Raw genomic sequence first — 105,357 nt, forward strand, 5'->3', positions numbered from 1 at the left:
TATCCACAGTGATTCCGTGAAGCACAAACAAATCATCTGATCTTGCTTTGGTCTAAAGAAGTAAGGGTGCACAGACACTCTGAAGCATTCATCTTGGTTTAATGGGGCAATGAGTTTCAAATATACAACTATTCCTAGGTTATTATCCCCAGTTTGTATTTGTAATATCCAACTTGATTATTTATGTGCACGTATAAAATCTAATTATTCATGAAATAGTTATTGTATATACTATTCAGTTCACCTCAAATAGGAAATAAAGTAGAAGAGGACAAAAATCAATTAAAAAAACCTACCCATATAATTATAACACAAGAAAACTATGTATAAATAGTAATTTTCCGGTTTTCTATTTTACCTTAACTTGCATGTTACTGAATACTGAATGTAAAATCAATTTATCAAGGAGTTAGATGTTAATTTTCTTTATTTTTTTAACGATTTTAATATAAAGAAGTACAATAGAAACTCTCAACAGGTCTTATTGGTTCGGCTTTTATGGCCGCCAATATACTAATAGATATCTTAAAATAGAAACACGATAAAGTTCTCTTTGTCTGTATCACACAACATCCATATCATGAAAACCAGGTCTACCTAGAGTTCCAAACCAAACAGGCAATATCAAATATTTTGCTAGATGCAAACACTTTTAAGAACAACTTGAAAAACAGGGATAATTCTAAGTAGCACAGATTATTATCATTATTCATTCATAGTACTGAAAAGCAACTTCTAATGTACAAACATCCAAGGTTTTGGTTCAAGTTTCAGCATTATAAATAGCTACAGATTTTAAATCCTAAACAGATTGATGACGGCCAGAAACAGAAGTTCATAATACCTAAAAATGGAACAGTAAATGGTGTACTATAATTTTCCAGATCCTTATCACATTCACCACCAGTCCATCTTCGAGTATCCTTGATTCTACAATATAAAAGTAGAACTGTAAGCATGAAGAAATCAAGAGCCCAAAAACACATAATATAAGGGACAAAGTAAAATAAGAACAAAAGAAGGCATAATAAAAGACTATGTTCTTAAGGCAATAGGCAGCACAATAACATATATGCAAATGCAAACATGTGATTATATAAAATTAGATGGACAAAGCTAATCATGTCAGGACATTTGGAATGACAAGGAACTAACCTGTCAAGTGTGTAGATAGTTTGCAGCCATCATTAGTTCCAGAGTAAGCTCAGGTTCGATATGAAATTCTGTCTCCTTTCCGCTGATACAAATCATATTCGTGTAAGCGATACACTCATACAAACAATACACACGCATATAAAGAGCAGTGCTGACAGCTACCACTAGCTATGGTGTTTCCAGTGCATCTGTGGTTGATAACCCAGAGATGCAATGGCAACAATATACAAGTAGCACCCTCACTCTCATTCCTTGTACCCAATATCAGCAACAAGAGCCTTGGAGAGTGAGGAGTGAGAAAAGATGTCTACTTCCAAACTCAGAAAAACGAATCAATAATTCACTCTTGCACATTAGACAGAGAAGTAAATGATATAATGATATAAGTTCATTTGTCAAACATATCACATGACATGATAGAATATTTGAATAGAGCCTGGGTTTAAAAGCCATTGTAAAGGTTTTAAAGTTCATAAAAATATACAGTGTTTAAATAGTCAGTTAGTCACCAGAAGCCAGTCAAATAACTTGCTAATTTTTCAATAATCCTCGTACACATCCCAGCGAGTTCTGTCCGCGTAAATATTAGGCCACTGAGCTATATAAAATCTACATGTAACCTACAGTTTCCTTCATACAGATTTATAAGTGACAAGTTTCACTATCCAACAATGCTCATAGGACACACACATAAGCAGGCAGAATATAAGAAAACCCAAAAATCCATAATCTAAAATTGTGAATCAATTAAATCAGCTATCATCAGATGTATTTAGAGCACAGCCATTCAAAAACAGCATTTTTTTGTTAACCAACGAGAATGGTCACATAACTACACATTTATTAATCATAAACTACTCAAAGATACCGACAATTATTCAAACTACCAAATAACCACAATTCAGATCAACATGGAAGCAAAATTCCAATAAAACCGCCACATTAACACATCGAATCACATATTCTCTTCCACTTTTACAACCAACATTACAATTCAGCATCACTCATAATGAAAACACAACAACAATCAATTAAAACACGAAAAATAAAATACACGAAAAGTCCCAACCTAGCATACTGGAGCGACCAATGAAAGTACTGACAAATCTTCTCGAGGATGGTGGTGCTGATCTCGGGGAACGACACGCGGCCATGCTCCGTCTCAGAAAAACTCCCTAAAACACACAATTCAACACAAATCACATACAATTAAGAGCCAATTCGATGAAATTAAAACGAAATACACGTGAATCGAAGAACCCTACCGGGAGAAGTGAGCATGTTACGGATGGTTTGAGAAACCATGGCGGCTTTTTTATCGATTATGAATTCGAAGCCCTCGGCGCTGATTAATTTCACTGTGTCTTCTTTCTTCATTCTCGCTGGATGCTTTACAATCTCGTCGTTGCTTTGGTTTGGGTGAATTGTATTTGGGTACGTGTCTGTGTATTTATATTGTTGGGGACTCGCTGTCCTTGGCTTCCGATATTGGTCAGTTTCGCACGGACGATAATTTAGGGTTTTTTGCTTGATAAAAATTCAATTCAATAATTATTAGTTATTTTTTTATTTGTGGAAATTGTTCTAAAAATCGGTTATTAATTTTAATTAATTAATTTATTGATCTGATTAAATCTCATTTAATCAATTAATCACATGATTAATCTAATTATATTGTATTTTGTGCTTTCAAAGATTAATTTTGATTCCCGTTTTTCATAATACATTTATGGATGATAAATATGTATACAAATTGATGCGTAGATTGATGGAATATATTTGGGTAAATATATTTGGGTAGAAGGACATAATGCACATTGTGCTCGAGAAGAAAGAAATAAGTAAAAATATAAAATATAATATTCATAATAAATGTTGAAAATCATTCTATTACTCTATATTTCGAACTTAAAGAGATTTCATATTAAGAAAAATGTATCTCAAAAAATGAATATCAGTTGAATCGTGCTGAGAAGATCAATATTGATTAGAAATCAGAAACTTTTAATTTTGTTGCAACTGATTATTGTTAATTTTAATTAATATATTTTAGATGTATATTGTGCATTCATATTCATGTTCTTCGTTAAACATCGATGACTAAATTAAGGTATATCGAGAATAAACAGACGTTGCATTCATATTATTTGTTTGATTTATCAAACAGTTTTCCACCTGGTTTTTCTGCAAAGACTGAAAAACAACTTTTTTCAAAAGTATGAAAGGACCTGTTTTCCCTAAAATCGGTTTTTTAACTAAACAATTTGCACGTGCTTTTTAGCAAAAAAACTATTGTTATTATTTGCAACAGCAATACAAAAAAGCCTTAATAAATTTTGAAAATAGTCTAACAATTTTAAAAAAAGAGTCAATATTTGATCAACAAATTCTCAAAATCGTAGGTGGATAATATGCCGTTATTTTTTAAACACATGACACCGCGTATGACGTGTGTAGCAAGTCATATAACACGCATAGCAATAGATATTATGTATATCGTGTTCTTTTAAATACTCATCAACTTTATTTCTTACAATATATATAACATATATTGTACCATCTTTAATGTTGTTATGACGTTGATTAAATATTATAGCTGGTAAAAGTTTAAAAGCGTGATCATCATCTCATGTGCATGTATTTTATATACTTTTTTTTTACTCAGTTAAGTTAATTAATTAATTTTCAAGTTTAAGTTTTTTTTACATATTTTACTAAATATGAATAACAAAATCATATATATTATTAATGTGATTGATTTGAAGTATATGTATTTTATAAATTTCAAATTATACTACTAAAAGGTAAAGACAAATTTCAATACTAAAATAGAGAAAAGCACAAAAATCAATTATTTCAGTTTAAAAATATGTTTTTAAGCTAGATATATATACAAAGGAGGCTTGTTACAATATACATTATGTGGATATAAATGATGGAGTGGTGGGGAGAAATGACATTGAACTCGATATTTGAAAAGTATTATCCAACGGAAAAAGCTGAATTTATTTTGAGCAAAGACGAGAGTTTTAAGTTTTAACAAATTTTATTCAAAGGTGAAAACAACATGGGAGAGTTGGCTAAACATCTGAAAAGGAAAGAAAAGCTGGATGATCGGCCAGGTTGAAAGTTTTCCTATTATTTATATTCAAATATTAATAAAGATGTGATTAAATGTTAGCTTTGTGGGAATCAAAATATAACATCATGAATAGGTTTATGCCGCACTTGATCGGTGGCTACGAGGATATTGTAAAATATCCAAAACAACGAAGGAGATTCAAAGGACATGTATGGCGATGTGCAAAGTAATAAGCTGACTAAACTGTCCAATTGTATAACAGGTGGACTGTGGTGATGAGGTTGAAGAAATACCATCCACAACAGCCTCTAATATTTTCGGAATTTCCAAATCAAGTGTCGAAAAAGCAAGGTTGTTATCATGTCATTTAGCTTCAAAAAATCGACGACTAGTAGCAAGATGATTGTTTTAATGTTCATGAAGACATTGAAACAAGTAATTGCAGAGAAGTATATGGACGGTCAAAGTCACATAACTTTAGAAAACTAAAAATAAAAGAAGAAAAAGAAAAACTTCACGTATACATCACTAATTTCTTTTACAAGACTAGCGTTCTTTTATTACTGCAAATTCTAGGAGTTATAAAATAATGGTGGAGTCCATAAGAAAATTATTAAATATTGTGACAGGCTGGTCATAAACCACAATCACGTGCTATACACGAAAATGCATGTGATCACAGTAATACTCGGTAAGTAGAGTTCATTCCCACAATCACCAAAACAATAGTTCTCCTCAATAGATTGGACGCCACACTTTATTTTTTATTACAAACTTGCAAGGAGAAATATGTAACTCTAACTCCTCTTATTGATTATTAAACCTCATTGTGATATTATTTAAGCATGCTAGTCGAAACAACTAAATTAATTATACATTTATGTAATTATCACAAATCACAATAGGTGTCATCATAGACAATCAATAATGCAAGAATTGTCACAATCGTTCCTGCCTTTGGAAGAACTGATACCTTTTTTTCCATTCAATACAAGGAGAGAAAAATGAGCCAGACATGGATGGATGCGGGAAGGAGGTTTGAAGAAGAAAGCTACTCATCTTCTTTTCTCACAGACCCTAGCCAACTAGAAAGGAAAAAATTAATGCGGGTGTTTGAATTGAAGAAGTAACCACTTCTTTTAAAGATAAGTCTGCTTCGGAAATCTGATGTTGGTTTGGACAAAAAAGCCGGAGCGCTTTTTTCTGAATTCCAAAGCAGGAAGTGAGAAGCTTCATTTTCTTACTCCCTCCGTCCCAATCAATTATATACAATTTCCTTTTTGAGATGTCCCATCATTTCTATACATTCCCAAAATAACAATTTTTTATAATATAAAACACTACTACACCCACTACATCCTTCCACTATCTCCATTATATAATAATAAAAACACTATTACACCCACTACTTTACTCCACTATCACAAATCTATTATTAAATAATATGTGGATCCCACCACTTTACCCACTTTTCACCTAACTTTACTCATTTCTTACACTTTTTCTTGGTCTCCGTGTCCGATCCCAATGTATATAATTCATTGGGACGGAGGGAGTACTTCTCTTTTGTGTTTCTCACTTTTTTTTTTGTCTGAAACAGAACACTAAGCAGTCCACTCTCTCTCTCTCTCTTTCATCATATTTAATTTATATATCCAAATGAGTTTTAGTATTTTTTGAAATGATTTATTATTGATCGTCTAATGCCGGATAAATGAGACTTATTTGATAAAAGAAGTCTAAGTTCAACATATAAGTTTTGTATAATTGAATATATCATATTGAAAATTACTTTCTATAAACCAAATTAAAGTCAAAGATCAGGTGGCACACTGCTGCTGAACAAGTAGGTGAGCAAAAATTTCTCAAAAAAAAAAAAAAAGTAGGTGAGCAATTTCTTTTCTTTTTTTTCCTTTATATCACACGTACCCTCTTTGAAATGGAAACCGAACCTTAATTAAATTCGAGTAGCAAATTTTATTCTCTCAGAAAAATCTTTGAATTAAATATGTTAAAGAGTTTGTTTCAAAAAAAAAATTTGTAAAAAAGTAGATATGTATCGGCAGTTTGGCTGCCCTCAATTAAACATTTAAAAACCCGATATACATACAAGACTTTTGTAAGCATACACATAACACATTCACAACTGCTCTTGTATCTATTCGCCGATACATCCATAGTTATCAAAATCCGCTGCCTACCCATTTCATAATCCGTGATTTTAGTCCGGCCCAGTTGCTTTGATCTTCACTTGCTGTAAGTCAATTTTTTCGATTATTTTGTTTATGTGTATGTGAATTGGTTGTGATTGGATCTGTTGTGTGTGTAGGTGATGGGGAGCAGAGTGGATAATGAGTATGATTACTTGTTTAAGATAGTGTTGATTGGAGATTCTGGGGTGGGGAAATCGAACATACTGTCTAGGTTTACGAGGAATGAGTTCTGTCTGGAGTCTAAGTCTACTATTGGAGTTGAGTTTGCTACTCGAACTCTCCAGGTTCTCTCTCTCTCTCTCTGATTTTTGTTTCGGCACTTCAATTTGTGTGGCTAATTATTTGTAATGCGTTTATGTTTGTTTGCTTGAATTTGAACGGATTAAGCATCAAAACTGTAAATTGATGATTTGTGGTATTGTGACTAGTGATGATGTATGCTATAGTACTTTTGAGTTTCTAATGGTGATTTATAGTATTGTGATCAGTGATTTGTAGAGTCTGTAGTGGAGCATGATGTGTATATAGATGATGATGCTGTTCTCAAAGTGTTTTCGTGTTGATTATGATGATTTCGAAGCATCTGTATTTTGTCGATCGCAGTGTTTTCAAACCTAGTATATTTTGTCGATTCTGGTTTTTTCAAACCTAGTATATTTTGTCGATTCTGGTGCTTTCAAATCTACCAAATTTTGTCAATTATGTGTTTTCAAATTTAAAGATATTTTGTCGATTCTGGTGTTTTTTTAATACTAATATGCTTTGTCGCTTCTGGTATTTATCAGGTGTTTTGAAAACTAGTCTAATTTGTCGATTCTGGTGTTTCCTAAATTTAGTTTTTTAGGTCAGTTCGAGTCTTTTTAAATTTAATACATTTTGTCAATTCTAGTTATTTCAAATCTGGTATATTTTGTCAATTCTGTTGTGTCTAATCCCGATTTTGCTATTTACAAATCTTGTATATTTTGTCAAGTTTGATTTGCTTTTACTGGTCTATTTTTAATGTGGATAAAGGTGTTTATTTGTTAAGACATGAGGATGTACATTCAGAATTGGTAGGAGGAGGTACTGATTCATGTGCATATACGGACACTTACCTAATATTGGCTTAGTAGAATGTGGGCGGTATCCCTTTTCAGGCTGGTTGTTATTGTCTTTGTTGATTTTGCGGGATTAAATTTGGCATCGTTTACTTTTTGTAAGTTAGTTGCCTTGTGGATTATCTGAGGTGATTGTCTGGTTTTATTGAAGTTAGTTGCTTTACGGGAGGTCCATTTGAGATGATTATTACTCGCAAGGAATGGTCATCTATAAATTATGTGACCAGGCAGAGTTGGGAATGTGAAGCATTGTCTGTTCATTTCAAATTTAACTGAACTTTAATGTGGTGTGCAGCAATCTTGTATGGCTAATATAAGAGGTTCCTCCATCTTCTTTTTTCTTTCTTTCTTTGGAGCATCCTAGATTCCTAGTTAAGCATCCTTTTCTTTATTTGATCCTTTCTTAATGCCTTTAGAGCCTCCTTTTGGTGTATATTCATTTTTTAAAATGTTCTTTGAGTAATTTTTTTGTTGTTGTCAAAGCACACACTTTATACAAAAAGAAAGGTCATGTTCACTTGCTTAATTATCAACATATTATACTGAACTGAATGCAGTTTGCTGATTAGATAATCATGTTCTAGTGTTGATGTATGACCTCAAAAGCTTTTCATTACAGATTGATGGAAAGACAGTGAAGGCACAAATATGGGACACTGCAGGACAGGAGAGGTATCGAGCTATCACTAGTGCTTATTACAGAGGAGCTGTTGGTGCTCTCCTTGTCTACGACATCACTAAGAGGCAAACATTTGAAAATGTCATGAGGTGGCTACGTGAATTGAGAGACCATGCAGACTCAAACATTGTCATTATGATGGCGGGAAATAAGTCTGACTTGAAACATCTTAGGTCTGTTGCAGAGCAAGACGGTCAGGCTTTGGCTGAGAAGGAAGGCCTCTCTTTTCTGGAGACATCAGCTTTGGAAGCAGTCAATATCGAGAAGGCATTTCAGACCATCTTAACTGAGATATACCATATCATAAGCAAGAAAGCATTGGCTGCGGAGGAAGCTGCAGCAACTGCCCTTCCTGGTCAAGGGACCACCATTAACATAGGGGATGCATCCGGAAACACAAAGAAAGCTTGTTGTTCTACTTGAGTTGAAATCTTGAGGGAGAGTTGCCAGAACTAATGTGGAACTTAAACTTGTGTCTTTTTCTTTTCATCCTATAGCATGTATCTGTAGAATATTTTCTTTACTTTGTCAACTAACTTAGTTGAAAGGAGTTAAAAGTAAGTCTTGTGAAGGAATTTCTTGGGTGGATTTTTATGCTACATATGTATTTCGAGATGATACCCCGTTTAATAACGCTCCCAAGGACATAATACGTAGGAATGTCTGAATTCCAAATGTGGGCATTCTTTCGTGTGGTGTTAGGGAAAGGAGGAGGATAAAGCCTTTTCCAGATGCTAGAGAGCACGAAAAAAAAGTGAGTTATCCATACACAAATGCTGTAAGTTGCTTGCATATCAAAGTAGTTGCAAGGTTTGAGTTTCTGAGTTTGTTGTCAAGATTAAATGAGAGAGGGCTCAAGAAAGGATCCTTTCTTTAATGCCTTGAACTAGTACAGACCACTTGGTTTGTAGCCCACTTGATGCTGGTACCAAAAGGCTAAAAATGAAAGGAAACAAGTTGCAACAGATTAACTTATGAATATAGAGAAAAGATATGCACAAGTATATGCAAATGCAATGAACACCAGAAGCGAATGAACACCAGAAGTGATTTTTATAATTAATATAAGATAGTATTTGTCAATATGTATTTCATCTTAAATTTTGAATAATATGATTTGATGGATTTCAAATGTCATGATTTGTATCATTTCAAATTCTTATTTTTATTTTTATACTAGTAACATCCTCGATTTTAAATAAAATTCAAATTCAACCTTTTTTGTATATTCAATCATGTCATTTGATAAAATTCATTATTTCGAATGAAATTCAACTTTTTAAACAAACCAATAATATTTTGATAAGGAATGATAAAATGCGGTGATTGTTTTGATAATTAGAATAATTAGTTTAACCCAGTAAAATTATTTCCTCACTAGTATTAGGACTCAAAAAATATAAAAGGTGAGATTTTTTTTTTGAAGGCAAAAGGTGAGATTTTTATAAATAGCCAATATTTAAAATAAAATTATGATTAGGATTGAAACGAGTCTCTTGAGTCTTGACCCCAAAGAATAGAAGCCATTTTGAAAACCCTAATTTTGAATTACTGCAAATTATTAGACCCCAATTGAAATAGCCAAAGGGTAAAAAGCAAAAAGTAAAAAATAAAAGAAAGAAAAGGAGAGGCAACCGGATTTACCGACCCTAACCAAATATACATCATACAATACCTGCAAACAATATATATACACACAACTTTTTGTATAGGCACCTCCGCCTCACCATAGCTGCAGCCCCCCACCATCCCCCACAATACCCATCTCCGATATCCATCTATATCCAATTCCAAGCATACCCGTCTCGATTTTATCCCCGAAAACACCTAAAGTTTGAATCTTTTAGGGTTTCTTTAATTTTTTTTGAAACCCTAGGCTGAGAGAGGGGAGAGAGAGATCCATGGCTCAAAATGAGCAGCAGGGGGGTCAGGGAAATGGAAATGGAATAGACCCAGTTGTTCTTGATGATATTATCAATAGGCTTTTGGAGTTTAGGCAAGCTAGGACGGCCAGGCAGGTTCAGCTTTCTGAGAATGAGATCCGCCAGCTCTGCGCTGCGTCTCGAGAAATCTTTCTCCAGCAACCTAATTTATTGGAGCTTGAAGCACCCATCAAGATCTGTGGTATATATTTTTGTGTAGTTATGTTGTATCTGTTTGTTGATTGGTCTATCATTTTCTCAATTTTTTTTTATGTTGCATTGTTATTGTTTTTTTGTTGATTTTTTAAATGTGGATGGTGTGTGTGATTCTTTGTCGATGAAATTTGTTCATATGTTATTGAGTAATATGGATATTTTTCTTTTGTGTATTAATGTTGGTTTAGTTTTGGGTATTAATGTTGGTTGAAATTGATGCGGGTATATGAAATTGAAGAACAAGTAAATTTTTTGTGCTCTGAGTATTTAGGTTTGACTAATCTTAGCATCCGAAGATATTGGAATGGCAATGGAAACTGCTCGTGTAGATAGCCGATTGAGTGTTGCAAGCAGGGTTCTTTTTTGTCGGTTAGCTTTTAGTTTCGGATATACTTCAGTTCTTACTAATAGTGGCCAACAGTTGTTATCAGAAAGTGGTAGACATTTATAGGCTTATTCTACGTTGTCAACTATCCTTTTTATATGTTTGACCAATTTACTCTTCACAAACGTCAATTAAATATATCCAAATTATTTACGCTTAATTTCAGTCAATAAAACATTACAACTACAAATTTCACGAACATGCACTTCTTTGGATTTAAAATATAGTCATCCGTCGAGACTTTAAGTACTCCCCTCTGCATTTTTTCTACTTCCAAGTAATAATTTATCTTTTGTTCCCTTTTTCACCCCCAAATTTTTTCCTTTTCTTGTAGGTTCAGAGTTCATCTTCATTATAGGGTCAGATGGGAAAAAATTACTCAATATGTGCATATTTCATCGTTATTTTACTATTATTAAAAATTTCGACAAAATTTAATACGCACCTAATGTGAGAATATTTGTAGTTTAAATGTTATTAAATTCAGTATTTGTTTCTGAAGAAAATTTATTCTCACACCCAATATTGAATTCCATGTAAGGGCCATTTGAATTTGTTAAACAAAAAGGTTTTTGTTGGTATGTTCCTAGAATAGTTTTTATCCAGGGTAGAGATAGTGGGCATGCTTAGGGTCTCCCCTTTCCCTAGAAAATGGTGCAAGTACTACAGGTATATGTATATGATATATGTTTCTATATTAGCACTTCAGCAGTAACTATGAAATCATTGTAGTAGTATAAATACTATACTAACATAAGTTGATTACTTGAGACTGGGAGAACATTTGCAATTTATACCCCTTCCTACTTTGTTACGATAATATGTGGGGACCTGGTTGTAATTGCGTGAGGGGAAGCATTTTTAATATATGAGCTCGATCTTATCTGTTCAATTTAATAAAGGACTATGCCCACCGGATTATTATGTCTTTCATTGGTTAGTATCAGACACTATGTTAAACGATATGCACATGAGTCCTGTTACGGTGTGTCAACCTTTTTTTTTTCCCGAGTGATTTTATGGCTATTGTTCTGTTTCTTGTAAGTATAAAGTAGTTTGGCACCTGAAGATGCCTCGTGTTCCCCCTACTAGCTGGAAATGGATATCATAGTAAGATTTCTCATCACATGCAGAAAGCATGAAAATTTATTAAAATAACACACTCGTCGACGATGTTTTATAAAACTTGGGATGATTAGGTTAAATATTATGTTGGTTTAGTTCTTAATTTAATTTTTTATCCCTAAAATTTCTCCTGTTTTAGTGTTTAGTGCAAAATCTGAGTAGGCTAAATTTGGGTGTTCATCCAGTTTTTTGACCTTCAATTATTGTAATTATTCATGTCAGAAGAAAAGATCAGAAAAAACTAGCACCAGAAATCAACAACATAAGCAGCATTTAAAGTTAATGTATTTAATGACTGCTTTAGCTTCCTAATCTTTTATAAGAAGTTGGTGCATTAATTATTTTTATTTGAGTAATATGATCGAATCAGGGTTAAATGTCATCTCTATATTGCTGTATCTTTTCTCCTGGAATAACACTGTTAATTGTTCGAACTCTAAAGGAGGCTTTTCTCTTCTGAGGATACTTTATTTGTTAAAAGCCCCTTACTGGTGAATTGTATAACTTAAACCTTAAGTACTCTCTTTACATAATCATGCACAAGGTTTGGACAACGATTTAACTGGAGCTTGGCTAGTACATCATCTTGAGCTTCAGCCATATGATCATGATCATTCATCTATTGGAAATTTAATGAAAATTATTAGACTTGCATCTGTATGAATTTTATAATCGTGCTTTTCAGGAGTTCTATTCAGTAATAATGTTGTTAATATATGTGTGTGTTTTTTTCTTCTGATTGTTAGTGTTTCTGTTGTAATGTCAGAGTAGCCAGAATGCACTGCAAGTTTACATCACTACATGTTTAGCAAATAGTTGATGTGCACATTGGCCAAGACAAATAGTATAATGTAAGAATGTGGATCTAAAATTTTACGTTATGACTCCCCAAAATTCCATTTTTCACTTTAGCCTTTTGCTTAGCTTTGTTTCAGAATATGATAGTTGAATAAATACAGAATAGGAGTAATTTAGTTTTATCTAGTAGATAAACTAAAACTGTAGAGAGAAAAGTCTCATTTGCTCCTGGCTTTTTTACAAAAAAGAAATCAGTCTTTGGAAGTAATTCCTAATAAGAAGGGTCTATTAGGAACTATTGCAATATACTTGTAAGTTGTACATGTAAATGATAAAAAAGGGAATTGATCAAAACCTCTATAATTTGTGCTCATCAGATGTTTCAGCTTTCAAGGTTTTGCAGTGGATATTGGATATAAACTGAACGATGTTAGCAAGTTTTATCTTTGGGATACTATTTCTTGATCTTTTGTAAATTTAGGTACCTTTATATCTTCAGCCAGGTGAAGTTTAGTACAAGGGTGAATTAGCAATGTAAAAAAAAAAGCACGCATTCTTTTTTCTTTACCTTGTAACTTACTCAGAACCAACATAAAAGGAATGGTGGAAATTTATATTTATCCTAAGTATACTTTATTATTTGATATTGTATGAAATATCATAAGACAAGCTCAAAGCAATAACTTTAATGTGTAAAACAAGATTAACAAGCTCTTCACTGGTAGTCAAGATTTTGATTAATTGATTATATAATTTTTTGTTCAGGCATTGTTCGCAGCTAGTGTGCTTGTAATTCCCATATTTTTGTGATGACTAGGTATAACATATCCCTTTCATGTTTCAAAGTGGTTGGCTATTCAGAAATCTTGACAGAATCTTGATATATGTTTAATCAAAATTCTAAACCAGGTTTAGATTGTTAATTTTGTTTGCATCTCTTACATATGCGTTCGTCATAGAACTTATCTCTTTTGTCTTGTCAGGTGACATTCATGGGCAATATGGTGACCTTTTAAGGCTTTTTGAGTATGGAGGGTTTCCTCCTGAGGCTAATTATTTGTTTCTTGGGGACTATGTGGATCGTGGCAAACAGAGCTTGGAAACGATATGCCTACTCCTTGCATACAAAATTAAATATCCAGAGAATTTCTTTCTTCTTAGAGGAAACCATGAATGTGCTTCCATTAACAGGATATATGGATTCTATGATGAATGTAAGCGGCGTTTTAACGTGAGACTCTGGAAAGTGTTTACTGACTGTTTCAATTGCCTTCCGGTGGCTGCTCTCATAGATGATAAAATTCTTTGCATGCATGGCGGCCTTTCTCCAGATTTGACCAACTTAGATCAGATAAGAAATATAACTCGTCCAACAGATGTTCCAGACTCTGGTTTGCTCTGTGATTTACTTTGGTCTGATCCTAGTAGAGAAGTCAAAGGCTGGGGAATGAATGATAGGGGAGTCTCATACACTTATGGCCAAGATAAGGTTGCTGAGTTTCTGATGCAGCATGATATGGATCTGGTTTGCCGTGCTCATCAGGTTACCACATTTTCGCTTCATTTATTTCCTTTCGATATTTTCTGTTTGAATATTTATGTTTGTACTTAAATCTGAATTTAATAGGTTGTGGAAGATGGGTATGAATTCTTTGCTGAACGTCAGCTTGTAACAATTTTCTCAGCCCCAAACTACTGTGGTGAATTTGATAATGCTGGTGCAATGATGAGTGTCGATGAAAGCTTAATGTGCTCCTTCCAGATTTTGAAGCCTGCAGATAAAAGACCTAGATTTCCGTGATGCAAGTCTTGAATTCTCCAATGTAGTTGAGGTAAGTATATTTGTACTGCTACAAGCTATTATGGTGAATTCTGGCCTCTGTTGCTTCTGGTCTCTTTTTTTAAAATAAAATTAATATTATTGGATTTAGGAGATTTCGTTAGAAACACTGAAAATTTGTTTGATTTGTGAATCGATGTTACTAGATTAGGCGGCTGGGTCCTTCCATATTAGAAGATGTTCTTGTTTAAACCATGGCAAGTTTTCATCTGATGCCAACTGTGTATCTATCTACAGGACCGCCTTAACATCACAATTGTTGACATAATTAGTTAAAGCATACAGATTTATTTAACAATTGAGAGGCCAGAATATTAATGCGAGGGAACCACATCCCATTTAATGGTCATAGAATTTACTACTATGCATGACTTTGTTGGATGTGTCTCTGATGTTGTGCTAGAAAAGTATATTATATTTAATATTCAATTTTCAATATGTATGTGTGAATTACATAGGTTCACTTTTCTCCCCTATTTTCTGGTTCACATTGCTTTTGTATAGGCACTGTACTGTTAAAAGTTGGTGGAATATTTTTGTGTTTTTGAGTGTTCTAATATTAAGCTAATCAAGTAGGCTAATTATCATTTTTTGTGCAAATAGAAATTTGGTTAGCTGTCAAGGTCAGTCACCATATCTAATTATGAGCAGTTTTCCCCTCCATAAATTTGGTTGCATATAAGAAGTAGTTAGCAAGCCTAAGAAAATGGTGAGAGGCAAATGATCCTAGTTGGCTAGTTATGAGCAAACCCTGTATATCGGTGTGTTGCTTTGATAAAAATCTCTAAAATTTTTGAGATAGAAAGTATTGTATATAGATCCTCACTAATTTTTCTACTAAATGCTAATAAAACACATACTCTATATGATTTTTCCTTTTTTTTTGTCATAAGACTATATATGATTTTTCCTTGAGCCGAGTTTATTACTGTCTTTTCCTTAAACCTCCTTGGTGTTGGCTGTCTGTTTCACAAATCTGCTTTTATTTGTCTTGATCTTTAGATATTATATTAATTCCAAGGGGCATTGAATATTTAAGTTATGCTTGCAGGAATTTGCTAATTTACCCTACTCATTTTGCAGAATTCCTTGGTCTCCATTGAGTGTACTTTGAAGATGCTGACGTCTAAGCTTTGTAACAGTTAAGCTGCAAGTGAAGCCATTATCCATTTAACTGGTAGACCTTTGTTGAAGGCACAATATGCCTTGTGAAGACATTTCAGGGATATCGTTTTCTCTTTTTTAACCAAGGCAAATTAATAACTTGGCTGGCTATTAGTCTCCAAGTATTATTTGTATTCTCATTCTGCAAATTTAAGATGACCATGTATATACATTGGATTTTGTAGAACTCTTGTTATAGATTGTCTGCAATAGTTGGTTAACTTTCTCCAGCCCATGCCCGTGCGATTGCTTATTTTTTGTGGTGACGGATGTCTTTTCTCTGTATTATTGCTTTCACCAGAAAATGGTACAGGGAGAGGTGAATTGTGGAGAAAACTCTCACGTTGCTAGGCCATATAATGGTCTGGTACCCAAGGTTATCTTAATTGTCAGAAGCTGGATAATTTTGTCATGTGATCTCTTTCACACTGTAGTTCCACATCGGAGAAGTCCAGTATGAGAATGTTGTCCATGTTGGGCTAAACTCAGCCGATCAAGGAATTATCTGGAGAAAACTTTTACAACATTATGTTATTTTAAAAATTAAGAGTTTCTCCGAATCCTTGGCCAAATTTAGACTAATGATATCATAAATAAGAAATTATTTAATTTTCAAGTAATCCATATATTTATCTAAAAGTGTTGGGCATATTTGTCAGATGGTTATAGCATTTTCAAGTAACTTGTATATTTATTTTAGAATGGTTATAGCATTTTCAAGTAACTTGTATATCTACTTTAGAATGGCTAAAGCATTTCCAAGTAGGTCAGATGATCGAACTAAATAGATCGTAAAACTAAAATGTCATATTATTTCGGATCAAAATCTATCATGGATTGATCTTTTTTCTCGAACAATACCTATATTATAAACCAAAAACAAATATTATAAATATAGTATATTATTATTATACATAATAATAAATTAAATTATGTGTAATCTTCATATAACTATCTAAAGGTGCAATAAATATAATCAATATTACGAAATTGATTAAATTTTTAGACAAAAGAAATGTATAGTTGGAGTAATGAAATTTTTTATATAGCCTCAATGATTTTTTATTTGGTGTCAGTTCTCCAATTTTTGCTAGGGATTTTGAAGTGTTGGAAGATCATCTTATATTTGAGTAATGCTAAGCGTTTCATTTTCTTTCCATAATAATGTGACAAACAATTAGTTCGTTTGATTCGTAGATTAATATATAGTATAATGCGCACTCCCTCCGTCCCACCCAATTGTTTACATTGGGTTTGAGCACGGAGGTTAAGAAATATGTATAAAGTAGTGAAAAAGAGGAAGAAAAGTGGGTGAAGTGGTGGGACCCATCGATTTTTAATATATAAAACAAAGATAGTGGAGTAAAAGTAGTGTGAAAAGGAAGGAAAAGTGATAAAGTGGTGGGACCCATTAACTATTTTGGGAAAGTTTTGTAATGTAAAGAAATGGATGGGACGTCCAAAAGAAGTAACTGTAAAGAACCTGGTGGGACGGAGGGAGTATTATTTATCAAAAAGCTACTCTCTCTATTCCACTACAATATTTTTCTAAACGGTTTTTCTATGGTGTGCCCAAGGGCACACACTAAGCACTAAAACTTATAAATTTGGAAGATTTTGATTGGCTTACACTCTTTAATAATGATGACCCCCCTTGCATTTACAACAACCACACCAATCAAATCCCTTCAATTTTATAAATGTTAGTGCTTAGCATGTGCCCTTGGGCACACACTAGACAAACCCTTTTCTAAATAATGAGACATGCAAGTAGTTGTTTGATTTGTAGATAATACTCTTTCCATCTCATTTAATTTTATGCGTTCAATATTTGGCACGCATTTTAATACTTCTATAAAATATGGTTATGTAACTTAGTTTTAAGAATTTTTTTTCAAAATAAACTTTTATTCAGAAATTTTTTTAAAAAAATAAGTTGTAGAATTATATTTTAAAGGAGCATCAAAGTGCCTGCCGCTCCCTCTTCGTATACAACTCAAAAACATATACACGGCGGAGTCTTGTATTGTTTATTAAGAAGTTACTCCCTCCGCTCCACTTGTATTTATGTTCGAGGTATACTTTCTCGTAACGTTTATTAATTAATATTTATATATTTATCATATCAGATACATATATAGTGTACAAAATTATCAGAAATCATCGGTTCGATACTGATATTATTACCGGAGAACAGTATGATGTGTGTATCATGCAGTACATAATGTACATTAGTTCATATTCTGCCTATGGTCATATTTCCAGGTTAAGACATGTACCATATCTCATCTTCAAACAAGTACATTCATAGTTCATCAACTGAAAAAGGGAATCCACAACGGACGTTAGAGCAAGTCCAACAGTGTCTTAGGGCTCATTTGTTTATGACTTAACGCAGCTGAAGGACAAGTGTCTGAGCGCTTCTGTTTTGTTCAGGTTATTTGACAAATTTTTCCCTACGATGAATCATTAATATATAGCTGAATCATACAGAATTAAAATTCTAAATGAATCACTCAGCTGACTAAGTGCTAGTATTATTGTTCAAGTACGTTAGTGATCACCAGAAGGAATGCTAGGTCTATATAATTTTAGAAGGAAAATTATATTCATTAGTTTGATGAATATTAATAATTCTTCTTATTTATTAATATTTAAATTATTTAAGAGTAATATAATTAATGGTTTTTTGTTTTAAATTAATATTTAATTAACAGATACTATTAAATAAGATACTTTGAAATCTTAATGTAAATAATTATCGTGAACCCAAATTATATACAACTTACAAGTTTGTTTTAGCAAAAACTTTAAAAAATAATAACAATTATGATAGTATATCATTTTTATTTATCAAACAGTATTATTCATTCAGAATTCAGATGTCTCATTCATTCAGATTATTCAGATATATTAATCATTCATTTCAGATCTGTTCAGATTTGCCAAATGACTCCTTAGTAGAAGCCCTATATATATAATAAAATATAATGTCCTAGTGATTTAGGACACTATACACATACATCGATTCCAACAATATGCCTTATCTTCATGTCTTAATATTAAAATATTAATATATTTGAATACAACAATATATAATCCAAGTATGAAAAGGTGTGAAAAGAGAGAGAAAGTGAATATTTTATGGATTAAAATGGTTTAGGACAAGTGTGGTAGTGCCTTATAAGAGCAAGTCCAACAGTGTCCTATAATGATGTCCTAAGTTAAAATTTAAGGCATTTGAGATGAAGATGCGATCCAACAGTGTCCTAATGGTGCCTTAAAACACTAGGACACACTATATGTGCCTCATTTATAAGAGCAAGTCCAACAATGTCCTAGTTAGAACCCCAAATATAATATAAAATATGATGTCCTAGTGATTTAGGACATGGTTATGTAAGTTCAACTCCAACAATGTGCCTTATTTTCAATATATGTTTAATATTTTATTATTAAAGTCTTCCTTTCATCATTAAAACACAATATAAAGTAGAGAGAGAAAGAGGGTGGATATAAAATTTTATATTAAAATATTGGATAGGGCAAGGAGAGAGGTGCCCTATTAATAGGGCTTGAAGAGATTGTCCTAGTGATATAAGGCATCACTAGGACACTCTTGGATCAACATTTTTCATCAAGTGCCTTAAATTATAACTTAAGACAAGTTATAGGGCTTCTCTTGGACTTGCTCTAAGGCACTACCACACTTGTCCTAAACCATTTTAATCCATAAAATATTCACTTTCTCTCTCTTTTCACACCTTTTCATACTTGGATTATATATTGTTGTATTCAAATATATTAATATTTTAATATTAAGACATGAAGATAAGGCATATTGTTGGAATCGATGTATGTGTATAGTGTCCTAAATCACTAGGACATTATATTTTATTATATATATAGGGCTTCTACTAAGACACTGTTGGACTTGCTCTAAATGAGGCACATATAGTGTGTCCTAGTGTTTTAAGGCACCATTAGGACACTGTTGGATCGCATCTTCATCTCAAATGCCTTAAATTTTAACTTAGGACATCATTATAGGACACTGTTGGACTTGCTCTTAACAACTAAGCATTTTCCGCCTGGGATTTGGATCTTTTGAAATTTCTATTTCAATGCAGTTGCTGTTTTTTCTTAAAATTTGAACCACTGTCGTAAATTTGAGATATCAACAAAAGTCTAATTCAATGACCCTGTCTTAATTTTTACAAATTCCAAATTTATATTAAATTTGTGATATGAACCAAAAGCTACAATATTTTTGGCACTTTCTTACTTCTAATATATTCCAAGAATCACATGAATTATGATTCTATATATATCTTATATAGTTAGTTGAATAGTAAGAGTCATGAGATGATAAAAATGGCACCTTCACATGTGATTATGTGAACCTCTTTCGTTCTTTAGTTTCACCATGGAACTTAATAAATTATTTAAATAATTTTTATACGGGAATTAAAACTGCAAATGTATGAGAAATGTCGAGAAAATTTGTTTTCAATTAGCTAAAGGAAAATCATTTTCCTCAAAGTTTATGATGATAGTGAAATGAAAGATAGTAAATACTTCTGTAAATGTTTTTTCACAAAAATATTAAATATTAGAAATTATTTCAAATTTAATCTAATATTTGATGGATTAATGTAATGACAAGAGTGTACAATTAATCTTACCAATAGAGTACTAAATACTGGCAGTACTTAATAGCGGTTGATAGGTTGATAGAGAGTGAGGTTGTTAAACATACTACTAATGTTGCTAATACTAAAAATTAATTGCATAATTTTAATGCTCTGCTTCGAATTAGATTAGGCAGTATTCTTAAAACTATTCCACTTTGAAAAGAACGTATAACAAATAGTTTGATGTGACCTCCCAAATCACACTATAAATAAGTGAGGTTGGAGAGGATTAGAATCATAATTCAACTGATTTTGTGTGTTTTTTCTCTTCGTTTTCTAGTACCAAGTGACTAGGTTTTGAGCTATCTGCAGAATGAAGTTATACATGAAGATGTTGTTTTTGATGCTGGTGGCTTTATGCACCACTACAATCCCAACCGGGCATGCACGCCCCCTGGAAAAATACACACTGTATGGTGTTTCCTCCATGCCTGAAGCAAGTCTCCGACGTCTCTCTGTCTCTTCCGGGCCTAAAGGGCCTAAAACAAGTCCCGTACATGTCTCTGTCGCTTCTGAGCCTAAAGGGCCTATGGGACCTAAAGCAAGTTCCGTACATGTCGCTTCTGAGCCTAAAGGGCCTATGGGACCTAAAGCAAGTCCCGTACATGTCTCTGTCTCTTCCGAGTCTATAAAAAGACCCTCGAGTGCTGCGCCTGACACAAGTCCCGAACATGTCGCTTCTGAGCCTATGGCAAACCCCCTGGGTGATGCGCCTGACACAAGTCCCGAACATGTCTCTTCTGAGTCTACAACAAGACCTATTGCTCCTAAAGCAAGTGCAAAGCGTGTTTTCTCAGTGGCCAAAGGAGGTCCTGCACATGTCTTCCTCGGGCCTAAATCAGGTCCCATGGATGTTGAACATACCGCTGCTGAGCCTGATCCAGACCACCTTCATTCTGTGCACACGGCTTCTGAACCTGCTCCGGGCCATCTTTATTAAACCTTAGGTAAATTAAGGTCGCCATAGGGCTAGGTGATCTTACTTATTATGTGTACACGAGCAGGTAGATGAAGTGAGTCCTGATATATCTCCTGTTAGAGTGTTCATCTATCTACTGAAATAATGTTGTTGATCAACTATATATATCATCTTCTACTAAGTGCTCACATATGTTATATGCACACACATTATGTGCACGTTGTTCAGGTGTTATATCTGGTTCCTCTGAGGAGTAGGAGGGCAAATAGGAACAGATGGATTAAAATATTATGAGGCGGAATCTGATTTATTCAGGCCAAGTGTCCTTGAAACTGAGATTGCAAATCTTAAGATCATAGGATATTTAATTAGATTGCAACTCTCACTATTCAAGTTACGAATACTAAGCACTCAGAAGTCAGAAGGACACTTTGAAGTAAAACAGTGTCTTATTATATATGGTTTCAGTAATCAACTTAAGCAAATCAAAATAATGAGGCCTGGAGTAACCTACTAACACTCTTTTAAACTATAAAAATGTATTTAAACTGCAATGACTAAGAAAATTGCTAGAGCGACTGCCATTATGGATTGGAATGAGGCAAGGGCAATCCCATTTGCTGATCCTGTAGCAGGTAAATCTTGAGTAGGGGCTCCAAGGCTTCGTGAAGGAGCAACGCTTGGAGACATAACTGCAGGGTTCACTACAATGAGCAATTTTTGACCCCCAGCCGCACAATGTTGGCCTACACCACAAATGTACCACTTTCTCCCTGGAGTTGCAAGAACAATCGTGTCATTGCCTGTAATTAGAGCTTCGGATAATGCAGGTTTGATGCAATTCTGAAATCCAGTTCCATTAACCTTGAACACATTGTGAACTCCCACTGGATATCTGAATACTGCACATTTTGAGGAGACGGAACATATATATGTTTCACGACTACAAAAATAAAATAAAATAGCATTCTACGGTCTTGAACAAAAGTAGAACTGAAAACGTACCAAGTTTGTCGCCAACATAAAACTCCTTATCCTGTGCCCATGCCTGATAATCAAAGTTAATAGTCCAGCCTTTGTTATCTCCAACCATGAAGTCCTTGGCAGAGATGACGCTGAAAAAAGCAACAGCGACCAAGATGATAGCAGAATTGGAAACCATTCCGATATTAAGTAAGAATATATACTGCTTAGGCAAAAATTTGCAAGATAGGCTGTGAGTTGTAGTGGTGAAAGATAGAAGATGAATTGTGCTTCTTATAATTTTCGCTTTAGTTAAAATCTTCCGTATTGCAGTATGAAGTTAAAACATAGAACAAACAGCATTAAACTAAACTTCAGAAGCCGGCTCTGGCCGATTGTTTAGAGTTAACTTACTTCAAAGAGCCGAATGTTTAAGAGTTATCAACATTTTATATTTGTAACTAAAGCCGTACTACTTCTAATATTTGTAGAGAAATAAGCGTTCACAGTCCTCGTGCTAAAGATTTCAAACTAGTATATATCATTTCATAATATTGAAATTATGATGAAGTTAGTAGCTACGGTTACAGCATATGATTAGTAAAATTCAGCAAGGATTGATCTGATAGTAAGCATTTTAGGCTTTGTCTTATGAACGCAACGACTTTTGGCCGCGGAGCCAAGTACTACTGGAAACAAATTATACACAATTCCGAATTCAGCTTCAGTATTAACCTTCAAGTGATTCTAAACTTAAATTCATATTACGTAGATATATGAAACTGCAGAAATCAAAATACATTGATACATATGTACTGGCACTAGAACAATGTATTGGTGCAAGGAAAGAAAGAAAATCAGACAAAGTGATGAGCATGCCAGGTTTGAAAGTTTCTCACGGAGAAATATGTACTGGGTGCTAATTAGCAATTGTCCCACATCGAGAAAATAAGAGACTAAAGTATTTCGTATGTGTATAACTAGAGGCGTAGTGCCCAGCATTCAAATTACTTACCTGGATGGGGTCAATGGGCGATCAAAAAGGCTCATGGCCTAGGTCAGTGACCTCCATTGCACTGAGGAGGGGCCCTGGTCTAAGATCTACCCAAGTGGTGGAGTCTACATCATAATTTGTGATAGGTGGTCTTGCGTTCGCGCAGACCACGCCAATTCTAGTCAAAGATTTTATAAATATTTACCCTTCTTAAAAAGTTTGCAAAAGGTTGCATTTAGTTATCGCAGATTCGCAGTAAATTGGTTAAAAAAAGTCAAAAGATTTTGCAATTTTTTTTAAATTTTTAAATTTAGAAGTATCTCTGCAAAAAATTAAAATGAGTATAATTTTTCTAAAAAACCTTAGCAAAATATGTTTTTATTGTAGAACCCAACTAACCTGAGATTCGGTAAAAATATAAACCGACACAGGAAGCAAACCTTTGAAAAACATTTAGGACTTGGGACTTTTCTTATCAGGACACTGTAATCATATATTAGTAACTTCAGTATCTTAAATTAAATAGTTAGTTTAGATTTGATATATCCTTTTACAGAATCATACTTGTATTTGTATATCAAGAAGCAATATATTCAAGCACTTGTATTTTTCTTTTTGATAATTAAACACTCTTGTTTTATCTTTGACAAGATTCGAACATTCGACATCTCGTAAATAAAGCGAGTGAGATATCATTGACTTGACTGTAAAAAGAGTGGAGATCTCATTGCATTATAAATCGTTCAAAGACTCACCGGGAATGATGAATAAAGAAGCATGTTCTTTCCCACCCGTAGTTGAATTAATTGGAAACAGTTGGATTTCCACAAGTTGGAACAAGTCATAAATCAATTGGGTGTGTGCTTATGAAAACAATAGTTGGGTTCCATAAATTTGAATTCTGATAATCTACTTGTGTACTTTCTCATATCATAGTACATAATAGACAATTGGACATGCAATAAAATCTTAAGTTTCGTAGTAGTATAAACTTCTATTAACTAAAATATGGTATGTAAGAAAGGATTAAATGAGACATAACCGGAGAAAGAGAAGAATCAACTGCCTTCTCCAGAGTAAAATATTTTGTATATGCTAAACTTAGAGTACCACATCGAGATATTTGTGTAAGAGGTACAATGGTTGAGCTTTATAACCACAATCACACCAATAGATTGAGCATACCTTTCTCGGCCTTTTGGCTAAGATCAAGTGTAGTATCTGTTCTTATCAGTTTAATATCTGATATGTGGGCCATTGGCTCACACGATATTAAATTTATTTTTTGAGGGGGAAGTCCTGTCACAATAGCTTGCTATTGGGGGCTTCGCGAGTCGCCTTGGCGTTGCACTACAGCCCTGGCCTGGCTCACCCCACCAAATCATAATGAAACTTTTTTATTGTTCAGTCTAGTCCTTCTCTAGTTTTTAGGCTCGAAGTGATGTATGCAAAAAAAAAATAAGTGGTTCCAATCTTGGTTACGTATAACCAGTGTTCTAAAAGTCGGGGATTAATCGCCGATTAATCGTTGTTCGGTCGGCCACCGTCTCGATTAAGCGTTAATCGGTGAAAAAATCGTTTTTTCTGAAAATCAATCGGTCAAAAGTCGGGATTAATCGGAAAAAATCGGTCAAAAATCGGTGAATTTAAAAAAATTTAAAAAAAACGAAAATTTTTTAAAATTTTAAATTTAATTTTAAATAAAATAAAAGGCACAGAAAGACAAAACACATAAATTTTAAATTTGTTTTTATTACGTTTCACTCTTTTAATATTAACTTCCAAACTCTAATTACTTAAATTTGCAATATATATTTCTTAGCAGATTGAATCAAATATATGAGATGACTAGGCTTGTATATGTATATAAAGGCATGTTTTGGGTTATAAAAAATCATTACTCTATTGATTTTATATGATTATAAATTTATAATATATATAATTTTATAAATATATATATATAATTTAAAAATAATATTAAATTGATTACGATTAATGATCCGATTAATCGCTGGACGGTGCCCTCACCGACTAAGTCCGATTCCCGCTTTTTACAACACTGCGTATAACTAGTAAAATAACCTGTCTTGATCACTAGTAAAAAAAGAACAGCTAACAGAAATCAATTATGAGTGAAGACCAGTATTTTCCCGGCTTCTATGCGAAAAGGGTTTTGCTTCTAACAGAAAAAATACATTGATGACCCATTCAATCAAACAACCGTCTTTATATTATTAATACAGTAATATGATGTTAGTTATAAAGGAAAGATAATTAAATGACAATTGTGGTAACCTGAGGATAAAAGACGATAGTATTTCACCAATGTCGCACCAGCAAAAAGCCAAGCAACACTATTGAGGGGATTTGCATACTCACCGGTCACCAAGGTCCTAATCTCATTTCCAGGTCATCCAGCAAAAAGCCAAGCAACACTATTGAGGGGATTTGCATACTCGCCAGTCACCAAGATCCTAATCTCATTTCCAGGTCATCGAAGTTTGTTTTTCTGTGGGTGGAGAGGCTGGTGCCTCGTGAATGGATATTTGATAGAACAGGATGCATTGAGGATGTATTCTACTGTAAGGAACTGTTCACTATCCCACATCGCCTAAATTGATTGAAACAGAGTTGTTTATATTGTTGAGATTGCAGCAACAAGTCTGTCCCTTCGGGGACATCCGATAAAATTGGAACGATACAGAGAAGATTAGCATGGCCCCTGCGCAAGGATGACACGCACAAATCGAGAAATGGTCCAAATTTTTTTTTTTCAATTTTTTGCTACTGAGTTTGAAGCCAGAAAGTAGAAGGGTTTTTGCAAATATTTGCCACTCACTGAGTTTTGAAGCAGCAATTCAATTCCAAAAAATATTGTGTGCTAGTCACTCATTATGGCATACGCCTATTTTTGTTAGGTTTAATAGGACTGTCCTCTGTTTTATATAATACAAAAGCCTTATTATTGCAGTATGTTGTGATATGCAGTGGATGACTTAGCCCTGTGCATGCTCAACCCTATATTGAAAAGAAAGAAGTAAACTTCTTTGGATATGAATCAATCTTTTGACATTAATTGATATTGTCTTGAACAGATCTGTTCATAGGTCTATTGTATACTTCTTGTAGAAGAGTGGTGTGCTTGACGTAATAGTTTCCCTAATCTTTCCTTTTTTTCTTTTCTATCCTTCTATGGCCTCATTTTTTATCAGACATAGTAAGATCATCAAGAGCAAGAACTTGTATCTAGAGCAACTTATGCAACCAGTGAGATATCATTAAATTAAAAGTTTGGTCTTGCGAGTATGACGGACTCAGCTTAAAATCTTGTAAAAGAAACGAGTGAGATATCATTGAATTAAAAGTCTGGTGTAGCATGTTCATTTTATTTGGACTCTTAAGCTCAAAATCTGTCCTTCAAAGATTTAAGATCGGGAACTTCTCAATGATTTTTTAAAAATATTATTTTCATAATATAGAAATATTATTTTAAAATTCTCTTTTCTAATAAAAATTTAAATATGACTTAAAGAAGGGGCAGGGATCAGATTGGTTAAAAACGAGAGCGCCTATGTTGTCGTAACAGGCTTGGGCTAGACACCCATATTGCATTTTTTATTGCAATATTCTGACCGCTCATCACATCCCATTATCTGCCTGAAGGATCATACTTTAACTAATGCCCGAGTCACTTACTTTAAACTACATTGCTTTCGTATTTCTCTTGAACCTTTTGATGTGGGACGCCAGAATACCCCAAAGAGAATAAATTGCACGACTCCGGGAGCTAAATCTGATGTCTATCATAATTTTCAAAACTGAATGCATTATAACATTTACATAGTATAGTAGAGCTATAGGGTCCAAACTGGAAATTCTACAAAATCACTTGGCATGTTCGGAGACTTTGATTTGGTCAAATGACATATTTGAAAAAGTGATAATTTTAATGAAATTCGACACATTAGACTTGCTTGTATGTGTTTATTTCTAGAGATTAGACTCAGTTGCGAAACTCGCTTACTTTAGATTCGCAATATATCAATGAGGCAGATAATGAAATCAGATTCCTGGAGCAAGAAGTTGATTAGGTCTTTGCAAGTGTTCATGTTTTCCTGCACATTAATATAGTTTTAATATAACTCTCCTTTAACAAACACGATCCCCATCTTTAAGTTTGTTTAGAATTTAATGTTCATAATCGATTCGATCCAAGTTGGTTCTGTATATTTTGTTGGCTCCAAGTTACAAGTTTGACACCAAGTCTGCTTTTGTCTATACAGCAAGTCCAGATTATGGGGGGATAACTTTACTGGCCTGAGGCCGTAGCCGCCTGCAAAAGCCAGGACTCAACAAAGGAACAATGCTCGGAGAGAATGCAGCATTAAACAATTTCTGAGCCCCAACCGCACATACTAATATACCATGATCTTCATAGGGTTGCTGACTTGCTGGCTGAGGGCAACCCCAACCATGGACTAAAAATTCAAATGAGATCATTTTGCTCCAAATCACTACATTCGTGGATAGAAAGTGGTCAAAATTTGGGTCATCAATATTCACTGATCCAATTTTTTTTATAATAATATTGTTTGATTTTTCTAATTTGTTAATTTTGTTATTGTTAGTAAAGGTAAATCAATAAAGTTTCAAACATAATTAAAATTCACGATAAATTACAAATAACATAATGCAACATAGATAATTTAACGATAATACAACTTCAAATAAAATGAAATACAACTAAATTTTTAGAATCTAAACATAAATATATATTTTTTTTTTCATATTTTTTCATCATTGTGTGTGTTCAAAAATAATTTTACTAATATCAATTCCTACTACGGTATTTCACGTCTTTTTCTTAATGCGTTCGCGCAGCTCCACGCATTTAAATAGGAAATGCTCCTTGGCGGTTTTCTTTCTTCTCTGCAAAAACCAGAAACCCATCACTCATATCTGTAAACCAACCCAGCAGTAAACCCAGATTCCCACACAACACACACATTAGAGCAAGTCCAATAGATGTGCTAAATCAAGTCTTAAATCTAAAAATAGGGAATATGAGATAAAATTGCACTCCAACACTATGCTAGTGATGTGCTAAATCACTAGCACAAGCCTCCCCTTCCCTATTTTTAGAATATGCTAGCCACTTTTAAACTATTTTTATCATTAAAATATTCATTTCCCTCTCTCCTCCACATCATTTCCCTCTCTCTTCCACACCAAAGTTGTTTAAATTTAATATTATTATAATAATAGGGATTGGATATAGGGAGTACTATTGGAGTTCATGTGCTAAATCTTTTGCTAAATCACTAAGACATATTATTTTATAATATTTTTAGGGAACCTCTTAGCATAGTGTTGGACTTGCTCTTATATTGCATCATTCACCATTCCTTATTAAAATATTGTCTAAAATCTATACAAACTCAAAACACCATCCCACAAAATTGCCTACCGAAAAGCTTAAAGGCTGAGACACATACATATACAATTATAGAAATCACACACACAGAATAAGGGTGGCCAGAGTTTTTTTTAATCAGAAGATTGTAACCGTTGTTGCTTCTTCGGGATTTCGCGAGATTATGAATCTTCTTGTATGTTATTATCAAAAGAATCATAGGGGTGTAACATTTCATTGAGTGACTGATATTTGATCATCGTCACCCATCGTCAAAAAATGGGAACTGTTTCGGTAAGTTTCATGTGAAGAGGGCCATAAGCTAAAGTATTATATTAGGAAAATGCTAGGGACCCCAAATATTTATCCCAAAAATTTTTCCCAAATGACGTGGCAAAATCTCATTGGTTGCATTCATTCCCATAATAATGAGGCCCCCCTGCAGATTCATCAATCACCCAATCAAATTTCGCCACTTGTTAGCCACGTCATTTGGTACCAATTTTTGGGGAAAAAATTTGGGGTCTCTAGCATTGCCCATTATATTAATATTATATCACACACTATTTTATTTGTTGTGCACTAAGCCGGGGGTTTTAATGGAAACAGCCTCTCAAGTTAAGAGTATGGGCATGACTGCGTACATTTTACCCTCCTCAGGCCCGGCTCTAAGTGGGATATAGTGAGTAGGTTTGGTTTGATTTGGTTTACCATAATTATAATTATAATATACTAATATGTTAAAATATTATTTTTGAAATATATTATTATAGCTAACCATTTTAGCTATCCCGTTGAAGATGCTCTTATAAAATAGAACAATATTTTTTTCCTAATCTAACGGTGCTTATTTATCCCGTATATGATCCCACGGATGATAAGCTTTTGGTAGTACATGACCATAAAACCATGTAACCAAATTATCTGCCTTGCTCTTATTATATATATATAAGTATATAAGTATATAATATAATACAATAGATAAAATAAAATAATTATAGTGCAGTTTAATAATAAATAAATAATACAATCAGATAAAATAAAATAATTATAATGCAGTTTAATAATAAATAAATAATATTATCGAACTCGACCGACCCGACCCATCCACACATATATAATTATGGTGTGTATCGTATATAAAGATGAACAGGGAGATCAGAGAAAGAGAAAGGGCCACGAGGGCAGATTCCCGTGACAGTCTGTATGTTGCTGTGTCTTTCATACTAACTCATATCATAATAACATATACTCACACGCACAACACTCACTCTCTTCTCTCTCACACACTGCTCCCTGCCAAATCTGCCGGCCGTCATATTCACCGGACGACATGGATTCCGTCATTGAATCCGCCTGGAAGGTATCTCCACACACATACTTATATTTCTTCGCATCTTCAGATTCATTCAATCAATGTGTGTATGTATTTTGTATCTATCGATTGTAATCTAATCTATACTCCGTAACATTGTGCGTGTGCCTCTCTGTGTGTGTGTTAGATGCTAAAATTTTACATTGTTATCTCCGTCACATTTCTGTGCCAGATGATGTATGTGTGTCATTGTAATTGTGTTTGTTTTTTTTATGTCAATTTTCCTCTGATTCACTTGTTTGCGTTTTGTTATTATTTATTGTTGTTAATTTGGGGAGATTGTTGCCTCTTGTTGCGTTGTGCTTCTCGTTTTGATTAGGTAATGTGTTAGACCTTATCTGTAAGTCGGAATTTGTCGGTTTTCGGATTATTGGAGTTACTAGATTTTGTGATTTCGATGTTTGATTTCATTGAAGCTGTTTTCAGGAAAACTAATGCAATGATGCTAATACTATGTGTTTGTTTGTTAGGTCTTGATTATTAAGAGAAACAATTAGCTCTAAGATTAGATATATGTATATCGTGGTGACTTGAGATGTTAACTACTATATGAGTGAAATCTCCATCCGCTGGGAAATGACCGTGATTTATAGTTGAAGTTGAGTCTGGTGATGATGACATTCTCCTGTCCTGTATATTTACTTATCATAGTATTGTGAGATTTGTCGTGAGCTATATCACTGGACTCTGCTGGATTCTGGAGTTCTCCATGTTTTAGACTGGTCAAAAAATGAAAGTCCTGTATGTTTTTTACTGCCTAGATGTCTGTGTGTCAAGTGCCCCGCATGGTTCCCTTGAGGTGAAAAAAAGAGTACAGTAAGACAGTGTTGTCATTTTTGCGATTCAGACGTGTACGATTAGTTGCTCCTTTTACCTATTTACTGCATTATGAGTTGCCATATATAGTTAATTGTTTATCATATTTCATTAATTCACTTGTTTTCTTCCTTCTTTACGATGCAGTATTTGATCACTCACTTCAGTGACTTTCAGCTGGCTTGTATTGGAAGTTTCCTCCTTCATGAAAGTGTCTTTTTCTTGTCAGGGCTTCCGTTTATCTATCTCGAAAGGGCTGGTTGGCTAAGCAAGTACAAAATTCAGGTTTCTCTCTTTTTGATTATTAACTTGTATAGAGATAAAGAAACGTTAAGATACTTTTATCTAATAATCCTCTAATGTATTAATTTACTCTGGGACATCCATTTCATTGACCATCGACCCAAAGAAATTCAGTAGATTTGGTAGGTTTTGTTAGTTTTTTACACGGCGACCTCCTTTTGCATAAAACTTATTGTAATGAATTACTTTTTGGTTAATCTAGATGAAAAACAATACTGCTGAAGCTCAGGAGAAATGCATTAGTCGTCTCTTGCTATATCATTTCTGTGTCAACCTACCAGTTATGCTTGTCTCGTATCCAGTGTTCAGATCCATGGGAATGAGAAGCAGTCTGCCATTGCCGTCCTGGTATATCCAGGTTCTTTATATGCTATAGCTATATCTGAAATCATGTGCTATATGCATCTCTGGGAAACACAGATAATTTGTATTTACTATATCTGTCTCTATAGTTCTTAGCTTTTAACGAATTGTTGTATATATATATGTTTTATTCTTATATTCTGAATCTGCATTTGTAGGAAAGTAGTGTCTACACAGATATTCTTCTACTTTATCATAGAGGATTTTATATTCTATTGGGGTCACAGGGTTTTACATACAAAATGGTTGTACAAGCATGTCCACAGTGTTCATCACGAGTAAGTGGAGATACAAAAATGCTCTGAAATTTATAATGTTCTGTGATGTTTTCAGCATGTTTAACAACCTACACTGAATATTTAGGTATGCAACACCCTTTGGACTGACTTCAGAATATGCTCACCCTGCTGAAATACTGTTTCTTGGTTTTGCCACGATTGTTGGTCCTGCTATCACTGGACCCCATTTAATAACTCTGTGGTTGTGGATGGTAGTAAGAGTCCTAGAGACCGTGGAAGCACATTGTGGTTACCACTTTCCATGGAGCATTTCAAATTTTCTGCCACTATATGGCGGGTAAGCATCTAAGCTCTTGTTTTGCTTATTAGTAGCTGCTGCATATGATCAAATTATTCTTGTTGTGTATTGTGCTTGATATTTATGTTCGATTAATTTTCAGGGCTGATTTCCATGACTATCATCACCGTCTTCTGTATACCAAGTCCGGCAATTACTCGTCTACTTTCGTTTACATGGACTGGTATGCATCATTCATGCATTTAGCTACCTGAAAATTTTTATGGCCCTTGTTTCGTCTATTTGTAATAATCTTTACGAATTTCTTGTTGTATGTCCTAATGGTATTAGTATCACTTGCAATCTGACTTCAAATAATTAAGAACGTGAGGGTCAAACTTCAGCAAAGTAATTGCCATCATTTAAGTGTACCATTTATATACATTATGAATGTGTAATTACTTTGGAGATTTTTATTCCATGCAGTAAATCAAGTCTAATACTTTAGCACTAGTGCAGTAGCACAGATCCAAACACAATCACAGTGACATGATTCTAGTTTTTAGTGAACTTCCATTGATATGTGTCATTAGTGTATGTGGGTAGTCGTCATATTGGGGGAGATTTGACCAATGCCATTATGAAGTGGATTTCGTGCAGTTAAAGCAATGCACACACACATATATCCTCTAGGACTTTGTTGGGCACATAAATATTTTGTTTTGCAATATATTAGGTAAGAAGATTAGATGTTTGTAAAATATTTTCCCAATTTTGGAGATGGAAATATCTTTCTCACTTCCCTTGGTTTCTTTCTCCGACCAGCACAAACTTTTCACAGTATTTTCTTGAAAAATATTCTACACCCGATAAACGGACGAGGCCTTGGTGACCTGAATACGTGTCACCAAATTTTGTAGGTTTGTAGATTTTGTAGGAAAACATGACATTATATATATCAAATGGAAAATCTCTGTTTCATCTACTGTTTCTTGAGTGAGGCCTTTATAAGCGAGTTCCGAGGTACTTGTAACATCTAATTCCAAAGTACTTGTGGTTTCTCGAAATGCGAAGGAAACCACTTATCTACCTTACCCATGGTTACCGCAAGTTATGTGTAGCCTATTTAAATATAAATTGATACAATTTGCCCATATTAACTATGTAACTTCTAGTTACATAGTATTTTTTGTATGAACGAAACACTAGCATTGTTTTTCCAAAGAAGTATATGATGTTTACTTACTTTGAAGTAAGTTCAGAATCTTTTGATAAGTCAATAACTAAAAGGTTGACAAAACAAATGAAACTAAAGTTTTAGGCTGGGGTAACATTTATCACACACTACTTTCTTCAGCAAGATGTCTAGTAACCTTAAGACCATCACTAATTTATTTCTCCAACAGTAGTATTTGTGGAGAATAATTTTTAAACTTCATATATCGGTGTTTAGGATGAGAACAAACTTCCATTCTCTTTTATAACAAAGCTTGTTTACTAATTTTTGTACATGTGTGTTCAAGGATTTTGAGTACTTTGTTTCACTATATATCTTACTCTTAACTTCTTGTTTTTCCCTTCGCAGGATATTTGGTACTGATAAGGGTTACAGAAAGCTGAAGGCTGTTAAGAGTAGTGAAGATGAGATTGATGCCAAGCAAATGTAATTTGGTATATGACCAGCATCAATTGAAAACTAGAGCATCCTTGTAATGGGCATCGGTTACATTGTTCGTAATTGCTTTACATTTATGTTCTAGTCTCTTTGTGTTTCCTTTGGAGTTGGATCAAAGCTTGTTTTAAATGATTGTTTTTGTATCCAAGTTCAGTGTTAGTGAGTTCTCTTTTATCACCATCTGCCTTTGCGTACTTGGAACTGTTAATCTCATATCCACGTGCAAGCAATTTCTACCTTTAGCTATGATTATATCTTCTGTTCTTCATAGTAAAGAGTACAGTTGCATTTGTTATTGCTGGGCAATTTTTATATACTTCAGGAGTTGATGTTCATCTTTGGGGCTTCTGACGGTGGTATATGTCACTTCGAGGGTTGTTTTAAGTCTCGTACCACTATATCGAACTGCAAAATAGTTATTTTGTAAAAAACATAACTCCTTGTGTGTGTGTGTGTCTGTGGTGAGGGTTTTTGTTATACTTTAGTATTCGCCTTGATATATATCTTTTGACATATACTCTTTGTCTTTGACCCGACTCGTAGCCTCTGGTCGGTTGATATTCAGTATATGTGGATTGTTTGTGTACTGTCATGGTGTTTCGGGGTCGAAATCAGGGCTAATCTAGCTAGGTTGATTGAGATTTTGTTTTCAAGTAGAGATTTATATTTGAAAATCAGTAAAATGATTAGTTTAGTCCCCAGCCTTCAAGGATAGTGATATTTATATTGTGTTTGGTTGGGGTGAATGGAATGGAATGAGTACAAATAAAAGAAAATAATACAGTGTAGGAGGGAGGATTTTGAAAAAAATGAGTGAGTGCAAAATTGTATGATAAGATTTGGGTAGAAAATAGGTATGATAAGCAATGGAGCATTCCTTCACAAAATGGAGGGTCTGAGCTCTAGTTAAGAAATAAGAATGATAAGAATATGGAATGGTGGAAGGTAGGGCTGTAAATGAGTTGATACGCTCGATAAACGCTCGGTGTTCGGTTCGAAAAAAGCTCGGTTCAAGCTCATTTCGATTCATAAACGAGTCGGTCATGAGCATAATTTTAAGGTTCGTTTCATAAACGAGCTGAACTCGAGCACAGTAGAGTTCGACTCAATAGTTCGCGAACAAGTTCGAATTATGAGTTCATGAACATGGTTTGTGAACTTGACTCGTGAGCGTGGTTCGTGAACTCGGCCCCTGAACATGGTTCGTGAACTCGGCCCCTGAACATGGTTCGTGAACTTGGCTCGTGAACATGGGTTGTGAGCATGCCATGTTCTATTTTAATTTATTTATGTTGAACTTTGTTTTTTTGTTAATTTTGGATTAAGGATGTAGGAGTTTTATTAATGGATGATTTATTATGAATTTATGATTCCTTAGAGTATAAATTAAAATATTTTTAGAATTTTAATTTATTTTTTTAATTAAATTAAATAACAAACAAGCTCGTAAATAAATTTATGAGCATAAGCTAGCTCGTTAGCAAAGTTTATTAAACAAGCTCGTGAACAAAATTAATGGGCGGTTGGTGAGCAAAAATTCGTGAGACATGTTCGTGAGCGTAAGTTAATGAGCGGTTCGTGAGCAAAAGCTCGTGAGACATGTTCGTGAGCGTGAGCAAAAACTTGTGAGACATGTTCGTGAACAGCTCGCGACGGTTCGCGAGCCGTTCGTGAACGGAGTTATTCCTTAATTAGTCGATCCTCAAACAATATTTTTGACTTGATCCAAGCTCTAGATCGAGTTCGAGTTTGCTAATTTTTAACAAACGATACACGAGCACTCTACTCTAGAGTTCGGCTCGGCTCGGCTCATTTACACCCCTGGAAGGAATGAAATTATTATACATTCAACTAAATTATAGTTCAAATCTCATATCGTTCCCTTATTTTTTATTACATATTTCATTATATTAATATAATTAAAAATTGATATTAGATACATCCAAATACCCTAAATCCAAAATAAATGCTGAGAAATTTAGATTAAATACGTTCATACGTCATATTTATAAGTTATGAAGATTTTAATAAATCCCGTCAGTACTGCTTAAGCAATGCACGGGGGTGCTCGATGACATGGACGAATGAATGGGAAAGATAAAAGTACAAAATTTAGTAAATCTATTAACCTGCATGAAATAAAATTTGTAATAGTTATAAACTTGGTAATGTGCAAACCAAATAAGAAAAATCCAGAAATAAAGTATGTTTTATTCCACAAAGATTCATAATCTGATTTTGATTTGTATTCCACAAACTTTGCTATAAATATCTCAGATCATGATGCATATTTCTTGTACATTCAAGAAAACAAACTTAGGCATGGCCATGAGCCTTAAAAGAAGCTGCACTTCTAGTTCTCAGGAAGTTGTTCTCAGAGACGAGGATTTATTGACACTGATCCTCTTGCGCGTGCCTCGGACACGACACAATCTCTTGAAGTCTGTTTCAAAACAATGGCAGTGTCTGATCACCGCGCCCCACTTTCGTAATTTACTACCTCCTCTCCGCGCCTCTGGTCTCTTCATCCAAGTACCCGTTGAGGTCAGTTCCGGTGATAATGTCTATTTTGTTCCTCTGGATGATCCGAGAACTGCTCCCCTGTTTCGAAACCTCGAAAAGGTTTGTATTCTGCAATCCTGCAATGGCCTTTTACTGTGTTCTGATGCCCTTAGAACACATTATGTTTATGACTCATCCACCGATCAATTAGCGAGTCTTCCTAGACATGGGCTAGACACTGGGAATGGTTTTCGTTATGTTGGCTTGGCTTATGATCCTTCAAAGTCACTTCACTACAAAGTTATTGCTTTTGTGACTAGGCGTCGAGCTCAATTATTTCATCATGAGAGGGACTTCTATGTTTACTCCTCGGAAACCAAGACCTGGAAGTCCTCTGTACAGTCCTTTATTTCAGGTCCGGGAATGTACTTCAACGACGGTGTGTATTGGAAGGGGCGTATGCATTGGTTAAGTAGTTTGAACTATGTATCAGAACCAGAATCGGCTCTTTCTGAATGCCTGTACTTTAATGTGGATGAAGAAAGGTTAGGAACATTTCCAAGGCCACCTATTCGTGTGTGGTCGAATTCAAGGAGGAGTTTGTATTTCGGGGAATCTGAAGACCATTTGCACGTTGTTGAGGCTCGTCCTTATGCCAATTCACTCAGCGTGTATGAGATGAAGAGTGATTACTCAGAGTGGTTTGTCAAGTACCGAATAGATCTTGATCCAATATCCAGAGATTTCCCGGAGATAAAAGAGAAGGATATGTTTGACGAAGAAAACGATCATGAACCTGTAGTTAATGTGCTCTCACTTATTAGAAGGGAGAATTTCCATGAGGATTCATTCGCGGTACTAGAAATACCTGGTAAGGCTATACGTTACAATCTCGTGGACAGAAGCTTCCAATTGATACGGGACTTTGGTGCAGACTTAGACTTCGATCCAAAAATAAATGACTATTCGCTATGTGATTTTACAGCTTGTCAGTACATTGTTAATCTTAATGTGTAGTGACAACATTCTTTCTGGTCTTGTACTATTGATCAACGCAATGATAAGTATATTGTTCTGTATTTTTATCTAGTCTGTATTTCGAAGCTATAGTGCTTTTTCTTCCTTACTAACATTCGAAAGAAAATCTGAGTCTCTCATATCAGTAACTAAAACAAGGGCTTTTATAACTCTGTCTGACTTGAAGTGAATCGATACGAAAGTTGTATTTAGTTTTGCATTGGAATAGTGGGATGTGATCCGTTCTCCTTCGTTTCACACAACAGCTTAAGAGCAAAATCACCATCCTCAATCACTGTCACCACAATTTTCGCAAATTAAAGATGATTCAAGTGCTGCTGTATGATAGAGTTGAGGCAAATCTCCAGAACATCACAGTGGTGCCCAGATTCTAGTCATCTTTTCCGGCGGCTTGATCGAAATCTGGCAACACAAAGTCGATCAAAACTTAACCAAACTCAACATTTTATATTACAAACTGAAACTCTCAACATCTACAATCTATTACAATTAACAATACAAACAAACAATCAACCATGAATCTGGAAAATTGATAAATAATTACTAACAAAATCCAACAACTCGACCTATCAATTCTAGTAATCAAATGATATGATTATATACCTCAATCGATTATAAATGACATGGGAAACTATTTAAGACAAAATAAGTCAAAAATCAACTAATAAAAAACCTCCCATTTCGGGTTATGAACCCCAAATCAGGTTTAAAAATTACTACTTTGTTCCAATGTTTCGAGGGTATATTCAGATGGAGATGGAGAATGTTTTGGATTTCGTAACGGTTATGGAACAAAGTGGTAGTAAATTAGGGCTAATGAACATAAAATTAGGGTTTTTATACATTAAAATGGGGAAAAAGACCTTAAAATACGTTTTTCCCATTTTACCCACGCCTTAATTAACGTTAAACACCAATATTTAACGGAGGTTGACGGAAATGGTGAGAATTACCGCGCACAAAATACGTGTGGGTGACAAAGTGCAATTATCTAAAATTTGTATACTAAAATGTTTTTGGACCGAAGTTTAGGGGTGTGAATTGCAATAAGCTCTTAATTATATCATTGAAAATCGTATCGAGCTTACTAATTTATAAATATTGTTAGGGACAACTTGTACTACTTGCCTGAGCTTACTAATTTATAAATATTGTTAGGGACAACTTGTACTACTTGCCTCTAATAGAGTAATTGCATAAGCATGGATGCGAGGCTTAAAAGCTGCATGTTTACATCTAACTCTCAACTCAAATCTTTTATGTCTTCATGAACAATACATTAATAACACATTTAGACACTACCAAAGTGTCTTTGCTATATAAAACTTTCAATAGTTCTTTATCAAACCAACGTGGAACTCAAAGTTTCCTTTTCAATATTCTACTACCAAGAAAGCAATTTCAGATCATCACAACTCACTCATTCCTTAGTCGTTTTGAGTGAATAAACATGCATTTGGAAGCTCTCTCGGAGAAGAACATAATCCACGCATAACCCACCACGAACACATAGCCGAGCCTCACTCAAACTGATGCTCAAAATGTCAATATTCTAACCGATTCTTTGATAAATTTTTACCTCCGAAGATTTTAAAACGTATTTACAACTCTATAGCAAAACCGCATTGATAGGAATTAGGTAAAACATGAAGAAAACCATGAAAACATAAAATAACGAGGTCCCAACAGAAACACTAAAGTTGGTGTCATTTTAATACTTATTGCAGGAACTTATTGCGAGAAAACATGAGCATATGTGTCAGCTCCCTTCTTTTTTTAGATTGATGACAACGACACTCACGTTATCACTGCTCCGCCTAACAAACGCTAGCTTCGTCAATAATAATGAAGCGTCCGCGCACGGCTCGCCGCTGCCGGAGTGATTTGCCGGCAACGGGACTTTTCCGTCGAGACACATTCGGGCGACGCCGCATGCAGTCTGGTTCGACACCATGTCCCATAATCCATCACTGGCTAGTATCAAACATTCGTCGTCCGCTGTTCGGTTTATTATTGTCACTTCGGGTTCGCAACTCACGTATGGCTTTAAATATTTGTCACCTGGGAAAAATTACACGTATAAAATGTTATAAACATCGTACATCTTATCGTCCCCAGACCTAAGTATTTTTATGGAGAATTTTTTACCTATAGCTCTTGACATGGCGAGAACGCCGAGGACTCGTGGTCCGTCCCAGTAAATAACACGGCCACCAGCCAGGGGCGGATGCACATTAGCTTGAGTGGGTGCACAGGACCCCACTCAGCTTGGACTTGAACCCCTTTTTAAGCCTAGACTCAAAACTAATGTTAACTTAGAAATAATTAAACAAACAAACGATGTTTTCTCCTAAATGGAAAAATGGTTTTTCTAGTATGTTTTTACGGACTCACATTAACAACTACTTTTTGTTTAGATTGAGAAATTTTAAATGTCGAAGATTGTGCATGCAGAGGGGTCATTATTATTAATGTGATTAGAGCCTATAAGAATCCACTACTTCGTCAAAAAGTGGTTGTTAGTGTTACTTCCTTCTTTTATAATAGTCGTTTTGACTTTCCGTGATTTGAGGAGTATCATATATTATTTAAGGAACCCACTGAAATATAATCCTGGATCCGCCACTGCGGCACCAGCAGCTTCAATTCGGCTCAGCTCATCCGGACGATCAGGCTGCATATTATGAAGTTGTAAAAATTATAAGAAACGATAGATAAAAATCAAATTCTTAATTATATAAAGAAATCTCTGTACTTTTGTTGTATTAATTACCTTATGATCTCTGGATAGAGGAACAGCTTTGCCTTTCCTGCACAAAACCGCTCTAGAATCGCCACAGTTCGCCACAACAATCTTCTCCGGCGTCACAATCGCAACCACAGCCGTGGAACCAACCGCATCCGACTCGGGCGAAGGCAGCTGGCATCTGCAACCAGTGGCGAGCACCACAGCTTCTTTCTTCGTGATCACCTCATTGTCCATCCGACTAAAGCTCCTCCGCAGAGCTTCCTGCCACTCGGTAGGCTCCAGTGCCACCTTCCCTTCCAACTCCTCTCTTATCAACTCATGCAGCCTTTCTTTACACCTCTTCGATACCTATTTAACAGGAGTAACATAAATAAATCAAGTCCACCACAAACACATGTATTAGTTCTTATACAGCAACATAAATAAATCAAGTCCACCACAAACACATGTATTAGTTCTTATATATGTTAATGTGTTCTATTTTAACTAACAAAGTATTTGCAATATTGATTTAACCATGAACATGTCAAACAAAAGTAGTCTTCATAGAACTAAACCGTATTAATTTCTGATAATATTAACATACATGAGAACATCCGTGTCCATCGTAAACACCAAAATAGTGAAACCCCGAGGAATCCCCATCCTCCTTGCTACAAAACGAAGGATGAATCGCTACAAAATCCTCCATATCTCTTCTCCTCCCACAAATCGACGAATGTCCAAACCTCGGACACTTCTCCGAAACCACAAAACCCTCTTTCTCATTCTTCCCCACCAAACTCATCTCCCTCCTCAACTCCCCTTTCTCACCTTCCTCCACACCACCACCGCCGGAAAACATCTGCAGCCTCCGTCTCTTTAGTCCCCTACTATTCTCTTCCTCCCCCGCAACAAATCTCGCTCTACACATCTCCATCTTCCTGCGCCGCGAAGCCCGCGCATCTTTCGTACACGACGAGGCCGATACTTTGGGGCTCGAATTCTCGTTCATCAACTTCCCCGACCAAGTATCCGTCATTGCAGATTTTATCGAATTCATACAAAAATCGACGAGCTGTTTGTAACAAATGCGCACGAAAATGATGGAGGTGAGGAAAATGATGGAGATTTTAAGGTAAAAAATGGGGCGGACCGACTTGGGGAATGAGGTCAGATGGTTGAATCGGGACCGTTGATTGAATTTGGTAAAATGAACACGTAGCATGAGTAAAGATTCGTGGCCCAATGGGATCTGGGCACGGCCGAGATAGTTATTTGCTTAGGTGACACGCATGTGGCCTAGTACTGAAAAGGAGGGAGTGTATGCTACTACTATGAATTTTCATTTCGAACTGGGGACGCGTGGCGAGTGTGAGCAGCGATACGAGATTTCTATCTGCCTTTCTGGATTCTCAAGTTTCTGAGTCTGGTTGGAGTTACGATTGTTTTCAAATTCGCTTTTACTTTGATTATTATTCTTTTGGTTATTCATTATTTGTAATCACACGTAAAAAAAATAGATATTTTGATTCAAAAAATATTAACTACATTCACTAAGAAGAGATTATTAATTTCTTTCAAAACAATGGCACAAACATTTTCGAAAACATAAATATAATAGATTTCTTATAATTAATGAAAATTGGAACAAAATTTTGAAAAACATCAAGTGAGTATAAAATTGCTGGGATGGATTTGAGAATAGATTAGAGGTGGGAGAGAATAAGACTTTTCATCTTAAGTTGAAGTTGTGATCTCAAAGAGGTAGAGAGAATTAAATGGTGGAACGAATGAGTTTTTCTAATTATTATCTATAATATAGTTCATTTTTCATTTCATTTCTTTCAGAATTATTTACCCCAACCAAACATAACACAAGTGTCTTCCTAAAATTTGGACTTGGGGCTACTAAAGAATAAAAATGAATAGAATTCTGTATCATTTTAGATGTTATTTATCATATTAGTGATCATTTTCATACTTGCGGTATTAAAGTGAAACATTTGAATAAATTTCTACATTTAGTTATATATTTTGATCTACTAATGAAACAGATTAAAATTTGAGACGAACAAAAGATTTTAGAAACTGAAGCCCGTAACCTCACCTACAACTCGTTCGCATCGAACACGTATATTATGCACGTAACATTTGAATATATGGGCACATGAGTGAGATAAGCTGATAGAAGAGAATACTCATTTCTCCGTCCATCTCCAGCAGTTGTGATCCAAAAATTCAAATTTGGATCATCAACTGATCCAAATATCTGATCAACTCCAGCAGCGTGATCCAAATTCTGATCCAAATTACTTTTTGTATATTATATTACATAAATTTTATATTAAAATTAAACTATATAATCTCAAATTTAATTTTTAATCATTATTAACTACTTATATTATATTTAATTAAATAATTTAATTATTTTTTAACATCGATCAAAGTATCTCAAAATTAAGAACATGAAGATGAAACTCAAGGATCTCAAAATGACATGATAGCTACGTATAATGTTTTGATTATCTCTGAAGAAACGGAAATAATCTGTTCGACTAAATCAAAATTTATATTTATTGTACTGTTTTCAAGTCATTTCCCGGTATTGTAATTGTATCTTATGCATTTTATGTACCTTTTATTTTATTCATGTAATGTACTCTCTTTTTTAATTTCAAAGAAATTTACTTTCCTATTATCCTAAGTTTTACTAAAACATTAATTTTATTAATTATTAATTAAATATTAATAATCACAAAATAATTTTAAGTCCGATAAACAAAATAACAAAATTATTATTTTATAATAAATCAGGTGATCCAAATTTGGATCAGTGAACAGTGGTGATCCAAATTTGGATCAGTCCTATTCACTGATCCAAATTTGGATCACTTTTTGGATCACTGTTGGAGGAGAATTTGAGATAATCTGCCCCAAATTTGGATCTTTGGATCCCTGCTGGGTTTGCCCTCAGTCACCGGTATTTGGAGTCACAATCACTGAAACTGATTATCAATCAATTAGTAGTAGTCATATTATTTAAGTTGACGGACCTACTCATTAGTTTTTTTTTTTATAAATATTACTCCTTCCGTCTCTTAATACTTTTCCTGTTTGTTTTTAGCACGTTTGTCAATGCACACTTTTGATTGTTAATATCTTTATTTTCGTATTAGTATTAAATATAAAAATTTCACCGTATTAAAGTACTTAGGAATACGAATCCAACAAGATCACTCATGATTATATTTGGTCTTATAGATTAAACGTAAATTAGTAATTCGTTTCATGTTATGAACAGTCCCGACATATGAAACGAGAAAAGAAATAAGAAACGGAGGGAGTATTACTACTCCCTCCGTCCCTAACTACTTTTCCTGTTTCTCCTTTTCACGTTTGCCAACACACACTTTTGATCATTAATATCTTTAATTTTATATTAGTATTAAATATAAAAATTTCACCGTATTAAAGTACTCGTAAATACGAAACCAACAAGATCACTCATGACTATATTTAGTCTTATAGATTAGACGTAAATTAGTCATTTGTCTCATGTTATGAACAGTCCCGACATATCAAACGAGAAAAGCTTTTTGGCACGGAGGGAGTATCATTTAGTCCTACAGCATTAATGTTTGTTTTCAATATACTCGTATATGAAGAGCCGTATTTTAGAAATTTGAAATCTGACAATTATTTGTACGTGAAACAACAAATGCATAGGGTACATGTCATGAAGTTTCCGCTGACATGTCTATATAAGATGTATTTTATAATAAGACATGCTCAAATGACATCATATTTATCGTTAAATATATAGAAAAAACTGTGGCATTATCATATCATTACTATTAAGTGCACTTACAAATATTGAGAATTTAACGGGCCTAGGAATTAGGCTTGAAGCTATAGTTCGTTATAACTTATAATTATGATGAAAATTATATAACTATTTTGGATCATATTTAAAAATCTAAATATTTATAAGATATAGTAATATTTATATAAAATTTATATTTATGATATAAATATAATATAAAAAATTAATAAAAAAACATGTCAAATAAATAAAAAGCATGTCTAAGCTAATGATGGTCATGACATGTTCCGTTTGACATGCCCATATGCTTGTCAGCTTGTGACATGAACCATAATCGAGACTACTGTTGGATCCGAATTTCAATTAGAATGCATTTCATCCGGACACATTACAATAAAACACTTTAATTCAATGAAAATATTTCGCTGACCTAATATTATGGGGCCGTTTGGGCAAGTTTAAAAGAAGTGACTTCTTGCTTAAACTAGAGAAGTGGAGCAGAAGTGAGAAGTAAATAAGTTAATAAAGTGTTTGGAAAAGAAGCAGAAGCTCTGAGATAAAAGTTAACATTCTCAGCTTCTTAGAAGTGCTTCTACTTCTTTACACAAACGGGTCAAGAGAAGCAGAAGCCAGAAGCAACTTCTGCTTCTCTTAAACAAACAGGGCCATAGTGTAACGAAATTTCGAAGGCCAAATTTTCCCGGTGCTTGTTCGTGGTAGTTTCTCAAGCTGCAGACTCTTGAGAACAGGTCTTGCAAGTATTTGATTATAATTAAATACTCCTAGTAGCCCTTGGAGTCTTGGAGATGGTCTAATGAACTATTCATTCTCGTTAGAACAATATAGTGGATCATTTTATTGGCTATAGGACCAACTTGTGGGAATTTAATACAATTATTATCTCATTATATAATATATTTATTATAATTTGAAATGATAATATTATATTTTCAAATTATTGACTATAGGGCCAACTTGTGTGAATTTCATACAATTATTATCTCATTATATAATATATTTATTATAATTGGAAATGATAATATTATATTTTTAAAATATAGTTGATCTCATCAGAAAGTAATATATTACATGTTTTTTTTTATAATTTAAACTTATATGCCTTACAAATGAGTGTATCAGAATACTTCTCAGGATGAGCCGGATTCAAACCTGGATATCCGGGGACAAACACTCCATTTGGAACATAATATAATACATGTTTAACAAATCAATATTTTGTATAATTTAGTCAATATTTTAGTCCGAACATAATGATTACGCTCTTATAATAAAACTAGTGAAAAAAGCCGCGCTTCGCGGCGACGTGATAAATTTTGATATAAATCAATATTATAATAGCATAAAAATTATTTTGAGTCATTTTCCCGTTAAACATATCACAAATAAAATATATTATAATTGGTATAAAAATTATACTAATAACAAAATATTATAATTTATATATTAGTTTGGGTCGCCTTACTGTCAAACACAATACTAATAAAAATTATTCTGATAAAATTAAAGATTATAATTAGATAAAAAGTATTTTGAACTGTGGTCCCGTTTTAACAAAAGAATATATTATAACATAGATAAAAAATTATTTTAGCCACTTTCCTGTCAAACATAATACTAATAAAAAATTTATTATTATTTAGATAAAAATTAGTTTGGGCCGCCTCCCGTGCCCGTCAAACACAATACTAATCAAGAATCATTTACATTATCATAAAATCAATATATGATTCCTATTTTATTTGTTAATTATTTGAATTTTATGATTCCTATTTATTAGTTAAAATTATTATTCTTTTATGATTCTAATTTGTTTGCCATTAGTTTATTTAATGAGTATTATCTTTACAATCTTTTATTTTCATTCAAAATTTAAGAAAATTTAAAGACCAAACCGAAAATAAAAATTGTACATATTACCTTACAAATCTTAAATATAAATCATATTTTATCTATGATTGTTAATTTAAATAAATATAATCTTATTATTTTTAGGATTTCTAAATAAGAAAATAATTGTATTACCTTTTGAATCCAAAAAGAAAAGAATTATATTAGCTTTTGGAATCCTGGAACTTGATTTTTTAAATTAAAATTATATTTTTTATCCGAAATTTAAGAAAATTATATGAAAGAATTTTATTATTTTTAGAATCCAATAAAAAAAGAATTGTATTATCTTTAAAATTCTTGAACTTGATTTTTTGAATTATAATTTTATTTTCTATTCGAAATTCAAGAAAATTATATTACTGAATCGAACGGATCGTTGTAAGTTCATGCATACTATTTGAACGAGGTTGCGAAGATCTCAATGTAATTTTATTTTCTATCCAAAATTTAAGTTAGTTTAAATAAATATAATCCTATTCATTTTAGGATTCCTCAATAAGAAAAGAACTGTATTACCTTTAGAATCCAAAAAGAAAAGAATTGTATTAACTTTTGGAATCCTTGACATTGATTTTTTAAATTAAAATTATATTTTCAATCCGAAATTTAAGAAAATTATATGAAAGAATTTTATCATTTTTAGAATCCAATAAAAAAAAGAATTGTATTATCTTTAAAATTCTTAAACTTGATTTTCTGAATTATAATTTTATTTTTTATTCGAAATTCAAGAAAATTATAAAACTGAATCGAACAGATTGTTGTAAGTTCATGCATACTATTTGAATGAGGTTGCGAAGATCTTAATGTAATTTTATTTTCTAATCAAAATTGAAGTAAATTATAAAACTGAATCGAACAATTTTAGAGACTTCACCGCCCTGCATCCTTGCATGTATCACCTCTATACCGATAATAATTATGGATTGTCAAAAATAATTAAAAATCAAAAAATAATAACAGCGTGTGATGTTCTTAAGTTCTTTGTATTAGTCTTGCACTGCATATATATTCTATAGGATCGCGCTCAAAAGAGAACCACTCCTTAAAATAGAACCATAGAACCACTAAGGTTCTGCTGCAGAACCATAAATTTTAAATAGATTTTTAGGATCTAAATCTAAATACATGTTTTTTTCATGTTTTTTCATCATTGTGTGTGTTCAAAAATAATTTTAAAATTAATACATAGATTTTGACATTTTTTTGCATGTGAAGTTCTGCTGCAGAACCCTTCATAATAAGGTAAGGGTTCTATGGTTCTCTGTCTAATGGTTCTCTCTGGAACATGACTCATATTCTATATTCAGATGGAAACCTACTTAGGCAAATTCTTCTGATTTCTTGCTCAGGCCAAACGGATCGTAACCATAAACTGCATTAAGTAAATCAGTAACCATGATCGTGTATGAAATTTAATGCAAATATCACTACCTTACGAATTTTAAATATAAATGATATTATATCTATGATCCTTAGATTGAATAAATATAATCTTATTTCTTTTAAGATTCCTAAATAAGAAAAGAATAGTATCATCTTTAGAATTCAATAAGAAAGGAGTTATATTACCTTTAGAATTCTTGAACCTGATTTTTTGAATATAATTATATTTTATATCCAAAATTCAAGAAAAATCATAAAGTCCTTCTAGGATTCCTAAATAAGAAAAGAATCGTATCATCTTTAGAATTCAATAAGAAAGGAGTTATATTACCTTTAGAATTCTTGAACCTGATTTTTTTTAATATAACTATATTTTATATCCGAAATTTAAGAAAAATCAGAAGGCTGAATCGAACAATTCTAGAGCCGCCCGCATCCTCCTTTATATATATATATTGATATTAGCATAGGTTTTCCGAAAACATTATTGCAGAATATGATTCACAATGTGACAATATTTTTGACACGATGCGATTATTATTAAACCTTGAATTAATCAAATAGAACCGTAATGTCTCCAAAGACACAGGGAAATAGTGATGATAAAATACTGTACATCTCTTCCAAATAATTAAAGTATCGGGGGGAGGGACCGAGGGGGTCCAATAAGAAACGCATACGTAGCGACCATGTAGGAGTAGACGTTGAGGACGCAGAACACAGTTTGGAAACAGTGGACGAAAAGGATCCACCATATCAAAATATCTTCGTATTAATATTTGGGTCAGTCAAGCTTGTTTGACACCTGTTGGCTGTTTGCTTCTCGATTCCTGGTGAGTTTCACGCCTACTTCCCCAGCCCCCACTTATTCTGTTGGACTGTTTTGACATGAGTAATTTTTTAAAAAATTTCAAAATTGGTACGAGTAACATTGTAATCTTTAGTTAGTTGGGCCTGATTATCTATGATCATCATCCAGGCTAGGCCTGTCAATGGAGCGAAAATCCGATCCGACCCGATCCGATCCGAGGTCATTTTAGCGGATATGGATTTAAGGAAAAAAAATCCGATCCGAAATTCGATCCGATTAAAAAAATCCGATAATAAATGGATTGGATATGGATTTAGTATGATCCGATCCGTTTATAACCCGATCCGGTTAATATATATATATATATATATATATATATATATATATATATATATATATATATATATATATAGTACTACTCCAATACAAACCCTCTTATTCTACAAACTAAAAACCCAGTTGCAATATCACTAAATTCTAAACACAATATCACTAAAGCTTTTAAGAACCCCACCTCCACCTCCATCTTCTCCGGCTAAGCCTTCACTTCCGGCAACACCATCTCCGCCGCTCCCACCACATTTGTCGCCCACTACCGCCCCGTTTACGTCCACCATCCCTCCATTCTTCCTCCACCGTCTGTACCACCAACGTCCACCCACCTCCACCTCTTCCGCCACCTTCATCTCGACCTTTGCCATCATCACCTCCACCTTGACACTTCCACCACCAACACCTTCACCTCTGCGCGCTATCTCAGGCCCTACCTCCGCCATAACTCTATCTCGACCTCCACCTCCACCATCTCAACCCTCATCCCCACATCCTCCATGCCCTCGCCCCCTCCATCTCCACCATCTTCTTCTCCACCACCGCCATCACCATTAGAATCAACAAACAAAAACAGATCTGGAGGTTTGCATCAAGTTCTGGAGATTTTTATGAATATCACTAATTTCTACAGCGGATATCACTAATTTGTAAAGCGAATATCACTAAAATGTATAGCTCATATCACTAAATGGTATATCAGAATATCATCAATTTTTGTAAACATATAAGGAGCATGTGGCGATGGCGGTGGTGGTGATGATGGTGAAATCGGAAACAATGACATGAGTGACAGTGTTGGTAGGAGCGTGTGGGCATAGATGTGGTAGTAGAGGTGGAAGGAGAAGAGGGAGATGAAGTGGGGTTGATGAAAGAGAGAAGGTGGAAGGAGGAGAAAGAATGGGGGCAGATCTAGGTGGGGGTTATTGCTGGGTTATAATTAAGTGTAAGGGGGTGCCTTTAGTAATTTAAGGAGTTTCAATAGTGGTTTTTAGTTTTTATTTTAAAATTGGTTTCTATTTGATCATTAGCCTATATATATATATATATATATATAAATAATATAAATATATATTACTCCCTCCTTCCCATTTTAATAGTCCACTTTGTTAAGAAAAAATTTCCCATATTATTTGTCCATCTTCTTTGTCCAATACAAATTTATACAACTTTCAATGTTAGCATTTGTTATCCCATACAATTTTCATGATTTACAATGTAAATTATGTTGACTTTCAACAATAATGAATGAAAACTTAGTACTATTTTTGTATAATCTATGCATGACAATGGTAACAACATATCACATTTAATATTTCTTAATATGTGTGATTTGAACAAAGTGGACAATTAAAATGGGAAGGAGGGAGTATATATTATGTAATAATATATTATATTCTTAATAAGTATTTACAACCTGAGACTAATATGTGTCAAGTTAATGTATTAGCTGAGTTTATGCTTCCCTCAAAAGTTCCCGTCAGTAGGAATTGTGTATGGTGTACATAGAAATGTGACAGTAGTTCAGTAACATTTATGCTTGGTGCCTGGTGGTCTAATATTCTGAGACAAAACTTGAACTCTTTCTATATGTTTATGTTTTTCACCTTAAACAATCAGTCTCACTATTATGATAAACGAGTTATCAGACTATCAGAGCTTTTAAATCTTAATCAAAAAAAAAATCATAAAAGTTAAATGGATCCGGATATCCGATCCGTGATCTGTGATCCTAACGGATCCGGATATGGATCGGCCTATAAAAAATCCGGTCCCGATCCGATCCGAATCCGGTAAAATAAATGGATATGGATATGGATATGGATTTAGGCTGATCCGATCCGAACCCGATCCATTGACAGGCCTAATCTGGGCTAGCGGCTAGCTACTTTGGAGTATAAATAAATACACTAAATCAAGTCAGTGGATGTTTGGCAATGCTTAAAATAAGCATTTTTGGACTTTTTTTAACACTTTAAGCTGCTTCTATTTTTTACGTAGTGTTTGGCAAAAGAAGCAGAAATGCTTCTTTTGAGTTTTTTTAACCGGAAGCGGGAAGTTAGAAATGCTAGCTTTTTTTGAGCATTTTTAGGTATTTGTATTTTATTTGAAGTTTTTAAAATTCCAATATGTAATTAACTTTATTTATTAATAAAGTCTCTTTTATTTTAATAATTTGAATTTTTTATGAATTTATAAATTTAAATTACCAAACCCTCAATTAACTTATAAATAAAAGTTATCCAAACACTTTTAATAACTTATAACTGAAGTTCACTTATCACCTTTTTTTTTTTTTTTTTTTTTACGCAAAGAACCAAATTCATTAAAACGAAGCATCAAACAAACAAGCCTCCACCAAGTGATCAGGGGGAGACGTAAAAACATTACAGCAGTTAATAACACAAGGCAATCTAGCTATTCCATGAGCTACCTTGTTAGCCTGCTTTCGAACATGTTTGACAGTAACTTCCGGTAAATCTAGGAGAATAATTTTGCAATGATCGATTACATGACCTACTTCCAACAAACATTCTCGGTGGCCATTTATCGCATCAGCTGTTAGTTTAGAGTCCGTCTCCACTATTACCTTCCTTTCACCTCGAGATGACACCCACGACAGAGCTTCTTTAACTCCTATACTCTCAGCTTCGAACACTGTACTTGTTTGAGGAAGGGTCATGTTTCTGCCTTCGATAAAATTTCCTTCATGGTCCCTAAGAACCATACCCACAGAACAAGTATCTGCCCCTTCAAACCATGAGGCATCAACATTAATTTTCAGCATCCCATGGTCCGGCGGGTTCCACTTTCTGGAATTACCATCTACTGCTAGTTGTGTTTGGCTCCTGTTATCCTTTACTTGGCTTCTGGCTTCTCTCCACTCATTAACCCACCTGAAGCAACTTTCCGTGACTATTGATCCTGGTGTTGTTTTGTTTTCCCATACTTTATTATTCCTTCCCAGCCAAATACCATACAGGACAGTGCACACCTTAAGCAGCTCATCCAACGGTGCCACCTCCAGTTTCTACAGAAGCCAGTCCGGAGCTGAAGAGACATCTCTCATATCAAACTCGACTCCCACATGTTGCCAGCAGCTTTGTGCGAATTGGCAATCAAAAATTATAATGCACTTCTTTGCTTTAAGTAATAAGTCATTTCTTTTAAGTTAAGTCAAATGGCCCCTTGAGTTTTTTCTAAAGAGATAGATTAGAATTTTTATAGATGCAAATTTAGCTGGATTGAGTACTGATTTCTTTGGAGTCAAGTTATGTATTTTGTCAAAGGTGATAAGTTGAATTCAAATCGAGTTGAGCTGATCACATACAATTCATAAACGCGTGAAACACAACCTCAGTTCACAAAGTACTAAAGATAAGTTGAATTCAACTCGAGTTGAGCTGATCACATACAATTCGTATTATTTTTGACTTTTACTCAGCCCAATCTTTATAATTTAACTCAACTGGCCGCTACATTACTTTTGTTTGTTTCTTTTTTTTTTTGGTAATAGCCGCTACATTACTTTTGTGAAAGCAAAGAATCATGTAAATGTGTGTTTCTAGGACGGGCAATATAGTCCTAGAAACACACATTTTAATGTGTGTTTCAGGACACGCGTTTTAGGACTCTAAAAAAGTATAGTTTCGTAATTTATTTTTGAATTTTTTTTTGTATATAAAATTTCAAACATCAAATTTTTATTTAAAAAAAATTAAAACATAAGTGATGGAATTATGTTTTCCAGGAGAATTAGTCCGAACGCTCTTCCCCGAGGTAAACTACCCAGAGGATAGCCAACAAAAAATCACTTATTATTTGGATATAGTTCAGTTTAAAACCTCATTTTTCATATTAAATATAGTTTTATGGATATGAATATATGTCCTCTACAATTCTGTAATATATTTTTAAAAAATAAAATATATGAAAAATATTAATTTTGGGTTGATCCTTATTAGAACCGACCGTAAAAGCCTAAAAGGTGAACCAAATCCAAAATTATATTCATAAAATATGAATCAAATATATTTTTAAAGAATTTTTGTGTCATTATTTTGCACTCTCATCGCTAATGGGTATCCCCTTGAGAGCACTTACTACTCTTCCTCTCACTCTCACTCTCAAGCCCCAACGCTCTTGCACCAACAATGCAAAGATTCATCATTTTCAACTCACCAAGACACCATTTGCTAATAAGAATGCACTTATAAGCTGCAAGCACAAAAATCAATCAAACAGATGGTCTCTTGATGGGATGACAGCTCTTGTCACTGGTGGCACCAGAGGAATTGGGTACACTCTTGCTTCAATTGTCTCTTTTTTGTTTTATGCACAGACACATTGTAAGATTGATGGTTTTTATTGAAATGTAGAATGTGGGTATTTTATTTAGGCATGCTATTGTTGAGGAATTAGCTGGTTTGGGGGCAAAAGTGTATACTTGTGCTAGAAATGAAGCTGAATTGAATAAATGTTTGGTGGGTTGGAAAGATGAGGGTTTTGCGGTCATGGGTTCGGTTTGTGATGTGTCGAATCGGGTTGATCGTGCTAAGCTAATTGGTAATGTATCAGATGCCTTTGATGGAAGTCTTAATATTCTTGTAAGTCTTGTTTTTGTTGATTTTTGCAATGCTTTTATTTATTGTTGTGATAAATTTGTGTAATCAATTTGGTGTTATTGTCATCAAAATTTGAGCCTGGTGTTGGTAATTGTTAGTTGAGATGATTTTTAGGGTGAGTATGGGAAGCTTTTCTGTTTTAAGGATTGGGGGTATGATATGTGTTTATGTTTAAGTGAATAAGAACCGGTGATTGTTGCTTCGTACGTTGGGGCGAAGCCTTATCTCTAATCCCCAATTTGGCAATTTAACTGATTTTGCGTTGATTGTTAAATAAAATCTTGAATTTCTAACAAAATTTTTCCTCTCACCAGTATGAGATGCACACATATAGTTAACGTTTGTAAGGTTAACTCGTATTTTATGTTGCAATGATGTTAATAATGTAGATCGTGGCGTGTGTTCTATGGTACTTGGAATCTTTTGTTTCGCCCACCATACCTACTGTACCAGTGTCATGCCTTTGGATTCTCGGACTCCACTCTTATTTCCTTCACTGAAATCTAGACACAAGTGTGATGAAATGAGGACCTAAAACGAGAAAAGTAGAAAATTTCAGAACTTTATAGATGTTAAGACATGTATTTGAAAATACAAATACTACTCCTGTTTCAAATTAGTAGTCCATTTGCACCATTTTTAGTCAAATTGACCAAAATTTGACTGAATTTACATGTGCTATATAATTGTAAATATTACCAAAATTATATCGATAAAAGTATTTTATGTAATCTTCTTTAAAATGTATTATTAATTTCTTTAAATTATAAAAGAGTAATTTGCGATTCTCAATTACAAAATCTGTCAATGTGACAACAAAAACTCAAAAGTGGACTACTAATTTGAAATGGAAGCATAATATTATAGGCTTAACAAACACTATGTTTTGTAATTTCAAAGTTTGTTACAAAATTATGTTAATTTGAGTATTTGTTTTCCGGTATAAGTAATTATCAAATTATGCTTAACTTAAAAGAAGTTAATTGTTGCTTGTAAGTAAGAAGTTACTTGTCGAAAAGTAAATTATGAATTATCAATTTGGATAAATTTAGTAATTACTATATATTAGGTATAAAAACTTGTACTAAGATTAAAATATTACAAATTATCTGTATATTCTTATGATGTCAATTTTCAAATATCAGAATAAGTCGATGAAAGAAGAAAAGATTTTTAACTTCTCCTGTTACAACTTATAAGTCAGAAGTTAAGTTATATTATAAGTTTATTACACATATGTCACAGCTACAGATAAGCTTATTCTGACTTATAAGTCGGAAGTTGGGCTAAAAAAGCACCAGCCAGTCACGCACTATGTCTAAAGTCTCGTATCACCAATTCTTAGAAATCCAGAGTTCGACACATGGATACTTGTTGTGTCCTCGACACCAGAGACCGGGCAATATAGCATGTATTAGGTGCAAACAATAGTTTAATTTCGAAAGTTTTGTGTCATATTATTAGATGACAATTGCAATGTAGATTTTATTTGCACCTCCATTTCTTAACGGGGCCGCCTTTGAGATCCAACTTCCTATTTTTTCCCTCCACCTGTAACAGAACAGAAGTGATACACAAGTAACACAACTTTAGGTGCTAGAGTCTAAATATTCATAGGATGAGATGTACTCGTGGGGGAGAAGGTGAAATTAAGAACATAATGTACTGGTCTCCCTCTTTGCCAAGAACAGATGTAAAAATTATAAAACTTGCTGCTTCTTTTTTATCAAATAAAACTTGCTTATTTATGCTCATCTACATCTTTATATAATTATTTCAATACAACACGGCTCCCTAAACGTATGCACCCTTTAAAGTATGTTGAAAGAGAATTTCCCAAGGGGAGCTATATAAAAAGTGAAGCAAGTACAGTGTGTTTACAAGTGTAGAGAACTGTTGTTGTTTTAGGTTCATTACATACATTTGCATATATGGATTTCATATTATATGAAATTTAATCACATCTGATTTTGTGCATATTGAAGACAGTAGTTTTTTCCCATATTTTGTTGACCACGCCTTTTTCTTCTTTTCTACCATAATCCTAAAATACTAACAGGCTATAAAGGCTACTGGAGGATCTTATTTCTGCCAAGTCTATAATTTGCCTTTGGTGTAAATAATATTTAAGATCTGGTATTCGATCTTTATATTAGTTAATATTATAGTTATTGTTAAATGTCTTATATTAGATTTCATCTTTTATTTCAGGATTATCAAAATATGTAGAAATTCCCTTTCCAGATATGAAAAGAGCAATTTTTTGGTTGATTTATATTTTCAAAACAGGTTTTAAGACGTGTGTATTGTTCTGAACCAGTAGGTAAATAATGTTGGAACAAACATTCGTAAACCTGTGGCAGAGATCACTTCTGAAGATTTTTCAACCCTGATGGCAACAAATTTTGAATCTGTTTTTCATGTGAGTCAACTTGCATATCCTCTTCTTAAGGCTTCGAAAGCAGGAAGTATTGTATTTACTTCCTCCGTCTCTGGTTTTGTCTCACTCAAGTCTATGTCTGTACAAGGAGCAACTAAAGGTAACTTGGCAATGTGATCCAAGTCTGGAGCATCCTCTTGCAATACTTAGGTCACTCATTTAATGAGATGTCTGCATTTACTTAATTTGTAAATATCAGGGGCAATCAATCAGCTCACAAAAAATTTGGCTTGTGAGTGGGCCAAGGACAATATCAGAAGTAATGCTGTTGCTCCTTGGTATATTAAAACATCTATGGTGGAGCAAGTAAGTTCCCTTTGTTTTTAGGTGATTGAATCAGAAAGTTGTCTCTTACTGCAGTTTCATTGCCATAATCATGGAACCAGAGTTTGTGTGCTGCAAATATTTATATAATTATTCTGGTAAAGATAATGAGTGACCTAGCCTCTCTCTCGAGTCCTCCACTGCTGCAATTGGCTTTTCAGCTTTTAGTTTGTTAGAATGTAATTTTACGAAAGTCTTTTCTGAAAGGACCCCAAAGTGCAAACTTGAGGCCAATCATGCTAATTTTAGACATTACTGAAATTTAGAAGATGCAGATATATCTGCATTTGTCAACCAAATCATTGCTTTACTGCAGTATACATACATCATATAGATAGGGAGAGAGCATATAATACTATCACATACTTTATATTTACTCATTCCTTATGTTCTTTCAATTTCGTGTCCCACAGGTTCTTGATAACAAGGAATATATGGAAGAAGTTCTTTCGTGTACTCCACTTGGGCGTTTGGGGGATCCAACAGAAGTCTCGTCGCTTGTGGCATTCCTTTGCTTACCTGCATCATCCTACATCACTGGCCAGATTATTTGTGTTGATGGTGGAATGACAATAAGTGGCTTCTATCCTAGAAATGACTAAGAAGATTGTTCCATCGGTTTTGAATGCAACTTCTCAATGTGGATATGTGATTGGATAAGATGACATGCAAATTTTTCTCCCATCTCCTATTAGTTGCTGTTCTGGGATGTTCAGAAATTGTGTTTGAAAATGGCTAATAAGCCAATTTACGCTAGAAAATGCAATTTCAGTGTAGGCTTATGCCAAAAAGGATGAAGGGTTGTCAGAATCAATTAATCAATCAAACGATGTAATCCATGAAACTTGATCAAGTTTGTAGGAAGTACGAACCAGAAAATTATTCATTGTCATGGTGTAAAATTGTTGATTGGGGATGATCATTCAATAACATGGGATAACTTTATTTGCTTTAGTAAATTTGGAAAATGAACACTACCAGGAGCATGACTTGAATATCGAAGTGTATATTGATATCTGAAGTCTAGGTTTACCTCAAATTGATGTAATCAAATCACTAGATGTTGCAGAGCTCATACCCTCGGGTTGAGAAGGATTTTAGGCCAATCGTTGCCAAAGCTCTCTTGCACTTCCCGGATATCCCTTGCAGAATTTGATGCAGCATCACTACATTCACTTAACTCAATCCACTCAAGTGTGCATATATTACCAAAGTCTTCTGGAATCTCCATCAGATATGGGCATCGGTACACCTGCAACCGCTGAAGCACCGGGAAATGATCATGAGAAGCCGTCCAAGTCTCAAGATCCAGTTCATGAAATCTCAGAAATTTGAGACAAGGGAATGCTTTTGGACTTGTCTCCCAGCCTTTACCAACAAATGCATGAAATTTCAACTTGAGAACTTCAAGGTTGGGTATCAGTTCGAACACCCAAGCTTCCTTCCAATGCAGATATAAATTTGACACAGTAAGTTTTCTGAGACTTCTAGGGAATAATATTGAACTGCTTAGTCTTCCAGCTTTGGACATGGGAATTGTATTAAACAGCTTCAATGTTTTGAGGTGTGCTAAAAAGTCTATATCAGGACACTTCAAATCCCCACTCCTTGTTGTCAATGCTCCACAAAGACCTAGTTTCCGCAAATTAGGAGTTGTTGACATGGCCGAGTAGGGCTTACGAGTGACATGGTCTGCAAGTTTTCCAATAAGATACTCTTGTCTTCAACATCTGAGAAGTTGACAAGATTCTCCCCTGACTTGATGCAAAGATGCCTCAAGTTTATCATCTTCCAAATATTTTCGGGAACAACCATATTCATCCTTGATGACATGACAAGTGTCTGGAGTTCTTTAAGGTGAGAGATAGATTCTGGAGGGTTACCGGACTTGAATCGAAGTTCTAAGTACCTCAAATGTACCAACTGCAATAACTCACTTGGAAATTCCAACAATTCTATGGATGATATATCCAAGGCCCTAATAGCTTTGGAAGTATTCCAGTTCATTGATATATCTTTGAAAAGAGAATAGTAGGTGCTAGAAGATGCGCAGAAACAAAGCGATGTGATATCAAGGACACTAGTGCTCAGGCTGACAGGAGATCTTGTTAAAGAAACGCCAGAAGCTGAGCAAAAAGCACACAGATAAGATGGTTTTATGTGCACATAAGTATTTGGTGAAAAATTGTCTTCCTTGGCTTTCCTTAAGCACAAATCATGCAAGAGATCATGTACACGACATGTTTTGATTGCACCATCCAATCCACTATTGCTTACAACAATCAGGCTTCTCCTGACAAGATCCATCAGGTAATCCTCTGCAACATCCTCCAAACTCTTTTCTGTGCTATCCTGATGTATGAATCCTTCTGCAATCCACAACATTGTCAACTTACGCGCTGGTATGTCATGATCTTCTGGGAATGCTCCAAAATAGAGGAGACAAGGTCTCAAGTGCTGAGGCAGGTGGTTATAACTCAACGCGAGTGTATCAATGTATTGATTTACATCAGTTACAATATATGAACTCACACTTTCCGCGACATGTGCCCACCAGTCTAGCTCATAATTATTCTTGAGTAGTCCTGCAATTACAACAATTGCGAGAGGCAAACCATGACATTTTCTTGTAATCATCTTTCCGATGAAACTGAATTCATCAAAAAACTTTCCAGCTATTAGAGTTTTCCTCCTGAACAAATCAAAACTTTCCACTTCTGTTAAGAAACGCAAACAAAGCGGATTCCCATCAGATTGTGCATGCAAAGCAACGTCTTTGAGCCGGGTGGTCAGCATGATCTTGCTCCCATTGTTGTCATCAGGAAAAGAGCTTTTAAAATCATCCCATGCCTTGCTACTCCATAGATCATCAATTACAATGAGGTACCTTCGACCCTTTAAAGCACGATACAAGACAAGGGCTAACATTTCATTATTCATTCTACAGACTTCATCATTAATCTCAACGACAGACCTTAAGATGCCAAGCAATAGATCGCGTTTTACATAAGCCTGAGAGCAAGTGACCCATGCTTGAACATAAAAGTACGACACTACATAAGGATCATTATAAAGCCTTCGAGCTAATGTAGTCTTACAAAGTCCGGCCATCCCTACAATAGAGATAACCTGAAGCTGCTTCTTTCTGATACATGCAAGTTGTTTGAGTAGATTCCTTGCCTCCTCATGAAATCCAACAAAAACTTCCTCCCCGCATTGTTCTTGAAAATTCTTTCTGTCAAAATAGAACTGGGAAGCGAAGTACTGGTGATCAAATTCCTCTGCCTTCCCCAAATCTTTCATGCAGGCTTTATAAATCAGAGCCACATCAGATGCTAGTTGATCCCCAACAAGGGTGAGATCCAAATGATAAACGCTTGACATCTCAGGCGAAATTAGATTATTAACCAGAAGACTTAGTGATACGTTGTCAAGTAACTGATAACGAAAATCCTCATCTGTGATTGTAAAACTGTGGAATGCTATAGACAGGGAGCTGAGCCTCTCAGAATAAAAAGAGATTTGACATGTTTCTATAGGAAGCCAGTTAGGATTCCGAAAGAGCCTATCTACCTGTAGCAACAAATGATCAAACAAAAAATCGATTTTTGATTGCCTAGAGGACATATAGCGACGAAGCAAACTTTTAGGATCATCAGCATTCCTCATCTTTGAATGTTGTATACTAATTGAAGCCAAGTGCTCTTCTAGCTGCAGAAGACTTTGGGTTTTTGTGGTTCAGTGTAATTGCTGGTTTGTGTGAACTAAACTTCTCATCTGTTTGACAAAAGAGCAGCAAGCCACCAAATTATTGACATTTTGTGTTGGCAGTTGCACTTTGGCCCTGGAAAACAGTTCCTCATTGATTGCTGAGTCCAGTAAATTTTTACTTCATGCAGAAGAGCAAATACAGTAATATCCTTTCTACATGTACTTGATAATTGTATTTACCCATCATGTGAATAATTCTCTAGCTGAATATAATTCTGCCCTTTTCATGCTAAGCTAAATATTACTTTTTGTGTGGTGAGAATAATACTGATGCTGAAATGATTAAAAAGACCTTTTCACCCCGTATAGAGTGCAGAATTTTCAGAAATATGGCGAGGTTTTTTGTGGCTGAAAAGCATCCTCTTCTCTTGCTGGTATTTTAAGCCTTTGTCTAATCATGAGTGTTATTGGAAAACAATATATGTCTCATTTTATAAGCAAACTCTCATGTATTTTGTTCACAAGACTCCTTTTGATAAGGCAGTTATCTGTGTGGATATTTTGTTCAGTTATGACTGCATCGCCAGGTTATTCGGACAAATACATGGCTTTAGTTAATATTGTGAATTTGTGATGTCTCTCTTTTGATGATACCACTCAGTACTCAAAATTGTGAAATTATACGTAAGGTAATTCCTGTTGGATATAATTCTGAACTTAAAGGAAATGATCCTTTAGCTGCAGAATATCATTCGGATTCAGAGGGTACAACCCTAGAAACAAAAAAATTGTTCGCTGTTCCCTTGAGGTTCATGCGCAATATGTGAATGATCACGTACAACATGTTCCTGGTGCAAATTATTGCAATGATCTTAAGTTGGCTAGCACTGATGCTTATGCTCTTGACCAGCAGAACCTAGGGTCTGCCACAAGGGCTGTGACCATGTGAAGACTTCCTCGGTACAAGATCATGCAGGCTTGATCATCTTCGTGCTGGCAAAGATGTTGATGCTATTATGGTTAAAGACTCATGTGACACTTCCCCCAAACACGAGGCTTCATTGCATATAACATCAGTTGGTGTTTAACGAGACGCGGAAGATTGTGCGAAGAAAGGAGGACCGAGGGGGTCCTCCCTCAGCACACCAAGCATACAGGCCAAGATCAGAAGGCTAAACTCGAGCCATCAAACCCCATCATATTATTTTCCCTCCCCTCCTTCCTCTCTTAACCAACCATGAATTTCGAGTCCAGAACCGTCCGGAGAAAGTGTTATTGGGTACATAAAAAAGTGTGGCAGCTTGTTCAAGTGCATGTCCAGCGGATAGCGAATAGACACTAGTAATCAAACCATGTCGAGCCTATACAATTCATCCTAGTCGGGTGATTGATCGATTTAGCCATTTGAGGCTTGATTTTAAGTACTGATTACACTTTGCTTCATATTCTTATGCAAGCAAAACAGGGAAATATATTATCTTGTAATGAGTTCATTTCGTAGACTAATTACTCACTTCCAAGTTCGGAAAATAAAAAACTTACACCAGCTACGTTGTGAGCATGACTCAATATTGACGTCTTCATTGTTATCTGAAGTTTAGGCTCAACTCAAATCATAAATTCATATCAACTTGTGACAGAGATGACTCAAGATGGATTTCTAATATATACTCAACACGTAACGTTATTATGTTAAGTCCTATCCTCAAAACCTGTTAATTCTTTAACAAGATCTCCTATTAAATATCGCAAGTTCCCCAACTCAGTGCATTAGATAGTATTCTTACCCATGGAAATGGATGAATCACCCTCGGCAGAAAATTCAGATCCCACGCCAGCCACAACAAGTGATGAACAATGTTCGAGCCTGAGCCAGTCTCGAACATATGACTGCATCTATTGTAAAAGAGGTTTTTCAAATGCACAAGCGCTAGGAGGACACATGAACATTCATAGAAAAGATAAGGCCAGACTCAAGCAATCAAACCACATCACAGAACCTCGTCAGCAACAATTTCTTGAAGAGACAAAAACAACACCTTCTCCAGCTTATATTTTGGTTCCTCCTACATCACCAAACCCTGAAATAAGGGCTGCAGATGCTGATAACTGGGCTTGGAAGACGAGAAGTGATGAATGCTTTGTGCAAGAATCAGGAAGACTTCCTTTGTTTAATAGAACAACATTGGAAATTGATGATCAAGATCAAAAGCGCTTCCAAAAGGTATTATGTTCGTCTTTTAGCCATGGAGCTGAGTTGGACCTTGAGCTAAGATTAGGACATGAGTCTACTTCAGATCCACTGTCACCTGCAAAGGGTACTAAAAATCCCTTGTGACTTGCTTCTTCATATTTATATTCCTGCAGATATACTATTGTCCGTTATTTGAATTATTTTATTTTATGGATGTAAGAGTCACACCTCTGATGCCAGAAGTACTTAGCAGAGGGTAATGACACCTCTGATATTAATAGGTTCTTGATCAAATATTTGAATTTGAACTGCTGACAACAGCTTATCAGTCATCAGACTCATCACTGAAGTCGTACTTTATTCTCTGCTTTGGTTTCTAAATAACATTTCTCAGGGACAATAGTCAATGAATTCAATAAGATTATAGTAAGAATAAACACAATTTTCTTAATAATAATTTTACTGCTTCTCATATAACAGCAACCAAGAATGTAATTGTCTTAAAATGGAGCTGTATAGAGGTGTTACATAAGATAACCTAACCCATTATTTCATCTTTCATACAAGTTCTAAGCTTCACTGTCGTTGCATTAGCCTCGCGCATTTCTATTACATCACAACACTCTCTCCGGCTCCCAATCTGTGCAAAACAAAACAGAAACACACTATTAACTAAACAATTCTTAATTACTTGATCTACGTAATGTATTATCTTCTTACTGTGCAATGACTTACCACTTCAAATTTGTTCATAGGTGAGAGGACACGAATTTTAGAGACGCTATCAGCAGAATGATTATTAGATGAACAGGGCTGTAATAAACGAGGTGACTTCCGAATATAGCTTGTAACAACCACATTATCCCAGTCACTTTTCTCCACAGAGTCTAAGAAGAAAACATGAGGAGCTTCACAAGGATCTCCTGGTACCCCTCTAGTGTTGAACATGAACGGCACTTTGGGACCCTTCCAGACCCTGTGGGAAAACGTCTGAAGCGGTCTTTGTAAAACGCTTGGTGTAATTATCTTTTCATAAATTTGGGAGGAGTACCCCCATGATATGGAGAAGGTCCAGTTGTTTTCCTTGAGGTAACATACACTTTGTTGCAATAGTCTTGGTTGATCGATCTTTGCCACTTTCATTAGATGGTTCACAGAATCATAGCGGCTCATGGAAGGAAAGATTGGCTCTACTAACTCTAAATGGTGGAGGGAGAGCAGAGGAGTTTGAGGATGAGCTGATAAAAGGCCTGATATGTCATGTTGGAGATCTATCTGCTCATGATCACAAAGGTTGATCGAATTATTAACGTCTAATAGCTACCTTAACATTCTTAGATAAAAGACTAAAACAATATAACATCAACAGAGTTGATAAATCCTGATTAATTTACCTGATGTAAGCCCTTCTCTTGAGTTAAAGATACTCCTAAATCTGCTACGCAAGATTGTAGAATATGGTCACGGCCTAGTAGAGTCGGATATCTCTTCACACAACCATCCACGTGTTTTGATAACGCCTTTGCCAGAGGATAACTCAATGCAAAACCAGCTCCTCCAAAAGCCGCTTCAAATGAGTTGTCAACATTTGCCAGAATACTTTCTGAATTTGTACCGATGTAGTAGTATTTTCTATGATCGTATCTTGATAAAACATCCACTAAATTACTTGTAAAAAGAACAGTATCATCATCTGCCATAAAATACCACCTCACATTTTCATTATTCTCGGCCTTGAACATGTCTGCAATCATCAGCACCATTTTGATAGCAAAGGGCAATGCATGTTTGTCGTAGTCTTTGTATGTGGATGTGTTTTGGTATAATCTGACACGAATAGAAACCGGAGGCCAGGGAAGGTGCTCTATTGGAGCTTCATCAAAGAAGAGAAAACCCCGGGTTATGCTAGGTTGCCACCAGGACTTAACATAGTGCTTTCTGATAGTCCATCCTTTAGAGGTGCCAGCTATTCCAAACACAATGTGGCCAATGTTTGTTGGAGAAGAACTTGTGTGTTCATAGGAATGTTGGATCTTGTTATGAATATTGACTGAATGCTTGGAAGATTTGCTGTAGGGATGACTGGACAAGAATGTATAGATTATTAAGAGGAATAATACAATTGTAACCAGCAACTTGCAGACCTTCCCTTCAAGTTTTCTTAATAAAGCTGATGTTTTTTGTCGAATTGCAGTAGAATTGTTTGCAGGAATACTCTTGGATGAAGACATTTTGCAGTAGTAAAGATTGAAGAATTTCCTCTGTATATCTGAATATATTATATTATGAATAAGTTGAGTTTTCAGATTCAGTCTAATCTCTATTTGATCTGCTAATTCATGTGACAGAAGTATAGTTCTGCTCATGAGGACAAGCAAAAGACATGCATGCCTAGAAAATATAAAGTTACCAAAGTAGTCACACCATATGTGCTAGGGGCCTTAAGGTGTATTTCATGTTGAACTGCCTGGTATAATAACATGCAGGCACTTAAAGATGAGCCTGATTACTAGATTATATATTATTTACATGTGTGTGAGCAGTGCCAGAGGCATGGCAGAACCAGGGGAAGGCTAGCATGGGCTCTAGGCTCTGTTGACCTTAAAAATTCAATAGTATATATTATTATAAAAAAAGAGAAAAAGCCCCGAATAATTATTAAACAGCATTAGAAAAAATCAGCTATGGTCGGCCTTTGTAAACTACTAGTAAGAATTTTTGGTTGTTGGTGCTTGGTAGATGTGAGAGCAATTACAGAACTTTTAATTATTTTTGGAATGTGAAGCCTGCAAAACAAGTATACATATGCACATTTCTTGCTCATACTGAGTAAGCCAATATTGAAGTACCAGCATTACAGTTCTAACCTAGATAGGTAGAAAAATGGAACAACAAGAAATCATAAATTGCTAAGCCTTCTCTTTCTCTCAGTCATCATCAACGTAGATGGTCTCCTGCTTAAAAAGGCCACCAAAAACATTCCTTACTTCAACCTTAGAGTCTGCTTGTTTGGCCTTCGGCTTCACAGCCTCTTTCCTTTTTGAGACAGGAGGCTTTTTCATTACTGCTTTCTTAGGCGGCAATTTCTGAGCCCTGGCCTGTCCCCTAACTGTTGCAATCTGCACTTTCGGTTCCTCACTAACATTCTGAACTGCTGTTGAAAGTTGTGAGCTAAATTTATCCCAAGAAAATGTTGAACTCATTTCTTTTGCTTTTGCCATGAGGCTTTCGACTGAAGCTGATGCCTGCTCTTGGGCTTTATTAGCAAGATTATCAGTTTTTGCGTCCTGTGATTCAAGGCTTTTTACCTCTTCTTTAAGCTCTTGCGCTGCTGCAGCTGCTTCTTTTGCTTTCTCCTTAGCTTTAATTGTTGCTTCCTCAACTTTGGCCTTGGCAATTTCTTCTGCATAAGCCTTTCTTCTACCATCTTCAGGAATCAGGCTGCAAATCGGAATAATAACTTCAGTAGTTCCTATTGTAATTCACTTTACAGCACAAGGGAATCGATATATTTATAATTTATGTCTGCTATTTGTACGCGCATAAATGTTAGATAAGACAAAGGAAAATATCCAATTACCTGAAAAGCTCATCAACCGGCTTTAAGGGTGCTGTAGGATCTGCATACACTTCCACAACCTGACACAAGAACTAATGGATTAGTCGCGTTTCACACTTTAACTTGAGTTATAGATGAATTAACTCTATATTATCAGACCACGAAAGTATGATTAAAGAATCGGTTTGTCTAGCGTGTGCCCATGGGCACATGTTAAGAACTAAATTCTATGCATTTAGTTCATAAGAACTACCCATACCTTGTTCTCTGCGACCGCTGTATTTGAGAAAACATTAGACACCAAGGATGCAATCTGGGACTTGGTTACCTACATTAATACCCTTTTGTTGATCAGTTTATAAATCATAAGGAACTGAAGATAATTAATGATGAAAGAACATTATCTCTCATACATGACATTACTTTGTAGTCGTTTGTACTGCCGTCAATCCCCTCAGCTGAGACAACGACGTTATAAGAACTTTCAAGCAAATAATCTTCTGTCAATTTCGCTTTTATAAGGGTGTAGCTGACGTCAGTTTCAACTAACCCTTGTATAAACTCTGCTATTGTCAAAGGCTGTGATCTTGAGAACAGATTGTTAAAGAACGATGAGATACCATCAAGTACATTGTTCGTCGATGCAGAGGATCCATCATATACTATTGTCACATGGCCTACTCCTGCCAAATCAGCAGCTTGAATCACTTGCAATGCATCTGATGCAGTCACAGCTGTCGTGGCACCATTCTCAGCAGGACCAACTGTAACAACTACTTTACCCGCATTGCCTATCGCCTTGGCAATAGACTCTGCATCTTCAAATGTGGATTCAACAGCATTAAGGCGCTTAGATTCCTCCGCAGATATTATCTGTAATGTTACACAATAATCTGAAAAAATGAGTAAAACGCATTGCTGAAGCATAATATAATCAGTTTGCATCAAGAATTAACCTTGTATTTAGCAGCCAATTGAGCAAGCTCCTGAGCAGCACCAAGATCAGGAACTCCAGCTCTAACACTGAAACCATCCCGCAGCAGCGTCTGTGCTATACGAATTCCAGCCTGACCAGTTGCACCAGCAACAAAAACAGTTCCAGGGTCTTTACTTCTTTGTCCAAATGACAAGCCTGAAGTCGAATTCTGAACAGCAGGTATCAAAGACTGAACATCAGGTAACTTGCCAAAATCAAACTGGAAAGGGTTCAACTTTGCAGGTTTGCTTTCTTGATCCTCACTCACAGCCTTAGCCTTGATCACCCGAAAAGTTCCAGCATTCTTAGGTGCTAATGCAGTAAGTTTTGAAGTTTTGAGGGTGATTCTTGAATGGGGTATTGTGGCCAGTATATAAGAATTGGAGCTAAGGGCTGGAGCCATTGAAATTGTAAAGATTTCACAATTTCAAATGGTCTATATTTGACAAGATTGAATCACTCTGTTAGTGTCCATTCATGTTTGCAGTATCCAAAAGAATTGTTGGGGAAATGATATCTGGATATGAAGTTACAAAAACAAATATCCAATGGGAGTTGGCCAGGTGTCCCAGTTATCCATAGAAGAAAATTTTGGAACCAGACAATTCTCATGCTACTATTCAGTAGGAGTATTCACTTGCATAGTTGCATGTAACTGCTTTTTTTCCGCAAAATACATGTAAGTATGTAACTGCACTTTTATATCCAAATGACCATTACCAGCGATCAAGAGATTGCAAATTTTACATTCCAAGAACGAAATGCACCCCTCCGTTAATTGCCTTAACTTCCGTTAAAATACTCCCTCCGGCTCCCTCTGGCTCAATTATTTACATGAGAAGTCAAATTGACTAATTTTTGACCAACTATTAGAAAATATTTTTTATTATTTTAGAAATAAAAAGTTACATATTAAAATAGATTATAGAAATTTAATTATTATTATTATATATATATATATATATATATATATATATATAGAGTTGGGCTCAATGGAGACCAAAAATTTTGGAGTCATTAGAGACTACAAAATCTACCGTTAAATAATATGGCAATTAATGGACATGATTAAATATTCTTTGTCCTGCATTTCTTGTCCTGCATTTCTAGTAATGTATTATTAATATTCTTGTCCTGCATTTCTTATTTTTAGTTTTAATTCAAAACTATGTTTGTAATTTACACTATTCTTGTCCTGCATTTCTAGTAATGTAATATTAATAATTTGTCCTGCATATTTGTGATATATCCAAGTGTTATTTTGTCTTGCAACAAATTCAATTCGTTGCAGAAAAATGACAATGAGTTCAGTGCCAATCATAGCAGTGTCCAACTACATCTTTGTTTTGTATGCAATTATTATTTTTATTTGTTAGGATTTCGGTGATTGAACACCAATATTATGGAATTATTATTTTATGTTATGCAAGATTTAGAAGTACTGCTTGTTGTTCATCGATTTAGAAGTGCAGGACAAGACAGGATAGGGAGAGAAAACAAACGTGCAGGACAAAATATATGCAGCCGTTGGATGTTTAATGATTGGATGGTCAGGATTAGGTCTCTACAGTCTCCAAATAATCCAGTCTCCATAGAACTTTCTTCTATATGTATATATAGGCTATTGTTCCATGGAGAACCATCTTATATGGAGTCCCGTGGAGAACCATTTGATTCTACTTTAAAATTTCATTAATAATTTTAAAATTAGACATACTTATGCATAAATTTTGATTCTAATGTAGAATACTAATCATACATAACATGTATAAACAATTTAACACATACAATCTAAGTAAAAAAAAATGATTTTTAAATTTGGTTCTACTGTAGAATCACTCTTGATGAATATGGTTCTACTGTAGAACCAGTTTGTATATTATGATTAATTTCCAACGTTTTTTTGAAGAAAAAATAATGAAACTTTATTTTTTGATTCACTAATTATATATTTTACGAATAATGAGATTGATACAAAAATTTTATGTGTATATATAGGTGTTCTCTACTAGACTCTATATAAGGTGGTTCTCCATAGAGTGTGACTCTGTATATATATATATAATAATTTTAAAAATATTGGAGTCCTTTTGATTTGGGGATAGCTTAATTGAAAAGAAATTTTAAAAAAAAATATCATCAAAAAGTAAATCTAGTCTATTTTAATGTGTAATAACAAATAAATATTTTCTAATAGTTGGTCAAAAATTAGTCAATTTAACTCCCCAAAAAACAAAAGGGACATGTAAATTAAGACGGAAGAAGTATTTTAACGGAAGTTAACGGAAGGGGTGCATATCGTTCTTGATATGTAAAGTTATGGGGTCCGATTTAAGTTTTCAAAAGTATGGATACAATATCATTTTTGATCGAAAGATAGGAGATCCAAATTGCAAGTACCTCCAACATTTTTTTTCTGTGACAAATATGGCTTATAGCTTTACAAATGACTATCCGTTTTAAGAAGGTAAGTCGAACCCTAGGACGACAGAGAATAAACTTTTCAAAAGTATTAGCTTAAAATAACTTGATTCAGACGTTGGTCCCTTCCATTTGCACGAATATTGAAACTGTTTATCACCACAGGCAAAAAATTCTTATATATCGCTTGGGTGTTCAATAAGAAAATAAACTTTTACCAATCTCCGTTTAAGAATTTTATCCACCAAGGTATACTTACTATTTCGCAATTTTTTTAAAGTGTTCACGTTATAAAAATTAAACTATATACTAACTGCTAAAATTCGGGAATACGTTTTTACAAATGAGTAATAACATACACTCGGAAGGTCTACAACTTAGATGGCAACTTTCATTGTGCTTTCAGTTTCTGTAACAAGGGAATTACCTAGGTATCACTGTCCAATATTTAGTCAGACTTGTCAAAATCATCAACTTCAAATGCCAAATGTTAGTTCAGATTAAGATTGATATATTCAGCACCTCTGAGAATGCTCTGCTGTCAAAATTTCTGTTGCATAGTAGAGTTTAGCCTTTGCTAAGATTTTTCCGCCCCGCAAAGTTGTGTTCAATACCTAGGTTACTCTAAATGTAAGATTAGCATACCCAAATATCATGAGGTAAGAATACATAGAATAAGTCTGACAGATCAACACCACATGACCTACAACATTTATACAAACTAATATGAACTACCCAATATGTGCTATTCTAAACCAGGTAACACTATGACATCCATATTAAAGATCCAACAAGCAGGCTGTAATGTAACTGGGTGCTTAACACAAAACAACAAACCAAACTCTCGGTTCGGATCACCTTTCGCCCATATTCAATTAATTATATTGCTTGGCCATTCCTGATCACCCTGATCAAAAACATAGTGCGACAGTAAAGAACATTCAATCAGCACCACAGGTTGGACGGTAAAGAACTTTCAATCAGCATCACAAGTTTGAGATTTTCGAAGTAAAATCTTTAACTAACCAATCCATTCATGTCCAGAAAGCTCATATTATAATACATCTACAAATCTACAAGATGTCCCTTTGAAATCAAAAGCAGGAAAAAGAAGCAGCAGAATATCAACACTCACACCTTCCTGCCTTACTAAGCAATAAAACATTTTACAGAAATATTGTGGTAATCCAGTGGACAACATATAATCTAATTCATCCTCATCTCAAAGTGGGCAAATGCCATACTAAAAGAAAAGACTCAACTAAGTAACAGGCCCTGATATCACAAAGATCACCTCCCTGATATCACAAAGATCACCTCATGAACAGTCTGAATTAGGTTTTAATATGCATATTGGGAACAGGATGACACTCTGAATTAACAAACAAATAATTTTTTTTTAAAATCCATATAATGCAGAACGATGAATTAATTATTCAGTCACCAATTACTAGTCAAAGAACAAATGGAATGTGGTGGAAGTAAGAACAGAGGCATCCAAGGCAATAAAGCCTCTTCAAGGGGGAGGGGACAGAACAAGAAAAGGGGATAAAAGTAGAAGACACGAAACAAAACAAGATTAATGCAGAAACTTGATTTTATTTTTTTTTAAATACATCATTCTCACACTCCTAATAGCAAATAGAAATAACATACCTACATATATGGGGTTGCACTCCACAAAGAGCACCTTAAAAAAAGAACAAAGAACACTATCATACTACTACATTTTTTATAAATAATGATTCGTTAAGATTATAAATACATAATTAAACACCAATTAAACTTAATATATGAAATCTAACAGCCAAGCTCATCTGAATTATTAATATGAAATATTATAGAATATAGAACATAATCCAGAATAGAATCCAGTGTAGAATCGTATGTATATATTTTAGACGATGAATTTTACATGTTATTAAACATGTGAGATGTTATTAACATTCAAGATGAATGTTTAATTAACTTAAAATTAGAATTGAATTCAAATTTTAAATGAGATTTTCTATAGTGTTCTTCTTGGCAAATACATGCATAGACACACAGAGACACATACACATATTCCGAACCTATTCTGCACATTGTACATGCAATAAATTAGAAATGACAAAGTAAACCACAGAACCACTTAACCCATCAGTCTACAAAAACAAATAGGCCTTCAATGCTGGTGTTGGTACCAAAAAGTAAAAAAGTGTAGAGCAAATATTAGCGCAAGGGTATTTCGGGGGGGGGGGGGGGGGGGGGGGAGAAACTCTGGTCAAAACAATATGAACAGACAGACAAAGGGTCCGACTGTACTTTAACTATTTACACAATCATGCACCCTCGATCAATTAACAGCTCAAATCAACATTTTGATATGATTAACAGAAGATAAAGCACCAAGCAGACTAGAAATCAACCCTCCGGAGAAGAATTTCAAGCTGCCAAGTGCCAGCCGTGCAGATGTTAAAACCAAAAGACTAAGATAACACTTTAGATTAAAAAAAAATAAAAAAAATAGCCTTCTTATAAGATTTCATAGAAACAAGAGATACATCACCTGATTTGAGGCACAAAACATGGATCTGCACAAGATCTGCCCAACCAAGTCATCTAGTTGAAAACAACTTTCATCTACCAATTAAGGAAAAAGTCAATTTAGTAAGAAGCTTGTATTACATGGAGCAGCCAAGACCTTGACGATTCTTTACTCATCTCAAAATAGATAATCACAGCAGGTTATGCTAAAACACTTACTACTTTACCAACATGCTATACTAAAATCTAATACGCAGATATAAGCGAAGATCTGCCCAACCAAGTCATCTAGTTGAAAACAACTTATACCAACCAATTAAGGATAAAACCAATTTAGCAACAAGCTTGTCTTTACATGGAGCTGCCAAGACCTTTACGATTCTTTTACTCATCTCAAAGTCGAAAACTACAGCAGGTTATGCTAATAAACCAACTATTTACCAACATGCTACACCAGAATCTAATATGCATATATAAGCAAGCAAGACAATGAGTTGTCTTCATACTAGTAGTGTCACACTATCCCTATATAAAAGAAAAATAGACTCCCGGCAAAGGGAAGACATCATTACCAGAAAATCTAGCAGGAAGGTCAGCATAAAGATGCACTCAAGACACATAGCTCAGGAAATCCTCATTTATCCATTCAGCTGTCAGCAGTAAACATAGGCTAAATTAAACATGTATCAGTAATACACTCATTCAAACCATTAAATGTGAAGTTCTAATATAACATCCAAACTTGAAAGAGTATAACTGCAGATTTCAAGAAAAACAGAAAATTTTGAATATCTTTAAAGGGGAAACGAATTTAATGCCCAGCGCCCTTTTTAGCTCTGAGCGTTTCAATAGCCTTTTCACGGAGTGCAATTTCTAGTTTCTTTTGCTCAGACTGCTCTTCACTGTCTACAAAGCGTGAATCCCTTTTCGATGCACGTCCACCATCAGAAGTGTAGCCCTGTTGATTTTCCTGAAAATCTGAGGGTGGAGAAACAGTGCCCCCTGCTTTCGATTTTATCTTTTCTGCACGCCTTTTCTCCTTTCTGCGACGCCGTTCCTCCCGTCGCCTACGTCGCTCTTCTCTCCGCAGTTTTTTATCCTCCTTCCTTCTTTTCTTAGCCTCCTTCCTCCCTTCTAGTTGAGAATCAGAGCTATTACCGTCATCTGAGTCTTGCCTTTTAGATTTTTTGTGCTTTCTCTTTTCACAACCTTCAGCTCTAAGCTTTTCAGTAGCACCATAGTCAGAATCATCCGAGCCTTTACTCTTCCTCTCTTCAACTGTTCTCGCCATTCTGCTCGGAGCTGAAAGTTTAAGTTCATCAGGTGTTGATAAATGCGTCATCTTTTTCCCAGAAGCTTTCCTTTTTGTATCTTCAGACTCGCTGATATAGATGTTAAATCAGTTACTCAGAAATAAACCGGATAATAAAGTTTAGGAAGCAGCAAATAACTGTAATCAGTACACATACCTAGAAAGCATATCCTCTTCCCCCTTTTGACTTACAGGAATATTTGTATGCACTTTTGCTTTCCGCGGAGGACTAAGTCTGATGACTGGTTCCCTTTGAGGACTCACGAGCGGACTACTTCAAAAAGATGCGAAATGAAAAAAATCAACACAAACAGGAAGAATAACAGGGTACACATATCAGATAATACATACGCTAAAGGATAGGGTAAGGTTTGTGGTATGTACCTCTTGTCTCCGCTAAGACTCTTCATTCTAGAAGGTGGAGGTGATTCTGAGCCAGATGATGAATACAGCGGAGGAGACGAAGACAACACTCCTCGATGCGAGATATTCCGACCACTTCGACCTCTCTGGGACAATGTATGAGCTCGGCTCTCCAAAGTGCTTCCTTTACCTGTCTCAGGAGAACGTCCAGCAACCTCTCTTGGAGTTGTTCGACGAACAGGAGAAGACTGCTCCTGGGTTCTGCAACATTGCTTTCATCATTTAAAAATGTCTTAAAACAGTCAACATATAAGCAGGTAGTTTGAAGTTAGTTTCATTTCAGTTTAATACTTGACTAAGCTAGCATGTAGCCATGCACCGACTATACAACTAACAATATTTTTTTTTATATGCGATTTTAAGCTTGGCAAGGTACAATTGTAGAGAAAGCCAATTTATCATAAAAAACAAGGATCGGAAGATATACCTGCTTCTGTTTTGCAGAGGTTCCACAGGGGATCTCTGATGTTCCGGTGATCTCCTACGTCGTAAACTCGGAGCCTGGCGAACAGGAGAATGAGGACTCAACTCTTGAGGTGAAGAAGACAGAGAAACAGGAGTCGCTGATCTCCTTTGGGTAGGTAGCTTGCGCTGAACTGGAGAAGGAGACATGTGACTTGGACTGGAGGAAGATCTTCGACGTCGTCTTAAAGGGGATCGACGTCGTACAGGGGAAAGTGAAGCTGATCGACTTCTTACAGGAGAAGGTGATCGGCTCTGTACAGGAGAAGGAGACCTACGACGTCGGATAGGCGAACGAGACCGACGCCGGATAGGCGAACGAGACCGCCGCCGGATAGGTGAACGAGACCGACGTCGCAGCGGCGAACGAGACAGACGCCGCAGAGGAGAACGAGATAGACGCCGGACAGGAGAACGAGACAGACGCCGGACAGGAGAACGACGCCTGACAGGAGAACGAGAACGACGCCGAACAGGAGAACGAGAACGTCGTCGGACAGGAGAACGAGAACGACGCCGGACAGGTGAACGAGAACGACGCCGGACAGGTGAACGAGAACGATGTCGTAAAGGAGAACGAGAACGACGCCGAATAGGAGAACGAGAACGACGTCGAATAGGAGAACGTGATCTGTAGCGCACTGGTGACCTGCGTCGCAAAGGAGATCGTGATCTGCGCCGCACAGGAGATCGTGATCTGCGCCGCTGACGTCCTATAGGTGAAACTGATCTGCGACCTAAAGGGGAGATAGATCTTTCCTTATAGTGAGAAGTTCTTCGCCTTGGAGATCGCTGAGGTGAAACCCTGCGATCAGGTGGTGGGGAGTGGCCCCCTGGAGAGCGACGCACAGCTTCAGCAGAATCAGAACGTCTGTTGCTAGGAGGTCCTGATATGCTCCTAGACCTGTGCCTGTCACTAATATACAAAGGAAATTATTATGTAGAGGGATAAGGAAATATTTTTTTAAAACCAACTATGATAATAGCTCTTTCATGGCAGAGAAAAGTATAGGTATCAAGTCAAAATAATTAACTAAATTTATTCTTGCATATAAATACATACTCTGAGCGACTCCTAGAATTAGAAAAAGACCCGCTATTTGACCTTGAAGGTGTCCCCCTGCAGAAGATTACATAAATCAAAAAGGTGTAATTCCTTGACCAAAACAGATGGAAAGCCAGAGGTAACACGGCAAGTAAACAGATGGAAAAACGAAAGTGACACGGAAGATCAGCAATGAAGCAAAACAACAAACACCTGTTCATTCAAATACGTGCAATTCCAAAGAGCAGCACATACGTGCAACCCTGGGATGTCAATGTCATGTACTGGTATTTAAGATATGCACACATGCTCAGACAAGATACAGGGACCGATCTGATAAAAAATGAGGAAAATAAAAGCATATAATTCTACCAAGCAGCAAGCAAAAACATGTTTCCAACTAACCTGATTCTTCCCCTAAAACCGTTCCTCCCATTTGCCTCCTTTTCATCTGCTGACAGCCTTGAACTGGAGTCCCTAGGCTGACGCTGCCTCGAGGTTGTGTTCAATGCATCATTATCAGCTCTCACAAAGTTGTCAACCTTGCCGTCCTACAGTATTTTGAGGTAAAGGACATGAACCCAAAAAATTGCAGAAGCTAGCTGAATGTCATAAAATGCACCAAAATTAAAACAAAAAAGACAACTGCTGCATAACCACGCTATTTTAAGGAAAGAAAGATTACCATCTTATCCATTTTCTCCTGCTCACGTTCCCGAGCCTCCTTCTCTTTCCTTTTCTGAAGTTCTTGTATTTCCCAGTCTGACTCCGCCTACAGAGATATATCATATGATACTAAGGATCAGCAGGGCAAAAATTACAAACTTGACCATTAAGGTAATAAACAAAACATGACGGCACCTTCTTCTTCTTAACTTCCTCTTCTTTCGCATCTAAAAATTGTTGAGGAACACCACTTGCAGTCTTCTCTGCACTGAGAAGGAGGGTCCAAAGCTCTTTCATAAACTTACCAGTATTCTTTTCCATAAACCCCGTCAACTGAATTTGTATTTCCTTCCCGTTAACAACCTGCAACACAGAAAATGGCCCCATTAAAAAAAACTATTTTAGGAAAATGAGAACATAGTATATACGTTAAATATTTCCCGTGTACCATGTAATGTAATTAACAAAGTTAAGTTTCATGTTAATTTCCATTACGTGTTCAATAAACCATTCTATTTTAGGAAACTTATGAATACATGTACATATGTATACTTTTACCGCACACCATTATAACAAACCTAACCCACAGATTTAGATATACATGCTTCTTCTACATGTGCAATAAAACAGGCTATCTGAGATAAAATGTGAATATGCATATTTGTTAAATTTCTTCCATGAAACATGTATGCAAAAGTAACCCACACATTTACATTGCACATTAGTTTCTATCACACATAAAATAAAAACAGGCTATTTAGGGATATTTAGATGAATGTACTACAATTTTACCGTGCAGCATATATATAACATTAACCAACACCTTTACAACAATTACACAATCAATAAAAAAAGACCATATTAGATGAAATGTGAATACATGTATATCCACTACATATTTCCTCACCATGTACACATAAATAACCAACACTTGGCAATTCAATATAAGCAGCATAAATTAGCAGAAATGTAAATACATGTATATCTGCAGCATTCTCCCCGCGCAGCATGTACACATAATTAACCAACACTAATGCAAATATTATGCAATTCACCAAAAACAGAATATAATTGCGGAAATGTAAATACATGTATATTCGAAACAATTTTCCCGCACACCATGTCCACAAAATTGACCAACAGTTATAAAACTATTATGCAATTCAATATAAACAGACTGTATTAGTGGAAATGTAAATAGATGTATATCCGTTACATTTTCCCCGCGAACCACCACGTAAACAGAAATCATCCCACACAATGCATTAAACATTCACATCTACAACATAGACTTTTAGCACATACAACCATCAAAGCAGAGACCATCCAATAAATACAGTCACATATCAACCACATAAACAAACACTTGCACATTCTCAAAAAAACAACATTACCTTCCCTTCCAAAAGCCCATAAATAAAATTAATAAGCACTTCATCCTCAAACCCCAGCAGCTCCGTGGCTCGATTAGCAATCCATGGCTTCATAACATCCATCTTCACTTTCGTTATATCCACCTGCACACAAACACACAAACCACATCAAATTCAGCCACAAAAACCAAACAAACTCACAAAAATTCACCAAATCAAACCGAAAACAAACCAAATTATCCAATTCAGGAGCAAACTTCTGCGACTTCATGAGCTTAGCTTGCTTGTTGGAGAACCGAGTGTCCTGATCGGCCGACGTGCCCTGAAAAACAAAATCAACCGCGAAAACAGCTCAGAACAAAGATCTGACTCAATTAAACACAGATAGATACGCGTATGTGTGTGTATAGGTGAGATGTGGGAGTGAATTGGATCGAGGCGTGTGAATAAAAGTGGAATGAGAGTGAGAGATTACCCGGAAGAACCCGCCGGACATTTTTCTAGGGTTTTGCGGAAACAGATACGAGCAGTATGATATGATAGAAATAAGAGGGGATATTTCGAGTGAAAATTCAGAGTGGGGAAAGGGTGCTTGGGTCTTATATATACACACGCGGCCCCGTCTCAGAAGAGCGGATAGCCTCAAAATGAAAATTTTCCTTTTTGTCGATAAATAAATGTATTTATTTATTTATTTTCTTCTAAATTATTTTCAAAAGTATTTATGATATGTGCGATGCATTATATCTTATAATAATTGTTTTATTATATAAATTTAGTATTCAATAATTAATGAACATGTTTGGGTTAACATATTTTAGTTGATATTTTTGTTTGGACGTTAAACAAGTTTCCAATATATACAGGCACAAGAGATGTATTTTAATGATGATATTTAAAAAAAAAATGGTTATAATCAAAAAGACTCATTTAAATATGTTATGATTCAAAAAGCTCCATGTATAGGCCAAAAATTAATATTTTGATTTTATTGATGCAATGTATAGTCATATTCGAATACAAAATCACTAAAATATTAAGGCCGTGTTTTGATGTTAGCGGTTTGGAGGAAAATCATAGGTTTTGGGTGATTCAGAAGTTTGACCATTTCAATTCGCTAATGATAGTGTTTGGTAGTTAGCGGTTTGAAATAGAGGTTTGGGCTCAATAAGCTAATTTTCAAAAAGCTGTTATTCAAATAAGGATTTTAAATTATGCTTTAAAATATGATAGTATTCAACTGGGATTATAAAAAATCTATCAAAATCTGATGGTATTCAAATACTGATGGATTTTTTTGGACTTCATAAAATGATAGATTTTGTGGGTCTGTTCGGTGTATTTTAAGATATTTGAAGTCCCACCAAAATTCATAAGATTTTAAAATGTTGTACTTAAATACACCCCAGTGTATACAACTGAGATTTTAATAGATTTTATATAGTATGTGGATTTTAATGTGTTGTATTTGATTTTGATTTTATGCTGATTTTAGATAAAATGTCGCAGAATTGATGAGATTTTTTAGGATTAAACACAATGTTTCAGAATCTTGTGGATAAGGGTGGTTTAAATATCTTAAAATACATTCATCAATCCCACAGACATCCATCATTTTATGAAATCCAAAAAAATCCATACAGCATTTGAATACCATCAACTTTTTATGGATTGTAAATAATCTCAATTGGATGTCATCGAATTTTAGAACATAATTTAAATCTTGCTTGAATAGCACCAGATTTTGTAGTATAATTTAATTTCTCAATTGAATATAACCATCTAAATACAAATCAATGCAATTAAATAGTATGGGTAAGATTTTACTATCGGTGATGCACGTCAAGATGGACCTAGATGGCGCTTGGATGAGGTCTTTTAAGGTCAGAGTGGGGCGTAGTGAAATAAAGGTAGAGCCAAGCTTTTACTTTTAGGACTGTTTGGTGTCTTTCTACTCCAAAGCTTGTCCCAAGTCTTGACGAGACTCCAGTGACGCGAGACCTCAGGGATGGATGCATGGGGTGAGGTCGGTCCTGGATAAGTGATGTCATACTAGTGATGTCGTTTATGATAGTTTCTCTTGATTTATATTACAATGGTTTGTATTTGATCAATTACCTATATCTCTGTGTGTATATCTCATCGAAAATCAAGGAGATATGTATTAATATATTAATATATAAATAGAATAATCGATAAGCATGATAGATAAAATCTAGGCAATTAAATAATTTTACAATTATTGAGATAAATAAGAAAAATTAGGGGAAAAAAGAATCACAATGAACATCCTAAACGTGGAATATATGAACAATTTTGAAAAAAGCTCAAAAAGATTATTATTGATAATAATAAATTGCATTTTATAATAAGAAATAATGATTAAACTGACATTGCCCTAATATAATAGTATGATATTATTATCATTCAGATTACCGATAAATTTAGTTTAATAATGTTATTCATACTCATTTTTTAAGACCATTTCACAATTTTAATCATTACAAATATGTTATTTGGATTTAACTAATAATTTCCCAATCTAAATTAAATATTAATTATATGTAATTTATTTATGATATTACTTGTTTTTGGATATTATTATTTGAAAGAAATTATATATTTATATCATGAATCATGTTTCTTTTTTAAATTAGGTCATTTAATTTTGATGTAACTTTGTCGAAAGCAAAACTTAATCACATAGTTACCATATATGTATAAGCGAGTTTTTGGTGTAACCATGTTCAAAGCGAAACTTAATTAGGTAGTTACTATTTACGTGTGTACTCGCGCTCGTACACATAAAATTTTTATAAACATTTATTACATAATTTATTGCAATTTATGATTTCTTACACTTTAAGGAGATTTCATTTGAATATTTTTCATAATTTATTAAGATCTTAGATCATTATCAGAATTATCAGGCAAATTTCATTTTAGATATATAAAAATAATCAATCTATAAAAACTGAACCCCAAACACATAATATAGAAATTTCAATACAATATAGCATAATTTATTAAAATTTCAATCTACATGTTTGGTGGAGACTACTTTGTCTGATTCTTCGAGTTCATAAAATTTGCCTTTAATTCATAACTATATGTAAGTGTAGGCAAATTTCATTTACTTGGAAAATTTGACAAAACAGTCTCCACCAAACATGTCGGAAGAGATGTAAAAATATTATGAGTTGAAAATATTTACAACACGGAATGAATGCTATGAATTTTTCCGATAAATTGATTTGTGGGATGCTTTTTATGTGAATCAGTGAATGGTTTGAGGGTGGGTCATTTGCTTTTGAAACAAGGGTTATGACAAGAGGATCCATTATCCCTTTATATTTTTGTCTTGTGTGTTGGAGGCCTGTCTAACGCTACAGAAGCCGGAAATATTCATGGATTTAGAATCAGCCTTACAGCTCCTTTCATTACTAAAATTGAAGATTAGATGAGATAAAGTTGAAATAACACTTGTACTCGAAATTGAAGAATAGATGAGATGAAGTTGAAATAACACTTATACTCGATATTAGTAAAGCTTATGACAAAATGAGTTAGAATTCTTATGATATAAAATGATTCTCCGATACATGGATTTGGTTAGATGCTTTTACACCTCAAGAAGGTGTCATACCACTTATGTCTTAACGATTCAATGTGGGTTTTATGCTCCTGGGTTAAGACTATGCTTTTATCTTGTGTGTCAAAAACATGTCTAAAGTACTATATGGTATTGCTGTTATAGACAACAATCACAATTTTTTTGCTGAAAAACTATTTTATAAATTTTAAAGCAGCTTTTTTGGACAAAAGACTTATTTGTTTTTTTATTTTTTTTGATAATCTGGACAGAGACTTTAAACATTCATGAATGTAGAATCGGAACCTGAAAGGCATATGTTCAGCCTATTTGTATTTAAGAGGTCCAACTCAACTCAGATAAGAAAGCTCAGTAAATAGCAAGTCATCGGAATCCGTACGAAGAACGTCAAATGATTTATGGGAATTATATGTCAAAAGAATTCCAGGATGTTGCTGCACATCACTGAAAGAATTTCATTAACATGTTCAAGCCTCAGTGCACAAATAATCTTTTGTGGCACGTCCAGGAGTTCAGAAGGTATAAAGTTTCTATACTTTATTTATTCAGAAGATTCCATTTAATGAAGAAGAACTTACAAAACGAAGACTCGACGAACAAACCAAATTCTTATTGTTTATTTGACAAAGAATATTTGATTTAACTTGATACAGATGAACCAGACAGTACATCTGTGTATCAGTTACTCAAATTAACTATTTGAAGTCAAGCAGAAGTGGTAGTTCGATCGATCGACAAATCAAGAAGAAGTTATTAAAGTTTAAAGAAGACAGGAAGCATTTCTACTGAGGATTGGGTGGTTAAATATTTAATGGACTATTATTTCACTTCTCAAATAATTATATTAATTATGTAATTTATTTATTAAATTAATTCACTCGAATTAATTTAATTTATGAATTTATATGGTTAACTTAATTAAGTGGATAATTTTCTATTTAATATATACTACAATATTGCATTTATAATCACAAAGTCAAGCCCAGCAAGACAATCCATTATTGTCTTACTAAACTTGCTTCAAGGAAGGAAGGAGATGTGCAAGACAATTCAAATGAATTGTCTTGCCGAATGCAAGAGAAAACAGCAAGACAATTCGATTGAATTGTCCAACCGATTTTGTTTAAAGCACTGCAGGACAATTGTGATCAATTGTCCTACCGAATTCTTTAAGGGATGTAAAGACAATTCCAAGTGGATGCTTGCAAGATAATTTAATTGTCTGGCCGAATGTAACAAGCCTGCCAAGACAATTTCGTTTGTCCTGCCTTGTGTGTGGTTTGTCTTTCCCTCGGAGAATTGTCTTGCCCTTCTGCAATTGTCTTTCTGGCGAGTTTAAGGCTTGTTAGGCAATCTAGAATTGTCTTCCCTTGCCTTGTAATTGTCTTGCCCTTCTTGTCTTGTCTTTGCAAGCTAATTTGTCTTGTCTTTTATTTGTCTTACAAGTACAAATGGTTGCCTATATATATGGCATTCCATTCTTCATTTCAAGTGTTCATCACTTCGTAAATCAAAGCATTTGTAAAACTTTCAAGTTGTTCGTAACTTGCTTGATCGTTATATCCACAGTTTTCTGTGCTTTGATAACCCGGTTGTTTTAATCACTAATCTAGAATATACCCTGTCGAATTCATTCTACGAACATTAGTGGACATTTAAACTGAACCATATTAATTATATAACGACTTAAAACATTGTTATATTAATTAATTATAAATTGATTAACAAGTCATATTCCAATCAGATTCACTTCCGCGATTATTTGGTATCGATTGTATTCAACCCCTTCTACAATCGCATCTGGACCTAACAGAACCTCCAGTATCTCATTTACTATTTGCTAACTATGCTAACGATAGTTTTCTGTTCTTCACAGGATCAGTTGAGAAGGCAAATTCATTGCGTTAGATTTTTAATTATAAAATTATTACATTTATTAAATTTTAAAAATAGTTGGTGAAGATACATTTTCATTAAGTTAGATTTCTTCGAAAATTTTTGCTAAAACCCAAAATTCAAAATTCATGCAATTTCACTATATTATACATGGATATTATATTATACATGGATATGAATTTTGCTAAAATTGGAGATAAAAAGTGAAGATCATTTTCTAAAAATGTGAGTTTCATACTACATCTTTAAGACAGACACTTATGTTATCCATTTCCGAAAATTTACAATTAATTTATTAATCACTAATTAATATCTTTCAACTATACATTTGCATAATTAAAAAAAAAACTATACATTTGCGCAATATATAGGTGGTGTTTGGTGGACAGTTAAAAATTCGGCTTCAGCTAGAAGTACTTACTCATTTTGTTTGTGTAAAAAGTCAAAAAACACTTAAAAGAACTTAAGAATACTAACTTTTGTTTCGGGACTTCTACTTATTTACCAAACATTTTAATCAGTTACAAGTTTTAACTTGTTTATGACTTTATTTCACTTTTTTTTATTATAAGCAAAATATTAAGCTCGGCCCCATGATTTTTTTTAATGAAAATCGTACACGAATTTATGTTGAACTTGTTGTCACACAGAAGTTGTGTATGTCCATGTAATTTAGGACAATCTGATCATCCTCAAAATGGCTTCAACTGCTTGGACAACTCCAGTGGTGAACGTAGTCTCTCAGAAGAAACCAGCTTACCCATTTCATCAATCCAACACCAAATCTTTGTCCCTCCTCTCCAAACACAAACACCCTTTTCTCAGCCTCCCCAAATCTTCAAACCCTCCTCACTTTTTCACAAACACTCGTGCTTTTAAGGTCAGCCCTCTCGCTCTTTCTTTTCTTATTTACCATCATCACTCACTCACATTGAGAGTTATTTATATTTATTTGTTAGATTCAAGCGGCTGCTTCTTCCTCAAGTGATGACGCCTCTGCTGTTACTTCAGATGCTGCACAGGAGCTTTTTGATTGGCCCTCTGTCATTTTGCCGTATGTTCTTTTACTTCTATAGCTTCCCCACCTGTAAAATATGGTTTTTTTGTTACTATATGTATGAATTATGTGTCTGTGTGTGTGAATTGTTAGTTTGATAGGTACTCATTAGCAGCATTTAAGAAGAGTATATTACTACTCCTTTAAGAACCACTTTTCGCTTTTGTAGTTGCTTTTGTTTTATCTCTTACCACAATTTCCCTTTTCTTGGAATTACTTTGTATGCACTTGTTCTTGTTGCCATTTGTTGTTTGGCTTTCTTGTCATAAAGTTCCCAACACCCGAATGGCAACTTCTTCGTAGATATCTTCTTGTAATTGTAATACCCTAATGTCGCGTGTGGGTGTGTGGTTGTTAAGAATGGAATGAATGAATTTAAAGAAAAACAATAAAAGTAGAAGGGAAGATCTGAAGAAAAAATGAGTGACCACAAATTTTCTATAATGGGATTTGGTAATAAACTCGGTACGATGGAGAATGGGGCATTCATTCTCAAATCAGGAATTTGAGGTCTATTCTAGGTTGTAAGCCATGGAATGAAGGAGAAGTTTTTAGAAAATTTACCCACAATGCGATTAAATTTCATAGAGGAGGAGGTTGTAAGTTGAAACATAGAAGACTGAACAACAGGAATGGCTGTCTCTTTTCTATGATTAGTTTTGTTAAGTTTATAGCCAGGAGTAAAGAATGAGCTTTCGTCTTTTTATTGCTGAATTAGAACTCTAGTTTGAGTTCCTATATATGGAATGGGTAATTATTTAAGAACTATTAGTAAATGTCCACAAAACAGTATATATTGTTCTTCCGATTAAAATGAGCGTAAGTGTTGGTTATGCAGTTGTTAAGTAGGTCACTCAAGGGAAACACATAAAATAATCTGTCTTTGTAGTTACTGCTTAGATTTGTTTGTGGTTCTCCCAAACAGCACTAGCTTTTCATGTAAGATTTTCAGCCATTTCCCTTTGCGTGATTCTCTTCCATATGTTTACTAAGTGTTTCTTGCAAGTAGCAATTAACTAGTCTTAGGAACCTAAGTGTAAAACTCTTTTGCTTACAGTTACACATAAACCCTTGAACTAAGTTTATGTTACAATTTTTGTACAGGAAACTATTTTATGCATAGGCTTAGATTTGTTGGTGGTATCATTCAAAAGATTAATTGTTTCTATTTTTAGTAAATTTAAGCATCAGATAGTACTTAAAGATGATGTAACTCAATCAAATCTTTAATTTGTGATGAAAATACCATTATGTATCATGCAAAACAAAACAGAACTCAGAAAAGAAGGCCCATTATGTTTTCTTGAACACTTGGTAAATGCTAGGTTAGGGTTACATGTGACAAACTTAAAGGGTCGGAACATGCAATTGCCAATTTAGCGGCGGCAATAACAGGATTTGTTAAAATTTGGCTGATGGTTTTATGTTTGCACATAATATAATTTCTAGGTTAAAAATATGTATTCCTACAATTACTTCTGGTGGAATATCTGTTTGCTCAGTAACTGGTTATGTATTGGAAATTGCAGCTTTAAACTATGAGGACTTGCAGGGAAAAAGGTTTTACATATCGAGTTATATTGCTATAAAACAATAGAGTCAAATAGTAATCCGATATTCTGATTTAAATTTAGCCAAATGTCTTTAGACATTGCAGAGTCATTCTGTAGTTCTGCAAATAACAGTATCTTCCATGCCAACATAAACTTTAAATATAGTTGTCTACTTTGCATTTTGGTCTAAGACTAATATCAATATAGATAACAAACTTCGCAGAATTTATGTTTTCAGTGTAAAAACATGTAGCAAGCTGCTAGATGTTTTGTCTAATGATATTTTGACTAATATGAACTGTGAATCTGCAAATAGTTTTTGTAATTCATATTTAATAAAGTTTCCTTCTTTTGGACAAAGAGTCCCATATGCAAATTTTGCAAAGAGTAAGATAACATTTTCCATATGTATCTATTTTTGGGAGACAGAAGATTCAATCTACGTAGTAGACGATATAAATGAAGTTATGATGTTAAACTAATAGACATTAAATTTTTTACCGAGATTCTTTTTATCTTTTTTAAATGGAGGTTTATTAATTTCAATGCAATTATGAGAAAGCTTCAATTGCACACATTGAGTACGAATTAAGAGTATGAATACAAAGTCTATTAATTGATGGATTTGATATGAGGTAGTACAGGAGGATATTTCTTGATAAATTTGTACACATATATAATCTATCTTTGCAAGGACTACAATATGTGTCTTTAACCCACCTCAATATTATCTCCTCTTTAAAAGTACTAGCTTATAGTTGTGCATCTCAAATAAAGATACCATGTTTTGAAATTGTAAAGATATTCATGTGTTAGTGTGATGCACAGCAATACAAGAAAGGAGCCGTTAGCGTATTCCAGGAAACACAAGCAGACAAAAGGGTAAAATGGTCTTCTGAAGGTTGAAGGGCCTTTTAGTAAATGAAGCAGGAAGCACATAAGATGGGGGGAAGTATGAGCAATGAGGGTTATCAATTGAGTATTCTGTTTTGTATTACTTGTTAAGGAGTGTACTGGCCACTCGAATGTCCAGATCATCGTTGTTGCTGTGATTCCTAAACTATTTTCTATATAATTCTAGTACTGGTGCTTGTTCATTTCTGCAATTATATAAGTAATACATTACAAGTGGTATCAGAGCGTTCATCCTCTTATGGGTCCACCGACCATCAATCAACGCGTCGAGGCACTGGAAGAGCGTCTCGCAGATCTGGGTTCCTCTATATCAGATCTGGTGGCGAAGTCAGCAGAGAAGTCGATGGAGGCGTTACGCCACTCTCTCACCGAACTTTTGTGTGAACACCAAACCCTAGCCGCTCAAAAATTGGGGACGAAGGTCGAGGCGTTACCGGAAACTAGACATGCCGGTTTTTGATGGGGATGACCCGGATGGGTGGATCTTACGAGTGGAGCGATATTTCAAGTTTTATCGCCTGAATGAAGAAGAAATGCTGGAAGCAGTGGCTGTTGCACTGGAAGGGGATGCTCTCAGGTGGTACCAGTGGGAACATAAGAGGCATCCAATACGGCGTTGGGCTGACTTCAAAATGTTCATCCTACGTCAGTTTCGCTCCCTTAATGGAGGCTCGTTGTACGAGCAGTGGTTGGCTACAACTCAGACTTCTTCGGTGAATGAATTTAGGCAACGTTTTATTGAAACTGCAGCACCGCTAGAGCGGGTGCCGGAGGATATTTTGATGGGGCAGTTTATTAATGGGCTTAAGGAGGAGATCAAATTGGAGGTCAGGTTATTAAATCCTGTGAGCTTAGAACATGCTATGGAACTCGCTATTAGGGTGGAGGAGAAGAACAGTTCTAGTGGTAAGAAAGGGGGATTGAGTGGATTCAAACCAGGGTCGTTCAGCAATGCCAGTAAAGGGACACCCTCTGTAGCAAGCTATCAGTACGGGCCGCCAACTAGCCCTCCGGTTACGAGGCATTGGGGGTCCAGTTCCGCCGAATCCCAGGCATCTGTCAGCAGTGCCAAGGCAAGTTCTGTTTCACAACCCGCTACTGAAATTCGTCGATTGACTGAGAAGGAGCTTCAAGAGAAAAGAGCTAAGGGGTTGTGCTATCGTTGTGATGGGAAATGGACCGTGGGTCACAGATGCAGGAAGCGAGAGCTTAGTGTTCTGCTGATTGAAGAGGAAGATGAGGGTACTGAAGGCGATGATAGTGCACCACCATCCCCAACAGAGGAGCTGGTGACAGAGGTGTCTTTGAATTCAGTGGTCGGCCTGTCTAATCCTAAGACATTGAAGCTTAAGGGCATTGTGGGCGATTATGAGATTGTAGCCCTCATCGACCCAGGGGCAACCCATAATTTCATTTCCATGGAGTTGGTTAAAGCTTTGGAGTTACCAGTCGATATGACAGAGAGCTTTGGGGTGTTCTTATGTAATGGTGATGCAGTACGAGGGGAAGGAATATGCAGGCAGGTGCACCTGAGGTTGAATGGGGGAGTTGAAGTTGTGGAGGACTTTTTACCACCGGCTTTAGGCAGCTCGGATATCATTTTGGGAGTGCAGTGGCTGGAAACGCTAGGGCCAGTCACTACTAACTGGAAGACTCAAGTTATGAAGTATGAAACACATGGGCAGCTAGTGACACTTATAGGGGACCCTTCACTGGTGTGTGCCAAGGTTTCGCTCAAAGCCATGATGCGAGCTGTGAAGAAGGCAAAAGGGGGATTCTGGATTGAATGTGGCAAGATGGAGGTGGGAGTGGAGCACAGTGGCAAGGAGGACAGTGGTATTCCCAGCAGCTTAGCAGATACAGTCAGTGCTTTTCCGGGGGTTTTTGCTGAGGTTAAAGGACTACCACCCAAGAGGGAACAAGATCACTCGATTGTCATGAAAGACGGGAGTAACCCAGTCAGTGTAAGGCCATATAGGTACCCGCAGTGCCAGAAAGATGAGATCGAACGTATGATTGGGGAAATGCTCACTGCCGGAATAATAAAACCATCCACCAGCCCTTTCTCGAGCCCTGTTTTATTGGTTAAAAAAAAAGACGGCTCGTGGCGATTTTGTGTAGATTACCGCGCTCTTAACAAAGAGACGGTACCGGATAAGTACCCAATTCCGGTGATCGATGAGCTACTTGATGAGTTGCATGGGGCAACCACATTCTCTAAACTGGACTTGAGGTCGAGATACCACCAAATTCGGGTTCGCGAGGAAGACACTCACAAAACGGCGTTCAGAACCCATGATGGGCACTACGAGTTTCGGGTAATGCCCTTCGGTTTAACAAACGCACCAGCCACATTCCAATCTTTGATGAATGATATATTTCGCCCCTATTTACGTAAATTCGTTTTGGTATTTTTCGATGATATCTTGGTCTATAGTCGTAGCATGGAGGAGCACAAACAACACCTAGCAACAGTGTTGCAAGTGCTACTGGACCACTGTTTGGTTGCAAATCAGAAGAAGTGTGAGTTCGGCAAAACAAAAGTGGGGTATTTGGGTCATGTTATATCCGAAGCAGGGGTGTCTGTGGATTCGAGCAAGGTCGAGGCTATTTTGGAATGGCCTGAGCCCACCAATATTAAGGAGTTGCGGAGTTTTCTGGGTATGACAGGTTATTACCGAAAGCTTATTTGCAGATATGCTCAAATAGCCCATCCGTTGACTGAGCAACTTAAAAAGGATAATTTTGGATGGACTCCTGCCGCAACTACAGCCTTCCAGCAACTCAAGGCAGCTTTGACTTCGGCTCCAGTTCTGAGCATGCCGGATTTCTCTCACACTTTTGTTGTAGAGACTGATGCCTCCGGCTATGGTATTGGTGCTGTGCTAATGCAATTTAATAAGCCCATAGCCTTCTTCATCAAACTCCTAGGGCCCAAGGGACAGGCTAAGTCAATCTATGAAAAGGAGTTATTGGCGATAGTGTTAGCTGTTCAGAAGTGGAAGTGTTATTTGATGGGTAGACACTTTATTATACGCTCTGATCAACAGAGTCTGAGGTTCTTGACACAACAGAGGGAGGTAAATTCGGAGTACCAAAAGTGGATGACGAAATTGTTGGGATACGATTTTGAAATTCAATTCAAGGCCGGGGCAGCAAACAAGGTGGCAGACGCCTTGTCACGCAAAACAATTGGAGATGTGGTTTTGAATACTCTGGTGACTAGTCAGGGGATTGATTGGAGCAAGTTGGAACAAGAAGTGGGAAATGACAAGGGCCTTCAGTTAATCAGGGCTGATCTGCAGTCGGGAACCCGAGAGCACAGCCATTTTAGTCTAATTAACCATCGACTGTTCTTTAAAGGCAAGTATGTGTTACCTCAGTCTTCGAGTTTTATTCCTGTTTTACTGCATGAGTATCATGATTCTGCTGTGGGGGGTCACATGGGGGAAGTTAAAACATATGCTTTGGTGGCGGGGGAATGGTACTGGAAGGGTATGAGGCAAGACATTTCAGACTATGTTCGACGTTGTGTCACTTGCCAGCAACAAAAACTTTCACAGCAGTGTCCTGCGGGGTTGTTACAACCCTTAAATATTCCTTCGATGGTTTAGGACGAAATCTCTATGGATTTCATTGAGGGACTGCCGTTATCAAAGGGCGTCAACACTATTTTGGTTGTGGTAGACCGGTTGACTAAGTACGCACATTTTATTGCGCTGCGTCACCCGTTTGATGCGTTTTCAGTGGCAAGGGTGATGGTGCAGGAGGTCATATGCCTTCATGGTTTTCCCAGCTCTATTGTGTCGGATAGAGACCGCATTTTTCTCAGTACCTTTTGGAAGGAGATGTTCAGGTTGCAAGGGACTGAGTTGAAGAGAAGCACGGCATACCATCCTCAAACGGATGGACAAACCGAAATAGTTAATAAGCGACTGGAAACTTATTTACGTTGTTTCATTGGGGGTAAGCCGAAATCGTGGGCTGAGTGGCTACCATGGGCGGAGTTTTCGTATAATGCTACTCCTCATTCGTCCACTAAGATGAGTCCATTCAAGGCTTTGTATGGTCGAGAGCCGCCATCCATAGTTAAATTTGATAAAGGCAGCACAGTTGTGGGTAGTTTGGATGACATGTTAAGTGAGAGGGATGCTATTCTGGATGAACTACAGTTTAATTTGGTACAGGCCCAGAACAGAATGAAACAAGCAGCTGATGCACATCGGAGAGATGAGACTTTTGAGGTTGGCGATTATGTGTATCTTAAGTTGCAGCCATACAGGCAACAGTCCCTTGCTCGACGACCGTTTGATAAGCTGGCAGCCAGATTCTATGGGCCTTTCCAGGTGTTGCAAAAGATAGGAAAGTTGGCGTATAAATTGGATCTGCCAGAAACCAGTAGGGTGCACCCAGTGTTCCATGTGTCACAGTTGAAGCGTTCAGTAGGATCCCTACCAGTGTCAGCAACGATTCCTGCTCAGTTGACAGCGGACATGGAGTTGAGGGTTGACCCTGAAAAAGTGTTGGAAGTGAGGCAGAAGCAAGAGGGAAAACAAGCAAGTATGGAGGTTTTAGTCCAGTGGAAGGGTCTGCCAGTTTTTGAGGCAACGTGGGAGGTAGCTAGCATCTTGGACCACCAATTTCCGTCTTTTCACCTTGAGGACAAGGTGTCTTTGGGGAGCGGGTAATGTGATGCACAGCAATACAAGAAAGGAGCCGTTAGCGTATTCCAGGAAACACAAGCAGACAAAAAGGTAAAATGGTCTTCTGAAGGTTGAAGGGCCTTTTAGTAAATGAAGCAGGAAGCACATAAGATGGGGGGAAGTATGAGCAATGAGGGTTATCAATTGAGTATTCTGTTTTGTATTACTTGTTAGGGAGTGTATTGGCCACTCGAATGTCCAGATTATCGTTGTTGCTGTGATTCCTAAACTATTTTCTATATAATTCTAGTACTGGTGCTTGTTCATTTCTGCAATTTTTTAAGTAATACATTACAGTTAGTAGTTTTATAATAGTTGATCTACACACGTAAAAATGAAGAAGTGGGACTCAGCTTTTATTGCATTATGTTTTTGAATATGTATCATATTAGAATTATAATTGACGTAAGTGTTTATTTGTATGGAGGGATTAATATTGTTTGTAATATAATATTGGTTTGAAATCTTATTTTTCAGAAATATTCGGTGCAGATAATAAATAGATGGCATAATATATTACTTTCTAGTTATTTTAATTTAAAATATGTAGATTTATAGAGATATATAATATTTATTTAAAATAATTTTGTGATGTTAGGTTTTTTATGTTTTAGAAATAATATTAGGAGGCAAAAATAATTAGAGAAATTGATGTTTATTAGAAAAAGGAATTGTATAAGAGATAAGGAAGTAATAGTTAGCCAAGTGGAATGAAACATATAATCTGATGAGGAAACGAATGATTTGAATTAAAGATATATCTTTTTTCTTTTTCGGATACAGGTTCTTATATATGTAGATTATGATTTAAAGCAACATATTTTTTGTAGTACTAAGTACCATGCAACCAACAAATCCACCTTATATATAAGAGTATAATATGATGGGCATTAGTACAGTATATGAACATCTATTCCTCAGTATCACATATGAAAAAGAATATCCGTGGGCGTTCTTGTTGTATAAAACCTGTCAATTATATTTGGCACACTAAAATGAAAATGTTTGTTTGCTCCTAATACATTATGGAACTCCATTCCTCTATCTATTCTTTTTCTCTGATAGCTATAATATATATTTGACAAAATTTAAAATAAATTATATATATCGCGTTTTGATTTTAATAAAAATTTCCAAATATTGATGCCACCCCTTTGTTTTAAGTGGAGCCCCCTTTCTACTAATAAAGATAGTTTACTCACTTATACATATGTAACACTTACGAGTCTGAACAATTTTCTAGGAGGTTGCCTAATTTCACTGCATATCTGACCCATCAATTTCTACTTACAATTCTAACTTCCCTCCCTTATATTTGTTATCATTTATCGCTTGTTTATTAGGTTTCTCTTCCCAGCTTTGGGTGGTTTATTATTTGGCTATGACATTGGTGCAACCTCTGGTGCTACCATCTCATTGCTGGTACATTTCTAGTCTATTTACATGATGTTCAACTATTTAAGAGGCTTTTATATTAACCAAATTTGTGATCATTTGGGAAGGATTCTTTCTGGAACTAACTACTCTTTGAATAATTGATAGTCACCTGAGCTCAGTGGCACCACTTGGTTCAATCTTACATCCATCGAGCTTGGTCTTGTGGTATATGCTTTCTGCTAAATTTTCCTCAGTACTTGTGTTCCAATACATATGGTAAATTTATAATTTTCTGTGGTAATTAACTTCACTACCTAAATGTAGGTCAGTGGTTCTCTCTATGGAGCTCTACTTGGTTCCATCCTCGTCTACCCAATTGCAGATTTCATTGGTTAATCTCACCCCAATGTTATATTATCCTGTATAAGAAGGACGGTTTTGCAGTATGCCACTTACCTTCTTGTTTTATTTTCATTTGTTTAAATACTTCATGAAGGGAGGAGGGGTGAGCTTCTTATAGCAGCATTCTTATACCTACTGGGTGGTTCAGTAACAGCCTATGCTCCAGGTCTTTCTGTTTTGTTAATAGGCCGTCTACTCTACGGCCTTGGTATAGGTCTGGTAAGCTAATTTGGAACTGTAGTCTGATTTTTTTGTTATGCTTTGTTCACCCCGAATTTGTAAGCACCTTCAGATTTGTTTAATTAACAGGCCATGCATGGGGCTCCCCTCTACATAGCAGAAACTTGTCCATCTCAAATCCGTGGCACTCTGATCTCATTAAAGGAAGTCTTTATAGTGTTTGGCATTCTGGTATGATATATTAAACTTCTTAGGATCGGGTATACATATCACTTTAAAAAGTCAAGATGGGACGGGTAATTGATATCTTTTGCAGTTGGGATATTTTGTAGGTAGCACCCAGATTAATGCAGTTGGAGGATGGCGTTACATGTTTGGATTTAGTGCTCCAGTAGCAGTAATTATGGGATTGGGCATATGGAGTCTCCCACCTTCACCACGTTGGTTACTTCTTAGGGCAGTTCAAGGTGTAGGCTCCCTAGAAGAGTACAAGAAGAAGGCTATACTTGCTTTGAGCAGACTTAGAGGCAGACCTGCTGCTGATAGTGTTTCTGAAAAACAGATTGATGAAACACTTATTTCATTGAAAACGCAATATAATAGTCAAGAATCTGAGGGAAATTTCTTAGAGGTAATTCAAGGGCCAAGTTTGAAAGCATTTATAATTGGTGGAGGATTAGTCCTTTTTCAACAGGTAATATTTGATTCATTTCTGCTATTGACTTCTGTATCTATCTGTTTCCTTTTATGGTTGTTAATGTGAGGATCATTGACACACTATGTAAAGTTTTTCTATTTTAAATTTGAGCTTCCACTTGATTGTGACAGATAACTGGGCAACCGAGTGTTCTGTATTATGCAGGCTCTATCCTTCAGGTATATAATGTTTGATAGGAAATTTCTGACTTGCATACTTTATCAGTTTTCTTTACAAATTTAGTGTTCTTTTTTATATTCATTCCCCAACTTTTTGAAGACTGCTGGATTCTCTGCGGCTTCGGATGCAGCGCGAGTTTCAGTCATTATTGGTGTCTTCAAGGTATGTGCTATCAATATGATCTCAAAAGTGGACATATAATTTCATGCTACATACCAGTCAGTTCATATATGAAGTTGATGGTATTTATGCTTTCCAGGCATCACAAGTGCTTTTGTGTATCATGCATTATCCTAATAATTTTCTATATATTTTCGCAGTTATTGATGACAGGAATAGCTGTACTAAAAGTTGATGATCTTGGTAGAAAACCTCTTCTGATTGGAGGTGTCAGCGGAATTGTATGTGTCTACCCCCATTTAAGCTCCTAGTACCGTATGGATCTCCATTTCTTATGTTGGTGCACACTTCATGTTAAATGTCTTGATTTTTTTTTGGTGCACCATAGGCTATTTCTCTAGTTCTCCTTTCGGCTTATTTTAAGTTTCTTGGAGGATACCCTGCTGTAGCTGTTATTGCGCTGCTTCTATATGTTGGCTGCTACCAGGTATCTGCTATCTGTGTCTTTACATGACTTGCGTACTAAAAAGATGTTGATGGCAGAGTTCTCATTGAAATCAATGCAAAACAAACAAGAAGGATTATACTATAAACTAAAAAAACTTATTACTGGTTTACCTCACATTTCTTCACCAATGATCTATAGTTCTTTTCCTCTTTGCTCTGAAATGATAAATGCATTTGCAGATATCTTTTGGTCCAATTAGTTGGCTTATGGTATCAGAAATATTCCCACTTCGAACACGAGGAAAAGGAATTAGTCTAGCAGTACTCACAAACTTTGGTTCAAACGCCATTGTAACCTTTGCTTTTTCACCACTAAAGGTATGTAGCGTAATTCTGTATACCATCAATAGCCAATTCTTATAAGTTTAATAATCTTGCCATTTCTGTTATGCAGGAACTTCTTGGTGCGGAAAACCTTTTCATACTTTTTGCAGTAATCGCTCTGATATCACTGGCGTTTGTAGTGATATATGTCCCAGAAACAAAAGGTCTGAGCTTGGAAGAAATCGAAACCAAAATCTTGAAGTAAGGCTTTTCAAACAGAGCCATGAATAACCTCACTGACTTCCAGTCATTCAATATTTCATTAAACAGAAGACTTCAATTCAATACCGATTTTCATCTAAGCCTAATCTACATTGTACATGTAATCCTGGAAATTCACGAATAAATCTCTGTTGTATTTGCGGTGCTCCCAGTCTTACTTTTCTTCTCTTCCACATACTCCTATTCCATGGCACTTGTATGAAATTACAGTTTTATATCCAGTATATAGTTACGAGCAATTGTATCGATTTCCATATATCGCGGAATCAAGATTACTGTACATGTTATTCAGATATCATTTTGTCATCAAGGACAGAGGAGTGTTTTCATGTCATATTTATCGCGAAATCAAGGTTACTGTACATGTTATGAAGGTTTCATTATGTTGTAACAAAGGCATCGAGAACACAGGAGCGTTCTGTTATTTTGCAATGTTGCAGAAGAATATTATCTTCAATGATCTTGAATGGGTGGATAAGCACTTCAGATATAAGTTCTGTAGCAGACACCTTTGTCAGTAGTACTTGTAATGATAAGCACAAAAAAGTTATAACCCCTACAAAAAGTATATTTACCCAACAAATTTATAAAATAATACATAAAAGAAGTTTTATTACTGTGAAGTGAGTTAAAAGAATTATTTATTACATTGGGATACATTTTTATGCTATTTTTAAGATTAATATTTATTATGACTAGGGTGTGTTTGTCACATTGTCACTATAGAAACTGCATTATTTAACTTAGAATTTTTTTCCCTTCATTATCTTGTTTTGAAAATTATATATTACAAGAATAAGACTGTTCTGTATTAATTGTAAGGAGGAGGCTAAGATTTGCTGAGAGAGTGCCACGTGTGGCTCAGCCAATCCCCATTGTGTGGCCTTAGAGGATCTGGCAAAGCAGTCCACATAATCTCTAGCTCTAAAGATTAAACAACAATGGCACACAACACACCTTTATATATATGTATTTTATTAGCTTCAACGCCTCATATTTGCTATATAAACAGTTGGTTTGAGCTCAACTGATACTACTAAAGAAGACCCTCCAGCCTCTTAAGTTTCTTCCATGGCTTCCACCATTTCCCATGTTGGAGCTGTCAGCCATAAAATGGTACACTCATTTCCTCATTTTTTAACTACCCTTTTGCTTCTTTTCATATATTCTTGGATTATGTATGTGCATGATCTGAAATTCTACTGAATTCTTGTGATAGTAAATAGACTAGGTGTATCCCTCTTGAAGAGTAGGTACTATTCATAAAGTTGATTAGGTTTAAGGTTAACCATTTAGTCTAGTTTTACACTAGAATAAGTTAATCTGATATATACTTGTTTCCTTAAATGATACCATGTACACCAGTTTTTAGCTTATTTAAGGGGGCTGTGATCCCATATTTTCGACTAAAGAAGTGTGCATGGGGTAACTTGAAGGATCGATTGTGGGTTCAAATATATAGTCTGTGCTTTTAGTGTAAAATTATAGAAGTTAATCATATGTCTAGTTTTGTCCATGGAAACAACAAGAATTTTTGGAAATGTAATGATTCTGAATCGTATATACGTAGTTTTCTTGATTAGTCATGTTCTGCGGTGTTACCAAACAGTAATATATCCTCTGTTGAAATGTTGGGTACAGACACTTGATATACAAATTTTAAGTAGGTGAAATTTTCAGTGGAGCATTTGTTAGTGTGATTAATTAAAGAAAATTAATATAGTTTATTTACTTTTGATGCAGTTGAGCTTGAACAGCTCTAGTGCTGGAGGTTCAGCCCCAAGCTCAGCCTTTTACGGCAGCAGTTTAAAGAAGTTGAACTCAAGAGTCACTCACCCAAAGAACAGTGACTCTAAAACCTTTAGGATTGCAGCTGAGGAGAAGAAAAAGGGGGACAGGTGGGCAGGACTTGGCACCGACATTTCTGATGACCAACAAGACATCACAAGAGGAAAGGGACTGGTTGACTCCCTTTTCCAAGCTCCATCCGGTGCAGGAACTCATGATCCTATTATGAGTTCATATGAATACCTTAGCACCGCACAGAAGACGTAAGAAGCTTGCTAATAGGAAAAAAGTACCAGATTTCTTGGTTTTTATAGAAATTTAAATACTCACTTGCACACACCTCCACTGAAGCTTGAACCCTCGACCTCTTGCAGATCAAATTTCTTGTTCATAAATTGGTTGTCACGCTTGGAATCTATTTTTGATATGATGTTTTTCTTTCAGATATAACCTGGATAACAATATGGACGGATTCTACATCGCTCCAGCATTCATGGACAAGCTTGTTGTTCACCTTAGCAAAAATTTCATGACCCTGCCTAACATCAAGGTACCAGCTTAATTTCACATCTTTGTAGAATTATTGAAATTGGTTTAAAACGATATTTTAGCTTCCTTCGAAGTTATATAAGTTGGCTTTTTAAGACGAGCCTGAGCTTCAGCAAAACAGGTCGAGTCTGACCTACTTAAGGAGCAAATTTCTTTGAGAACTTCTGTTATAAGCTTAAGCTTCAACTAGTGAGTCAGGTCGAGTCCTTGCGAGTTGGCGGAAGTTAAACTTTGTTTGCATTATAGTGAAAGGAGCTGAGCTTAAGTGCAATATCTAAATTAATAGTTCAGCCACAATTTATAAATAGAACACAATTTCTTGTGCAATTTTGGCATGATAAAAGTTCAAGTTGAGTTAAACCGAACATAAAAGAGTTACAGGTTTAGGCCTTTCTATGGTCAGTCTTCTTAATATTTATACGTTTACATGGCAGGTTCCTCTTATTCTTGGTGTTTGGGGAGGAAAAGGTCAAGGAAAATCATTCCAGTGTGAGCTTGTCTTCGCCAAGATGGGGATCACGTGAGTGGATTAGAATCTTGTTTTCCTATCCATAATACTTATAATAATTGTGACGGTCATTAAGTACAATTTTCTGAATAAATTTCAGCCCAATTATGATGAGTGCTGGAGAGTTGGAAAGTGGAAATGCAGGAGAACCTGCAAAATTGATCCGACAAAGATACCGTGAAGCATCTGATATCATCATGAAGAAAGGAAAGATGTCCTGCCTATTTATCAATGATTTAGATGCCGGAGCTGGTAGAATGGGTGGAACCACCCAATATACTGTCAATAACCAGATGGTTAACGCCACACTTATGAATATCGCTGATAACCCCACCAATGTCCAGCTTCCTGGTATGTACAACAAGGAGGAAAACATGCGTGTACCAATCATAGTCACTGGAAACGATTTCTCAACACTGTATGCGCCTCTTATCCGTGATGGTCGTATGGAGAAATTTTACTGGGCTCCAACTAGAGAGGACCGAATCGGTGTTTGCATTGGAATTTTCAGGACCGACAATATTGCAAATGAGGATGTTGTCAAGATTGTTGACACCTTTCCTGGTCAATCTATTGGTAAGGAAAAGTATGATATAATTTGCAAAGGATTAAAAATTAAACACAGGTTTGTGATTAACTTATTTATGGCATGATGCAGATTTCTTTGGTGCTCTTAGAGCCCGAGTATACGATGATGAAGTGAGGAAGTGGATTTCAGGGATTGGAATTGAAGGTATTGGAAAGAAGCTTGTTAACTCAAAAGATGGACCCCCAACTTTTGAGCAACCCAAAATGACTGTCGAGAAACTTCTCGAGTATGGCCATATGCTTGTCCAGGAACAGGACAATGTTAAGAGAGTCCAATTGGCTGAGAAATATTTGAATGAAGCTTCTCTTGGATCAGCAAACGAGGACTCCATCAAACGAGGAGAATTTTATGGTTCGATACCTTCATTTTTATCCGACATTTCAAAGGGTTTCTAATCTAGTATGATGTGTAATTCACTGCCTAATGCTCCCTCTTTTTAAGAAAACAAAGATACATTTTTCTTTTCAAGATGCTTAAAACTTTCCTAATGAGTCGAAAACTACACAGTTTAAATATATGATATTTTGTGCTTGAAACTACATCTCTAACTAATGTCGCAATTTTTCAAGAAACATGTACATTTTCATTTATCTTTTCCTTTTCATATTTTCGATATCATTTTTTTTTTCTGGGTACAGGCGCGGCAAAATGATTTTTTATGGATACAGGAAAGGCAGCACAACAAGTTGGTGTTCCCATTCCTGAAGGTTGCACAGATCGGACCGCAGCAAACTTTGATCCAGCAGCTAGGAGTGACAATGGTACCTGCCTGTATGAATAGTAGGTTTGCTATATCTTGTTAGGACATGTCTTTCACAATTATGAACAAATTCTATGTTGTAACTCTGTGTACTGAATCTTTGTTTGGGCTTGATCTTTATGTTTTTCGCATAATCTCCCAATAAATAATCTATAATTCTCTTTTACCCAAGTTTTCCAGTTAATGTAGTATTCTGATCTTGAATCATTTCTTAAGTCATTAATAAAGATAAAAATTAGATGATGATCTATAGTCATCTCTGTAAGTGCCGGGCTCAAGTTCTGAAGTTAAAATTGTGAAATTATTTAAGCATTGCCCTCTTATTCTGGGATCCTGGAAATTTCGGAAGTTGCAGCCTCAGTGTAGTTGAGTCTGCTCGGCAGACTGAAGGGTAAGGGGGAAACAGAAGTACATATTATTAGCATAAGTACATATAATTGATGCTAGTATTCTGTTTTCTTAAGCCTTGCCACAAGGATTGAGAATCGGAGAGCATGCATGTTTCTGCATATGCTCTAACGCTGTAGCGTGCACCAAGTGGTCTTCTATGCACAGCTATTCTCTTATCTTACAAGTGTAGTATATTTAATTATTTATATACACTAGATATAGGATCTTCTCCATGACATGTTACAGAAATCATGTCAAATTACTATAACTTTGAATACTTTGAGAACTTATTAGTAATTAGTAATACTTTGTGACTTGCAATATATAGAAAATAAAGAGAAATAGTACTTGAATCAACCTTGGAATGGATAGTAGTCAGTTCTGCAAAGTCAAACCGCACAATCAAAATATATGAAAATACATGCTCCATTTTTTTCATTTTAACTTTTTACATGTAATTTTATCATGATTAAAGAGGACACTTCACTCTTTATTTTAAAATTTTCTTTTCCTGAATAAAATATAAATATAACTTCAATTCAGAAAAATAATTTATAATAGTTAGTGAAAGTATATTTTTTAAATATCTTAAATCATCTGGGATTCTTGAACCCCTTCACGCTCATGTCACGTCGAGGTATTGCAGAAGGAAAAACTGCAAAATCCGATCCAATTTATCATAATCGATTTGTTAACATGTTTGTTAACCGTATTCTCAAACACGGAAAAAAATCATTGGCTTATCAAATTATCCATCAAGCCGTGAAAAAGATTCAACAAAAGACATAACCAAATCCACTATTTGTTTTACATCAAGCAATACGTTGAGTAACTCCCGATACAGCAGTAAAAGCAAGACGTTGAGTAACTCCCGATACAGCAGTAAAAGCAAGACGTTGAGGTGGATCAACTCATCAACTTCCCAAAATTTACAAGATACCGCGTAAAAGATGAATAATTTCTGCTGAAACATCTGAAGGGGGTAAACTTAAGAGAGAATGGCAGCACTCGTTAACACATAAGCATAATATACCTTATGCGTGAGTTTTAAATTAACATGTATTTCCAACCAATGGTATCAGGGTTCAGATACTCTGGTAACCTCCAATATTTTCGAGTTCTTTCTAATTTGGACACTTAAGTTGAATATTGTCCTCAAATGATTAGTTTTGCCATTACGAAAGGGCTAACAGAACAGCCCAACGGCATAACTTATTGCTCGTTGCCTAGAAGTCGAGCCATCTTTATTTACACTGTCTGTTGGCCGAGAGGTATCAACACTTAGGTCTGCAGTTCTATTTAGCAAAAGAGAAGTCTGCAGTTCTAGATGGTTGCATCAGATGCTGCACCATAACTTGGTGCCAGCTTCTTGGTCACCAAGTCTGCCATTCTTTTGTTAGAAATCATACCACCCTCATGTTGCTTGACTGCTTTGCGGTCTCTTTGTACTTCTTGCCATCTCAGACCTGTACACTGAACACGAAACGCCAGTGAGGTCACACTAACATCCTGGAAATCTCTGATCATTTATTTAGTTCCAGTAAAAATTAAAAAGATGAAAGAATCTGACTTTATTTGATTACTTAGGGATCTGAGATATTCAGAATTCTTCTCTTCATCTTCATGATCATCCAAGCTAACACAAAAAAGGGTAAATGGCATTACAATAATATATATAGGGAGTGATAATAATGCGAACAATTGTTCCGCGATAGAGAGTCACGAAGAACAAACTGTGTTACTACGCCGAATCCCAATTACATGGACCAAATAATAAAATGGTAGTATTAAGGTAGTACTTGAGTCGGTACTTAGTTGTCCAGGTGAAGCTCCTAGATTCATGCAATTAGTAGCAAGTTAGTATGCAATTAGTTGATTATTTATGTATTCAGCACGTCTATATACGTGGTGGAATGTAGACTCATCTGTTGAATGAAGAAGCAGGGTTTTATTCTCAAAACACTAGTGGTTTGTTTTCATCATGAGAAAACACTTACAAAATCTGAAGCTTCAACTGGGACCTAATCCTCACTCTCAAAAATGTATAGAACATATGCAATTGCTCTCACCGTTTTCGCTAAAATGGTTCTCCATAGACATATATGACCTGGTTTTGAATCATTTGCCTTCCGTTCCCAAAGTTTCTTGCCTACCTATGATCATCTTTACAACACATTTTCAGTCTAAATTTCTTTTCTCTGCTTCACCTACAAAAAAGTGTAAATCTTTAGCATAAACTCTAGAAATATAGAAAAATGCAATAAGGACCTAGAATGGTTTCTCAACATGAGCTGCACACACATAAAGAACATCATACATATTTCTGAATGTATTTGACAAAAATGTTATGATGAAAATGCTAATAATAACGCAGAAAATGCTTTAGTGCGAATATTGGGGTAGAAGCTACAAATTACAATACATGAGAATAAACAGACTGAACATATTATGATTATATACACACGAGATGAGATGCATAAAAAGCTGTGACCAAGTTTTTAAACATTGTAATCTTCTTCATAGAAAATGAAAAGATCTAAATATAAATTATATTTGTATCACCTTCTTATGTATCTAGGATACCAGATTACTCATGCTTTCTACAAAATAAAAGTAACAGTCCAGCCTCAGTCCATTCAGTTCATACTTTGTAATTAAAAATATCTTCAGTCCAGCCTTGGTGAAATTATGCATCAGCATTTTTGTTGGTGTTAGGAAAGTTCCCAACTTAAATTACATTAGAATTTGCAATTTCACATTCGCCTTGTTTCTTCACCCTATGCAATTCTTTAAATGTTTTTTCATCTCTTGTTCTTCCACTGAACTTGGAGTGTATCCTGCCTTTTACTAATGAAGACATTACCCTTAAAAGAACTTGTCTCAAAAGAAAATAATGTCCCGGGGATATTACCAATTCAAGGACTACCATGGTAAAAAGAAACCTGTCCCTCTCCAGTATCCAGAAATTTGAAGCTGGTCATCATGAATGCAATTGTATCTCTGTCTGAGAGCATAACTTGCTGTATCATCTTTCATCAAGAACTGAAAATGATTATCTTGCATTAGTTGTTGATGGAAGAAAGAAAAACCCACATCTTTATTGTTCTTCACCTTCTAAATCAAGTATCTCCATTCTCCAGCTTTAACTTGTGAACCAGATTCTCTGATTCTGCTCAACAACCAAGCAACAGCATGAAGTTAATTCTTGAGATAATATCAACCCATAATTATAAAAGTGAGTCGACTTTAGCCATACATTCTTCTGCTATGAGAACGGAGATCATTTTTGTTTGATAATATCCAACTATAAGCAGGTTGCTTCTTTACTCCTTTATCATACATGAGATTGCGCAATCCTGCAGCATCATCCCAATACCCTCCAGTCGCTAAAACATTTGAAATCAGTACAAAGGTTGCATCATCGTCTGGACAAAGCTCTTTAAGCTTTGTCGCATTACGTATAGCAATTTCTTTGTTTCCATAAAGCTGACAAGCACTTAGCAATGCTTTATATACTGTAGGTCCTGGTTTTATCAACATGCTATTTATAAGGGATTCTGCTTCATGAACATAACCAGCTCTAGCAAAAAGATTCACTATGCAAGCATAGTGCTCAACTTTAGGTGGCTCAAGGGAATCGTCATTTCTCATCATATCAAAATACTCGAGACCCTTCTCCAGAAATCCTTCATGACTACAAGCAGTGAGCACTGCAAGATATGAGGTAAGATCAGGTTTTAATGTGGTTTTTCTCATTTGTTCAAACAAGCAAAGAGCTTTTGTACCGAAACCATTATGCGCACAACCAGCAAGAAGCGAATTCCAAGAATATATATCATGTTCAATCATTGAAAAGAAAACCTTTTCTGCATCGGCAATTCTTCCACATTTTGCATACATCGAAACAAGTCCATTCTGTACACACAAGTTAGAGGCATAACCAATCTTGAAAACTAAACCATGCGTTTGTCTCCCCTCATCAAGTGCAGCTATAATTCCCATGGCTTTTAAAATAGACACTAATGTAAAGACATCAACATTAATACCTTGGTGCCTCATGTTGTTATAGCACACAAGAGCTTCCTCACCCTTCTGCAAATTGGCAAAGCCCGCAATAACACCATTCCATGATATTTGGTCCCATATTCTCACAGTTGAGCAAATTTTGAGAAAGTCCTCAGCATTGCTACTTCTTGAATACATAGTCATTAGACTAACTAATAGGTAATGATTAGATTCTAAACCTTCTCGAATTACACAACAATGTACTTGCTTAAAATGATCAAAATCAACAGGAAATGAAAAGGAACTCAACAAACAATTGTAAGTCAAAAAATTTGCTCTTATACCCAAGCGTGACATATTTCTAACTAAAACCATCGCTTCATCAGGTCGTTGTGCTAGCGAATACCCATTAACCATCGAAGTCCAGGTTACAACATTTTTACCAATCACTCCATCAAACACTCCTCTCGAAGCCTCAACATCAGAACTTTTAATGTACATATCAATCAAACTAGTTCCCACAACAACATCCATCTCAAATCTCGATTTCAAACATAACCCATGAACTTGAGCCCCAAGTTTCACATCCCTCAACTGAGCACACCCAACAAGAGCACCCGAAACACTATGCAACGTCGGACCCTTCCCCATATTCAGCATTACAATAAAAATCTCAATAGCCATCCAAGGATTCTGAGCATTCACATACCCCGTAATCAAAGAACTAAAAGAGACCACATTTCTGTGTGGCATTTCATCAAACATCTGTTGGGCATGCAAAATATAACCACACTTACCATACATATCAACAAGAGAAGTGGCGACATACATATTTGAACAAAACCCCAATTTTACAACAGAGCAATGAAGCTGAATGCCCAAATTTAAAGAACCTAATTTTGCAGAGGAACATATAAACTTGGTGAAGATATATGGTGTGTCGTCATCGTGTATAAATTCATGAGGTGTGTCTAAACCACTGTGGTCTGAGATACTTTCATTCTGGGTACATTGGTATGGATGAATCTTGGATAATGGCAAGTCTTGGTATGTGAAGAAACAGCGAAGAATATTTGCGCGGGAAAAGAAGTGTTTGTTTGGTTGTGTAGTGTACTGTAACAGCGGTCTGATCATTTCAATGTTTCTGAACTATGTCGGCTCTCATTACAAGTCTGTATTATGTCACTATTTTAAAATGTTTGGTCCTAGATAGGGGTGAACATAAACCCATTCAACCCGCTAACCCAACCCAAACAGACCCTTTTTTAGGCCGATTAATCCGACCCGTTCAAAACCGAAAAATAAATGGGTTAATTTTTAAAAAACCCGATTAAGTTGGGTTGGGTCAGGGTTTTACAGATTTTAACCCTGAACTAACCCAACCCAACCCGATTTTATATATATATATAGAGTCTTACTCCAATAGAAACCACTTTATTCTAGAAACTAAAAACCAAGCTGAAATATCACTAAATCCTAAAGCAGATACCACTAAATTCTTAAACAACCCCATCTCCACCTCCATCTTCATCAACCCCACCTCCATCTTCACCAACCCCACCCCCACATCCACCACTGCCACCACCTCCGTCGTCACCTCGTCCATAACCACCATCACCTTTATGCCCCCTCCATCTCCACCTCCATTATTTCTCTAACAACACAATCTCCACCTCCATCTTCACCAACCCCATCTTGGTCGATGCTTCAACCTCCTTCAGCCCCGTTCATACTTCTTTCCCCACCTCGGCTCAACTTCAAAACGCGGCGGAGCCACCACTATTCCGGCAACGCTCCAACCCCCTACTTCAAGCCGCACATACCTTCGCTACAATCATCCTTTCTCCATCTCTACCTTCACCTCCACCATCGTCACTACCATCTGAATCGAAATCGTGAACAGATCTGGAAATTTTGAGCAGTGTTTGGAACATATATGAAGATTCTGGGCGGCTTCTGCAAGTTTTCACTAAATCTTACAACACTGATCACTAAATCGTAAAGAGAATATCACTAAATTGTACTGAGAATATCACTAACTTGTATTGGTTTCTAGTTTTTATTTTAAAAGTGGTTTCTATTTGATCATGAGCCTATATATATATATATAGAGTTTTACTCCAATAGAAACCTTCTTATCCTAAAAACTAAAAACCAATCTGAAATATCACTAAATCCTAAAGTATATACCACTAAATTCTTAAACAACCCCATCTCCACCTCCATCTTCACCAAAACCACCTCCATCTTCACCAACCCACCTCCACTACCACCACCTCCGTCGTCACCTCCTCCATAACCACTAACACCTCTATGCCGCCCGCCCCCTCCATAACCACCACCTCCATCTCCACCTCCACCTCCATTATTTCTCTAACAACACAACCTCCACACCTCCATCTTCACCATCCCCATCTTAATCGCTGCTTCAACCTCCTTCAACCATGTTCATACTTCTTTCTCCACTCGACTCAACTTCAAACGCGGAGCCGCCACTAATCCGGCAACGCTCCAACCCCCCACTTCAAGCCGCTCAAACCTCCGCTACAATCATCATTCCTTCATCTTCACCATCACCTCCACCATCTCCACCACTATCACCACCATCTGAATTGAAAACATGAACAGATCTGGAGATTTTAAGTGGAACATATCTGGAGATTAAATTTTCACTAATTCCTGCAACACATATCACTAAATCCTAAAGAGAATATCACTAAATT

The 105,357-nt window shown here is 35.4% G+C and overlaps 15 protein-coding genes and 4 non-coding genes across 32 annotated transcripts; 10 read left to right on the plus strand and 9 right to left on the minus strand.

The window, feature by feature from the left end:
• Positions 1–677: 677 nt before the first annotated feature.
• Positions 678–2,602, minus strand: LOC108207980 (uncharacterized). Its single transcript, XM_017378445.2, has 4 exons — positions 2,421–2,602; positions 2,225–2,330; positions 1,156–1,237; positions 678–930 (listed from the first exon to the last, which is right to left on the minus strand). Exons 1-3 carry the CDS (start codon positions 2,530–2,532, stop codon positions 1,159–1,161), a joined length of 297 nt encoding a protein of 98 aa, XP_017233934.1. The 5' UTR covers positions 2,533–2,602; the 3' UTR covers positions 678–930; positions 1,156–1,158.
• Positions 2,603–6,347: 3,745 nt separating this feature from the next.
• On the plus strand, positions 6,348–8,804 carry LOC108209203 (ras-related protein Rab2BV). The gene is made up of 3 exons (XM_017379998.2): positions 6,348–6,493; positions 6,567–6,734; positions 8,170–8,804. Exons 2-3 carry the CDS (start codon positions 6,570–6,572, stop codon positions 8,650–8,652), a joined length of 648 nt encoding a protein of 215 aa, XP_017235487.1. The 5' UTR covers positions 6,348–6,493; positions 6,567–6,569; the 3' UTR covers positions 8,653–8,804.
• A 1,091-nt stretch (positions 8,805–9,895) lies between these two features.
• Positions 9,896–15,912, plus strand: LOC108209202 (serine/threonine-protein phosphatase PP1 isozyme 2). The gene is made up of 4 exons (XM_017379997.2): positions 9,896–10,353; positions 13,659–14,218; positions 14,303–14,507; positions 15,599–15,912. The coding sequence occupies exons 1-3, from the start codon at positions 10,131–10,133 to the stop codon at positions 14,474–14,476; spliced, it is 957 nt and encodes a 318-aa protein (XP_017235486.1). The 5' UTR covers positions 9,896–10,130; the 3' UTR covers positions 14,477–14,507; positions 15,599–15,912.
• A 5,810-nt stretch (positions 15,913–21,722) lies between these two features.
• LOC108209205 (blue copper protein 1b) lies at positions 21,723–22,755 on the minus strand. Its single transcript, XM_017379999.2, has 2 exons — positions 22,298–22,755; positions 21,723–22,194 (listed from the first exon to the last, which is right to left on the minus strand). Exons 1-2 carry the CDS (start codon positions 22,452–22,454, stop codon positions 21,836–21,838), a joined length of 516 nt encoding a protein of 171 aa, XP_017235488.1. The 5' UTR covers positions 22,455–22,755; the 3' UTR covers positions 21,723–21,835.
• A 507-nt stretch (positions 22,756–23,262) lies between these two features.
• Positions 23,263–23,421, plus strand: LOC135151028 (U1 spliceosomal RNA). The gene has a single exon (XR_010289478.1). It is a non-coding gene; the product is annotated as a U1 spliceosomal RNA (small nuclear RNA).
• Positions 23,422–24,430: 1,009 nt separating this feature from the next.
• On the plus strand, positions 24,431–24,626 carry LOC135150999 (U2 spliceosomal RNA). Its single transcript, XR_010289452.1, has one exon. It is a non-coding gene; the product is annotated as a U2 spliceosomal RNA (small nuclear RNA).
• A 1,288-nt stretch (positions 24,627–25,914) lies between these two features.
• Positions 25,915–26,017, plus strand: LOC135151041 (U6 spliceosomal RNA). The gene has a single exon (XR_010289491.1). It is a non-coding gene; the product is annotated as a U6 spliceosomal RNA (small nuclear RNA).
• Positions 26,018–26,789: 772 nt separating this feature from the next.
• On the minus strand, positions 26,790–26,897 carry LOC135150994 (small nucleolar RNA Z279/snoR105/snoR108). Its single transcript, XR_010289447.1, has one exon. It is a non-coding gene; the product is annotated as a small nucleolar RNA Z279/snoR105/snoR108 (small nucleolar RNA).
• Positions 26,898–29,809: 2,912 nt separating this feature from the next.
• On the plus strand, positions 29,810–33,887 carry LOC108206447 (methylsterol monooxygenase 2-2). Its single transcript, XM_017376751.2, has 7 exons — positions 29,810–30,025; positions 31,001–31,138; positions 31,359–31,504; positions 31,678–31,797; positions 31,883–32,095; positions 32,199–32,279; positions 33,621–33,887. Exons 1-7 carry the CDS (start codon positions 29,996–29,998, stop codon positions 33,700–33,702), a joined length of 810 nt encoding a protein of 269 aa, XP_017232240.1. The 5' UTR covers positions 29,810–29,995; the 3' UTR covers positions 33,703–33,887.
• A 2,145-nt stretch (positions 33,888–36,032) lies between these two features.
• LOC108206158 (F-box protein At5g07610) lies at positions 36,033–37,229 on the plus strand. Its single transcript, XM_017376365.2, has one exon. It carries the CDS (start codon positions 36,033–36,035, stop codon positions 37,227–37,229), a length of 1,197 nt encoding a protein of 398 aa, XP_017231854.1.
• Positions 37,230–38,794: 1,565 nt separating this feature from the next.
• Positions 38,795–41,119, minus strand: LOC108206159 (probable protein phosphatase 2C 24). Of its 2 annotated transcripts, none has more exons than XM_017376366.2 (5): positions 40,586–41,119; positions 40,024–40,347; positions 39,885–39,924; positions 39,399–39,488; positions 38,795–39,311 (listed from the first exon to the last, which is right to left on the minus strand). In XM_017376366.2, exons 1-5 carry the CDS (start codon positions 41,039–41,041, stop codon positions 39,010–39,012), a joined length of 1,212 nt encoding a protein of 403 aa, XP_017231855.1. In that variant the 5' UTR covers positions 41,042–41,119; the 3' UTR covers positions 38,795–39,009. The 2 variants fall into 2 exon arrangements, with proteins under 2 accessions (XP_017231855.1, XP_063943361.1); XM_064087291.1 differs by having other exon boundaries at positions 39,399–39,461; positions 39,882–39,924; positions 40,586–41,118.
• An 11,165-nt stretch (positions 41,120–52,284) lies between these two features.
• Positions 52,285–56,590, plus strand: LOC108209386 (tropinone reductase homolog At5g06060). The gene is made up of 5 exons (XM_017380257.2): positions 52,285–52,541; positions 52,642–52,849; positions 55,191–55,407; positions 55,507–55,613; positions 56,045–56,590. Exons 1-5 carry the CDS (start codon positions 52,321–52,323, stop codon positions 56,231–56,233), a joined length of 942 nt encoding a protein of 313 aa, XP_017235746.1. The 5' UTR covers positions 52,285–52,320; the 3' UTR covers positions 56,234–56,590.
• A 113-nt stretch (positions 56,591–56,703) lies between these two features.
• LOC108209387 (putative late blight resistance protein homolog R1C-3) lies at positions 56,704–59,300 on the minus strand. The gene is made up of 2 exons (XM_017380258.2): positions 57,569–59,300; positions 56,704–57,323 (listed from the first exon to the last, which is right to left on the minus strand). The coding sequence occupies exons 1-2, from the start codon at positions 59,298–59,300 to the stop codon at positions 56,704–56,706; spliced, it is 2,352 nt and encodes a 783-aa protein (XP_017235747.2).
• Positions 59,301–61,131: 1,831 nt separating this feature from the next.
• Positions 61,132–61,680, plus strand: LOC108207468 (transcriptional regulator TAC1). The gene has a single exon (XM_017377911.1). It carries the CDS (start codon positions 61,132–61,134, stop codon positions 61,678–61,680), a length of 549 nt encoding a protein of 182 aa, XP_017233400.1.
• A 394-nt stretch (positions 61,681–62,074) lies between these two features.
• Positions 62,075–63,767, minus strand: LOC108207469 (uncharacterized). Its single transcript, XM_017377912.1, has 3 exons — positions 62,931–63,767; positions 62,272–62,811; positions 62,075–62,176 (listed from the first exon to the last, which is right to left on the minus strand). The coding sequence occupies exons 1-3, from the start codon at positions 63,765–63,767 to the stop codon at positions 62,075–62,077; spliced, it is 1,479 nt and encodes a 492-aa protein (XP_017233401.1).
• A 511-nt stretch (positions 63,768–64,278) lies between these two features.
• On the minus strand, positions 64,279–66,583 carry LOC108209385 (protein PLASTID TRANSCRIPTIONALLY ACTIVE 16, chloroplastic). Its single transcript, XM_017380256.2, has 5 exons — positions 66,052–66,583; positions 65,519–65,968; positions 65,355–65,423; positions 65,117–65,175; positions 64,279–64,977 (listed from the first exon to the last, which is right to left on the minus strand). The coding sequence occupies exons 1-5, from the start codon at positions 66,472–66,474 to the stop codon at positions 64,464–64,466; spliced, it is 1,515 nt and encodes a 504-aa protein (XP_017235745.1). The 5' UTR covers positions 66,475–66,583; the 3' UTR covers positions 64,279–64,463.
• A 2,528-nt stretch (positions 66,584–69,111) lies between these two features.
• Positions 69,112–76,937, minus strand: LOC108209114 (uncharacterized). Of its 2 annotated transcripts, none has more exons than XM_017379859.2 (13): positions 76,775–76,937; positions 76,532–76,621; positions 76,321–76,443; positions 75,122–75,289; positions 74,946–75,032; positions 74,666–74,811; positions 74,279–74,335; positions 73,181–74,131; positions 72,715–72,954; positions 72,488–72,604; positions 71,591–72,400; positions 71,041–71,114; positions 69,112–69,399 (listed from the first exon to the last, which is right to left on the minus strand). In XM_017379859.2, the coding sequence occupies exons 1-11, from the start codon at positions 76,793–76,795 to the stop codon at positions 71,830–71,832; spliced, it is 2,571 nt and encodes an 856-aa protein (XP_017235348.1). In that variant the 5' UTR covers positions 76,796–76,937; the 3' UTR covers positions 69,112–69,399; positions 71,041–71,114; positions 71,591–71,829. The 2 variants fall into 2 exon arrangements, with proteins under 2 accessions (XP_017235348.1, XP_017235350.1); XM_017379861.2 differs by having other exon boundaries at positions 72,488–72,601; positions 76,775–76,918.
• An 18,022-nt stretch (positions 76,938–94,959) lies between these two features.
• LOC108209507 (ribulose bisphosphate carboxylase/oxygenase activase, chloroplastic) lies at positions 94,960–98,405 on the plus strand. 2 transcript variants are annotated; one of them, XM_017380450.2, is made up of 7 exons: positions 94,960–95,161; positions 95,789–96,096; positions 96,278–96,383; positions 96,817–96,902; positions 96,991–97,466; positions 97,549–97,830; positions 98,118–98,405. In XM_017380450.2, the coding sequence occupies exons 1-7, from the start codon at positions 95,117–95,119 to the stop codon at positions 98,129–98,131; spliced, it is 1,317 nt and encodes a 438-aa protein (XP_017235939.1). In that variant the 5' UTR covers positions 94,960–95,116; the 3' UTR covers positions 98,132–98,405. The 2 variants fall into 2 exon arrangements, with proteins under 2 accessions (XP_017235939.1, XP_017235938.1); XM_017380449.2 differs by having other exon boundaries at positions 94,994–95,161; positions 98,148–98,405.
• A 948-nt stretch (positions 98,406–99,353) lies between these two features.
• LOC108206135 (pentatricopeptide repeat-containing protein At1g11290, chloroplastic) lies at positions 99,354–103,841 on the minus strand. 11 transcript variants are annotated; one of them, XM_064087294.1, is made up of 6 exons: positions 101,886–103,841; positions 101,741–101,798; positions 101,556–101,671; positions 100,699–100,836; positions 100,200–100,265; positions 99,354–100,102 (listed from the first exon to the last, which is right to left on the minus strand). In XM_064087294.1, the coding sequence occupies exons 1-2, from the start codon at positions 103,766–103,768 to the stop codon at positions 101,744–101,746; spliced, it is 1,938 nt and encodes a 645-aa protein (XP_063943364.1). In that variant the 5' UTR covers positions 103,769–103,841; the 3' UTR covers positions 99,354–100,102; positions 100,200–100,265; positions 100,699–100,836; positions 101,556–101,671; positions 101,741–101,743. The 11 variants fall into 11 exon arrangements, with proteins under 11 accessions (XP_063943364.1, XP_017231819.2, XP_017231823.2 ...); XM_017376330.2 differs by having other exon boundaries at positions 101,192–101,671; XM_017376334.2 differs by having other exon boundaries at positions 101,556–101,798.
• Between the last annotated feature and the right edge of the window lie 1,516 nt (positions 103,842–105,357).

The sequence above is a fragment of the Daucus carota genome, chromosome 2 (genome assembly GCF_001625215.2).
Source record: "Daucus carota subsp. sativus chromosome 2, DH1 v3.0, whole genome shotgun sequence".
NCBI classification, from domain to species: Eukaryota; Viridiplantae; Streptophyta; class Magnoliopsida; order Apiales; family Apiaceae; genus Daucus; species Daucus carota.

What these genes read in the sequence shown, in the direction of transcription:
- LOC108207469 (XM_017377912.1), bottom strand. Translation starts at nt 63,767, where the DNA reads ATGTCTTCATCCAAGAGTATTCCTGCAAACAATTCTACTGCAATTCGA. An exon ending in AAGAGAAGGGCTTACATCAG is followed by an intron (nt 62,812 to 62,930) that starts GTAAATTAATCA and finishes GATCATGAGCAG; the next exon opens with ATAGATCTCCAACATGACAT. An exon ending in CTATGAACAAATTTGAAGTG is followed by an intron (nt 62,177 to 62,271) that starts GTAAGTCATTGC and finishes TGTTTTGCACAG; the next exon opens with ATTGGGAGCCGGAGAGAGTG.
- LOC108209507 (XM_017380449.2), top strand. Translation starts at nt 95,117, where the DNA reads ATGGCTTCCACCATTTCCCATGTTGGAGCTGTCAGCCATAAAATG. An exon ending in GAGCTGTCAGCCATAAAATG is followed by an intron (nt 95,162 to 95,788) that starts GTACACTCATTT and finishes CTTTTGATGCAG; the next exon opens with TTGAGCTTGAACAGCTCTAG. An exon ending in CTTAGCACCGCACAGAAGAC is followed by an intron (nt 96,097 to 96,277) that starts GTAAGAAGCTTG and finishes TTTTTCTTTCAG; the next exon opens with ATATAACCTGGATAACAATA.
- LOC108207468 (XM_017377911.1), top strand. Translation starts at nt 61,132, where the DNA reads ATGGAAATGGATGAATCACCCTCGGCAGAAAATTCAGATCCCACGCCA.
- LOC108209203 (XM_017379998.2), top strand. Translation starts at nt 6,570, where the DNA reads ATGGGGAGCAGAGTGGATAATGAGTATGATTACTTGTTTAAGATAGTG. An exon ending in TTGCTACTCGAACTCTCCAG is followed by an intron (nt 6,735 to 8,169) that starts GTTCTCTCTCTC and finishes TTTTCATTACAG; the next exon opens with ATTGATGGAAAGACAGTGAA.
- LOC108206159 (XM_017376366.2), bottom strand. Translation starts at nt 41,041, where the DNA reads ATGAATTCGATAAAATCTGCAATGACGGATACTTGGTCGGGGAAGTTG. An exon ending in CTCTATCCAGAGATCATAAG is followed by an intron (nt 39,925 to 40,023) that starts GTAATTAATACA and finishes CATAATATGCAG; the next exon opens with CCTGATCGTCCGGATGAGCT. An exon ending in CGCCATGTCAAGAGCTATAG is followed by an intron (nt 39,312 to 39,398) that starts GTAAAAAATTCT and finishes AATTTTTCCCAG; the next exon opens with GTGACAAATATTTAAAGCCA.
- LOC108206158 (XM_017376365.2), top strand. Translation starts at nt 36,033, where the DNA reads ATGGCCATGAGCCTTAAAAGAAGCTGCACTTCTAGTTCTCAGGAAGTT.
- LOC108209387 (XM_017380258.2), bottom strand. Translation starts at nt 59,300, where the DNA reads ATGAGGAATGCTGATGATCCTAAAAGTTTGCTTCGTCGCTATATGTCC. An exon ending in AGAATTGTTGGAATTTCCAA is followed by an intron (nt 57,324 to 57,568) that starts GTGAGTTATTGC and finishes GAAAACTTGCAG; the next exon opens with ACCATGTCACTCGTAAGCCC.
- LOC108209386 (XM_017380257.2), top strand. Translation starts at nt 52,321, where the DNA reads ATGGGTATCCCCTTGAGAGCACTTACTACTCTTCCTCTCACTCTCACT. An exon ending in GGTGGCACCAGAGGAATTGG is followed by an intron (nt 52,542 to 52,641) that starts GTACACTCTTGC and finishes TATTTTATTTAG; the next exon opens with GCATGCTATTGTTGAGGAAT. An exon ending in ATGGAAGTCTTAATATTCTT is followed by an intron (nt 52,850 to 55,190) that starts GTAAGTCTTGTT and finishes CTGAACCAGTAG; the next exon opens with GTAAATAATGTTGGAACAAA.
- LOC108206135 (XM_064087294.1), bottom strand. Translation starts at nt 103,768, where the DNA reads ATGATCAGACCGCTGTTACAGTACACTACACAACCAAACAAACACTTC. An exon ending in CGTTCTCATAGCAGAAGAAT is followed by an intron (nt 101,799 to 101,885) that starts GTATGGCTAAAG and finishes GTTGTTGAGCAG; the next exon opens with AATCAGAGAATCTGGTTCAC.
- LOC108206447 (XM_017376751.2), top strand. Translation starts at nt 29,996, where the DNA reads ATGGATTCCGTCATTGAATCCGCCTGGAAG. An exon ending in TCATTGAATCCGCCTGGAAG is followed by an intron (nt 30,026 to 31,000) that starts GTATCTCCACAC and finishes TTTACGATGCAG; the next exon opens with TATTTGATCACTCACTTCAG. An exon ending in TTTCTGCCACTATATGGCGG is followed by an intron (nt 32,096 to 32,198) that starts GTAAGCATCTAA and finishes ATTAATTTTCAG; the next exon opens with GGCTGATTTCCATGACTATC.
- LOC108209114 (XM_017379859.2), bottom strand. Translation starts at nt 76,795, where the DNA reads ATGTCCGGCGGGTTCTTCCGG. An exon ending in TGTCCGGCGGGTTCTTCCGG is followed by an intron (nt 76,622 to 76,774) that starts GTAATCTCTCAC and finishes TTTGTTTTTCAG; the next exon opens with GGCACGTCGGCCGATCAGGA. An exon ending in AGGAAGTTAAGAAGAAGAAG is followed by an intron (nt 75,033 to 75,121) that starts GTGCCGTCATGT and finishes ATATCTCTGTAG; the next exon opens with GCGGAGTCAGACTGGGAAAT.
- LOC108207980 (XM_017378445.2), bottom strand. Translation starts at nt 2,532, where the DNA reads ATGAAGAAAGAAGACACAGTGAAATTAATCAGCGCCGAGGGCTTCGAA. An exon ending in TAACATGCTCACTTCTCCCG is followed by an intron (nt 2,331 to 2,420) that starts GTAGGGTTCTTC and finishes TGTGTGTTTTAG; the next exon opens with GGAGTTTTTCTGAGACGGAG. An exon ending in TGGTCGCTCCAGTATGCTAG is followed by an intron (nt 1,238 to 2,224) that starts GTTGGGACTTTT and finishes GATTTGTATCAG; the next exon opens with CGGAAAGGAGACAGAATTTC.
- LOC108209205 (XM_017379999.2), bottom strand. Translation starts at nt 22,454, where the DNA reads ATGGTTTCCAATTCTGCTATCATCTTGGTCGCTGTTGCTTTTTTCAGC. An exon ending in TTATGTTGGCGACAAACTTG is followed by an intron (nt 22,195 to 22,297) that starts GTACGTTTTCAG and finishes CAAAATGTGCAG; the next exon opens with TATTCAGATATCCAGTGGGA.
- LOC108209385 (XM_017380256.2), bottom strand. Translation starts at nt 66,474, where the DNA reads ATGGCTCCAGCCCTTAGCTCCAATTCTTATATACTGGCCACAATACCC. An exon ending in CAGCGGTCGCAGAGAACAAG is followed by an intron (nt 65,176 to 65,354) that starts GTATGGGTAGTT and finishes TTCTTGTGTCAG; the next exon opens with GTTGTGGAAGTGTATGCAGA. An exon ending in CCGGTTGATGAGCTTTTCAG is followed by an intron (nt 64,978 to 65,116) that starts GTAATTGGATAT and finishes TCCGATTTGCAG; the next exon opens with CCTGATTCCTGAAGATGGTA.
- LOC108209202 (XM_017379997.2), top strand. Translation starts at nt 10,131, where the DNA reads ATGGCTCAAAATGAGCAGCAGGGGGGTCAGGGAAATGGAAATGGAATA. An exon ending in AGCACCCATCAAGATCTGTG is followed by an intron (nt 10,354 to 13,658) that starts GTATATATTTTT and finishes TTGTCTTGTCAG; the next exon opens with GTGACATTCATGGGCAATAT. An exon ending in TGGTTTGCCGTGCTCATCAG is followed by an intron (nt 14,219 to 14,302) that starts GTTACCACATTT and finishes TGAATTTAATAG; the next exon opens with GTTGTGGAAGATGGGTATGA.